The 112506-nt window shown below is 38.0% G+C and overlaps 1 protein-coding gene and 1 long non-coding RNA gene across 12 annotated transcripts; one reads left to right on the forward strand and one right to left on the reverse strand.

The window, feature by feature from the left end:
* Window positions 1-7561: 7561 nt before the first annotated feature.
* FLRT2 (fibronectin leucine rich transmembrane protein 2) lies at window positions 7562-83378 on the reverse strand. 11 transcript variants are annotated; one of them, XM_040558117.1, is made up of 4 exons: window positions 82973-83285; window positions 76730-76795; window positions 39967-40053; window positions 7562-24287 (listed from the first exon to the last, which is right to left on the reverse strand). In XM_040558117.1, exon 4 carries the CDS (start codon window positions 23856-23858, stop codon window positions 21870-21872), a length of 1989 nt encoding a protein of 662 aa, XP_040414051.1. In that variant the 5' UTR covers window positions 23859-24287; window positions 39967-40053; window positions 76730-76795; window positions 82973-83285; the 3' UTR covers window positions 7562-21869. The 11 variants fall into 11 exon arrangements, with proteins under 11 accessions (XP_040414051.1, XP_040414055.1, XP_040414049.1 ...); XM_040558121.1 differs by lacking the exon at window positions 82973-83285 and adding an exon at window positions 79929-80043; XM_040558115.1 differs by lacking the exon at window positions 76730-76795 and having other exon boundaries at window positions 82973-83365.
* Window positions 83379-94785: 11407 nt separating this feature from the next.
* On the forward strand, window positions 94786-98567 carry LOC121071503. Its single transcript, XR_005820639.1, has 3 exons — window positions 94786-95673; window positions 96142-96192; window positions 97941-98567. It is a non-coding gene; the product is annotated as an uncharacterized LOC121071503 (long non-coding RNA).
* The last annotated feature ends 13939 nt before the right edge of the window (window positions 98568-112506 follow it).

Below are 112506 nucleotides of genomic sequence, written 5' to 3' on the forward strand. Positions count from 1 at the left end.
ACTGCTTAACCCAAGAGAAAGAGATTCAGCCAGACTTGGAAAACCATCATAAAAAATGAAGTGTTAATACAATAAGTTTGGAGGAATCTGCTGGGAAGAGCAGGAATTAATCCGTGAGAGGGAAGGTGTAGGGACCTATCTCTAGTGGAAGTTCTGTACTACTTGCAGGCACACTTCCTGAAATAGTGACTCTTCTGCCATGATAAATGTAGAAGTGGATGACAGCACAGATAGAGCTGCCATCCTCAGCAAGCCAGTGGTAGCTAAGGATTTAGGATCCAATCACTGGCACAAATACTGGGAATTCAGGGGAGACATGGGGTGAGGATCAGCCCTGCTGAATAACACCATCCTCATCACAAGACAATTTTATATGCCATAAAAATAACTTTTTTTTTTTTTTTTTTTTTTTTAATGTGAAAGACCTTATCCTAATGTGCCATTGCAGGTATAAAAAAAAAAATCCTCATGTAAAATTATGTTTATGCAGAGAATTACCTCAACGATGAGGGGGATTACTAGAAAGACTTGTATTTCTGAGGTACTCAGGTACTAGCAGGCAGGATGAAGTAGGGTCTGCTGCCAGTTTCTAGACCTCAAAAACTAAACACAAACTGCTTCCAGGAAAGACCCATTCACTTCCTCTCTTGAATGGTCGAGTAGCCATTCTGAATGGCTTTCACAGTCATTACATATGCACTTATGGTTCCAGCTAGATGGAAAAAGAATACCTTACCTCTAAGCCTGGCACTAATATCTTAAAGTAAATGTTTTATCTTTTCAGATGCAGGGACAGCTTTTATGATCCTAATATTTAAAGACATAAAAACATGAAATTTGCCTCCCATTATCCAGAAAAAAAAAAAAAAAAAGAAAAAAGAAAAAAAAAAGAAAAAAAAAAAGTTAAATAGCTATTTTCAATACAATACTTAAAATTAAATTGAAAATATGTGTAACCCAAAAGATTACAATGGCAGCATAGTATTAGCCAATTAATCTCTGGCTATCACAATGAATATGTGTGGTTCATAAGTTTAGACATGTATATAGAGAGAAATAAAACAGACGTCTTCAGATCTCCATGGAGATATTCTGTGAAGCAGCATTAGGTTGAAGGAGGAACTTCATATATTCAGAGCATTGTGTGGTTATTTAAATTCCACACTGCATTTGTTGCAATTAATTGTGATCAAAGGCCAAAGGACTTGGACAAAGTGGTACAACTGGAATTGTTGCAAGAAGTCTTTTGAAGTGGAGGACTTAATGTTAGCCCTAATCCTTGGAAACTACTTTAAGATGCAAAATTATTGGGAGGAAAGCCTTTAAGTAAATGAGCAGGTCAGGAAATGTCAGGCAATGTCAGGAAGATGAGGTCTGGAAGGTTTGAACACTAACTAAGGCTTGAGGGAAAATTAAGTAGCCCTTGTGATACAATAAGATTTTGAAAAAGTAGTTTCCATATGAGTTTACATAGGCTCAGCCCTACGACAATATTTGATTTATTTCATTTTTTCAAGGTAAATACTTTAGCAGAATCTCAAACATTCAGCCATCTCAACCAAATTTCTATTGGGTTTGATCCATTTATATTATCAGATTCTGCTCAAACTGTTCAAATCTGCATTCATAAATTGGAGATCAAGATAGTACCTCCGGGACTGAACAGTGCAGAATTTAAACTCCAGAAAATAATCAAACAAGAGTTACCAGGACTGCATTACTTTGCTGATGATTATTTTGGTGGAATCATTAACAGAAGTAGCTGCAAAGAATACTCACATCAGGTTGGAGTTGTCTTTGAAAAACTGTATCCTGGTTATTAGAAGAACAGCCAAATTATTCACAGTTAATACGTGGCTTGAGTAGCTTGAGGAGGGAATTGGTGAAAGCCACAGTCGATTAGATTACTAAAAACCAAAACTCAGTAATTAAGAAAATTCTTTTAATTGTGGAACCATGGTGAAGAGCATGAATCATGGAGGCATGAAATAGGAAACTATTCTTGTTATCCAATTTTCATGGAAAATTATTTTCAATAGTATTTTTGGCAAAAAATAAATGTGGAATTCACCTTACTTAATTGTAGTGAATGAAGCTGTGAAAGTAGGCCACTGAAGTAAAGGCAACATTATTTTTACTTTTTTTTTTTTCCCCAATTTTAGTTATTGTGTGAATTGCTGGAAAAGAAAATGAAAGTTTCAGTACCTTATCTTCATTTCAGTTGCAGCAAAATATTGAAATTCAGCTATATCCCTGGAGAACAGAATTTATTTTTCTCCACATTTCTAGGCCTTCATAAATTAGAATGATTTCTGATTAACAAATATACAAAAGACAGCGTGGTATCTTCTTTTAGAAATTATTTGATTTTATCACTAGTGGCAAAACTGATAGTTATGGTATTTTGTCATCTTTTAAAAATTAGAATCAAGTAAAAAATAAAATCAACTCTATTTCCTCCCTAAATTTAAAATTATTTGTGCAAATAAGCTTGATATTGTGTGATTGCCAAATATTCAGTAGCAAAAATAAAACAAAAACCTGGCAAAATGTTTTTTAAACTTTTAATTATTTTTATACTTAATTTGTATATTGGATAGATTGATTCATGGCTTTTGCAATGCATGGACTTTGTAACATTTCATTGAATCAGCTCATTCCATCTGAGATCAAGATGTTCCCAACCTCCTGGTGAAATAGGGCAGATATAAACTGCATTTTGTTCCTTAAGAAATAACTGAAATTTTAAAAATCATTTAAATATACATACAAAGGCTGAAAGCATTTCTCTAGAAGTGCTGTTATCAGTGTTAAGTGTAAGTAAATTAAAAGATAAAAATGTAAACATTCTGAAGTGCTGAAAATGGCCTTGAATTCAAGGCTGTATAACACAACATAGGGTTACTGCATAGCTTTCAAACAAAGGCTCAGATCAAACCTTCTTCTGAGAGGTCCCTCAAAGTATGAGTTAATTAAAAGCTACATTTAAATCTTACTATCTTAGGCACATCTATTTTGCTTAGCTTACACCAAACTACAGGCTATAAAGTTTCTTCACAAAGACATCTTTCTAAATGCAGAGAGTTTTTCATAAATGCTATGTTATCCGTCTCTTAATGTTCGAACAAGACAAAAAGTGATGTTTTGGGTGAATTACATTCTCCAGTATTATTTCCTCCTTTTACTCTTATTCCTTCTGGTTTTAAATTGTCAGATTTCATTCCTCAACAAGCCTTATGTAAGTTTAATTTTATATAATTTATAAATAAAATAATAATATATAAAATTTATATACTTTTAATCTCTCTTTCTCTCTTTCTCTCCTCCTCTCTTTCTCTCTTTCTCTCTTTCATATATGTGGCACTGCTGTTAATACAACTCAAAACACAACCTTTTTGATATTCTTTTTCTTTTGTCTCTGCTTACCCTGTTTTTTCGGTATTCAGCTTCATCTAGTATAATTCCTTAGATGATTTTATTGCAGCACCACTTCATCATTTTTGGATTGCTTTCTTTATAAAACAGTGTCTTGCATCTGCCCATCAGATTGTCAGTGGTACCTGCAATTTTATTTTTATTTTTAATGTATTTGTTCGTTGTTTTTAAACAAGTGGGAGAATAAAAGGTCTCAAAGAGACAGTCAAAATGTGTGAAAATTGATGACTGGATAGGTTGCAAAGACTCTGTAAATTCCCCTTCTCAGAGAAAGCTAGAGCCTACTGGGTAATGCACAGCCCTGCACTGGCTTGTCACTACATCACTGCTATCTCTCAGTCACCTACAGCATCTTTTGCCTGTTCTCCAGCTACCTCCATATTTAACAGAGGGCAGGTAATGTGGAAGGTACTGAAAGGCAAAACAGAAATATTGTAGTAGAGGTGGGCAGTAAGCCAAAAGAAGGGACACAGTGGAAATGGGAGGGAAAAAAAGAGGGGAGAGAAGAAGGGAGAAGAATATGGCACATATGAGAAAAAATTCATAGCAGTTCAGCTTCAGTGCTTGCTTATGAAACTGTTTTATTGTGGAGGGAGAACCCTGGCTGGGATCTCATACATTTCAGCAGCTTGCAGTACATTTTGGGGATGAATTCTGTGATATGGCCATTTAAATATTCTACAGAACTAAAGTTAATAAAAGGAAACAACAAGGAATAAGGAAGAAGAGTAAAAAAAAAAATAAATAAAGTATGAAGAGAAGTGGATGCAGGGTTATAGTATTTCTTTATACCTGGAATACCACATCTTCCACATATAAACTGTGCAGAATTCCACATATAAACTAAGCAGAAGGGAAATTATTGAAGTATTAAAAGGAGAAGCTGCTAATATATATATATTTTTTTTTTCTTTAAGGAAAACAAAGCAGTTAAAATAGATAACATTTAGATGCAGTAGCATGGCTGAGAAATATTTAAATCAAAACTGAGCAAAGCTTTGGAAAATAAACTATAAATAAACTGACAAATGATTTAATGTGGTTTATAGGCATATGTATAGGCATTGGAAGGTCACAGATGTGTGACTAGAATGCATCCTTCCCCTAGTTAAAACATAATTCCCCAAGCTTTAAAAAAATACATTTTTGTATCATATATGAGCTGGAAACACAAGTCACATTCAAGAATAAAGTAGAAAAGGCATATGGAAGACAAACAGCTGAGCAATGATCAGAAGCAAAGCAGCATGTTCTGGAATTTGTTTTTACTATATTAAAAGACTGTTTTGCAAACAACTTCAAATTGTTTCATTTGATCTTTGGAGGAATGAAAGCAGTGCTAGTAGGCTTTTCTGTCAAATTCTATTGACATTTTTTTTATTTAGCTTTTTTTTTTAAATCTTCAATATAAAGAATTTTAGAGCTGCCATACAAATATGCCTTCAATTATGTTAGCTATTTGAAAATTCAAGATAAAATAGCTATTTTGAAGGTCTACTCATTTCTATCTATTCAGCAAAAACTTTAACAGCAGAAACTCTGAACAATATACAACAGTATATTGGCACAATATACAACAGTACATTGAGTAAAAACAGAAAATGCTTTCTTTTGCGTTTATAGGTTTCCCTCCTTTAAGAGAGAAATCTTTTGCAATATTGTGAAGGCTAGATGCTTCTAATGACCTGACAACCCTTAATTAGAAGAAAATAAAGCCCATTAATCTACTGCAAATTTACAAATACACCAAGTAGACACACTTGATAATGTAAGTGACACAACATACAATTAGATGGAAAAAAAAAAAAAAAAAAAAAAAAAAAAATGTAAAAGTTTACCTTTTAAAAAGAAGGAAAGAAGAAATCTTGTCATTGAGGATGTTCTAGATTTAAATAATTGGATCCAGGCTTCATGATTTTAGGAAACCTACTAAGAAAACATGTTTAAGTAATGGGAACATGGAACATGCCCTATACAACAGAGGTGCAGAGGTGTACTAAAGCATCCCATTTAAAGATTATATAACATTTGCAATATTTGTTTACTATTGCACTTGATCTTCAGCTGGATTTAGGATCCTCGTGTCTTTACGTGAGTGAAGAACTGACATAAATTACATAAACCATATGCCTCTTAGAGAAAAATCGAGTGATCTGAAATATCTACCTTCTCAAGAGTAAGCAATGGTTCACCAAGTTTTTCACTTAGAGAACAATTTCTCAATACAAGACTTAATTGTTTACTTCAAATGTCAGTATAGTTATACTTTCGGAATCTGTTCAGAAAAAAAAAAAAAGAAAAAATAAAGAAAAAATAAACAGAACATAAGAATAAGACTTTAGGAAAGTCCTATGAGAAACGTAATCCCATTAGGGAAGCCAACCATCACACTGAGAAGGATAGTGTCTTCTAAAGTGGAATTGGCAGGTTGTAAAGATTTCTCAGAAATAGATTTTCCCTATCTAAGACTGCTGAATCACTGCAAGCTCTATTACCTACTTTGGCATGGATTTCCGCAGTACTTTTTCTTTCAGGACGCTTTATTTAGACTAAATCATAAACCTTTAATTGTAGAGAAGTGGTAGTTGAAAACTAACTGAAAACCAAAACAACTATAACAACAAAACATAGATTTAATTGTCTTTAAACACTTTAGGCCATTTTATAAGTATATCAACAACTAAGATAACACTTTTGATTCTTAAATAGATTCTTTTTGATAATATTCAAGATACTCTAAACTAGGATATACAGGGACTGTATTGCAGCATTTTTAATACACATGCTATCTGTTTTATCCCATAGCTCAGTAATACAGTATTTCCATTGCTAGTAATTGATGACAGGATGTGTACTGAGTTTATAAGACCTCAGTACTGCAGCTTGTCAGGCTTATTTTGTCTGATCTTGCCTCAGTCTTCCTGGAGCTTTTCTTTGACTTGGTTTAGCTGTAACAATATATTTCTCTCATGATCAGGTGACAATGCCTGGTTAGGTTTAATACCCTTTATCTTCTTATGTTATAACCGTAGCTTTATATATATAATTATAATAAATAGTTATTCTGTATGGAATGAGATACTCGTGACTCTAATGTAATGGAGAAATGCAGAGAAATACATCCCTTGTATGATAACAGAGGGCTTGAGAAGAGAATAGTTCAGTTCTAAGGGACCTTCACAGATTATCTAGTCCAACTGACTGACTTCTTCTGCCCAACAAAAAGTTAAAGAATATTACTGAGGGCATTCTCCAAATGTCTCTTGAACACTGACAATCATGGAGCATCGGCCACCTCACTAGGAAGCCTGTTCCAGTGTTTGACTACCCTCACAGTAAAGAATTTTGCTCCGTTGGTGCAGCTTTTTGCCATTCCCATGCATCCTGTCATAGGTAACCAGGGAGAAAAGACCAGCACCTCCCTCTCCGTCTCCCCTCCTCAGAAAGCTATAGAGAGCAGTGAGGTCTCTTCTTATCTATCTTTTCTCCAGGCCAGACAACCCCAGTGTCCTCAGCTTCTTTTCATAGGACGTGACTTCCAGCCCATACACAGCCCAGCTAAAAGTGGCAAATAATAAAGAGCAGGCACAGGATACAGTATAGGGGAATGAAGGCATGGGATGGTAAAAGATGTGTCACAGGCTGGCACTAGAGAAACTGTGTCAAAAAATAATTCATCAATGGTCAGCTAAAGAAATGCAAACATGGACAAAAATGTTTTCAGGGATACCAAAAGTGACCTATAAAATAGGTAGTAAATTTGGATGTGATGTCAACTTGCAGACCCTTGAAGAAGAAACATGGTTCAAAAGAGCATAAGGAAACATTAAAATGACCCCAGCAGATCCTAAAGTGAAGGAGAAGAACCAAGCAATGTCAATACTGTAGACTTTCCAATGACAGATTTGGGATGGTGGTGATTTTCCATATAATATCCCACCAGACAGAAAGATCCTGAGGGGTGGTGGAAGGGTGAGCATAGCACCAGGAAAAAAAATAAAATAAATAAAATAAGAAAAGTAGCTGCTGGTAAGTGTGTTCTAGCTGTATTGTTATTGATTTGATGTTGTTGTTTTGGTTTGTATATTGGTATCCTTTTCTTTATGTTCCTTATTTTCTTTTTTTCTGTTTTAGTTAGATGCCAACTAACTCTTTAGTTAGACTGTTAATGTTTTAATTGTACTAATAATGACCTCTTGGCTTTACATATAACTGTTGTTTCCTTTCTATGCACAATGATTTTAAGAAAAGACTGTGATGATATATTTCCACTGTAGTTTGTATATCTTTACTAAGATCCTGTGGAGTAGATACATTAAGGTTAAAGAAATATTTTGCTAAAATGGTGAGCCAGGCTGTTATCTCCTGCTGAGATAGGTGAAGCTACTGCTTTTCAGTAGAGGTCATACAGCTGTATAAGGTAAAATAATATAAATGCCCAGCTTTTACATATTGGTTATCCCAAGTAGGCCAGTAAAGGACCTTAGTCCCTTATAAGCACAATCAGTCTACATGAAGACTTAGGACCACTAGCATTTTCATGTCCAACTTTCTATTTTCTTTGCACTAGATGACACTGAAGGTTAGAATTTTATAGATGAATTTACAGGAAAAAAAAAAAAAAAAAAAAAAAACGTAACTGACCTCGATGACTTTGCACATAAATTATTCTAATTTGACAGTGGAGTTAATATGTTGTTGGCTAAAGATATGTTTCTGCATTCAGGATTCAGTCCAGAGCTTGTTGACTCTGCTAGAATAATTCTCTCTCAAGAAGTCAGTAATGTGATCCACAGATCATTCCAGCCCTTTTAAACTCCTGTGCAATCCACGTTTTGCTAATATCTTTATTAAACTCAAGTACTCTTAATGGATATGGATTTCCTATTAAAATATAAATATAAACTATTATATAATATGTAAAAGCTGAAGACTTTAACTCTGATTCCTTTGTAAGTTCCAAAAGCTTTGACTTTTGTCAGTTTAATTTATAGTCCTAGAATGTTTTGAAATATAGAGTGCATGTAGGTAGTGAACAGGAACCAAAGAATATGGAGCTAAATTCATAAACCAGGTTTAAAACTCCTCTGTGTTGTTCATGTTGCCCAAAGGGCTCATAAACACTCTAGAGTTGTGTTTATCAACACTGATCCTTTTGCTGATACATGTCAGATTGGAAGTTGGAGACGTGGAAAGTAGTGTGACACTGAAAGGCATGGTGATGGTCCATTATGCTGTTGTAATCCCCCCCTTTCACGGCACCTGCTTTACTGCTCAGGTGTGCACATGGGGCTGCCTGCAAACTGCTCTGGAGTCATCAGCAGAGAAATGAAAGGACCTGTCATATTTTTTCTCTCTCCCTCTTGCCCTGAGAAGAACCTGAAAATGGAAAAATACAACATATACTCCCCACGATCTGCTCCAATCAAGCAGGAAAAACAAAAGGAAAAAACGTGAGCAAATCCAAGAGAGAATAACCAAAGAACTGTCAGGTCTGGGAGCAGCTAATAAACTAAAGGACTGGAATTTAACATGACTAATAAACCTTTCTAAAGTGGATGGTTTCTGAAACACAAGTTTTAAACAATTATGGGAAATATTCTCCGAAGAAAATTGTGAAGATCATAATGTTCATTAGAAAATACAGCTGCATTTTAGAGCAAGCAGTAAATTCTAACATAAGGAAGTTCTTGTTATTTCAGGCATATAATACTCTGTACCCAACAGGGTAATAATGATGTTTGTGCTTTACTCATAACTTTTCTATTTTTTATGGTTATTTCAATCGCATTCTTCAACAGCCGTCAAAAGCTACATCCACATGAGTACCTATCACCTTTTACAATCAATGTAACAATTCAACAATAACTTTACAATTTTAAATTAAGATCAGCCTTTAAAACACTGATAAATATTGTCTCCTGATCAAACTCTGTTTGCTAAACTATTGAGGCTTGCAGAACTTTATCTCTGAATAATGAATATAATTTGCTGCGACTTAGCAGACATTGGTATCACTGGGAGGAAAAAAAAAAAAAAGAGTAATTCTAATTTAGAAAATATATAGATATATAGCTGGAAAAAAATGTACCTATCAAATATTCATTCTTCTCAATCCAGACAGAAAATTACCAGTGGTCTATTAATACAGGCCTTTAAAATAATCAGCTACTCTAATTAAATCCCACAGATAGAAAATGTTGCTCAGATACAGATCTTTTGCATATTTACTACAATTACATCTAAATATCCCATATTTGAACAGATTTTTTATGTTTGGACCCATACTTATTTTAAATGCGTTTTGAACAAACAGTTTCTGTCTTCCAAATCCTTTTTTTTTTTTTTTTTTTTTTTTTTTTCCACAAATATTGCTTTAGCTCTGAAGTTTGGAGTAGCCTATTACAGAAACTTTAGAAACTAGGTGGAAATTTGTTACTCATATAATTTCATTTACTAGCAGGGATGAACTCTAGCTGAAAAACAATGACATTTACCAGCAAATTCTAAGATAATGTGCAATTTATATATACATTTCTATTTCTGAATATAAGAGAAAGATTTAGTAATATGCATGCAATATTATGGGTTAAAACAAACCCTGAAAACCCATAATAAAAAATATTTTAAATTGCACTGGCAGGTATTTAAAGGAGGGGTATATCAGGTTTGCAGATTTGCATGAAATCTCGAGCAACGAATAAGGCAGGAGTCCTGCAAAAAACACAGTACGCAAATAAACAACTAAGAATTAAAGTAACACGTACCTGTACAGGGAGGCTATCCCATAGCCTGGAATTGTTTGCTTTAAGTATCTGATTTCAACCACTTCTACAAAAGTTTAATTTGTACCATATTTGTTGTTGCTTGTAAGAATGCATAGGGACTTTTGGGGAGAAGCAAGTTACTATTTCACAAATCTTTTACAGGAAAAGCAGCTACTTTGTTTTGTAACATTTCTTCATGCATGGTACAGAGCAGAATCTCTGAACCTTCAGAACTGCAATATAAGCATGAACAAGAGTCATTTTAACTGCAAAGTTAACATATTTGGCAGAAGGAGGGTAGCTTGGGGGGGTAGGGAAGCGTCACAACTACAAGAGCCTGTTTAGCACAAAGAAAGTCAGTGAAGGAGTCTGTTCTTAAGGTATTCCGTGGATGACTTGCCTTTTTTTTTTTTTTTTTTTTTGGGGGGGTGAGGGGGAGGGTAGAAAAAAGTAGAACCTCTGTCCCCCATCCTTTCCTCCTCACCTTGGGAGAGATAATATCTTTATTCCAATTTATGACCTCAGGAAAGAAAGGGTAGATATGCTTGTAGGTACAAGAGGAGTGATCTTGTTTTTCCATCAGGGTTGGCTCAGAAAGCAGTAGTATAGGTAATTGGAGCTAGTTACGGAGCATACAGAGTTTGGCTTGTAGGCTAGCTACCACATGGCTAGGCATACAGTAATTGACCCTAGGCCAGTAGCTCCTGCTCCCAGTCCTTGAATTTAACATTATTGTTTGTTTTAATTATGGGGTCAGGATACCTAAGCTGCATATGAACAACAGAAGTAAAGTGTGGGGTTTCCATAATTCATTTCAGCAGCCATATGCAAGGGGAATATCATGGAGCAAAGCAAAGGGTGTCAAGGCTGTTGCCACGTGTGACATTCCTTGCATATTTGCTGAAAATAGAGAACATCCAAAATTGCAAACACTTGCAAATTTCTAAGTCTTCTTGTAATGGCACACTTGCAATGTGGCTCATTTCAGCAAGATCTTTTTGAACAGTTAGAGTAAGGAATTGAGGAGGACAAATGACAATAAAAGGTGGGCGATGGAGAACACTGATCATCTGTGTTGTTAGATGCAAATGTATACCCTCAGGTATGAGGGAGGCCCTCATTTTGGACATCCCACAACAATCTGATATATAAAAAAGTTCTTCATGAAGCATAAGGTGAAGATAGGATATCAAAGGATATCGAAACACCTGATTTTTCCCTGCTTATTCATACTGAGTTTTTGTTATATACTGACTTTTCCCACATTCTCCTCTGTCTGTAGTTCAGCAACCACTCAGTCCTGCTATAAAATGACTCCTCAGTTGTGCTTTGTGCACTTGGAATTATATTTCACTGCATTGTGTCCACTTCCAGGAGTTATGTTAATCTTTGTATTCTAGCACAGAGGCTGTCAAAGAACATACATTATTGAAAAGATGCTCTCACCAATACTGACAACACAGTTCTTAAAAAATAAAAATAAAAAAATATTCTATATCTTTTCTCTCTCTGTGGAGTGTAAGTGGAACAGAAATGATGCATAAATCTAGAGCAAAAGATCGGTATAGGGCTGAACAAATCCATATTTATACACCCAGGCATAGCATATGTCTGTACATATTATGTGTATGTCTGAGTATCTAAATATATATATAATAGTCATAAATACAATGTTCTTGTGTGTGTGTGTGTGTGTGCATGCCTTAACATATGTGCAAAAATGGTGAGAGACAAATGGTGCAGTAGAAAGATACAGAGCAAATTGCTTCTGCAGCAGCCCAAAATTGCAGGCAGTTAAGAAAACAGCATTTCTTGTCTTGTCTTAATCTTAAATAAAAACACTTTTAAAGACAGTACCTTGTGAGGCAACATGCAAAAATCTGTTCTCTAAGCCAATCATGTTAGAAAAATGTTGACATGGCATAGTAGAAATGATGTAAATGCAAGGGGAAATGTAGGATTGGTACCTCTGGATTTTTGTCTGGGTATGAAGAGAGTTGAAATCACAGCAGAAGATCATTACCTCATGACAAATGGTTCACTGTACTTCCAGAATTTCTGCAGCTTAGCTTTGCTGGTTAATTTTCACTAGTGTTTGCAACTCTAATATAGCTCAATTTTTTTTCCTTATATTGTGACAACTAAACAATAGTACTAACTGCTTAGTTTCAAACATTAAGAAAAAAACGATTGGACAAGGAATGGTAGAGAGTAGTAATAGACATCTAAACTGAAAGCAGGAGTGTCCAGTCTGACTTCTAACCTGCCGAGCACATCTGCTGTGGCTTGTAATTTCATTTGTCAAGCAGTTACTAATATTTGCACTGATAAAAGGATAGTCATCACAGATGTGACCTTTTAAGCTTGCCTTGTTACATATCTTCTTTGAACGTCGTGTTGTACCTGAAACTCCAGAACTTACAGGAAATGGTAATTAAGAGCCCACAAAATAAAATAAAACTCAGATCCTTCCCTGATTTGATAGGCATTTTGTTGCAGACCTCCAAGAAGATGTAATGAAGGTACGTACCTTCATGGGGTCCTGTACAAACCAGAAGTCCTGCACAGTGCTGCAGAGGACCTGCACTTTCCTCTATTCCCTCCTGAAAAGCTCCAACTCTAATTCTGCCAGCTTCCCTAAGTCATCAAATAGAAATGCCGTGACTCCAGTTATTTCTCTTCTGTTCTGGACACAGTTTTCTGAGACATCTCTGTGAAGTAGCTGACCTCCTCCTTGATCACTACAGAAGTCAGTCTGTTGCATCTGAGTGAAGAAGAACAAATATTTGTCCCCTTCTCTTTGTACAGCTACTGGTAATAATCTGTAATAACTTAAACTATAAACATGAAGTTCTTATAACCACAGATCTAAGATTATCCAGTCTTTCCAGCAAAACTTTCGAACGTGACTGCTGCAATTAAATGTTGAAAAATAATGAATTTAACCTAAAATAAATAATGAAATCCTTGAAGATTTTTTTTTTCTTAATTCAGTCTTCTTACATTTTAAGTCTTCTGTGAAAAAGAAGGACAGTCTGGCCATTATAACATTAATAGAAACAATTTTAAATTTGCTCTAATAACTCAATTCCATTTTCCGTTTGTTCTTAATGTTAAATTATAAGGAGGAAACCCAAAACCAATACAGAAAGGTATAGAAATATAGTTAACTATAAATTTGTTTTGAGAGTAGGTATCACACAGAGAAAGTAGACTACCTCCCAAACTTTTCACATATGACAAATTATATCAGTGCATGAGAGACCTCATGCATGAACATGGCCAATTAGATCTGAGAACACCATCAACCTGATGCTACTCCCTGTAATCAGGCAAAAATAAATGAATGACTTCAAGACCTACAACGCAGGCATAAGTGAAAATCTGCCTAGACTCATTACAAGCAGAATGAATACTTAGTAAGACCTTTAATAAGTAGAGCTTCAATACATTTTTTGTTTCTTGTTTTGAAGTATTCAGCTGCACATTAGAATAACTACAATAATTTGGAATATCTCCCCCTTCTCAGATTTCCATTTATTTCAAGTCATATATGTGTGGAAAGTCATACATGCTTTTCAGCAGCTAGTAGTAGTATCTAGTACTGGTGAGGAAGGATTTTTTGAAAAAAAAAACAAAACAGAACACTGAGTTAATGTTTATGCATTGCTTCTGCAGTCCTTACTTACAAAGACATACTAATGCTCTGCTTGAATAAATTATGTTCACATTAACATATACTGCAGTACTTTATTTAACAACAGCTCTCAAATTTTCTTAACATGTTTCTTTAATGGGGAAAAATTCCTAACATTTGCATTGGAAGTCAGAGAGCAATGAATTACATACTGGTTCCTGAACAGTGAATACACAAACCAGTTTGTGAAGATATATGAGGTCAGGCTTGTAAGACTCATTTAAATCATTTGACTTTCAGGTCAAGTCAAAGTTTGAAATTCAAGTGAGTGGGTTAGAAATTTGGAAAGACTTATAATAACTAGAAACAGAAAGCTATTCTAGTTTGCCAGTCATCCTTTTCTCCTCTCTTTTTTTTTTTTTTTTTTGTAACCACTTCTAAAGCTTTGAGAAAGTATTGTGCATTTCCTGTAAATAATAAATTTATTGCATTTTCTTAATTCTATTCATTGAAAGGTATCACAGGTATTTCTGGGAATTTCATTGTTTTGGAATATTGTATATGTTTTAGAAGTGGGCTTAAATGATCTGAAAATTACGAAGGAAATTAAAAAAAAAAAGGAAAAATATAGTTATGTTACAAACATATAGCTATAAAAATAAAGAGGAGTATCTCTGTATTCTGTCCATAATTACTACTATATTTCATCTTCACTGGACGAAATTTCTTTTTCCTTCATCAATAGTCTGTTTCAAAGTATAAAAATTAGGTTATTCCATTCTTTAGGTACATTTTTCCAGTCCTCATCACAAAGAATTTTATTTATCTGTGAGATCACGTGTTCAAAGTTTCTAGAAGTTGAAATATTGATTTCACTTGAGAAATACAGCATTTTAATGAAATCTTTCTGGCAATTGTGCTTTTCAAGAATAGTCATGTTCACCTTAACACTTTGATGATTATTCAGAGATGTCTTGCTTTTGCACAGAGCATATTCAAGTTGTAAACACAACAGTTCATATGAGTTGGATTTTCCATAATAGTTTATATGTCTTCATTCTTCAAGGCATTCTACGCTTAGAAAAACAGAATAGTGTAATGAGCATGACTTTTGACTTCGTCACTTCTATGTATGAATAAGGTAAGTAATGGACCAATTTCAGAGAGACAAGATTGTACTTATTCTATATGAGATGCCCCCACAAAAGTGTAACTATAATACAAACTCACACATGCATTTTTGTAGTCACGCATGTTAGCTAGCACATGGAGTTTTAAACAGAAAATATGTCTATATGTAAAAGAACATTCTTGCTATGCTCAGTGGCCTATTTGGGGATTTTGAAGTCTATATTTTGTGTGGCTGTGGACTGGGCAATGTTGTCCTGTACTTATTTCTCTCCTGTCTCATTTTCTATGAAGTATTTGTATTTCATTCCACCCCTACCTTTTCAAAAGAGATAGCAAGCTTATAATGTGATGCATAGGCCTTCTGTCTTGCTTGGTAAATGTATTTCACATGAGGGTACAGTGTGACATTATACAATATAGCATACTGGATTTTTTCAATAATCCTTCTGACATATTCCTATAAATATTCTGATTTATAGTTGAAATTAGTGGGGCAAGGAGCTCACCATAACACTGTACTAATTTGTTTTAAGAATGTAAATTATTTTTAAAATATCATCTACCTGTGTAATAGAATTTTTAGTGGTTCTTAACTTGAGCCTTTTTTGACATTGGTACTTCAAACAGAATTAAAATATTTGTTTCATACTTTAATGACTGAACATAGTCTCTCCTTATGGCGCCATAACTTTTCTTATATAGAAGCATCCTATTTAAAATGAGATAGTGAAAAACGTTGACTGAAAACTGTTGAAAAATACTCTTCCACATGCTTGATTTGAGAGTTCCTCGTAGCTAAACCCTCTGTAGAAAGCCCCAGGAACTTAAATACAAACACATGTATGTGTACAGCTACAGAAAACTAAGGTTACAACTAAATAAATGTAAATATTGGTCTCTACTAGGATAAATCACTGAGGGCTATTTGTCAGGTTTTTTTTTTGAGACAAACAAAACAAAACCATTGCTTGAAAATGATGATGCAATTATTTTTTGACAGAATACCAAAATAGTCAACAGTGTTTATATTTCTATTACATCTATTCTCCACCTTCCCATGGTAAAACAAGAAGTTAACTTAGGTACCAGGGTTTAATCTGTCTCCAAGGGAACATCAAGTTCAGGGAAGCATAGTAAGGGGAGGAGAGAGTGGTGTAGATGTGGATGTATTGCACAGCAGCTATTGTAGTTTTCAATGGCATTCAGGGTTAAGACAGAGAATGGGACAATTTACAGAGGAATTTTGACACTCAGCAGTATTACAGTTCTAAACTTTGAAATGACACAGCTTGTAACATTCAATATTTCAGGTTCTGTCAATGCCAAAAAATAGTTCCTGTATATGTAACTAGATTAAGGAGAATTTTCATTCCCAAGTACCTATAGCATCTTTTCATACATACTGTATATATTACCATACATGTTAGGTATAAGATATACAAAAATTTATTAAGGCTTATGTCTTAATGTTGTGCATTCTGAAAAGTCAAGAGCAATTTTGAAGGGAGAATTGGGAAAAAAAAATCACATTTCATTTCAAGGAAAGTTTAAATAGACAAAATGCGGGTTTAAGATTGTCAAGGATGAACGTCAAATGCATTTTTCGAATGACTATGCATATAATGGGTCACAGCTTCCACATATATATTTGTTATAGATGTGTGTAGTTGCTTAAGTGTATCTACTATCTTCAAACACTGGATTACAATCTGTTCTTGTTTTACAGTGCTTTCCTATATGCGTATCAAAATAAATATCTTATAAACATAAGATTAAATCTGAGCAATTAAATTAACAAATGGTTTAACTCTTTGACAGATAGAAGATGAAAATATTTGTCCTTTAGAATCTGAAGAGAAGGTGGACATACAGTAAAATATTTGAAAATATTTCCAGGACTGAAAGTACAGAAGTTGATATTTTCCTTTTTCTGTTTTCCTTCTCAGATGTTCACATCCTTGTTTTAATTAACTTGTTCATATAAATACAGTAGGATTGTTGTATTTTTTTAAATAACTCTTTACTGAATATGTCAACAAGATAATATATAGTGTATAGTGAGATTTCGAAGTTAACAATGCGTGCAACATGGCAGATTGCAGAAAACAGATAATGCAAACTTCAAATAATCTATTTTTCCATGTTAAAGATAGAAAATATACCAAACACAGAACAGAATCAAGTGTGCATGTCTCAGTTAAAATCAATTTTATGAAAGATCTTCAGATATTTGGGACCAAGTGACATGACAAATTATTTAGTAGCTTGTGTTTCTGAGAGGATCAGAACTCAGCTCTCATGAGGCACACTTCCACAGAGCCCCAGCCAGATCCTTTTTGGACTAGTTTTCCAGATGGACCACTAGCCAGTGTCCTTTTAAATATCAACACATTCTATGCTGTACAAAAGTTTAATGCCAAATGCTTCAATATTGCCTGTAGTATCATATGGGATACAAAGTGCCCTGTTCAGCAGAGTTCAGGGAAGGAGTGTTCATCAGCTTCATAGGATTATCTTTGTGTTTAGAAGAGATCATCAGGCAGTATTTGATGAGGCTTAGAGCCAGTAACATTTGGTTTTGGCACATTCTTTTTTTGTTGTTGTTGTTTTTGTTTGTTTTTCCACTGAGCTAGAAAGATAAATTATGACTAAAACCATTATTCTCATGCTTTAAAGGAAAAAGAAAGAAAGAAAAAAAAAGCTTTAATATTTCCATGTTATAATTTAAATTGAAAAAGTACTATAAATGGAGAATTTAATGGGCGTTAACCACTTCACTGTCAAAAGCTGAGCCTGAACTTTCATTTCAATGTCATCAATAAAGTGCCTTATGTAGACCCTTAAAATCATAACAACGATACAATATGCACAAGTACTTTTGCTTGCAAAATTAAATCAATACTTTTCTTAGAGGGAGAAATTTTCTCTCATGAAAAGAGAAAATGATTGAGAGAAAAATATAGTTGATCTACTCTAGTAGCAAATAGCATAAGCTATTGCATTTTTCTTTTATCATCACATCCATTGTATTTCTTTATTGGCTTACAGAAAAAAATTGCTGATATATTTTCATTCAAAAGTAACTCTATGCCTAAATATTCTTATGAATAAATTCAATAACAGTGTCTCCAGTAAAATCCAAAAGTCCATGCATCCATTAGGTGTTTGTTTCTGCTAACAAGCTACATGCAAGGAAGTGACAGAATCTGTGAAAACAAGGACCAGGTTGTAAATAAGTAAGTCTTCAGAAGGAACCACAGCACTGGACAAAGCAGTGTTGTGATACCAGTTTAACATAATTTCACTTAGATTCTTATTGTATTCCACTCAGCAATCTTATCAGCTATTAACATTTATGTCAGCTGTTAGCAGCGTACAATGGATGATAGATGAGATGTTGTATGTAAACCATTCATTTGTCCCCAGGTTCAATGAACCCTTGCTAACCAGGACCTAGAGTTTAGGGGTTTCTAATGAGTTGTATATGCATTCATTGAGGACTACTGCTCTATAGTTCTCTTCAGTTATTTGTGGTCAGATATTTGTACTAAGTGAAGATGACCCCATGTTCATAAGCACAAGGAAAAAGCTACCGATTATTAAAATTTATATCACCAAAAGATCACTGTCCATTTTTAACCTTTTCTTTTTATTCAAAAAAAAAAAATTTATCTGGTGAAAACTGCTCATTATGTATTTGTCTAGATGCGTTTTGAAATCAAGCTTCAGTTGTCTGTGTGACTGACACTTCGAAACATCCCAAACTCTGCTGTAGGTTGAAATATATGAAATCTTCTGCAGCTGGGTAGCAATTAGAATTGGAAGAAACATTCTTCAAATGCAACATATGACCTTTTGGTTGACTACAGCTGTGAATTTGTTTAAATAATACTCCCAGCTCTATCCAGGAATTTTGGTATAAGTGGCTTTTTACTTTTTTCTTTCTTTTTTTTTCTTTTTTTTTTTTTTTCAGAAGTGTACTTATTGAAAAGAAACTTTGTCAATATCACATAAAAATATATCTTTTTCTTCATACCAAAAAGAAGCATAAACTATGCTGTCTTTAATATCATTTTGATTTTTTTATCTAGGTAAGTCAGTAATACTCCAAACACACATATATATATATATATACATTTTGTCATCTGAGATTAACCCAAACAGTTTGTGAATGCCTTCTGTTTTTACCCTATTAGAATAATAACCACATTTGTTGTCTTCAGTTTGGGCTTGTGGATCTTTCACTTAGAGTACAGCTGAACTCCCTGAATAAGAGATTTGCTACAAATAAGGCGCCTAACTCATCTTAAAACCATGGTATCCTGAGGCCTAGAACAGAAGATGTTCAAAGGAGTATTAAGATTCCTCCAGCATCAGTCATTGAAATATGAAATGCTAGTATGTGCACACATTCAAAGGATGCCTTTGAAATCAAATATATAGCTAGTTATTTCAGTGAAATTAAATGCTACATCCACACCCAATGGGACTCTCTGCCTCTACTTAATCTCAAAAAAACTTTTATGTATCCAGCGTGCAATGGAAGTGTGCAGAAGCACAACTATCTGCTGCTTGTCTTGTGGGCTTTGGCAGCTAAAACACATTAAATGAACAAAACAAAGTATCAACCTCCCCATCATAATCTAGATCAGATAGGTCACAGATAAAAGACTTTGCATAGACATCTCTACCTAGAAATACACCATTAGAAATCATGGCAGCCTTTTATTCAGCAAAATTTCAGTGAGTTTACTATTACAGTAGCCGCACAGGTTGCCTACAATACCTGTTATAGCTGGAGAAAATAACAAATATACAGAATATAGACTGGAATTTCAAATTGTGATTCTAAAAGGTGCTGGGGGGAGGATGCAGTTCTTTATATCGTGATTGTACTTTGCCATCGACCATAACTAGATTCATTCTGTTTTTGCAGAAAATGAGTGTTATCATACAATTTGAATTTGAGAAAGTGCACACTCACAGACTGCTGGATTTCAAGAATGAGTTGAGGAAATGAGCAAAGGAAAGGATTAAAACCCTCTCTCCCAACATAAGCAGCCTTATAAAGTAAAAAGTCTAAGCATTGCACAGTGAAAGTGCTCCAGCTTTTACTGTCAATCCACTTCTAACAACTTCTCGTCCCTAGTTGGTCACTGTATAAAGTTTTCTCTTTGGTTCCCTACTCCCTCAAAAAAAAAAAAAAAAAAAAAAAAAAAAAAAAACTTTCTTTTTTCCTTTTTCTTTGTGAACTTTTCCCTGCCCCCAAGTTCAGGAGAAAGTAAGCTAAAAAAAAAAATGGTGGGGGAAAAGAGAAAAAAGATTTTAATTCCACCACTGAGCTGGCAAGAAATTCAGAGTTCTTGGCAGTCACAGATTTAGTGAAGTTGCTGGAAGATTGTACAATTTTGAGATCAGCATCATGGTTTTAATATAACCATGGAGTTTCACATAGTGCATCACTTAGAAGTGATTCCAGCTAAAGAATTTGAGGGAATAAAAATCTAAGCCCACCTACTGATTTTAAAGCACATATCATTGTGGAAAACTTCCAAAAAGCTTAACATAAAAGAAGGGTAATTTGGCACGACAGAGTATACTTATGTTCTAAAAATTTCTTAGTTAGTGTCCATCTCTGTTCACTTGAACAGAAAACAAACAAACAAACAAAAAAAACTAATTTATACATGATTTTCCCTGCTGAATGTAGTTCAGTTCACAATAGGCCTGATGGCCTTTCCAGTAATAAATAAAGATAAAAATTAAAAATATATATATTTCTCATTTATTTTTTTTGTTTTGTTTTTGTATGTGCATTTGTTTGTTTGTTTGTTTCTTACTTCATAACGAACATAACTCAGACCTCTGAATCAAACAGAGCTTGAACCATAAAAGTCAATGGCAACCTTTCCATTGGCATTATATTTTGCAACGTATTTTCAAAATTTACACTTCTAGACTGCAAATTCTACATGAATACTGCAGAGTTGGGAGTGCTTAGAATTTCTCTCTTTCAGGTTTCACCTGAACATGCTGTGTCAACAAATGCTGCTCTATTAAAGAGAGGTGCAACCTAATGACAACTATCTGTTACGTACTGATAACCTTCATCTCCCACTGAGACGGGTCAAAGAATGCCTAAAGCCTCTTAATCATAATGAAAAGCAAGAACAGTTTCTAACATAAACGTATATGATACTGGGGGACATTTTCAGAATAGCTTTTGCAAATAGGATTCAAGGTCACTTTGAATTTGACACTGAGTTCTGTCTACCTGTCCTATTCCAAGCATATTGGGGAAAAACAATCATACAAAAAGTAGCCTGTTTTGGTAGCAGTCAGAACTCCAGCTTTGAGTTGGAGGTAGGAAATACAGAATTGACAAAAGGGAACAGAAGTACTTTAAATTGTTTAAAGTTGAACAGCAACTGCTGGATTTGAGTCAAAAGGGTTGTACCCATTTTATCTGAATTGCTTTTGGCCGTTCCTAGTGACCCTGTTTTAATATGCACTTATTTTCCTGTACTACAGGACACCTAGGAACTTATCCTTCAGACAGCTTCGACAGCAAAGTGGTTAATGGTTGAAGAATGAGTCAATCTTTCCTTTGCCATGACATTGGGTTCTTATTGTACAACCCTGTACAGTACTTAGCAATATTTTTTAAAGATTTAAAAAGCAAAGAGTTACAAAACCATTTGCAATTAACTTGAAATAGAAAAGATAGCACTTTTTTAAATCCCATTATATAGTACACCGTATAAATTACAGAGTATTCAAATGCATAAATGCATCTGCGTAACATTTATCAAATGTAATTTTTTCATTGTTGTTGGGGGGGCATTACTTCTTCCAGAGTTTTTTCTCTTTGTCCTAGACACCCCCATCTCCCCACACTATCACGTATGACAGTGCTCCAGGTCTGAGACATTGCTGTTGCAGTATCGCATGTTGTTGGGGATGTGGCAGTCTGTGTAGTTAATGCCCCCATTTGGGGTATATATGGGCTGCAGTCTGAAATCTCCTTTAAGGAGCTGATCGTTATTTAAGGAGACGATCTGGAAGCTGGTTTCTGTCATCTCCAGGATGGAGTTGTCCTTCTTGGTCCCTGCCTCACAGTAGTCATCTTTCCGACGGCCCCGGTTATATTTCCACTTCTGGGAGGTGTAACGCCCCTTTTTGTGCATGTGCCAGCAAAAAATGCTGAGCAGGACCACGAGGACAAGTATCACTGCACCCCCAATCAACCCTGCCAGCAGAAATGGGGAGCTCAGGTTCTGAGAAGTTGTCTGCTCATGGCTGGAGGGGATGTTGCTGCCATTGTTCAAAAAGGAAGCCTTGGTTGTGGCTTCTGAACAGACAGTGTCTTCTCCTGTTCGGTAATTATTATAAGCATCCAGTGGAACCAAGCAAATCCGATAGGTGGATTTGGGCTCCAGATTTACCAAGCTCAAGTGTTGCTTCTCACCACTAACTATACGCTCCTGAACAATTCCTCCTACCAGACTATGGCCCATTTTAACCCATGTGAGTTTATATGCCATCACGGTAAAAAGAGATATCCAGTTAACCTGGATGCAAGTGTCATTCACAAAATGGATAGAGAGTTGAATCCGTTCAGATATAGGAGGTGTCACCCTTTCTCTGTCCTCCCTGTCAGGCACAGTGGGGAGTGTGACTATGGTGGGAGTCAGGGGATTATACCTGCTACTTGGGGGAGGAACGGATGAGGGGGAAACTAATGTAGTTGGCTTGGCTGTAGCTGGGACTGGGGTGATGATAAGTGGCAGACCAGGAGTGGTGGTGGGGCATGACAACATATTCATATTGAGTTCCCTGACTGCCATACCTCGGACCTGTTCTGGTCGCTGGCACATAAAACCCCGTACATTGACGGAAGAAGGAATAAATTTGAGCCATTCAGTGACCCACTTTATACTGCAGTCACACAGCCAGGGATTATTCCTTACAGTGAGTTGTCTCAGGTTGTGGAGATTATCAAATACCCCCTTTACCAACATCCGAAGCTGATTGTTGGAAATATCAAGACGTTCCAGTTTATGGAGTTTTGAAAAGGCTGTAAGTGGTATATGGGTTATCTGGTTGTCCTGCAAGTAGAGCCTTAGCAGATGTGTACCTGGAAGATCAGGAGGAGGGTAGGTCAGTGAATTCCGCACTATTGAGAATTCCTTGAGCTTGGAGAGGTGGCTGAAGGTGCCTTCAGCTATGCCTTTATTAGTAAGGAGATTGCCATCCACAATCAGACGCTCCAAACTTGTAAGATTCTGGAAGGCCAGGTCTGAAATGACAGCAATGCGGTTTTCATCTACTCGAAGTTCTTGTAAGTCCACTGGAAGGCCTACTGGTACACTGCTTAAGTGATTCTTGGACAAGAACAGAAGCTTGAGGCTAATGGCTTCTCGGAATGCCCCATCCTCAACCCCAACAGTGGAGATGGAGTTGTCATCCAGGTGCAGTTCTTCCAGCTTCAATAGCTGAGCAAGGGCAGCCCGAGAAATGGTCTGAATGTTGTTTTCCTGCAGGTGGAGAACCCTGACATTCTTGGGCAGGTTCATGGGGAATTCATCCAACTGGTTGCCATACAGGTAGACCGTGTGCACAGACTGAACATTGTGCAACTCTGCAGGAAATCCAGCATTATTAATTTGGTTATTGTGGAGGTAGAGGACGGTTACACCCTCTGGTATCCCAAGAGGCACTGAGGTCAAGCTTCGCTCATTACAGTAGACAAAGTTTCGGTCACAGCGGCACACTTTTGGACAAGCCACAGTTTTAGAGACCTGCATGTAGAGCCCCAGGGAAAAGATAAACCATGATTTTATGAGAACAGCCCAGTCTGTGGGCCACATTCTAGTCCAGAAACCCATTTCTAATTTAAAGAAATAAAGTACCAAAGCGTTAAAGAACTGATAACAATAACAAAGCACAGGTAGCAAAATCTCAGGTCATTACAATTGGCTCCGGTTTATGTCCAGTGTTCAGGCAGAGATAAAGTCCTGCAGGCTAAGTATAAAATAATCCTTTTACAGTTGGCCTACCTCCTACTTTTAATAAGAAAGCCACAGTCTTATTAGCCAGGGTTACCAAGTTTGTTGACTTCCTCCATGTGTGCTGAAAGAAAAAATAGCAGTATCTTTCCAGGTGAGCAACCAGTTAATTTAAAGCTACCAGAAGTTGTCTGTGTATGAGTTGCTTGGAAGGATAATATTTCCTTTGACTGAAGTCTGTTGGTGTTACACTCAGCTTTCTGAAGTCAGCAAAGTTCTCATATCAGCTATCTGCTGGATCTGGCCTTCCTGTTAAAGAAAAGAAAAAAGAGAAAGTTGAATACCATGAAATTTTTAATAGGGAAAACCAAGCCCATTGGAAGACTATTCTAAGGCTGTGCTCTTTATGACTTTCTGGGGAAAAAAAAGGCATTAATATTAAACATTAGCTTAATACTACTATTAAATAGTCTTGAAATAGATTTGATGCAAAGTCATTGCAGTGATTGAAGGACTTTCAGTAACTTAAGTGAAGGCTAGATCTATCACTTCTGTTTGAATATTGTATCTCCAATCTCTGTCTTCTCACACTGTTTCAACTCCTAAAACTTAAACATTTTACTGGACATTTTTGCCTAACTATTTTTTTTTCTTTCACAGAACCACTAACTCCAATGAGCTGCATTCACTGATGCCTGAGAGACTAGACTCCAGGCTGTCCTATTTAATCTCACACTGTATGGTTTTTTTTTTTCATTTCCTACCAGACTCTGGAATGTTCTGGCCCTATTTCCATAAAGCCATCGTGTGTATTCGCCTCCAGTTTTAATGCACACTGCAAGATTATTGCAGCTCACTACAGTAAGCTAGCTACATATGACGGGAGTCTTAAAAAAGTATGGTAATCTACAAGTACAAGATACGCTGCTGTAAGGCATATATTTGCTAAAACTGTCATCTTGATATTGTTACTAATGTGAACTGTGCTGTCAACAGACTTCAGAACTAGCATTCCACTAAATGAAACTGGCTCACATCTGCTACGTTATTGTTTTAGGATATCGGCTCAGACTACAGCAGTTTTTTCTGGAAAGAATTTTCTTTCAAACCATAAAGTTTAGATACTTTTAGTTTTGCTAAACTGTAGTCTGTGAATGGCTTCATACACAAATGTGTTAGTTCTAGTGTAGATGAGCTCTCAGCTTTTAAGCATACTTTTCAACTTTAACCTTCCCAGATACTGTTTGTTATTCAGATCTATAACCAAACAATTCAACTCTAAATCATGCAATGGAATATACTGTATTGTTTGATGTTATCTTGTCTTATTATATGTTGTTTCAACTGACTGGAATAAAAACAGACTAAAAAGAAAAAAGGATGCATTCTACATACTTGAACTTAAAATGAAATAAGTAAACAAGTACCAAGCATCTGTAGACCTGAGTGTGTTCAACCGTAGTTACCTAAGCACAGTATTCTTCCAGATTTTTTTTGACCCAGCTCAAAATTCACTGGCTGTGATTTCAGTAAAACAGAATTTCAGTGAACAGAAAACATCTTTAAAATTCTCTTTTCCTTTATTTAAACCATGTAAGCACCGCCCATCCTTTCCAGAAGCACAAGAGATATATCTTAGAAGTACATAAAAGCTTTTTTTTTTTTTTTTTTTTTTTTTTTTTTTTTTTTTTTTGTTACAACTGCACAGGTTTTAACATGTCCCAAATGCTGCATGGGACTGGAAGTACAGAAAGTCTCTTTAGGAATCAAAATGTTATAACCCAGCAACTTTGTACTTGTAGATTACTGTATTTATCTGGAACATCATCAGGTATCAGCACCAAGTCTTGAACAGTTGGAGATAAAAAGCGAGTCCTGGAAAAGTCTTCTAGTTTATCATTATGCCTTCCAATGGCAAATGTACCATATGCCTATATTACATGCTGTCCTTTTCTGGGACAGCAGATAGTAAGATTAACTACCCCAGTATTCAAGGCTTTCTCTCTTGCAGGCATATTTCAGTCAAGAATGGTTCCTTGACAATTTTGTAAGTTGACGTGGTTCTGTACAGAAACTCTAACAGGATTACATCCTCACATGATCCTAAGTGTAACAGTTTATCCACCTTTAATATGTCCTGGCTCCTGTCTAGATCATATTGCTCTGATCTGTCATGACATTGTCATTTTGAAATAAAAAAGGATGTGCAGAGCCTCCTTTGAGAAACGTAGGACCACACATAACAAAGTGGTTCTCATTCCCTTTCTAGCATCAGAGAGAGTCTGCCCCTCCCAACAGGGCCAATAACCTGTACTCAGTTCTGTTTTAATTGTAAATCCAATTGCCGAATGGGTTTTATTTGACACCCAGCTGTAATAGAAAGACCAGCTAAGGACATGCAGCCACAGGCAGCTGAAGCTCCTGGTATGCTGGGAACCTCCTGAGGCAGTAATGTCTATTAAAATGAGCTTATACATTCACCTTATTCTAGGACTCTGCCCAGGGTACCTCTTGGCTAGGTAAAAGTGGCATCTCAGTAAAAGATTTCAGTAAAGATTCTAGCAAATTGGGTCAAAATGCACAGCGCTTCTCATTATATATTACAAGTAAAAGACCTTTGACTGGATGGTCACTTAAGCACAGCAGCACTTTGGAAGGTGGCACTCAGGAGTTTCTCTCCTTTTTGTGGTGGATGTTAGGTGGATTTTGCATCTTTAAAACTTTCCTACTGCATGCTTTCTCCCCCCTGTGCTACCAGGAAAGGAAGTCCTTTTATTAATTCCTGTATCCTAAACTCCAACTAAAAATCCTTAATATACTGAGACTATAAAACTCATAGTACAGAATATATGCATTGTCACTCAGGTAACTACTGTTGATTGTATTAAGCAAGAACACAAGGACAAATCTAATAAGATATTTATGACTTCAGGGTTGGCTGTGTCGTGACAAAGGGAAGCAATAAGGAAGCAAAGATACAATTGAATGTGTTTAAATAAATTAATTGGGAAAGACTTTACCTCAGTATTCTTTTACAACTGTTTAATAATAACTCATAGAGGAGTAACAGTTGCAAGAGCAGTATTTTTCAGCAGATCTCAGGGACCCTGATGCAAAAGTGAGTTATGTCCCTGTGTTAGAAATCTACCCTAAAGACATAAAAAAATATTAGAGTTGCACAAACTTCTTGATTTATAAAAGAAATTCTGTGAAGGAAAAATATCCAAGGCAAATTACGGAAGGCTGGAAAAGCTGAAATGGTTCAGTCTTTAGCTAATCACCAACACTGAGGGCAGGTAATTGTGGTTTCTCCCCCATCCCTGCAATCCCTGTTGGCTTCCTAAAGCAAAATTTCTATTTTCAATATTCTTATAAGAATTGAACTGAGTCGCTCTGTAAATGAACTGATCATTTGCAGAGGTAGAATTTTGGCAGTGGGAGAATTAAGGGCACTCAATATCCCTATCTTTCATGACTGCAAATCTCGAGAATTGACTTACAAACTGTAGATTGTTAGTGGCTTACTTGGTGTGAAACCAGAAAGTTCTAAAAACCAGTCTGGGATGCGAAGGGTAAGAGAATATGTTGTGGTTTACCTAATTTTTTAAAAAAAATCAACACACAAATATGTTAGCAATAACATATCTGTTCATCATCACCTTGATAATTTTTTGCTTCTATTTCTTTATCCTGTACACTTGATACCTATTATTTCTCACTATATCTTCCTTGGAGCACAAACCACGTCTTCCAAGTGTCTAGGACATTTCCTGTCTTACTCCAACCAGGATATTAAATCTTGTTAGGATTTGAGGAATGAAATCTATAAAAGTTGAGAGAAGCATATTGTAACAGATGAGAACATATCCACATGTTCTAGGTGGCCACATCTGAAAATTTGGCTTAATGGCCTGAGTTCCTGACACCAGTGAAAATGTTTATCTTTGGAGGAATTTCTGATGAACATTTTATCTCACTGTCTTATTATTTATTTATTTATTTTCAAACCTGCCTTATTTAAAATGTCTTTTGGAATGACTAATACTAGCTGGAGATGAACAATTCTGTCTTTGTGTGCTGGATAAAAACTTCAAATTTGCTTTTGTTTAAGACTGTAACTGAACTGCTCTTTTCACTTATTTTGATTGAAGGTATTAAAAGGCTGAAACATCTGGCTGCAAGTTGAGAAGGTGAAGGTTTTATTAGTTTCTCCCTCACTGCTCAGAATTATCCACACAACTTCAAGCTTTAGTCATCCTGCTTTGCACAGGCCATGAAATAATTTAGCTTCAATAGATAATCATGTTTCGATAATTAATATACTACTGAAAATGCTACTGAGTCCTATATTTGTGTAATCTAAGAAAAAAATAAAATAAAATACTAACAACCCGATAGCAGCTGGTTTATTGACTAGTTTATTGCTAGTTTATAGACTATTGACTCTTTCCTATCTCAGTGACCAATATTGTTTCAAAGGCTTGGTCTACTGTGCCTAAAGAAGCTCCAAAGGGCCAGAGGGCCATCTTCAGCACATTCCATGCTGCACCCCTCCAAACACCACCCCAGGTGTAGTGGTCAAGGTCCTGATCAAGGTCAAGGTCAAGGCTGCCTGAGAACCTGCTGAGGTTCAGGGGAGGGAATGCAAGCATGGGAATCAAGGATGAAGAATAGCTTACAGAGCACAGCCTGCATATGAATGCATATGAATGAACAGCCTCGTGTTATAGACACAGGAATTTTGTTGTGTTCCTGAAGCCAGGCTGTCTATCGTCATTAATCTTCTCATGTTTTACACTATTATTTTTTTAGGGGAATAAAAATAACAATGTTGATTATTCCATCTTTCAAGGAATCCTTAAAATAATCAAAAGCAGTTCCTAGGAATCTTGATTTTTTTTTCCTGATATTCTAACCACACAGCACTACTTTTCTTAGCAGTTCATCCATTTATCTGAACCTGACTGCCATGCAACATAAATCAGAAGGCAAGCAAAACCAAAATCAGATAGCCACATCCACCCTTTTCACTACTACCAGACAGTGAATCCTATTTAGCACAAAACCATTTAGAATAAATTTTCTTGGCTTTACTGCAGACCAAGGTCATAATCAAGTCATATTCTTACTCTGCATAACTATCGTATGCAGTAAGTACAAGGCTATTATGTCTGGAACTGAGTGACAACCAGAAAACAAATCTAATTCCATTTCTCTGGAACCTAGTAGAGTTCATAGCACTTAAGAAAAATGCTCCTGTATTTCTATCAACTAGTAACAAAAATAACTATGGAGTAATACCTGACAAATCCCTTTTTTTCTATATAAGTAGAGTTCATGTCTACACATGAATGAACATTATGTTTTGTTTACTGATTAGGAGCTGAAGGTGATAGTTTACTGTGAATGTTTCTCTACACGTTACTTGGTTTTGAACTTAGTGTTGAAACCCTTAGCATGAGGCTATAATCTCTGCATCAAAGGCACAGAGAAAATGACACTAGTTCTTGAGGAACCAAAATGCTTTTACAAGAAGCTTTTTTGCATGCTTGCTGCTGTGACTGCTTCATATTTCTGAGTGTGTATTATGTTAAGAAGAAGAGGTGAGGAAGAAGAAGAAGAGGTGAAGAACAAGAGGAGAAACCTTTCTTGGTGCTCTCCTCCTGAAGTGAATATTGATGTCAGAATAATGATCAATAGCCAGTACTGTAAGGAAACCTTAAAGTGTCTCTGCACATTGTTGAAAGCGCACTGAAGTCCATATGGACAGATTTTGGTAGAGGAAGTTATGATTGCCTTTGCAATACTGTTAGTGGAATGATTCAGCAAATAAATGTACCCAGTGAGCTCTTCCCTCACTTTCTTCTCTGCTCTGATCAGGACATATCTGGTTTTGCCTCCCGGTTTACACTTACAACTACTCTCAAAATCTCAGATCAACCAACCTGCTGAAAGAAAGTGAAATGGATTTGGATCTGACTTGGTGGAGACAGGAGAAAGTTTAGAAAGTGGTACATTTTGCAGCAGTGGGTGTAAAGATGTCATTCACCATCCTTCTCCTCCTGGTTCCTCAGTAATCTTCTGCTCCTCCAAGTCTTTTATCTCTTTCTAGCTATGTTCCTGCAAACTATTAAGCAGACACATTTCCCAGAATGATGCAGGCTTCAAGAAATCCTTTTTTTAAAAGTGTGGTGCTATATTCAACTAAAGTCTTGTCTTTGGAAATTTGGGTCGTGTACTAGTTCTTGCCAGTAAACAGGCATCTGACCTCCAGGAGGGGGAGCTAAGATAGCAAGAAACTCTATCCCTATAACAACAACAACAGAAGTTAGAATGTGAGAATTGTTTTCTCCTAACATTGTCTGTCCCCAACCTACATAAACACAATTTCCCTTTACTAACAGGAGTCTGGGATCCCCAGTGATTGCTGGCTTGACAGCCTCTCTGCTGCATGCCTGACAAATAATTTGAGCTGTATAATACTTAGCTTCTGGGAAAAATAATATTTCAGCATGCTAATAGTGAGTTTGAATTTTATTTGTTTTGTGGTTCAAGCTCGTTCTTTGCCCATGGATAATACAGACTGCAATTACTGTATAGATATGAGGAGGTCAAAACAGAGCAAGCTACAGGACATTAGAGTGATCATTAGATCAATGATCACATTAGAGTGATCATTGTACTCCAGGAAGCAGGGCTGAAGTAGCTACAAGAACAGTGACTCAAGTGAAGCCACAAATTCAAGGCTTCCATTCATCCCATTGGGCAGTGTGCTGTGTCACACATCAAACTCAGTTTTGTAGACCTGTCCATAAGTGTGTGCTGAAGTGCAGAAGTTCAGATGTGTAGAATGCAGCCTGCCTAGACTAATGAATCTTTGTTACTGTGTTTACTTCACCAGTTATTTATTTATGACAGAAGGACTTTATTCACAAAACTTGATGTTGCATAAGTTCTTCAAGACTGTTTTGCCTGTGATAAATAGTTAAATAACAGCTACTGCAACCTCCAAGGCCAGAAATGTCTGTCTTTCCATTCTGTGACAAAAAAATTCATCCCTGCTCACCTGTGCATGTGCACAGATAGACACAGACACAGATTTCTAGGTTGGAAGAGACCTCAAGATCATCGAGTCCAACCTCCGACCTAACACTAAGCACTCCACTAAACCATATCGCTAAGCTCTACATCTAAACGTCTTTTAAAGACCTCCAGGGATGGTGACTCCACCACCTCCCTGGGCAGCCCGTTCCAATGCTTAATAACCCTTTCGGTAAAGAAGTACTTCCTAACATCCAACCTAAAACTCCCCTGTCGCAACTTTCGCCCATTCCCCCTCGTCCTGTCACCAGGCACGTGGGAGAATAGACCAACCCCCACCTCACTACAGCCTCCTTTAAGGTAACTGTAGAGAGCGATAAGGTCGCCCCTGAGCCTCCTCTTCTCCAGGCTAAACAACCCCAGTTCCCTCAGCCGCTCCTCGTAAGACTTGTTCTCCAGACCCCTCACCAGCTTGGTCGCCCTTCTCTGGACTCGCTCGAGCACGTCCATGTCCTTCCTGTAGCGAGGGGCCCAAAACTGAACACAGTACTCGAGGTGCGGCCTCACCAGAGCCGAGTACAGGGGGACAATCACTTCCCTAGACCTGCTGGCCACACTGCTTCTTATACAAGCCAGGATGCTGTTGGCCTTCTTGGCCACCTGAGCACACTGCTGGCTCATATTCAGCCGACTATCAACCAATACTCCCAGGTCCTTCTCGGCCAGGCAGCTTTCCAACCACTCATCTCCCAGCCTGTAACTCTGCTTGGGGTTGTTGCGCCCCAGGTGCAGGACCCGGCACTTGGCCTTGTTGAACTTCATACAGTTGACCTCAGCCCATCGCTCCAGCCTATCCAGATCCTCCTTCAGAGCCTTCCTGCCCTCGAGCAGATTGACACACGCACTTAGCTTGGTGTCATCTGCAAACTTACTGAGGGTGCACTGGACGCCCTCATCCAGATCATCGATAAAGATATTAAAGAGGACCGGCCCCAGTACCGAGCCCTGGGGGACACCACTTGTGACCGGCCTCCAACCAGATTTGACTCCATTCACCACAACTCTCTGGGCCCGGCTATCCAGCCAGTTTCTAACCCAGCGAAGCGTACGCCAGTCCAAGCCCCGCGCAGCCAGTTTCTTGAGGAGAATGTTGTGGGGAACGGTGTCAAAAGCCTTACTGAGGTCAAGGTAAACCACATCCACAGCCCTTCCCTCATCCACCAAGCACGTCACTTTGTCATAGAAGGAGATCAGGTTCGTCAAGCAGGACCTGCCTTTCATAAACCCATGCTGACTGGGCCTGATCGCCTGCTTGCCCTGCAAGTGCCGCGTGATGACCCTCAAGATAATCTGCTCCATGAGCTTTCCTGGCACTGAGGTCAAACTGACAGGCCTATAGTTCCCCGGGTCTGCCCTCCGGCCCTTCTTTTAGATGGGTGTCACATTGGCTAGCCGCCAGTCAACTGGGACCTCCCCCGATAGCCAGGACTGCCGATAAATGATGGAAAGCGGCTCGGCCAGCTCCTCCGCCAGTTCTTTCAGTACCCTCGGGTGCATCCCATCGGGCCCCATCGACTTGCGCACATCCAAGCTCCTTAGCAGGTCGCCAACCATTTCCTCATGAATAGCAAAGGCCACATCCTGCTCCCCATCCCCTTCCACCAGCTCAGGGCACTGGGTATCCAGAGAACAACCGGTATTGCCGCTAAAGACTGAGGCAAAGGCGGCATTAAGCACCTCAGCCTTTTCCTCATCCTTAGTAACCAGGTTTCCCCTCGCATCCAGTAAAGGATGGAGATTCTCCTTAGTCCTCCGTTTCGCATTGATATATTTGTAAAAGGATTTTTTGTTGTCTTTAATGGCAGTAGCCAGGTTGAGCTCCAGATGAGCTTTGGCCTTTCTAATTTTCTCCCTGCACAGCCTCGCTACATCCTTGTAGTCCTCCTCAGTGGCCTGCCCTTTTTTCCAAAGATTATAAACCCTCTTTTTCCTGCTAAGCACAAGCCGCAACTCTCTGTTGAGCCAGGCCGGTCTTCTTCCACGCCGGCTCGTCTTTGGGCACGTGGGGACGGACCGCTCCTGTGCCATTTAGATTTCCTTCTTGAGGAGCGCCCAGCCTTCCTGGACTCCTCTGCCCTTCAGAACCGCCTCCCAAGGGACTCGGCCAACCAGCGTCCTGAGCAGCTCAAAGTCAGCCCTCCAGAAGTCCAATACAGCAGTTTTACTGGTCCCCTTCCTGGCCTCGCCAACAATAGAGAACTCTACCATTTCGTGGTCACTCTGTCCAAGATGGTTTCCGACCACCACATCTCCCACCAGTCCTTCTCTGTTTGTGAAGAGAAGGTCTAGCGGGGCACCACCCCTGGTAGGTTCACTGACCAGCTGCATCAGGAAGCTATCTCCCACACTCTCCAGAAACCTCCTAGACTGCTTTCTCTGTGCCGTGTTGTGTTTCCAGGATATATCCGGGAAGTTGAAGTCCCCCACGAGGACAAGCGCCGACGATTTTGCAACTTCTGTCAGTTGCCTATAAAACTCCTCATCCGTCTCCTCATCCTGGTTCGGCGGTCTATAACAGACCCCGACCAGGACGCTAGTCTTGCCGGCCTTCCCGTGGATCCTAACCCACAGGGATTCAACCTTATCATTCCCAGCCTGGAGTTCCACAACATCAAAAGATTCTCTAATGTAGAGAGCCACGCCACCACCCCTTCTGTGCTGCCTGTCCCTCCTGAAGAGCCGATAGCCAGGCATTGCAGCACTCCAGTCGTGGGAGCGGTCCCACCACGTCTCCGTGATGGCAACCAAGTCGTAGCCTTCCTGCTGCACGATGGCTTCCAGCTCCTCCTGTTTGTTACCCATGCTGCGTGCATTAGTGTAGATGCACTTCAGCTGGGCCATCGCCTTCTTCCCCAGCCTAGCCATTGTTTCCCCCGGCACGGCTCCAACAAGCCTTCTTTGAGCCCCGTCCCCCTTCTTGCCTAGTTTAAAGCTCTCTCTATGAGCCCCGCCAGCTCCTGGCCTAGGATCCGTTTTCCCCTTGGAGATAGGGACCCGTCTGGGGCCATCAGGCCAGGTGCCGAGTAAAGCTCCCCATGGTGAAAAAAAACAAAATTTCTGTGCTGGCACCAGCCTCTGAGCCACCTATTAACCACGTGAGCTTTCCATGTCCTCTCCGTGCCTCTCCCTTCCCCCGTAGGGATAGACGAAAACACCACCTGCACTCCCGCTCCCTCCACCAATCGTCCCAGCCCCCTATAGTCCTGTTTGATAGCCTTCAGGCTTCTCTTTTCAAGATCATCACTGCCAGCCTGGACTATCAAAAGCGGGTAATAGTCAGAGGGGCGAACCAGGTTTGGAAGCTTCCTGGTAACGTCTCTGACCCTGGCCCCAGGGAGGCAGCAGACTTCCCTATGCGTGGGGTCAGGCCGACAAATAGGGCCCTCCGTTCCCCTGAGGAGGGAGTCGCCCACAACAATCACCCTTCTCTCTTTCTTGGTGGAGGCAGTCCTGAGGCGTGGAGCCAACTTCCTCACCTCAGGCATCCTCCTGGGTAGGCTTCCTACCTCGTCCTCACCCACCAGTCTCTCAAGCTCCAGGGCCTCAAACCTATTGTTCAAGGGCACCTGGGAAGGCAGCGCCGGAAGGGGAGGGCATCTCCTGCGAGGTCGAGAAGGGACCTGTCTCCATTCCTCCTCAACTCGCAGGTCCCCTCCCTCTGCCCGATGGCAACAGGGCAGGGGGTCCACCCCCTTTGGGGCATCTCACCCTGGTCCCTCTCCCTCCGGTCCTGCAGGGAGTCACTCCACCAGTCTATCTCCCGCTCGCACTCCCTGATATCCCTCAACCTCTGCACCTCCTCCTTGAGTTCCGCCACCATGCGGACCAGGTCGTCCACCTGCTCGCACCTCACGCAAGCAGTCCCCCTGCCTCCCGCCGATGGCAGCAAGAGGCTCAGACACTCCCCGCATCCGGAGACCTGAACTGCTGCATGTTTGGACGGGCAGTCGGTCTGGGTGTGTACTGACTTCCTAGAGAAAGCACCGTGCCTGGTGGAGACCATTGTAGCCCAGCTGACGGGAGAGCGCCCTTAGAGGAGGTGTCCCTATGGGCGGGTGTGAGCGCTCCGCCCTTCCTGCCCGCCCTGCCTGCGCTAACTGCCTCGCTAACTGCCGCGTCACTCCCTGTTTGCCCGCCCTGGTCGCCGCGCTCCTGGTCGCTCGCGCTCCCTAAGGGCTGCCTTTGAACGGCCGGGGGGAGGAGCTGTCGCTGACGCTGCTGGCTCCGCCTACGCCTCGTCAGCCTCCCTCACGAGGGCTGCCGGTGCCTGGCGGCTCCCTCACGTAGGCTCGATGCCCGAAAAATAGCCCTGCCTGTCCCGATCCCGCGCTCCGCTGCAGCACGCGTCTGCCCCGGAGCCGGTCGCCTCGGCAAGTGGATGCCCAATAGCTCATTACAATTTTTTTCATTGTCAATGAAGTCAGGGAATATGACTACTTTTAGAAAAACAATCTCTTTCAGATTCAGAAATGAAATGCTACAGAACATCTGCTGGCAACTATCAAAGAAACAGTGCATTTCCGACTGCAAGCTGTATTAGTGGACACTGCTGTGCTACCCACCCGAATTTATTTTTTATTTTGTTGTACCACCTAGTCCAATCTGAATGTCTGTCTGCATGGATTAACCTTGCATAGACCTTTGCTATTGATTGTTTCAGCTTCTGGTAGAACCAGAAGGGTACTCTAGAAATGAAAAACTGCCACTAAGGACTTCCTGCCTCTGGAGTCCTGAATTCTAATGTAGGAATCATCATAAACAGCTATTTCAGCTAACTGTAGTTATCAGAGGAGAAGGTAATGAGAACAGAAATAGAATATCAAAACCCAACATATTTAATACCCTGCACAAGTAGGTTCCTACTTTGCTATATGTTCCCTCATAGAAAGTGAGGAAGAAGGAAACGTGCAGAACTGCACTTGAATTTTTGAGTTGTCTAGGACTTCAAGGTAGTTCAAAAGTCAATGACAGCCCAAGCATCTGTTTAGAAAGAAACATCTATGCTTTCATTATAAAAATGCTGATTGTTGAAAACTTCCTCCAGATGGTAACCATCATGATATTTTCACTCCAGTGGGCAAAGAAGAGCAGATGATCACCTCCAGGACTCATATTAAATGGAATCCTGCACCTACTAGCAAAGTGCTATTGGTGTCTTTATTAACCTTCCCCCAAGGCCTTGTCTAATTTTTCACTTGTCTAATGCTGTACTGTTCAAAACTTGACAAATTTGACAAAAAGTGAGAACAACTGATTTAGTATGGTTGTGAATTAATTCTTTAGTCTTTCATCCCCAAAGAACTGATCTCATAACTTAGGTGAAATAGTTTTGATGGATCTCATCTAGTACTCCATAAACTCAGCAATGTACTAAGTGATGATGTAAAGCTGGATGGAGAAAGTCAAAAATGGCAGATTAAAAGAAATTCACATGTGGAACATTTCAACAAAATTTCATAAAATATATGATTTCACTGAAGCCAAAAATGTTTTATGGAGATTTGTCAGTTTTGATTACATTTTCAATAGGAAATGTGCCTGAAGTGCAGTGCTTTCTGATCATTTATGATCAGAGGGACAGAGAGAAAAAGGAGAGAGGAAGAATAAAAAATTGACCTTTTTGTACCCCCCAAAAAAAAAAAAAAATTGACACAATTTCATTTCATGAAAACATTCACAAAATAGTGTTTATGTTGCATATTTTAAAATCATGAACATAGCTGAATTATCTGCCTCTGGACAGCTCTACTTAACAAGGTAAAGGGAAAGAAAAAAATTGTTTTCTTTCTTGATCCGTTTCCAGAGGGCTTACACCTTTCCGTGACAAAAACTGGACATGTCTGTTAAAACAAACAAACAAAAACAACTAATAATACAAAACTAATTTATAATAATTCCCCTGTTTGGAACTCAAATATTCTGTACTGTGTTTAGCATAATGCATTTCGTACTAAGAAAAAATGAAGGCAACCTGCCGTTTCTTTGCAAGCAAATTGGTCTCTACCTATAAATTATTCTACACTGTGAAGCAAACAGTTTGCTTTTATCTAGAGACATGTGGGCAGTCTGGCAAAATGTCTGTGGATAATTTGAAAAAGCTGCTTTTAGTGACCTAAGTGACTAAACATTGCTTCTGTGGAGACAACATCTTGACACATTTTAAATGTGTTGCATGGTGCTACATCGTTGATGAGATTGTCTATGGTGTCACATCACTTTGTGGGGTATCATTCATTTAGGGTCTTACGAAAATGAGTGTGGGCGGCCATATTCTTACGTTCCCTATTTCTGGCATATGGCCCAGGGAGAAAATATGGTACTAGCTGTCCCCCAGCCACCTAGGTACCTTAATATAAATAAAGCTCTAAGTATCGTATGTACATCTTTCCAACAAAACCAGAGATTTCACCTTCACCTTTTAATATTGCTTTGCATGCTGCTCCTTCAGAGTACTAAGAACTACTCCATAATCACTGCTAAGGAGCTATTAAAAAAGATTAATAAAGTTGCTTGCACACTAATTGCCTCTGAATTTGAAGGGAAGCTGTCATGTACGATGTAGTCATTTATGGAACCACTGAACAAAAGATGTTCCCCAGCTAGAGAACAAATCTTGCACACATGACACAGCCCCTGTAACAGGCAAACAGAAGGTTATTAAACAGATTTTTAAATCATTGCCATCAGATATCTAGTTAATAGGAAAGAGGAAAGATATTAAAACAATGGATAAAGAATATAAAGAGAAGCCTCTAAAATTCCTACTCAACTAAATAGCTGAAATATTCATCAACTGCACGATGTCTTAACATCAATAGAGCCTGACAAGAATCTGGGGATCTGGACTTGTTATCTTTTCCTGGCAATCTGATCTTGTGCATGCAAAGGTGGAGAAAGTGCTATATTCTCACTACTCCAAGAATAACACTATAGTACTTCATATAGGAAACATATTGTGCTTCTACATTAATAATAATAATAATAATAATAAATTCAGCATTACAAATCAGTACAGGTATAGTAGTAGCTATTTTATAGCAGTAAAAAACAAGCATCCAGCAAGCAGTGGCACTGTCTTAAAATCTACTGTTTACACGGGCACCAGTAAATATAGTGATTTACATTAGAGTACAGAGAGAAAGAAGGACTAGATGCATTAGGACAAAACAGTTTCCCAAGGATACAGATCATTTAAAAATTATTCTTTTTTTCTCTTAATTTTGCATGGTCTTGCCTTTTTTTTTTTTTTTTTTTTCTTATTTCCATTCAGGTTCCAAGTAACTTTGTTTGATACTCTCTGTTTTCAGTAAGAGGGTCCTATTTTCCCTTTTCAATATTGATGACCAAGCACATATCCTAAGAAGGTACACATCAGAGGAATAAGAGGACAGAGGAACATACGATAGATGGTTGGATAAAATAATTTGTTTGGTACAGTGAGGCTGTGAATATAAGTCTTGATTCTGACAGAGAACAGGCTTTTTTGGCACTTAACTCCATTTTGGTTCTCCTTTGGTGAAAGGTTATAACACTACATTTCTGAGACAGTCATTCAGATTTCCCATTTAACATCAAAGCTAATTGAGAAAGGGAGGCTGAATTGGGCTGAACAGATTCTAACACAGGGAAGTTTCAGCTCTAGATACAAATATAAGTAAGGACAAGCTAGAAATAGTAAATAGACATTTCTGACCCAATGATTCCCAGCCTTGGAATTAAAAGCACAAGAAGATCATGAGAGGCCTTAAGGGATAACAAAGTAATAAATAAAGGCAATGTCAGGAGCACTGCTCCTACAGGATGAAGGAATACAGATTACATGTTTAAACACTGGCTGCAGCAGTTTACATCATCCGAGGAACTATTAGCTGCCTTTAATTTCTGGCAGCAGCTCAGTTCCCCTGGGAAGAAAAGGCAAAGCAGAAGAAGAAATGGTATTTACATCTGAAGCTGTGATTAGAGTCACTTCTCCATATTTCTCCCACTCTACTTCTTCCTTGAAGGAGCAGAGATACTGCCTACACAGGGTATGCACAAAGACAAAGGAGAACCACGCAAGCATTTTATTTCCAGAAGCTGGAAATGTGGTTTCCGACCAGTTTTTTTTTTTTCTTTTTTTTTCTGCCTCACACTAATGGCTGTGGGACAGAATATTCTGTGTGAATAGTTTTACATGCCATATAGCATCTCAAATCTGCTGACCATGAACAGAGGAAACAGGATACAGTAAAGCCAATAAGTAAGCATCTAATTTTCTCCACAATGTACTGAGTGACAGGAAAGAGTCTGCCATCTACATGTGTTTATGAAGAAGCAACTCAGAGCAGAATAAACCCCTGATATACCATCCAAAACTTTCTGTCATTATATTTTCCCAATAACTGCTCTAAATATTTTTCTTAAAGAGCTCTCCTAGGCTTATTTCACTTAGGAAGCATAAAGCTGTCACGTTTAATGAATCCTGACAAAGGTAGAAGAGAGCACTGAAAGCAGCTCAGCTTTGTTTTTCCACTTCTCTCCATTGCCTTTGAGGTCTGTGTGTGGTTGCATCAGTGAGATCAAAATTGCCAGCAGACTCACAAATGACACCTACCAGCAGTAGAGAAAAAAAAAAAAAATAGTCCTCTCCCATTAATGCTTCACAGTGGGTGATCTTTAGCATTGTGCAGACAGCCAACAAGAGACCTGTGCACCACTTAAACTCTCTTAATAGCTTTTAAGTGGGTCCTAAGAGGTGCAGAAGCCTAGAGTTGGCCTTCGGCCCAAAAGCAAATTCCATCTGACATGTGCCAAAGCATTTCAGGCAAACAGACTCCTTATCAATATGTCTCCTCGTGCTATTTTTCAGCATAGTTGTTACTGCAAGGTATCACAGCAGTGTTCTTACCAGCTTTTTGTGCTTGTACAAAACTAGATATCTTGAATGAGTCCAGGAAGGCAGAGAGGCAATGCAGAATAAAACCAAAGAGAGGGCCTGAAGGACAAATAGGAAAAAAATGTGAGGTAGAGTTTTAAGCTATTCCACAGGCAGCAAAGTACACCTGCTCAGGAATGCAATTATTGTTTTCTTCTGTCTGCAGAGCAGTCTATCTATTCAGGTCACTGTATGAATCAAATGAGAAGACAGTCTTTCATGTTTTCTGGGTAGACCTCTGGATACTTTAATTGGACCTCATATGAAGATCTTCTGAGGGATTTGGGAGTTTGCTGATGTGTTATTTTCTTGGACTAAAAACTGAGTTAAGTGCTAATTACGCATATCTTCTCATGCATCTAGGATCTTGACCTATGTCTACACCAAAATTTTATATACTAAAGGCATGGGTTCTTTACTTTTGCTAATAGGGCATACATTTGTTGTAACCCAGTGAAATGGGTTATAAAACCAGCATTAACTCTAAATCCAATATACGGTATTTTCATCAGTTTTACCTCTGCCAGCCTATTCTGACCTCTATACAACCCTTTTGCATAAAGGGCTAAAAGAAAAAGGAAAATGAACAAGAAAAAGGGAACAAACAAAAATAACAAAACAACAACAACACTGCAACCACACACACACACGCACACATACATAACCCACACACCCCTTCAGTTTGGATTTGGCAGGAATTTATCAGACATTTCACTCCAGACTTACCTAGACCTCTCTGACCCATTATAGTAAATAGCTATCTTTAAGTGGTCTGAAATAATAAAGGACAAAAAATGAAACAGTTACAGCTATTCCGGAGGATAACAAACTGACTCCTAAGAGCTTGAATGAACTCAGCCCAGAGCAGTGGAGTTTGTTTACTGTATAATATTATTTTAGAAATCCTTTCCTTGCTATTTCAATCAAAATGAACTGCACTTCCTAATACCATTCATCCTGAGAGATACTGCCACATGCTCTATCCAAACACAGGCTTAAACTAACCCACCCCGGCAGCAATTATTTTCAAGGCTTTTGAGCCTCTTGGGAGATATTGCCCTCCTCTGTTCCAGTGAAGCAGAAAACCATCTTGTATCCAAGGGGAGAAAAGTTTTGTTTCCACATTCTCTACAAATAGTTTAAGCATTATTCTCCGCCCCCACCCCCAATATGTATTTTACTCAAATCTTCTGTTGTGTAGGGCTTATACAAAGAGGGAAGACTTGCCAAATCGATACTGTTCATTATTATTACTAATAATCATATAATTTTAAAGCACAGATAAGGACTGACTAAGCATTTGATATTTAAACATGTTCATTGCAGCTGTTTTAGTCACAGAGTTCATGTCCCACAAATCATTGGCCTATGCTGTGATGAAAGATAAATTAAGATGATTTACATAGGCACCTGTAGCAATTTAACTGTAAATTCACAGGCACCAATCTTCACTGAGGAAGCACCTGACTTGCACTGTCCAACAACAAGCACTGAATTAGGAAGATTCCTTTATGAAAAGCATGTTTTTAATACCAAGAACCACTGAAATTCATTGCTATTAAATCTGTTTAAAACAGATAAACCAAAGCACTTCCTTAAAAAGCAGATGGCAAACTGAAATTTGGTTCCACGTGGGTCTATGGAGGCAGACGGTCTTAGCAGGTTCAAAAATGAATTCAACAATTTCATGGACATCAATCTGGTCTTTAATCAGGTTCCCTTAAAGAGAAGAGGTGAGAATGCATCCTCTGACATACTGTGTTCCAAAGTTTTGGACACTGCTGGGGGAAAGGATGGCAAAAAAAGCTGCTCCAATAATTTCTTGTCATTGCTAGGGACAAAGTACTGAGCTGGTCTGTCTCAGTTTGGGAATTTCACATTTTAGTGAGTCACACTTCATGGTCAGAACTAGGGACTGAGTTCAATAGGGGAAATATAGCATGCATGGACTTGACCATTGCATTTGCAAAGCGTTCAAGTCAGAAATTGAACACAGTGCCATTCTGTAAGGTATCTGATAGATTAAAATTCATCAACACAGCTAAGATTCTGCATTGTGAAATTCTGGGTAGCTGATAATAACGATAAATAAAATATTACATCAAAAATGATCAATAATGTCATCTAAAGCAATTGTTATTTCCTCCTGAGCATTCCAAATGCAACAAAAAAGAAAATGAAGAGTGCAGTGTTCTTATCTGGTTTTAAGGCCATGAGTTTTTAAAGTGAGAACTGAAATGATGCAAAAATGTGCTGCCAGTGCTACAGTAAGCTCTAGTTCCCTAAATAGCAATGTCCTGCTTTAGTGGACTGGAAACTTTATATAGTGCAGTATTGACCACAGAAGGAACTAAAACATATCATCATGTTTTGGACTCTTCTCTTCAATGACCTTTGAACCTTTCCTGTAGAGAATAACCCAAGCCACAATGTCTGTATATAGAATTGCACTGCCTTGAAGTTCAGAATGGTTTAAATCTAGGGTTTCAGTTTGAACATATCTGTAATTTTTACTTCTCTAGGCTTTGCAGAAACATCCTTACTTTTTTTTTTTTTTTTTTTAATTCTATTTGTATTCTTCGAATGATACAGATGGGATCTTTCTTCTTAGTCTCCTGACTAAACTTTGGTGAAAGAGGTCATTGGACCAGCCACTATATAAAGTCTATATAAAGTCTGTGAACTTTCTAGGCTGTATCTTTTCCTTTTTGACTGCTGCGAAGACTGTCAAACAGAACCCTTTGTAGGAAGGCCTTGCTCACTTCACCTCCTTTGAGATATGGCATCTTGAAAGAGCTTCATCTTTCACTAACTTATAGAATCCACAACTTTGGTTGTGCTTCAATTGTAAAGTAAGTTTAGCAAAAATGATAGCTCTTTCTAAATTTGATACTTTTGACTAAAACCAAACAAAACAATAAATACAGTGATAAGAAGAAAAAAAAAGTGGAGAAAATTCACAACTTCGCTTCTTTTGATCCCACCTTCAATTTCATACTAACACTGCTAGTGATACCTCAGCATCCACCTTCATCAATCCCTCCCTTTTTGGTGGATAGGCACTTCAAAACCTTCTACTCCTGTCTGCCGTTGTTAGCCTAAATAATAACAATCACACATTTTAAAGTCTATTTTTCTAATCAATCACTTCCTTTCTGCTGTTTGAATACACTGAACTAAATAAAATAAATTTCAGAGATGGCACTGGCAGTCAGTAAATGCTTGCTAACAGCAAACAATGTTTGCTTATTTTCTCCTTCCTTAAAAAATGCAGTTACAAATTTGTAATCACAAATGACAAATCTCCTTTCCATGCTGTATTTGCTATGTTTCTCAGAGAGTCAGCTCAGCCTTTGCTTCAGCTACTGAAGGACACAGTGAGCATGATTATACAGTATTAACACACCTACGAAGGTTCAAATGCTGCTCTACTGCTAAAGGATAATTGCATCTTGTAACACGGTAGGCACAGTCATACTTGCCATTGTATACATCACTATTCACCTTCTGATCACCCTGTCTAAACCAGACTAAGTAGTGTCCAGCCATTAGTCATTAAGTTAGGTGATGAGTATGATGAAAAATGAAGTATTAACTTAAGGCTATTCCTTAGCGGGAGTAGTCTGAAATGGTGTGAAAAGGAGGCAGGTGTGTCTAAAGCAGTCATACTTCTCCCTCCTGACACCAGCACCAAACCTCTGATTGACTACTAAGCCAGGAGCAGCAGGACAGACCTATAAAGGGTGTGCTTGGAGAGACAAGTGTCATAACACTGACAGAAAACAAACAAACGAACAAAAACTATTCTTCAGGCTCTCTTTAGATATTATTTTTTCCGTGACAAGCTCTTTGGGTGAAAAGCATCTTACTGCCAGAAGCAGATGAAGACAGAACTGAAAGTGAGACCATCCTCCTAATGTAAGACAAGTAGAAAATCTCCACACCCAGAGAAGTTCAAAATGATGTTGTTTAACTTCTGAATTTATTTATTTTTCTGAGAAATGCTGTAGTGGCCTGGACAGACAGCCTTCAGCATTCACGTTTGCAAGCACTATTCACAACCATATAATCACAAACTCTTGAATCTTATGGTGGGAAAGCTCAGGCTTTTCCGAACCAACAAGATTCCAGGAGAAGGAGCCATAAAAGAAATGCTAAGTATCCTGAGATTCACAACAAAATCAGGACTAGCAAAGCCAGTTGCATGTCAGAACCTACAGTCAGGTATACAACCAGTGAATGTATTTTTTAAACTCAATGTGAGCATTAAGTAAATATGACTGATTAATCCAATTATCCCACTTGCCTTCCCACTTGAATATTTATGATAACTCTATTTCTCCTAAGCAAAATAGAAAGGAAAATGAAGCCAAGCACCTAAAAACTGCATTCTCCATGAAGCTATGTGGGTAGGCTGAAAACAAATAAGGTAAAGTGTCCTCTGACGGTTTGTGTTCAAACAGAAAGAACCTGGTTTGTGGCAGTACCACAGGCTTTATTGGGCTAGTGTTAGGTTAGAAATAAAGGCAATTTAAATTTTCTAATATATATTAAAAAAAAAAAAAAAAAAAAAAAAAAAAAAAAAAAACACTTTTCAGGTTTTGGATTCCTCAAAATAAGGAGCCAAAAGGCAAGACCTCATAGGTTCATGTGGTGACTTTGTGAAGGTATTTCTGGACAATGCAAGATACAGTAAATTATATTTGCCCCAGCTTTCAGTTACACATGTAAGGCTGGGACTTGAGGGCTCTGCACTGGAGCTGCAACCCTGACCATGCTGATGGCCAGATGGCTGCCAGCAGGCGATGGGCTAATTCCCCAGTTCATTTGTGTGTGATTGGAATGCACGAATGGGACTGATCTCCTGGGTTAGTGAGTCCAGGACCCTGCTAACCACAGGCAGCTGTGGTGCTAAGAGGTAATACATCAGCCAGAAGCTGATGTATAGCTTGTTCTTCCTGCTGTGAATCGTTTCATGGCCCCTTCCATTTTCTCCTGGGAGTTAAGGTCCTGGGCTTCAACTGCTTTTGCTCTCAGGGATAGCTAACAATCCCTTGAAAAATCTCAACATGACAAGCTTTATTAAACTTCTTCTGGAACTCAAAAAGTGCTTTTATTTTTTCAGTTCAGGTTGAGAAGCTGAGACACTTTGGCTGTGTATTTTGGGTTTGGCTGTTGACTGTGTATAGTACTGTGGCAGAATATAGAAACTACTAAAACCCTTTAGTTTCCTTAGAGAGAACTGCTCTGGCACAGACAATACCAGGAGCAGCTTGGACTTTTCTAAGAAATTCAGGATGAGACGCATTATATGGGATATAAGGAGGCAAGGCCAAGCACTTTAGGATCTTACATAAGCATGCTAGACTGGGAGGTTATTCTAAGCTTCCTTCAGGAGGCCTTTCCACGCCCTCAGAGTAGCCCAGAACAAGGACAACTCAAACTGTGTCTTAAACCTCCCATGGACTTTGGGATTGGTGTTGTGACTCTAAAAAAGAAAGCGTTAGATCTTCATCAGAGTTAAATGAAGTTGCTTAAGGGTTGCAAAGAGAGATGGGAGCACCAGAAAAATTAAAAGTTGCAAGTTCCTGTCTCCTAGTCTGCATTTAATCAATGAAACCACATATTCTTCTGCTTAGACATCCAGCTTTGAAGACACAGCCCTTAATGGCCTGAGGTTTTACCGTTCCAGCTTTGTATTTTTTTTTTGTTTGTTTGTTTGTTTTTGTTTTGTTTGTTTTTCTTTTTTTCCTTCAGCCTTTACTACCAAATTCAGAGTCATTCGATGCAAGTATAGGGAAGAAGACTGGTGTCACAGTGGGGAATCTAATTTAATGAAAGCACATGCAGAAATTATTTTGTTTATTGAAAGTGTGTAAACGGACAGTACGATTTACAAGGTTACAAGGAAACAAGTACACAGCTTCCCCTGATGCTGCGGTTAAGGCAGTTTGGAAACTATTGTGGTGTGTGACAGAACAGTGCACACACTGCCGAAAGCCACAGCAACTATTAAAATCCATCTTTGTTTTAAGTACCAACTATTAAAGTGACCATGCTGGTTTTACCTTGTTTGCTCTGACAGTGGATGACAAAAGTCATTTTAAATGATGAAAAGTTGCAAGTCTGCCTTTTCTGAATTGCAGAGGGAATTCGCCTCTGTGGTTTTTGAATGACACTGTGAAGCCAAAGCCAGAAAGGGAAGTTCCACATACTGTGTCAGTTATGCTCAGCAGAAAGCAAATATAAACCTGAAATATGGAGACCCACATATATGCAAGTGTCCAGATTTTATGGCATCCAGGTTTTAATGTAGCCTGAAATGAGATGGTAGAACTCATGGCAGCTGTTTTACTTCACCACCAAAAATATACCTCACATTGATAATGCCAGGATATTCCACATAGGATGATTATCCTATTCTTTTGATGCAACAACATCACACAGACAATTTTGTGCCAGAAATAAAGCATTTGTGTCTTCCACCACTTCTTGAACTTCTATGGTCATAAAATTGAATGAGGCATCTTAATCTTCAATCTGAGACCAAAAATAATTTAGAATAGTTTACTGAAAAAATCACCTCTTAGAATTCTGTTCCTAGAGTGTTCTTGATGCAAACATCATGATTTTCTAAAATACATTACTTATTTGCAATTATACAATGCAATGTTCTTTAAATTACAGAAGTAATTGAAAGTATCCTTAATATTTGCAACTGGTCACAAAATTTCTATGGAGAGCTCATGCCCTAATGTTCAAGGCTCATAATTCCTAAGATCAATTTTCTGTTGTAAGAGTTCATAGAAAAATATTTAAGATGAATTTAACAGAACAACTTTCAATTCACTTTTCAAAGCATTCTAAAACCAAAACACCAAGAAAAAAGGAATGCAAATGCATCTCTCCAGTTTTCAGGAATTTCTGTTTCCAGGGCCAAATTCTCTTTTGATGAAAAGAAGCCATTTTATTGTGCTTGTCCAGCAGAGAACACACTGTACAATATTTTGACATTTCAAACCGAAGCCTGACTAAGGGCTTATATGGACATTTTAAGAGGGAACAAAGGAACCGTACAATTTTTAGCACCTTACAAAGGTTTCTTTCAAGCTCAGTTCTAAAGTTATCTAAGATTTGTGAAGAAATATTCACCTTTTGAAATCGATGCTACAATCTGGTAATGAAATTTGAGAATGTGAACATTATTCCTCTCTTAAAAAATGAACAAGAAAAAAAAAAAAACACTATTCTGATTTTCATTCCAATGTTGTACGTTAGTATGTTAAGAGTAACATCTAGTCCTGTATGCCTTCTCAACAAAATTGTTATCTGTGTTGTTAGTAGAATAGTATAAAACAGTTTTATTGTGAATGATAGGTATTCTATTACTTAATTTTAAATAATCAGGGTCCATAATATTTTTAATATTTATTTTATAAATAGGATGGAGGTGAATTTATTTTTGCTAGGCTGCAAGACAATGAGCTTTATTTCAAGAAATAAATGCCTAAAAAAACTAGTAACAGAAGGTGCTCTGTAATAAAACTACAGTTTTGAGAAACTAGTAGAAAATCATGGTCATGAATTCCTTTCTCACGTATGAAACTCCATGGCTCTGATTCTATTCTACTGCCTTTGAAGTCAATGGAATATTTCCCATTAGTTTCAGCTGGCCCTTTGTTTTATTTTCAGAAGTACTTTTCAAAGTTTCCCATTTCCAAGTTCCCATGATTTAACCTTGGGTGTGATCTTGAAAGAATTTTTACGCACATGAGTAGACAGAATTACTGAAGTCAATGAGCCTGGAGGGCTGGACCCAACATCACCACTTACAGTGGCTGTTAACTGCATGGAATGCCAATCACAACACTTGATTTCTCCATTCCGCTTTAGAACTCAGGATATACATCTCTGCAGCTTATGCAACAGTTACAGTGCTAACAATGGCAGCTCACTAAAAACAATTAATACTTTGTGGAATAGCAAGGAGATAAAATTGCAACAGAGTACTTTTGGCACATCAAGAAAGCAATACCAAAAAAAAAAAAAAAAAAGGCTGGTTTCTCCAATTTTCTTGGGGTTTTTCTGAATGACATTAAGCATAATAGGCTTCAGAATAATATTTTGAAGAAAACATCTGAAACTTTGATTTCCACAAAGTCAATTGATTCTGACATGTAATTATTGCTGCAGAGGGATTTTTTTCAAGTTCTCAATAGCAAACAAGAAAATGGACCCCATCAGTTTCATATTTAGGTGTCTGACTCACTTATCAAAATGAAAATATAGCCCAAAGTCTCATCTGATGATGCAATACATCACCATGCACTGTGTAAAATCTAACAGCTATGGTTTGATTTAATTTGAAGTAAAAATAAAAACAAGGCTGCATGTTACAGCAGCTTTGCTAATGTTCCTCAGCCGAAATTTTAACTTGTTCTAGGGGGTGGTTTTTTTCCACTTTTATCCTCACATCTTTCTACAAGATCAATATCATTTTGTTTGCCCTCAGTCAAATTTTCTAACGTGCTTTTTCTTCTTTTTTTTTTTTTCCTCCCCTTTTTTAAAAAAGAGATCATTGCTAACAGTGAAGTGGTGAGGAATAACCCAACTGGAACAATGTACTGAATATTCTCTGTTCTGTAAAAAGCCACCGCACCCCCTCCCACACATGTATCCATATTTCTTCATTTCTTCCTCTCTTTCTCTTCTGGGTGTTTGTTCTGTATTCTTTTTCCCTGTCTCCTCAGTCCCCAGCATGAAGCACATTCCAGTCCAAGAGATTTTTGTGGATTTCAGAGAGGGTGAACTGGCTTCTGACTGCTGTTCTCTCCCTCCCATGACTGATACAATCTAAACGGTATCTGGATTTTTGAAACAACTGCATTTGGTTGGAAACTGAATACTTCCTTGATTCTTAATGGTTCAAAACAGAATTTCTAAGTTTTTTGTTTGTTTTCTGTTTTAATCTTAAATGTCGAAGTAATTGAGTGTCCAGCAGCTCTAAGTTCCCCTTAGATTTTTTTTAACTGAACTTTTTGTTTCCTTTACTGTGCTGATATTTTTCCAAAATGGCACCAGTGAGAAGAGCACAGAAAATAAATCCATTCTTTTTGCAAGTGGACTTCTGAGCTAAATAAATGGATTTAAGGATGCCCATAGGAGATAATGAGAATGTTTAGCATTTACAGTAAATGTACAGGGTTTTTCATCTCTCTAGTACAGTAGAAACATTAAGTAATAAACCACCAGATTAATAATAATAATTAAAAAAAGAAACAGCAAATGGATAATTAAGAAAACAATGAACATTAGAAAACCTGTAAAAACACAGACACACAGCTAGGCCAGCTCATTAGGTTCAGTTGAACTTGATTTATGCTCTATCTGTTTTAATATCCAACAGACACCCCCCCGATGAGAGCCAAATGTGCCAAGAATCTCTTGACCTAATGATTTTAATAAAGCATTTGTTTGAAATGCTTCTTTTTAATTAAATGTCTGGGTTTGGGGATGCTAGGCATCAAAGAAGGAGTACTGGATACCCAGAAAGTAGGCAGCACATAACTGAATATATTTGTGTATAATAAGTTGAACAAAGAAATTTTGAGAGTGGCTATTAGACATTGGTAAGTGTTAATGTTTATCACAAAAGACTGCAAAAATGGATTTCAGGAATCAGACATAAAAAAGTGGTCAAGGACTGAAAAAGTATAGAAAGAGCATACCATCAAACATCTCCTATGTTTAAAAGCAAAATGCCTGCAAGTAGAATTCCTCACACAACCATGACTGGGACCAATGCAATAATATGTAAAACAGAGGAAACAAACGTAAACATAAATAAGGCCTCTAACCAGTATAGACAAATTCTGGATATAAATAGCATATACGCTTGTGATGAGAGCCTTACATTAGCTGGTAGGTTACTACCTCCAGAGGTTCTATAAATAAATTGTTTGATTACACTGTATTTGTTTCTGGGCTTTTATATAAGAAATGAAAATATGTTTGTCCCCCTTCCTTAACAAATAATTTAGGGCTTGGGATATTTTTTATCCTCATTGCACACTTGCAAAGGGGAAAGGAAATGGATGCACCTTGTCTTCTTTTCCCTGGCACTGTTGTGTTCCTTGCAGTGGCACAGTCTCTCAAGCACATACTTGCTATAGCTGAAAAACATGCTTTGAGTTAAACTCATCATCAGGTATGGGTTTAAAAGCAAATGTTTTCCCAATCACAGTTGTTTTTGGAGAGAAACATTTGCACTGTCATCCTACCTGGTGTGGGTAGTGTTCCGCTTCCCATTCTCATAGGAGTTCCCTGTAATAAATTCACCACTTTTACAGAGACTGCTCTTACTCATGAATCCCATGTTATTCCTACTGCCCAAATTGTTTTGACTTTTAATCTTAAACAGCATTTTCTTGCCTGTATGATAGTAGGTAGAGGAAATAACGTGAACCAAATATTGAATGATTGTGAGGCTTCTTCCGATAACTTCCGATAACTTTCCTACCAACACTAAGGATAACAGTGCAGAATCAGTATTCTCCTCACATTTAAGTAGAACATACCAGGCATACAATGCTGCCACAAAGGACTTGCAAATCTCAGGTTATCAGATGATCTATGCACAGATGATCTCTGCTCTATGATAATGCCTGCTCTGTTGCTTTAATGTAGCTCTGTTACTTACAAAATTTAGAGGCACTTCAGATTGCTTTAAACCCTTCTGGCTGGTAGCAGCCTCTACACAGCCAGTTGCCATCTGAGACCAATTGTAAGCAGATTCCAAGCAGTTGCCTCTGGTAAATGGTTGGCTCAAGCCCATCTGAACCCCATGATAACCCCTCCCCCCCCCCTTTTTTTTTTTTCTGTGGCCAGGCTGGTGATGGAGTTATCAACTGGGAATAAGTGGTACTGCTTATTCTACTACTTTGTTCTGCCAGAACAAAGCTGGATAGCAAGACAAATTCTGAACATTACTCTATAAGGTAAACAGTATATACATTAAAAATTATTGAAGTACTTAATGCTTCACATACAAAGGACTGCTCAAAGACTGCTACATACATAGTTACTTGGAAACCAATCTTGATGACCATACAGACTTTTCCCGCCATGTGCAATAGATAGATAGCTTCCAAACTTTTCTTCCAAACTTTTAAGCTCCTCTCTCACTTGCTTCATTGACAGTGTCAGCAGAACAAAACAAGGCCCTATATCAGATGTGGTTTTATGGGGAAGGCTCAAGGCTGTCCCCAGTTTCAGTGATGGGCCACTGAGCACACCTGAATCCTCTTGGACTAACGGGCAGGAAAGACCCATAACATGTGAAGACTGGCCTCCATCCCAACTATTTTGGCCACTGAAGAACAAAGGATGTTCTCAGAACATTACCAGCAGCTTCTAATAGATGGGAAAAGGTGTATCCTGTACTTTTTCTGAGAATACTGATTACAGGCTCAGAAACAAGAGACCAGAAATGACAATGTTTAACACTTTGCATAACAAGCAAATCAGAAATTGAATTGTTTGTAACAAAGACTTAGGGCTCTCTTATGACTAATATCAGGTACCTGCTATACACAATGGAGATGTGAAAGTTTCTGAAAGAAATACTTTCTGCGATCCTTTGTAAAGGAACTACCAACCTAAACACAAAACTTAGAAGTAGCTTTCACTATAATATTGAGTCAAAAGCTAGGTGGGAATAACAAGCATGGAAAAGAAAATTGTCTAATTCTATTTAACAAAAAGTTAGAGGCAACCAATGCTATGACGACATTCCAAAAATCTATGCATTTTAATAAAGTTCACTGATTTCAGTCATATAATCATAGCAATGTTAACATCTTAGTGTTTTCTAAATGCCAAATTATTTTTGCGGTCACTTAGAGACTGTAAAGAAATAGAAAAGAAAAATTATTTTGATCTCAGGAAGTCCAAAGTTAGCTTAGAGGTATGGCTGCTAAACCTTGAGTGAGATCAAGAGGTTTTTCATACTAGTATCTGTTAGCAGTGCATGCATTGCCACAACATTTGATTTATGTCTTTTTATGTTTAAAAGCACATTGTAAACATTAACAAGTCAAAAAAAAACAAAACAAAACAAAACAAAACAAAAAAACACTAAAGGGTAGATAAACATTATAGACAAACTAGTTCAAATGGAAAACTGAAGAACTGTATTTTGGAGATTCTGAGCAGCCACACGTAGTTTGATTTCTAATATGATTTTAGATGCTTCTTACTAGATTAGTATTTATTTTCCAGCAGTGCATATTTTCTGGTGGAAAGGCCTGAATCAACAACATTGAACATGTTTATACTGTACGACTATCATTAGATTTTTCATTGGAAATTAAATTCTAAAACCATTCAAACACAGCTGATATTCTCATTGCTAATACAAACCACAATGTTCCTACTCCTGATCTGGGACTAGATGGGTTTGAGAGTTGATCCCATCTCACACTTTTCTCACAGGGAGCAGATAATCAGCTATTGCACCTCCTCTTGGCCAGCTGCCCACAGCCGCCCCCCCCCCCCCCCCCCATTGCTATCTCGGACCAGGCAGGAAGAAAGGACCTGGAAGCTTACAGATTTGAATTCAGTCTTCTTTCTGGGCATGATTTCTGGCAACAAGGTGCCATAGCCATGTTCACATAGCCAGGTCCAGGTCACATAGCTAGCACCAACAGACAAACTACTTCTAACTAAATAATAAATCTGAACATATATATTTGTATATATTCTATTAATGCTGAAATTAGATGCCTTGGAAAATCTCAGTTCTATTTGTAATCGCCAAGAAAATATACATATTTTTTAAATTAAAATATTTAACATAGTTCTCATTGTCACAGATTTTTAGAGGAACAAAAAGAAAATAACAAGAATTTAGAGCTAGGACAGTGCAGATTTGCCCCAAAGCAGTACGGAAGAAATGTAGGGGTGGGTCCTAGTTTCTACATTAAAGTCAGACAGATCTGTAATAGTTTCTGCATGATCTACTCCTAGATTCAGCCTATAAGAGTTGAAATTGAAAATACTGGCCAGAAAAAGAATACAGATTGTAGATGTGGTATTAGATTAATGTAATTATGAGAAATTATTCGGGTGAAAGGCTTGGAAATAGAATAAAAGATCCCTGAAACTTTGGCTTATTATTTCAGATCTATCTCAGCTGGATCCAACCATCATTGCCAGCTGATGGCAGTTCTGTATGAAATAAGTAAGAAGATTCCAACAGAGTAATCACTGGGCAGGTGTGCACAGTAAAAATCACAGTTGCCATTTGTAAGAACTGTCCCCTTGTAAAGCCAAAAAAGGCAAATAAGCATGGAGATGAAATTATCTACTTATTCACAGAAAAACCGTTCTGGGCTATGTTGAGGGATAAAGACAATATCTATGTGTGAACGGAGGATAAAAACATCACTCATATTTCTACAGTGCTTATGGTGCATTTCCTCTATGACACTTCCATTGTTCTAGGCCTTCAGTCTGATAAATCAGCAATACAATAGTTAATCACTGAAAAAAGGTGAAAACAAATCTTTTCTACTCACTAAAATGACAAGGTGGGTAAATACAGACCAATGTATAGACATCTTAGTATATTTTCTACTCTGTATTAAAACTGGAAGCCATTTAAACATCTTTGTTCTTATCCTTCTTAATATAGTATCAAAGAAAAATTAATCACACTTACATCACTTTTCAGAAGAAAAAAAATGGGGGGAGAGAATGGGGGGCTGGGGGGGAGATTTCAGTGTGCTGCCACAGATTTACCTATTATCTCCATTAACATTAATGGGAGTGCTCTAGCTAAATCCCCAAGCCCTGCAGCGGACATATACCCTTTCTAATAGGAAAGAACTGAAAAGATGGGGAAGTGAGACCTAACGAACATGAAAAAAAAAATCAGCAGAAATCAAACTGTAACTGGAATTGCAATAACGGATAGCAAAAACACTGCAGAATTTTGCAGTTTGCAAAGGAATGGGGTTCTTGGATTCCAGCAGAGTTCTCAAAAGGTAAAAATAGAGCTGGTGTGAAAAGGAGTGACAGAAGTCCAAGCAGCTTAGGAAGCCTGGTAGCCTATCATCACCTCCAGGAATAGTGGCATACCCTTCTGTGATGGTGCAGGATGGAAGATACTGTATTATTTTCTGGAGATGAATCAAAGTGATACTTTTTGTTTGTATACTGTGTGTTGTTAGCAGATAATTGGCTTCTTGGAACGATTTTTTTCTGTTCTTGTTAGAACAAAGAGAACATGGAAGAAGATATGTATGAACAACTCTATGCTTTTCCAAGCAAACATAAAAATAATATTGTAATCCAGATGAGCCCTGGTTATAGCTGGCTGTACATCAAATACAATTTTACAGGAAAAAAAAAAGTTCTTTCCGTTTTCTTCTATCTCTTCACATTGTACGTGTACTGAAAGAAAATACGACACATTCAGGGGCGAATATGTCAGTCTTGGCAATTTAAACCAATATATCTTATAACTTCTATTCTCTTATCCAACATCTTGCAAGTTAAATCCCATATCAAATCAGACCCCCTACATAAGAGTAGAATTTGATGTAAAAAATAAACAGGATTTAACAGAATTATGCCAAGAATATATTTGGGCCAAGCTACATATAACAGAATTTCTGCCAGTGAACCGGGTAACAGGAGCAGAAAATCTAATCAACTTGTATTATTATGTTATCACCTTTGAATTTAACTTTAGACAAATAAATATCAGAAGGCATCATTTCCATGCTAGAGGGAGCTGCAGAAATAGTGAGACTCAGTGTGTCTGGGGATCTTTAGTATATGGTGTGAGAACTAATCTTGCACACCAGGCAGAACTGTGCTGCAGAGCAGAGTACATATGCAAGCAAAAGATGAAATGAATGAAAGTTTTCATTTACCAGGTTCTCTACAAAAAGCTGAGTTTCTTAAGGAGTAGAACAGAAAGAATTAAAATCAAACATTCATTTAACATAAAAGACTTCTCTCTGACTTGTGATTAGATTTATGATTCTAGGTTAATAAAATCAGATTTGGTCAATATTAAGTTCACTAACCACACGTTGCTTTTCACTCCTGTTTCACCTTGTAGTGAAGTTCAGAAGTTTATTTGTAACTTGTAAATTGATATTTCAAACAGCTTGGCCCTCTTACAACCCAACAAAGCTTGGCTTCCATTCTGCATGCATTCTTTCTTACTTTGCATTCAGTCATATCTATAATTAGATGGATTACTTTATGAATCAAGAATCAGTAGACTCAAATGCCTATGAAAATGACAGTGTGTTTCAAAGTAACAGATACAACTTAAAGCTACATAGAGTTAAACGGAGAAGAAGTGTGATTTAGGATTGATATAGGGAAAGGCATTACGGTAACCAATACATGAGAAAACTCTCTTGGAACAGCTTAAAAGCAGTTTTCCCTCTCCCCCATTAAATTCTGTTATTACTGAAATCAATACATCGATGTAAAAAGACTTAACAAGGAAATGCTAAAGGATGACCTTCATTTTAAATATATGAAATCTAATTTGTCTTTGACTAATAAAGGAAAAGTAAAGAACTATCAGCATTAATATCATCATTATGAGAAAGTGATGAGGGTTCAAAGGAAAATCTGAAATCTCTCTTCTGAAATTTGTGAGCAAGAAACAGTGCATGTGTGCATGCATGTGTATGTATACAAATGCATATATTTTCCTGAGAAGTTTTTTTTTTTTTTTTTCCCTTTCTGTTACAAGTTTATCCAGAAGAATGTTATCAAAAGGGTTAAAGATATAGTATTAATGCTATACCACAACTGGTGTCAGCAGTTTATAATGGGATGGTGGGTTCTAGTGCCAGAAGCTATGGCACAGGAGAGAGTGTTATTATAGCAGCATGATTCTCTATGAAAGCCTGTCATCTTCTGTTCTCAAACCTTTGCTAATGTACTGAGGCTATGTGACCAGATAGAAAAGGAATGTTTTTCAGCTGTTATGTGGTGGCTATTAATATAGTTACTACTATACAATAAATATGCTGCTACTGCTTGCCATCATTTTAAATTGACAAAGACACAGGAATCTCTTGGCACACCATTGTTTCTAAAGGGCCACATCCTTCACTCCTTATTCATATGAAACTCTTAATAACTTAGCTCAGTAGAAATTTTCCTTTTAAGAATTTTAAGCCCTTGAGACCAGCTGGGTACGAATACCGTGCTGTGTCAGACCATATTCTATGTGATTGACAGGGCATAATGCAACACACAAGTTTGAATTTTTCTGCATTGCTGCTCTCTTACTTGTATTCTTCTAACATGCCAGACAATACCAGTCAGATCTAGCACATGCTCAGCAGCAGGAAGATAGAGATGGAATTCTGAACATTATCAGTGGCTTGCCACTATGTCTGACTAATAGCCTTGACAATTCACAGTGGATAAATAAGACTTAACAGTTGTTTAACTCTTCACAGAATTTCCTTTCTTTCTGCTATCGTTTTTCCAAATCACTCACGTATGTTTCAAATATTTATTTTTTTTCAGACCCCAAAGAGAAACTTTCAATCTGGTAAAGAAATGTTTACTTACAGCATTTGATCAATTGCAGATAATTTTAATTTGACTAATGAGTTCTTGCAACATCATGCCCAAGGAATGATGTTAATTCTTCAGCCTAATGGACAGTTTTACCTAGTCGTTTGTAGCTTACACACTAAGCAAATTATCAACAATGGATGTAACTGAGAAGAGAATTCTTTATACGCCATTTATCAAGAAAGAAATCTGAGTCACAAAGATGAGCAGACGCACCTTGATCATGTTGCTCACTAGAGCCAGTTAGGTCATCAGAGCCAACACAGCACTCCAAGGCACGAGGTCACACACAGCACCAGCTCAGTGAGCCGGAAAAGCAAGAAAATTTTGTGGAATCAGTGGAACTTATACAAAAAATATGTACAGAGAAATATTTGCATCTTTGCATTTGAATTTCCTAGACATCTGTAAAAATGAAATACTTATCTAAAGTTAAATCAAAGTAGCTGTTAATGTCATTTACACCAAAATTAAAATGTATCATGCATGTATACATTACTGTTCATATTTGAAGTAATGCTACAGTAGCTGTAAAACTGGTTGCTGCTGATACCTACTGATACGTAATTTGTGCTCAGAAAGTTTACCACCTACTTTTCCTATAATTTGTTGCTTTCACTCACCTTGATCTGTTTTTCTGCGAAAGAAAACATGAAGCAAAGCTTGAAAATTCAATGGAAAATGCAGAAGTGTAACTTTATTTTCCTTATAGATAAAAGAGGGAGGGAGGAAAAAAAATCCAAGAACTTGTCTCCCTAACTGCATCACTGCTGGAAGTGAAAATTGAATAGACTTTAGGCAATGTTGAACAAAGATCTCAACAGAGGAAGCAACTAATCACAGAAATAGGTGATCTACTGGTTCAAGCACAGAACTGCAATTTGTATGAGCACATGCTGTAGAACTAGAGGAGACATCCTGGGTCAGTGAATCCAATTCCCTGCTATCATAAGTAATCATGTCATATAATCCCATTCATCTAATTTGAGGTCCATCTTAAAACCCTTTTTATGAATTTGCAGAATAAATGCACTCATAGCTAGTTTATATTAATTTGTTCTTGTGTAACCTTGTCCCTTAACAAAAATAGCTCATCATCCTCCTGCTTCCCATTTATTTATAGAAAGCAATCTCACATTTTCTCAGCTATTATTTTGCTAGCCTAAGTCCAGCTCTTTCAGTCCCCTCATGTAAAATAGGTTCTTCATTCCCCTAATTATGAAAGAAGATGGTTTCTGTACCTGCTACAGTTCAAACATCTTTTCTAATACCCACTACAAGGTTCCTATTATTAACCAGTGAGGTTTCATTAAATACAAGAAAAACTGTGTTTCATACATAATATGTTTTCCTTCTCTCATTCCCTTTCCCTCTCTTTCTCTTCTTTCCTTTCTCTCTCCTTCTCTCTCCATCATGGCCAAGTCACACAAGTCTTCTGTGATTGACGCACAAACTTTCGTTCCATCTGCTGTTTTCCTAGCCTGCAAGTTACACTTTTTGTTTAATTAGCAATATAAATGTACCAATACCAAACGTATCAATTTGTTTTGTTGTATTTCATCATATATCTGTTATTTATGTCTTATAACTGTCAAGGAGTTCTCATATATCACTACCATGCCCTTCTCTAACTAGAATTTCTCTTAAATTTTTGTCATTGGTTGATTTTGTTCCTAATAAACTAAATTCCTGAATGAACATACTAACATTCATCAGCCCCAAAGGTAATGCAAGAGGAATTCTGCTAATAATATCTCTGAAGACAAATCATAGAATCATAGAATGGTTTTGGTTGGAATGATTTATTTCCTTTTATTTCTCTTCCTTTTAGCTGTTTTAGACTTAGAAAAATAATTGTTTCTAAGTCTCCTAAGACTGTAAGTCTCTTTCTGAGGCTAAATAATTTCTCCATATCAGATGTTCTCTTGAAGTCCAGGTAGCAAAGGTCTATTGTAATTTTCTTCCAGAAGAACAGTTATCTTGTTAAACATCTCTCAGGCTACCCTAGCATGACTCCTCCCTCCGTCTTTCACTAATGAAGATGTCACTCCATCCCAGTTTTCACTGATATCTATGTTCTTAAATACTTTTCTCAAAATGTGTTTCAAGTCCTTGCATATGGTTAAGTTAAAGCACTGATAGCCACCATAACAAAGACAATCACTTCGCTTTTTCTCCTCCCTCTTTTTCATATTCTTTTTTTGTGAGCTATTCTCACCTTAATTATAAAAGTTGCTTCAGGAGTTACTGTTTCAAATATTCCTTATTGCCAGGGTGAAATTTATGTATCCTTAAGTCTTGTTGCATTCTCAGATGACAGAACATCAGTTTTTAAATATATGTTTCTATTAGATTTTCTGCCTTTGCATTTTTCAGTGTCATCTTCACAGAAAACTCAGTAACATAGTTTCAACCCTGATATTGAAACTAATTTCACTCTCTTGGAAAGAGTTATAAACACCTCTCTCTTGAACCATTTTCCCTGCAGTAGAGATAAAGAAATATGTGTCACTCAAAGCATGTTAGGAGGTTTGATTTGCTTACATTTATGTGGTGCTTTGGAAAAAAAAAAAAAAAAAAAAAAAAGAAAAAAAAAAGCAGTATATGTGGAGTTGTTATAACAGTAACAAATGACATTGTAATCTCATAACCAAATTTGCAAATGCCAACCCTCTTGGATCTCTTGCTAGTTCTTCTGTGTGAATGGCTCTCATATGTTTAGGCGTTTTCTATGACTGAATCTAGATTAAATCATTATAGTCATCATACCTTTTTGCTGTTGTTCTATGATAATAAATTATTTTACCTACTATTGTTACACACTAATTCTACAGTGGCAAAAATTGCTACAATTTTATTACAATTTTATTTATTATTAGCTTCATAATTCATGAAAGCAGCTGAGAAACAGAAAATGTTACATAGGCTGAAAATTCTAGCAAGAAAAGTATGCAGTACAGATAATATTTATGTGCAGGTACATTTATGTATGTATGAATAATCTGTACAAGATGTACATCAGTAATGCAGAATAGCAACTCAGATAAACACATGTTAAGGGGTACTAACTCTAGCAAGTAGACATTGAAAAGGCTACACAGTATTGGACAGAGTGAGAGAATTAGTGCTAAAACATACGAAGGAAAAAAAAAAAAGATAATATAACATTTTTAAAAGTTTATTAAGTTGCACGATCCTTACTAGAAAAATGAAAAATGAATTGCTTCATATTGAAAACATATGCTATACGTGAAAGAAGGGAGAAGAAGGGCAAGCCAGACCAAATGCAGTGGCCATCACCAGATGCTTCAGAAGTCCTAAAGACTAAAACCCTAAAGAGATCCTAAACTCTAACTGTTCACATAATTGTTCAGTAGTTTCTTAGTTTCTATTTAGCTTCTGAATAATTAACAACTGTCTTATTCACTCACTCACATAGGCACATATCCTTATACCCGTAAAATATATATTTTTCAGCTAAGTATGTCTCATTACCCATATGAATATCAAATATTTGTCCTGATTATAAACATTTGTCTTTATGAATGTGACACTGAGTTCAGTAGGAAAGCTCTTGTCTATTTTATAGTATTCTTTATATTGGCCCCTGTTTGGATATAATAAAAAGGATACTTTGGAATATTCAATTTCTCTCTCTCTATCTAATAGCTTATTTTTAATTATATATTATATAATATTATAATAATATTATATTATAATTATATATTATAATTAACAATATTAGCTTATTTTGGTCATCTTCCTTCTGAGCTAATATTCTGTTTTGTACCAGTATCTCCTTATGATATTAACAATCTTCTCTCTGAAGAAAAATGCAGATTTCTCTTGAAAAAACAAGAAAACATGAAACCTTTTTGCTGTTGACTTAAATTTTGAAGAATTCGAGGTGTCTACTTTTATGTGACATTTCATACAAAGATCATTTTTCACAGCAGCATCTGTAAGTGTTTTGCAGACAGTAGATGATTCATCAACAGAGCTTTGAAGAAACCTTATGGGATAGGTCAATATTCTTAACCAATGAGGACCAAAGGTTAAATGACTTGACCACGTAGGCTCAGTAAGTCAGAGGCAGAGCCAGAAGGAGTAAGACCCAGGAGCTGACTGAGCTGTTTGAAGCCAACATGAAGTTCCCAATGTTTTTTTTGCAGAAACGGAATTCTATAGCAGCTTCTGCAATACACTTCTCCATTCTCTAATCACTAAAGCATTATTGAGCTAAATAGCTCTTCAGTTACCAAACTTTTAAAGGCTGTTTTGTCAGTGGTGCTGGTGATAGTTTTTGCCCAGTATGGTACTTGATTTCACATGATTTCACAAAAGTGCTCATCATGCATTATTTCAATAACATAAGCTTAGGCAAGTAGCATGATTTAAAATTTATTGACACTATAATCCTTTTAAATAGCTTCAGCATAGCATTAACGTATTACAGAGAATGAAAATGACAGTATAATATCAAAATTGAATCAAGCAAACTCTAAATAAAATTTGTGTAGAAAGGCAGATCTCATTTCAGGCTATTTGCACCAAAGAGCATGATGATAATGTACACTATTTATGTAGCTGATCTGGAAATGTTTTAACAACATTTGTTTATTTGTAAGGGGCTCATACTAATAAACGATGATAACATTCTCTGTCCTAAATCCTTGTAAACTGGGAAACAAAGTCAATGAAATGAAACTATTATATTTGTGTTCAGTCTGGAGAAACTCAAATCCTCCTGCAGATTTAAATCTTATTTTGATGGCAACAAAGCCTTTCAGGTATTTGCTTAAAATAACTTCCTTTTATTCTTGCTTGTTTATTCTTATTATACTTGATAAGTTTATCACAAAGATTTGCAAGCACCAAATCTCTTAATGTTTTTGCAACAACACTTAAAAATCAGTGGAAGCCTAACTTGGACATCTCCAATATTTTCTTTATAACCCTAATAATTTTCTGATTATCACAACTCTCCAGAATTTTGCTCAAAATGTTTGGGAAGTATCTGAAATAGAAGTGATGCTTTGATTTAATACTTATATTTTTAACCAATGCAGATGGGCATATTTTCCAGTGCAGTTTTACCAGTGACATTCAATATGGACAGCTACAGTTCTCACATTACTGAGATAATGTTATTGCTATTAATAATCTCAAAGAACCTCTGAGTTTGAAGGCACTGCATAGAGCCACAGATGGCTGCATAAAGGTCATTATTTTTATAGATATAGCATTAAAAATACTGGAAATGACATACAGAAGTCTTTGTAGTGCTGTGTGTTTACCTTCAAAAAGCAAGAAAGGAATTTGACAAGAGTACTTGGAGGAAACATAATACTATATAAATGACACTCTAGTGCAAGCTAAGCTTATGGCAATATAAATATTGATGTTATTAATGCCACCTAAACCATGCAAATATAAAATATACCTCCCTAACTTGTGTGCAAGGTAGCAGTTTATGTCAGCGAGGCATTAATTCCTTAGCAATAAGTTTTATTTTAAAATTATTTACTGCGTTTAGGCCTATAAGGAAGGAAGAAGAGCTTGAGAAAGTGTGCAACGGGAGTAAGAGAGAAAAAGAGAAAGGAAGAACTGGATGCATGTAGCATTCAATACCATAAACTATCATGGTATCATTTCTACAGTGATTTAAACTGTTGGCCACAGCATATGTATTTCTCTTGCATGAATGTAGTTTCCTGAAGTGAATGGAAATTTGGACTTTTGTAAGGGTTTAGCGAATTGGGCCTATGGTTATTAGATCTAGGATATATATAACAGATTTTATGAATAAGTGCCTGGACATCAATTCTGTCAGTGTTGAATAGACTACTGCTTCTATTTCAACGCTGTGTGTTCCCATTATCTCCTCACCCACAGCTCCTATTGAAGACAATGATATTGCAGTCTTTGCATTCTTTGTCAAAGGTGAAGATATGAACCCTACAGTAAGACTCAACCCTAGTCATTCCTTTTGCTATGCCAAATGAGACCAAACTTGGTTAATTAACTTAATTTCAGTAACATAAAAGTTTCCTTATGCCAGCTGTACCAGCCCCATCACGGCAGGCTTATTTTCAAAACTAACACATTAGCACTTTGTCAAAGCTATTTTTATTTTTGCCTAAAAATGAGGCCTCCATAATTTTGTGGAGACTGTAATATGTTTTGATCTTAGAAAAAATGTTCTGATGTTCTGCTTATTTGAAACAATAGCTAAAAGAGTAAGTATCGCATTCCAGCTAGTGAGATAAATATCTCAATATTCAGTGTTTCTAACTGATTTTTATATGATTGTCCAAGTACAATCACTTTTAAGTATGTATTACAGTCTGTGAGGAATTCAAGTCTGAATGGTCCCTGAAATCTATGTAGCAAAATGGCCATATATAAAATTGCACATGGTTATACAAACTTTTCAAAGAATAATAAAATGGTTTGGGTTGGAAGAGACCTCAAAGAACATCTAATTCCAACCCCACTGCCACTGACAAGGACACCTCCCACTAGATCAGGTTGCTCAAAGATCAAAGATTGCTTTTAGATCATTTAAGTTCAAAGCTATTATTACACATGGGGATTTTTGTTTGTTTGTTTCTTTTTGTTTGTTTTTCCACTGATATAAGACAACATGCAGTACTGAGTCTAAATTATACACATAACTCATATGTATTAGCTTAGATTCCATATATCTATAGCATTTATGTCTGGCTTTGGAGTGTTATGCTTCTCAGCAGGTATTTTTCATCAGTGCACTGAGCAGGAGAAAAGGATATATCACTTTCTAGGCATCTTGTAGGACTTTGCTGTTAAAAATAGCAATCATATCACAAGTTAAGTATTTATATGTGGTCTTTGATGGGATGAATGCTCTTTTTCATAAGAGAGGAAACATAGAATACTCATAATCATATTCAAAAGTTAGTAACTGCCCAATGATGTGCTTGAATGAAGTCCTAATTAACCATAAGGAATATAGAAAGGGTAATCAGAAGAAGTATCCCTACTCCTTTGATGTCAGTGGAAATTATCTATTGGTTTTGCTGAGGGCCAAAGCATCACCTAGGCCTTTGACTCCAGCAACTTTAGTCATATATATTAAGTAGAGACTCACTTGGTTGTTCTCATCTATTTCAGTGCTGTTAGCCATGCATTAGTTATCAGTTGCATATAACAATGGGCTGGTATTCAGTCACAGGCTTTGACTCCAATCAAAACGTTATTTGGGGAAGCAACTAAGTAATTGTGTATCACTTTAGATGTCCCTCTTCACCAAATCAAAATGTTTTATTTTTTCCAAAATTTTCAACCAATTCTGAACATAACGTCAATGATAAAATTAATGACTTTGCATCCTTAATATCTGTCATTCTCTTTAATCTTTGCTACTCTGGAAAGCTAATCTAGAAATCAGAAAAACACTTGACTGTTCGTTCTGTGGTCTACATCCTAAACTAGTATAACTCATCCAATGATGAGTTAATTAAAGCCAAGAAAATTGTGTCAGTACAAACCAACTGAAGAGCAGACCTGCGTGTTCAAATTACAGAGCATATATTGTAGCATTGACAAATACTCTAAATGTCAAATCTGTAACTGGATGCCATACTTACAGCCCACTAGAATCACACTCACTATAATATTACAATATCTTCTCTCCAGGAACCAGATAAGAAGGGAAATTTCAGATATATAGAAGAAACTGCTGAGATGACCCTCAGATTATGAAAACTATTCCAATATGCATTCTTTATTTGGGAAATTGATTTGTGAAGTTTTAGTACAGACAACCTGTGTAACTCAAGCAAAGGGAGATGTTGAAGACATGCAGAAAACCCTTCCTTTGAAATAAATTTTAATTCCTCCCATGACTCTAGAAGGAAACTACTTTTGACAGACTACATTTTGCCACTGTTTCATTTAATAATTCATATCAACATTTACCGAGGGAGATTCTCATTGTATAACAGCCAAGTTGCTGTCCATTCTAATGACTTTTATTACTTGTTGCTGTTGTGTTGTGGACTATGCAGGTAATGGTGCTACGACTAGGCAAAAAGGACAGCATCAGAAAATTTGATCTTCGGTAAGGGTTTTATTTCTAACCGTCTCAGGTTTATATTTTAGGTCATACTATATTTTGAAATAAAATCTTTCTCACTCAAAAACCTAACAATATGATGGGTGATGGTTCTTGCTCCTTTGAATGAAGATAGCTGCAAGCCATGTCTGTCAGTTTAAATATATGTGGAGACCCTGCAAAACAGTTACCATGTTCAAAACCTATTGATTTGACTTTGGAATTTAAAGTATACAGAATTTCACAGAACTTGGCCTCAGCTGTGGAAAGAGTCTGTTTCCCATTTATTTATTTATTTATTTATTTATTTTAAATGGATGTGGAAGGAACCAATGTCATATATATTAAAAAATACTGGTTTGCATTGCATAGGAATAATACCTTAGTCACAACAGGATCAGGTAGAGGGAAATCAAAGCAACTTCTATTGCTTTGGCATGGAATGAGTACATTCCATGAGTACACCCGAATCATTCTTAAGCTTTAGGGAAAATAAAAATAAAAATCTTAGATATTGTTAAATCCAAGTCATGTGGAGTACATTCTGCTTAGGAACAATAGTCTATATGTACTGAAATACTCATGAGAAAACATGCCTGATTTATATTGCTATAATGGAAAACAAAATGCTTTGAAATCAACCATGGCTGCCTATAACTCTCTCTGTAACAAGCAATAGATAAATAACTTGTAATACTAATAGTAATAATCACTTCATTACAGTATTCTTCAGAGTTCTGCTGTACTTTCTGAAGAGCCTCACAACGTCCTACCGCTATGTACTCCAAATTTGGTTTGTAAGTGGAAAAATCCAATATTGTGAAGCTGCAGCTTCATTAAGAATTATATAATTATTGTAATAGTTTTAGTTCTTGCACTTGGGCTAGAAGTAGATAGTTTTGCTGGATTTACTTTTATTATTCTTCTGGGCCCACACACTCAGACATATGAAATACATGCATGAGTTTATCTACAGGATGGCATGTTAGCCACCAAGATAAATCAAGAAACTTAGCTCAAACAATGTGATAATTTTTGCTGTTTATGGAATGTCAATTCATTTTCACATTTGTTATTAAAAACTGAAGAGTTCATTTTCATTTCTGTATTATTATTTATGAAAATAACACACACAAAAATGAATTTTTGGACATTCCCTTTCGACTAAATGTTCTCATTTCAATTCTGTTATCAAAAATGTGGATTTTTTGCAATTGCTTTTTGACCTCTGTTGTGAGTGTGGAGGGGTATACCAATAGGCTCACTGTAGTTACCAATTTGATTTGTTAATTCACTGACATTTATACATTGATTCATACACTATCAGCACCCTCTAACTCACTTCAGGCTTTTCATACAGTTCTGCAAATGCACTACATTTCTGATTACTTACAGTCATAAATACATTTTGTAGTGAAACCTTCAATTGGTCTACTGTAAGGATACTTGTATTTCTGCTTTAACCCATGGTTGAAGATTTGGAACAAGAAATATGTCTATTAATTTCTGGTTATGTAAAGTAATTCCAGATTTTATATGAATAAATTTTGATTTAGAGAAAATCCTTGCTGGAAGAATGACCAGTCACACGCTACTTTTTCTTTGTCAGATCTTATAATTTCACTGCCCTTATTGGATACGGTATTTTGTGAGAAGATTCAAATAGTGAAAAATTGTCAGAAAGACCCTCATTCATTTCAGTCCAGTAATATGGGATATGCAGATATTTAGATCACATGATTTTATTTTCAGCATTGCAGTGCACACGAGGGAAAGAAATAAGGATCCCCATGTCATTGCCAGCAAGTATACAGCACACATGTACTTATTTATACCAAGGAGAGTCTTCTACTGGAAACTGCCTGAAAACCAAGCAATATACTGTGCTGATTAATTCAACTTGTATAATTACCTAGAAGCAAGGAACAAGACTGATGGGAAGAAGAGATTTGCTTCTTGTTAGATCAGCTCTAATCTCATTTCCACACAGTCTAAAAAGACTGCTTTGTACTTATACCTGTTAGTGAACCTATAGTCCTTCCTAAAGTTGCTGTCTCAGATAAGAGATGTTAAAATTGATGGAATCATAGGTCTATGCTAGTACAGTCCTTTAATCTTGGTGGTAGGACCTAGGTTTCAATATATCTAGGCTTTTAAGCATTGGATGTTAGGATAGTAGTTAGAAAGGAAACAAAAGCAAGAGTGAGAGTCTGTATATTATATTTATGCAAGAAATCTACCCCAATCTGTCTATTGGGAGTCATTTTTGCAACAGTGTTATTTGCCGTTGGAATACACAGCACAATTCATGTAATTTTGCTAATTACTTATCTAGATTGTTCGTGTATATGAAGTCAGTGGAGTTATAAACATGATCCATACACTCATAAATAATTGTGGCTACAAACCACTGCCTTGAATTTCATTTCCAGAAGGGAATTTAAAGCTTTGTAATTCTGACTGACCAGGTCTCGTGTTACAAATATTAATAATTCTTTACATGAAATAAAGTCATTGGATATTATTAAACACTGCAAAATTCTTTTGTAAGAATATCTTGCAGTAATGCTTTATAGGTTGGTGTTAGGCTACTACAACGATGGGCAGAATATAAGATCAGAACAGAGCAGCAGAACTTGGCCATTGTCACTCAGATTGGTTTATAACTGGTTGCAAAACACTGTACTAGTTTTCACAAAGAAAACAATGACTAACAAAACGTATACATTTATTCTTAGACACTAACTGCCTGTGGGGTACTACTGAAATTTGTACTGTGAAAAGCCCACTAAATCATTTATTACAACACATCACTAGTTACCAGCTAGCACAGATTTATGCACTTTGTTTTCCATCTCTGTTTGGAGACAGCAGCATAAAGTCCCACTGTAGGTTCCAGAGGTAAATATTCCCCTGCAAAGCAGCAGTCCTCAATTATCTCCAGTAACATTAAAGCAATTTCCTAACACAGTTCTTATCTTCCTTAGACAACACCATCATCAGCATATGCACAAGTATAGGGTGAATTGAACTGAAAAAGTGGCAAATTGATGCAGGACATCTGTCATTTTTCTCCCCACTCCCGCACTAGAGAGTTCCTGTAACAAGAGAAATTATATAATTCACTAAAAATGATCAGTTAAAATTTAATGCAAGTGCCAAATGTCTAGAGGTGCATTGATAAAACCATTATGCCTGCAGTCCTATGGCACAAGGAGATGAAGGTTAGGCTGGTAAACTTTTTAGAGCCGTATTACATGTCCATGCTAATCATGTGCATATCAAAATCAATCTTCATTAGATGTAGCAATGGTGGCAAGCCTAAAAAATGTCATAGAAAATATGTCAGTCGCAAAGAGTATAGCAATTACTATGAGACAGAGATAAGAAACATGAACTGAAGTATAAATAGATGCCTCAGGAAATTATATAACCACATCCACTTATGCATCTGAAACTCAAACTATGCAGCAAGTAACTACAGCAGTGCTGTAAACATGACCATAGACAATCTTGTGCCCAAACATCTCCATCACCTAATAAATCAAGTAAAAATAAATAAAATATTTACTTCATGCGAGAGATTTGAAGGGTAGGGTTCTCCATTGATTCAGAGGCAACCGGGGCACAAACAGTGCAGTATCATCTCCCAGACTGAATCCTTCCCTCGTACTGCTAAAGAAGGAAAACTGGCCTACTGTCACGGCTCTAGCAAGGAACTTAATATTTTTCTGCTTTATGTTGTGGATATTCAGCTTCTGTAAATCAGTTCAACCCTGACTTACACAAGCACTATACATCTAATATCAAGCAGCTTTATGATTCTGCTTGTGAATCAGCATTCCCTTGATCAGATGCTGCTATTAACTCTTTCATTTGTGGTATCTCTTTTTACCTCTAGAAAAATAGTGCAGAGTTATTTTCTAACTATGTGCTTTTTACAAGGACCTGTACAGTGTGACTGAGGCTCTGCTCTGCTTTGTAAGAACAGAGGAAGAAGAGGACGTGGAGGTAAAAGAATGGTTCATCCTCCTTACCTAATAAATCTTTTCACTGCTGACAGGGAATGGAAAAATGAGGCTCAGATAATAGTGGTGGGTTACCTGAGTCCACCACCTTTCATTTCATATAGATCACTGCAGACTGTGTCTGGATTTCAAATAGAAACAGAAAGATTTTGTATTCAGTAGGAGAAACCCTGTGTCATCTTGCCCCCTCTTAAGCTCTAAAAATATTGCACTCTCTTGTTATTTGCCCTAGACTGTTAGGAAAAATGGGTCAGAACCCATAATCTTGTTCTTGAGAACAGAAGAAAAAAAAAAAAAGATAACTAGTAAGAAATAATTCAGCATGCTTTAATTTTTGCTTGTACTTAATTTCTTCGAAACATCTAATAGAAGACTTCCAAATCTGACAAAACGTGAGTTTTCTCCAACTCCTTAAAGCCAATTATTTTTTTACAAGAAATGTGTTTATGTGAATTTTAGTGCTTGTGAAAAAGGAAGAGTTAAGTGTTTCATTCATTGGTGAAGCATCGCACACCAGTCCCCGTAGCAGTTCTGCCAATGCAGTTCAGACCCACACCTGTCCTGGAGCTATTCACAGGGCTAATCTATGCGGTTGTTATTCCCATGTGGGCAACTATCCATGAGTGACTTGCCTGAGACCAGCCAAATTCATCCAACTTGTATTTTATTACACACAGGAAGTTTGATTTGAAAGAGTGAAGGGGCTAACTTGTTAACTCATGCAGTGCCATCTTCCCACTGAGTTTTTTCTTTCCTTTTTCAGTTACAGTAACTGCATCCTAGTCAGGTTCTTTGCTGGAGTTTCTGCAAGATTACAAGGACGCAAGTTTAGTAGGGTTACATACTATCCCAAATATTATTCCTACCAGAACATTTGTGGAGAATGTGGAGAAATCATAGAAAGACTTCACACCCTGTCTAACAAAGCAAGGGCATATATCTCTACTATAACCTTCCCCATAAATTACTTGTTTCCTTCATTTTAAGTGCCCGGACTTGGTACTGCTGACGATCATGGGCATTTGCAGTGCCTGAAGGAAGAGAAATGCCAGTCCTCCCATATGCACACACATACAGGGAGTTTCTGTGACTGCTGCCAGTTCAGTCCCCAGTGGGCACCACTCTTTGTCACTTCACTGTTTTTAAAATTCGGTGTTGAATTCTGCCTCACCTTTAGCTGCAAGGGGGGAAAAAAAAAAAAAAAAAAAAAAAGAAAAGCATACCCAAGCTCAGACCACAATGAAGAGCTCAATAAATGCATGACCCACCCAGTGATATAATCAACAGGACAGCATGGATGCACTAACGATGCAGAAGCAGCATCACAACTCTGTGTGTTGCAGTGCACGATGATCATTTCCTTCACCATGTTTCTTTTCAGCAAGAATAATGATAAAGACCCACTTCAGTCATTTGTCCCCACTGTAGTGTCCCCAGTTTTACCCTGATTCAGTCTTTTGTTACATAATGGAATTCCAGGCTCTTTCAGATGAGAATTCTAATGGCAAGAGAAATCTAAACAACGTAAAAGCTGACAGGACCTATATTACATATTTTAAATTACAAATATTTATTATTCCCCTTTGACTTATCTCTGTAAAGCGGGCACTCTGAGTATATACTTATTCCTGAGAGGAAAATTTGAGACTACTTACTTACTAATTACTTTTTCCATCCCATCTTTACTCCATATCCTTTTTTTTTTTTTTTTTTCTTAAAGTTAACATGTAGAGTGTCTGAGGTCACAAAAAATGAGGACATGGAATAATATTAAGGGTAATACAAGCTTATAAGACCTGCCTCACCAAACCAGCCAGGGTTCTGCTGTACAGATAATAGTCTGAGACAGCACTAACTTTGCCTGATAATTCTCATGTGCTTTTTCCACAACAGAAAGAACTAGGAGAACAGACCTTTTCCTCCCTTCCCAACTCCTCCTACATTGTACATTGCCCTACCTCTCCTCTCCGATGAATAACAGCTTAGATGGTTAAAAGTGTGATCATTAGGAAATTCCATTTTCCTGTTGCACTGAAAGTTGATTGATTATCTCTGTGCTTCATTCAGTCTGGACAATTTAGATTACTCACTGTCATCCTGTTTTTTGACCAGTTATTTTCTGGCCACTTTTCCTTTCCTGCTTTTATGCCACCTCTGCACAATCCTGCATATTTAAATGAAAATAAAAGCTTCCATGAGAATTATTGTTTATTTTAGTTTTGATAGCATCTTTAGGATATTTTGCATCCTCAATGTTCCTGACATGACAAACATAACAGAATGAGCTCCAGCCTTAAAAGAGTCCTTCTTAACTGAATAACTAACTGGAAATTTTGATTCAGCCTGTGCTGGCATGTGGGTTTAAAAAATAGAGAGAAAGAGGCAGGAGAGAAATGTGGTGCTACCAGAATATAGATATAAATATATGTCAATAAAAGTACCCCTGAGGGTCAGAGGGAGTGTAAATGTCACAGCAAGGCTAAAGATGATTGCTTTTTTTTTTTTTTTTTTCCTCTTCTAGTATGCAGGAGATAGTCTTTTAGCATAGCATTGAAGGAGTTAAAATGAATGCCTTTCTGCCAAACATGGTTATCATTCAACACAAGACAATATACAGGGCTGTAAAACACCCCTTCCCAAGTTCCCCAAATATTTCTTCACAAGAACTAAGTAGATTGTGAATGGATGTTATCTGAAATCTAAAGGTGTTTATTCTTTTAGTGATTAAAGAAAGAGGATCATCTTTCTGCAGCTAGTCGGCTAGACTATAAGATGTCTTCTCTCGGTCAGCACATGTATAACAAGACAATAATTCAGTAGCTTGTAAAATATGATTGCCTATGAGATATTGATGGCCTAAGGGAAGTTCTGAATATCAGAGGTTCATAATTAGAATACCTATGCATTTGATCCAGTTGAGTTTCCATCAATGTCACAGACATGAGTGGTTATGAATTTCAGAGTCATCCCTGCCCATACAGACTGATTTATGCACTTCCAACTTTGGACAAATGAAGGGCAAATAATTAAAGCCAAGCCCTTCTACCTACAGAACTCCTTATTATTAGGTGGTTCTGAGATTTATAATCCCCCCTCCCAGTGCTTAAGATCAAGTTCTTCAGGTGGTAACTCATAACCTATTTATGCTTATGCCATCCATCCACTTTCTGTCATTCTGTCCTCTTATCTGTAAATCCACAGTCACAACATGTAGGATGTGTGGATCTGCTGATAAGAAATTTTTGCAGGAAAAAGAATCTGGGCAGATCAACAGTTCTGTTGCCAGAGCTGCTGGCAGCAACTCTAACATCTCATTTATTCCAGATTTATAAAGATCCACTGTGCTGATCTGAGGATAGAGCTGAATGTTTGACTTCTGTGATAACAGACTATCTAGTTGAAACATGTATTTGGTACTAAATATTAAGTTAACTAGATACTGATAAGATTACACAGTGTGGGACAGAAAACAAACATTTTGTTAGCACTGAGATTTTCATAGGCTTTTTCATAGGCTTTCCTGGGCTTTTTTTTTTATTATTATTATTATATTTATTTATTTATTTTTAAATTACTGTATTTTAATGGAATTATACATAACTGAAAACTAAAGCACTGGTGTGGAGGTAGGGATTCAGCGCCCTGTAGCCATCACTCAAAACAAAAATAGAAATCCAATTGCATCATTCTTTTTAAAACTATTAAACAGAGTGTTACTTGTGGAAACAGTACTCTATTAACTATGAGGGAGAAGAGCTAGGGAAGAAAGGCAGGGAAAGCTCATATACAGTCTCCATTTCAATATTCTACAGTATCACTGGTTGCCCTGCCATCTAGTTAAATAATAATAAAAAAGGAAGACGCCAACTAAACACCAGAAGGAAATAGATTTACTAAATGATCCTTTGCCATTCAAGTTGTCTCAGAAAGCTTTTTGTTAATACTTTGTGTGTCTCTCCCTGCATGCCTGTGTGTGCACGTTTATCATTCTGAATACACAATACCAAATGCATAAATAGAGATTTTGATAGGGCAAAACATGGATAAAGCAATTAGAGTAACCTTACTGTCAGATGCTCTGACACAGAGGCTCTGCCATCTCTGGGCAATGATAAAGGACTTGGCTCTATCAGTGGCATTCAAAGTACACATGAAAAAAGACAGAGATGTCCACTGTGATTCTTTCTTGCCTAAGTATTTTCAAAGCTGTACTGGTAGACGCTTTTCTCTCTAGGTAAAAACTGCTGCACTGCACTGCACAAGAATAAGGTTCTAAAATTAATTTAGTCAAAGAGTGAAAGTAATTTCTCAAAAAAAAAAAAAAAAAGACTTCTACTGGCAAGATGCATTTTACAATTTACTGCTGAACTGCTGCAAGAAGAAGCTCTTCACTGAGCAGCATGGCACAGGGCCAGAACAAGCTATTTCAAAAATCACTGTTGGGCATATACCAATCTGATACACAGGATTTAGCAATACTGTTGGGAATGACTCTGTGTATGTGTGTATGTGTTCATGTCCTGTTAAATTTTAACAGTCTCTAACTGTATACTCACCTTCGGCATGAGGAAATTTGTTTTTTGACTGCTAAATTTGTTTTAAAAGACAGAAAATATATCAGGTTGGATAATAGATATTTTTTTCATTTACTTATTTTGTGTTGGAAATTCTTTTTTTTTTTTTTTATGGGTAGCTCAAATGATAAAATGTCTCAGATGAATCTTGTAAATCACTTAAAGCAAAGATGTAAACTTTATGAGTGTGAGCTATTGGCTAGCCTCTTCCACTTCCAAATTCTCTAGTTCAATGAATAATGTGTGGTCCTACAATAATGGATCACTAGAAAAAGACACAATATGCTTGTATATAAATATATATATATATAGCATATTTTATATATATATATATAAATAGATACATATTTAGCATATTAAATTGGAATCCTTCAACCACCCAATCCAGGTTCATAACAATTCAGGTTTTAATGTGATAAAACTTCAGATTTTTTTTAGATACTTACAAGTCATTATGAGATAACAGCAAGTTTTCAACTGATACAGCTAAAGAGAGTATGTTTAGTCTAGGAGTGTTTGCAACAAACTCCAGAGCTAAGTGGTTAAATATAAGAGTAAGGTAAACCTAGATCAGTCAGTGAGGTGGCCTGTGAAACAAGACAAACAAGATTGCTAAATGCACATTTAACTTGATTGCTAAATTGCACATTTAACTTGATGCAAATCTTTCAGTGACACAAGAAGCACCACCTAGGAAAAACTTCCTAGATCACAAACGAAATTAAAAGGTAACACAAACACACTACTAGCAAACTTTCCTTCATTTAGAAACACCTCACATGGTTTCAACTAGCATTTCAGGCATGCAATAGGCTCACTAAAACCACTTCATTTACCAAAATCATCGTTCGTTAAATGATATGTACACCCAATGCCCTGTCTACAGGTAGCTTTTGTAGCAATACAGCTATGTAGGTTGCGTCCATGACACGTATACTGCTACAATCCTAATATGGATGTAATTCTCGTCATTTAAATCACTTCTACCTACATACTTGTTTCCACATACACACATGAAGAAACTACTAATGAAAGCATATACACATTAGCACAACCAGAGACACACTGATGGGGTTGTATCATCTTCAATTACAGCTAAATGACATCACTTTGGGGTATTCAAATTATTACTCACATGAGTAATCCCTAATCATGAGAAGAGTGTCTGTGAAATTAACTTGCCAGTGAAGGAGAAAAGGATTGAGTCTGGAATCAAATAAATTAATTTAAAAAGCAGTCTTTCAGCTGTGAAGTTCTGTTTCATAAGCACAGCTAGGTTTGCTTTCCATCGACCTTGGGAGCAATCCATCTTGGGAGCAACTCAGTATTTTTAACCCAATTTAGAAATTACCAAAACACTGGGGGAAAAATATTTTTTTTCTTGTTTAATTTAATTTTCAATTAACCAACAAAATTATTTTTGAATTAAAATTAATTAAATTGAATTAAAATTAATTATATGCTTTGAAGGGTTTGAGGGAGTCCTCAGTGATTGCAGACAAAGTCATGGTTACCTATGTATGTAGCACATATTAATTATATATAGATGGCATTTCTTCTTCAGAACTGTGTATGAAATGTCTTGTTCTGTCAGTAAAGGTGTTGTTGGTCTAAAATAATACTTGTTTCTTCTTGCATTCATTTACAATGACACTGTGAATGTTACACCCATCTTAAAACAGTTCAAATGCTGCATTTCTTTTTCTTTGTAGGAAAAGCATGCAGAAGAAAAGAAATATTTTTAACTCTGAACTTACAGGCCTAGGGCTGATGGCCCTGTGACTGCAGTTTGACCATGGTTTGATGCTGTACGGGTTGTGTGAAGATTGAGCATCACCAAAGAATCGCAGCAGTGCTAGGACGCTGAGGGAGTACTGCATCCTCTCCCCACACAGGCAGCCCTCTCCCACATGATGAATCATGGCTAATTCTTATGAAACAGCTCTGAAAGATAAGAGCTACTCATGCGACTACATGGTACAGGACCAGAACTACAGTTGAGAAAAGCTTTTCTCTTTAGTTTAATTTTCCCTGTTGGTTTTAATGAGCGATTGGCAAAGGCTACCAGCAAGAACTGGTAGCAACCCTGCTGCACACTGATTTCAGTTCTAAGAAGGTGCTGATGAGGCTTTTCATTCAGGGCTCTGACCTTTCCTGCTCTTAATGGGTCACGGAGTATTTCCGTACAGTACACAGTACTTACTACAATAAGTGTCAGCCTGCCCAGACCTTGAGTCACTATGCATGATAGTAAACAGCTAATGAATTAGGGAGATGAAATTCCAAAATCTTTTGCCCTAATCTTGTAATTCTCCATCAAGATCCCTGACATTCACTACATTTTGTCACACCAAAAGCCTATTAAATTTTGCCTGCAAGGATTGAGGGATCAGTTTCAATGACCTTTGAATGACCAAAAATTCTCTGTGCTGCATGCATTTGTAAACACCCTTGCTTTATACTAGGATAGAAAATGTGTGTTTAAAAATGAATAAATAAATAAATAAATAAATAAAACAGTTGCAGCTTGAAGTAGAATGTGCAGGAGATTGCTTCTAGGTAGCACTGATAGATAGCACAAGATTTCCTTTTAGAAGAGATGTTTTATGGACCTCTTTAAGCATCATTAAGTTTTCAGGAATGCTGAAGAAAGCATGATGGATTTGTTTTAGAATGTTCCTAGTATTTAGTTTTGATTCTGCTTAAAGGACCATGTCAGAAGAAGGAGTTAAAAAGGAGAAAACAAAAACTAAAACTATCCAAAACAAAACTGTTAGCCATGTAAATCAAAAATAAAAAAAGGAAGGTATCAAAAGGTCCAAACAGCTTTCACCAGTGGCTGAAAATATTAGATTAAATTTTACTATTTGTAGGAGATATTGTTTATTGTGACTAAAATATAATATCTTAAGCAGAGAATAGTTTTCATTTCAAATGTTTCTTTCCTGAGTATTGCCTATGGATTAAAGTTTGGGTTTACTTTAAATACATGAAGAAAATATTCCTGTCAAGACAAATATTTTAATGATGATTTTTTATGGTTGCTTTTTCTTTAAAAGAAGTCGGTTACTTGAAAGGAGTAGGTTACTTATAGCTTTAGGGTGACTAAAGCTCATATCTTTAGTGTATGTTAAATTAACCTTCTTTACAGTAATAACTATATATATTTTTAATAAATAAAAAAAAAAAGCATATATTTGTTTTACAAAAATAAAATTTAAAAAATGCAGTTTTTATCCCCCTAGGGCAAATTCCAATTCTTTTGGTTTCTTGAGGAAATAAATAAAAAGCATTGGCAGAGAAACTCCTGAAAAGACTGCCCAAGGGGGAGGAAAGGAAACACCTAAAAACATCATATTACCAAGCACTGAGGTAATCAACCACAACCTGGGAAATGTCAAACAATGGTATTCACCTACCCAAAGATATTGCTGGTCAAGTCCTCAACTGCCATTTACAATCACTAACTAAAACACGGAATATAGCTGTGGATATAAACAAGAGACAAATTAGTATTGGGAAGCTGGGTTTAATAATCCCCTAAAAGAGACCATCTGTTTATAAAGACCCCCTTTTCCTTGATCTCTGACATGTATTCTTAATATAGACACAGCTGGATTTTTTTTTCCACATTTTTTAAACACCCTGCTACTATAAAGTCTACTTATAGCATATCTGGTCAGAGTGTTTGTCTCAAGTTTCAGTTATTATGTAAGCACTCAGGGGCAATAAAATTTCACATACAGTCAGCCGGCTTTAAAGTAAGTATTAAACCATCAGACTAACATAAATGCACTTCCTTTATTATTGATGTTCAATACCACTGTACTCTTTTAATTTTTCTGACTTTTAGCAAATGTTCATTAACATTGGAATAGCTGTCTGTAATTTAGGTTGTTTTCAAGTTCTTGATGCACATTTGGAACTAGAGTTTGTTTTTCTTGTTTTCCTTATTATTTTAGTAGGAAATCACAGTCAATAACAGATATGACATTGACAACCTGACAAGCTAGATGCAGGTATAAAAGACTAAAATGATTCATAGCCTGTGTTTCCAACCCACAGTGGAGAAGAAAAAGGGAAAAAAACACCGCTGACTATACACTTCTCACAGATAGAGGTCACTAATGGACTGGATTTGAATCAGTCTGGTAAAAGCCTGAAAGTTATATGAAAGTAATCTAGTGAAAAATGAACTCATTTTGAGATTAAAGAGGCAGCAGAAATGATTAAGAAATAAAGTTCTCACCTTCCTGGAAACAGTATTATCCTAAGTGTGCCTTCTTTCTAGACCTTTAAATAGAAAGTGCAGTACAGGAAAAGCCTGATAGAGACGTTTGTTTGAACTCCTTTTTGTTTTCTTCACTTGCTAAAACCATGTCTCTCCTTCTTTTCCACTGGAAGGGTAGGAAAGTCAGCCCTAATGACATCCTACATTTTGGATGCTGCTATTTTAAACAGTTAAAGGCAAGCACATTCTTGATTCTTGGAGAAAACCATAGCCTGTGTAATGCAGATTCCAACTGGGAGGGTGTAGGGTTCCGCAAAGGAGATATGTCTACGTCCTAAATCAAACTATCGAGCAGGCCAGGATATAAATGTGACTTGTAACAGTGGCTCAAATTAGATCCGGACTCTCAAAGCCAAACACAGATAACATCTTATACAAAATATAGGGTGTATGTGTGTGTAAGGAGCGAATCTTTTAAGAACACTGGGCGCATTCCAGCACCACTTCTTGCTACAGCCTGGAACTTTGGGAAAACACTGACGACTGTTCTAGTCACAGGTAGTTTTACAGACGCTGTATTTACACAGTACTCCGACTTGTTTCACCTACAGTACTCCAGGCCTGCACTCTCTTACTTTTAACTGCCTAGCCATCTTATCAGGATAGAGAACAGCACTTTAAATAGCAAATCTCCTACAAATGGTAATGATGTTTGCAATCGCATGTTTCACATCATTTTCGGAAACAAGATCAGTATTAACATTTTAACATCACTTTTGTCACTTAGAAATGTTGACTTTTGAATAGCACCTGTTGTATCATTTTGATTATGCAAAGATTAAGTCCCAGTGATAACACTGCATACATTGACTCTTTAAAGGAAGAAAAGAGTGGGTAGGGGTATAGGTACAGTACCTTTTAAATGTTTTCAAAAAAAATGCCAGGGTAATTTTTCCCCCCTTCCAAAAACCATATATTTCTGAAACCAATTCATGAATTGCCTCTGCAAATACGATTGTATAAAGGTGCTCTTGGAGAAAGACAATGTCAGTGAAAGAAGTGATGAATGCAGCCCATGGAAGTTTGTGTTTTGTTTTAACTCATGTAGTGATCAATCTCAACCTTTAAACTGGTTTAATTTCCCTGCAAGCACTGAAGTATGATGCAGTAAATAAACCTCTCTTTAACACACACCCTCTTTCTGTGCGCCTGTGTGTGTGTGCGCGTGTGTGCATGTGTGTGCGCACACACGTCTGTATGTGAGACAGAGGTCTGACTTGCTTTAGTGTCTTTTCCTGCTTCTCATGCAAGGAACCTCTACCTTTCTATTCTGCTGAGCTCTGCATTGGGAAAAAAAAAAAAAAAAAGCATCTGAAGAAATCTAGTCAGTACCTTCCACACACGGTACAGGAATTTACACGGATTTGTGCCTTGGATTTATTAGCTTATTGTAAGCCTTAAAACAGATTTCATCCATTAAAATTAATTAAAAGCTCCTGTTGACTGATTCCCACTACGAAAAGGAGGTGGAGACCCTTACTCTCATACTTTGCTGCTGATTTCTTTATCTTTCATGGGATTTCATCTCATGCTCTCAAGACAGAGGTCTTTTCAGCTGTTTGACTTCTTTTGGCGATCTGTTTTTCTGTTCGCTCTTCCCCTCCCCCTCCCCATCTCCCCCGCAATATTTGCTGTTCCTTTGCCAGAGATCCCCGTCCAACTCGGCAGGTCTGCGAGGGACTCCTTTGTACTTAGGAGTTCCGAGCCACCTCGCCCCCACCCACTCACCACCAGCCCCCCGCTCCGGAGGCCGCTGCTGCTGCTGCTGAATCCTCCCGCCGGGCGCAGCTCCCTGCTCTCCCCGTTTTTTCCATCTCTTCACACTTGCCAGCTGAGCCGACTGCCTCCTCCGACCAAGCCTCGTTTTTTAAAGTTCCCGTTTCTCAAAACCACCTCCCAGATCGTGTCAATGATCGTGCTCGTACACGCGCTCTGCCGGTTCTCCTGTAGCAGGAGGAGTGCTCGGCCGCCCTGTCCGGGGGGCAGCGGGCTGGGGGCTGCTTTGGGCAGCCTCCCCTCGGCGCTGAAATGGGACCGGGGACCCGGGACCCCGCTGCGGCTGCGAGCTCCGAGACCCGCTCCTAACGCGCCCGCTGGCGTAAAATCACCCGCGGCCCTTGCGAGCACTTGCCATTCATAAATTTGTGCGTGCCTGTGCCTGGTGCCGCACTCTCGCAGGCACGGACGGGGCTGTATCGAGGCGGCATTTCTGCCACACGACCTGACCCCGGCTCCTCAACTTCGAGAAGGCAAAGGGCACCGGGTCTTTAAACCGCCCGAGGCTAGAATTACCGGGAAGGAAAAGAGAAATGAAATCCCGACTGTACCTGGCAGTGTCTGGGAATCCCTCGCCGGCACCGATCATAATCCCCCTGCGCACCTCTGGCCCCCCAAACCAAAACTTTGCCGCCGCTCCTGGCCTGTGGCCGCCGCCCGCCGCGGCCGCCCAGCGCCGCTCCCGGCCGGCCCCGAGGGCCCCGCTCCCCGCCGGCCGCCGCAGCCGCACCGGAGCGGCCCCCGCGCCTCCCTCCGCCCTTAGGAGGCAGCGGCATCGTCCTCCCCCCTTCTCCGCCACCTCCTCCTCCGGCGCGCAGCCCGCGGCTCTGGCATCCCCAACGCACTTTCTCGCCTCGGTTCGCTCCTCTTTTCCCCGCCGCTCCTCCTTCTCCGGCAAAAAAAAAAAAAAAAAAAAAAAAAAAAAAAAAAAAAAAAAAAGGAAAAAAGGAAAAAAATTTGGAAAAAAAAAAAGGGGGGGGGACACGAGTACGCCCGGTCTTGGGGTTGCTTTCTTTCTCTTTTCTCTCTCTGTCCTCTGGAAATGGTGAGAGGATCACAGGATCACATGAGGAGCTGGCACGGAGACACAGGACCCTTGAAAGTCGGAGGTGGCATCGGACACATATGTGAGTATATGTGTGAGTGCGTGTGGCTGGCTCTCTCCAAGTCCTGCGCCAGCCTTCAGCCGGGATTGCAGGCTGATCTTTGTAGTAATGATGCCTCAGATCTGACTATTCCCTGCTAATGTAAGTCGTGCCTTTTTTTTCCTCCCTGCCTGACACCCCAGGGAGATGTTTACAGTAATGAATTCAGTTGATAGCCATCTCTCTCTCACTCTTTCCTGGAGTCCCTCCCACATTTCTAGTTTAAAGAATGCTTGGAAGGCAGGGCTGCAACCTAAAGCTTTCCAAGAGGCAAAGTCAGGCTAGGTTTTCTCTTTTCCTTTCCTTTCCTTTTTTTTTTTTTTTTTTCTTTTTTTTTTTCCCTCCCACTCTTAACCCATTGCTTGCTGACGGCAGTGTAGCGAGCTCCGGCCCTTCGGCGTCGCCCCCCTACCCCACAAGCGGGGAGCGGAAGCCGGCGGGGGGTGCTGCCCGGGGGGTGCGCAGTCCCCGGACACCCTGCGGGCCGGGGCTGCCCGCGCAAGGAAGGTGCGGGAGAGGCTGACCGGGCCCCGCTGCCCGCGGGGTCCGTGGGGGTGTGGGAAGGGAAGGGGGGGAGCGAGCAGAAGAACTCCCCCAGCTGCGGTCCTAACCCGGAGATGCCCTCGCTAGCGATAGTTACAGTCGTGCTCTGCTCCAACATGGCGATATTTCATGTGCAGCCGTCGCCAAGCCCGCCTCTCCCCCCTCCCCTTCTATCCCTCTCCTTCCCCCCTGCTAACTTTTAGGAGGGTAATAGCAGCACAGAATAAATAGAACACAGAATAAAAGAAAGTCCAGCCCTCAGGGAAGAGACGGACCTCCTTCAGCATTCCATCTGATTTCCATGATCAGTCAGAAAGATTTTAAAACCACTGGAGAAACCACCTTTTGCCCCAAAGCGCTAACAACGCCCCCGTACTAATCCCTTCTGCAGCACTTGCAGTGTGTGTGTGTGCATCCCGGGTTATCTGCGCTTGCTTCGGGGTAACCCTTCCCCCACCGTCCAGGTCCCTAGTAAGCTGCTGCCTTGTCTTGACCAGCCCAGGTAAAAGCAAGATTATTTAATGCCGAGAAGCACCTGACTGATACGATGCGGCCGGCAAGGTAGGACGTGGGGTGTGCGAAGAGATGAGAATTTGCCTCAAACTCCTCCATTAGTAAAGAAAATGCGCGATACGGCTTTGGCTACGAGTTACTTTAAGAGAGGGGCTGGGGAGGGATGAAGGAGAGAAGCGGCGAGCTGATCAATGCCATGTGTCGAGGAAACAGAAAAGGCAACTGAAATGCCTCGGGGTTTGCTTCCCCCTCACCCCTGGCTGCGCGCTGGCTTGCATGTGCAGCTCAGCCCTACCTCGGGAGCTGAATCACTCGCCATTGTCTCCGCACCTCCTTCGCCCTTCGCTTGGGGAGGGCTGAATTATTCACGCCTCCAAAGCTCAACGAGCCCTGCCGAGGAACCCGGGCGCGGGGCAGCCCCGGGCGCGGTGTTGCCGGCCCCCGCACCCGCCCCGGGCCCTGCGGGGGGGTCTGGCGGAGCCCCCGCGGTCCGTAGCCCCGAGCCGAGCCCCTCCGTGCCCTCACCTACGCGGATGCGGGGCGTGATGGGGGGGGCTCGGAAGGGGGAGTGCAGGTAGCCCGGCGAGGGGCGAGGAGCTGAGGGGGAGACCCCGCTCCCCTCTCCCCCCCCGGCGGTATTGTTGCCTCGGGGCCGGGGTCTGCTCTAGCCTCCCCTGGGGATGGACCCCCGGGCTCTCGGCAGCTCCGCGGGGCTGGGCTGCTCGGGGAGAGCGGGTCTGGCGCGGTGCAGAGCCGCGGGGCCAGCCTCTGCTGCTCCCGTCAAAGAGCCGGGGCTGCTCTCAATTCGAATCTCTGCCTGCAGCTCCCAGCTGGTCCCGAGGGATGAAAGGAGCAGAAGCCCCGTAGGGTCCAAAGCTGAATGAACAACCTTTTTCAAGGTTGTTCCTTTTTGACTTTTTCAAGACCTGTCTTTTTTTTTTTTTTTTTTTTTTTTTTATAGTATCTAATTAAAGCTCTGCATACTTTTCAAAGCACTTCTTTACACATGATTTATAGCTCTTTCCTGAAGCTGATGGAAAGCCGGTGCATTTTCTCCTGAAAATTTCCTCTAAGTCTTCTTCATCCTCTCTCCACCCGTCCCTTCTCCGCGTCCCCGGTATTACCAACCTGTCGCTAACACGTAAGGTAAAGCAGATCTTTGTTGACCACAGGCATTTCTACCCCCCTGTTCCCCCCGGTCACGGAGGAAAGTGGAAATACGAAAAACTTCTGCCCCACAGTCTCCGAGAGGTTCGGCGGAATTGCGCCTGTCCCCCTCCCTGCCTCTGCCCCTCATCCAGCCCACACTTCAAATTAGGGAAAGAAAGGTATTCAGGGCACACTTTGGTCAAAGCGAGACCCTGTCAATCCACAGAGAATCAGCGAGCCTTTACCTGCTCCCGCGGAGGTGGCTCCTCCTCGGTCGATCACCCAAAGCCCACCGGGTCCGGCAGGTTGAAAGGGGAGAAAGTGGCAGAACAGCTGGGCTCCGGCATGGTATTGTTTTAAGGATCACCACCAAGGTCTTTCCTTTCCATAGCTGCCAATGGTCACCATCACCCCAAGGTTTCTCTCAAGGAAAGGAGGAAGGAAATTTACTTCCCAAGCAGCTGTCCAGCCGGTCACTTGACCCTGACACCCACCGATGACTCCGAGGAACACCCCGCTGCAGCGGTTAAATGCCTCGTAATTTCCTTTCTTCTCTTTCCCCCGGCGGCTCCGGCGCAACGCCACCGAGCGATCTTATCGCCGTGTGATCATTATTCACCGGTGACAACCAGAGATGCTGAGCTCCTAAGTGAGGGCGACAGATTTCAAGCGCGGGGCTGCGGCGTGCCCAGCCTCAGACATGTTCTTCCTCAAACTTCGCCTAGCAAGCAAGCCGGCGGCTTAACCCTTTGCAGCCCCTTCTGTCGCACGGGCACCGGGACCTCAGCGCACGGGGGTGCGCGTACTCGCGAGCAGCCGCAGCACAGGCGGCCGCGGGGCTGGGGACGTTTTATTACGTGTCATTTTCGATCCTCGATGATTTTCAATTGAAACAAATCAGAACTGCCAACTCTGGGGAGCAGTTGGAGAGCTGAGTACTGCTCCTCTGCGGTTAGGGACTGGAAAAAATCCTCTCGGCAAAGAAGATCTCATGGGGACTCACCTGCCGTCCCTACTTTGTCACCGAGTCTGGTGTGGAAACTGTCACATGTGGCGTATGGAAACCTCTCACATGAGCGTATACAGAGCTGCTGCACTTTCCTCAGCTTGATGTGGCTAAAAGTACATATCTGAAAGTGCTATTTCACTCAGACCTCGGATTCATCTCGTTTACAGGTTACTAATAACAGCAGAGAAAGGAGCAAGTAGCATATTTCCACGGAGAAAAAAAAAAAAAAAAGAGAAAAAAAAGTCTTTTTCACACATGCACTTTGTAGTGAAAGGAAATATTTACCACCAGCAAACTCCAGCATGTCAGAACATGTTTCCTCCAAAGCAGAAGAAAGCCTTAAAATGAAGGAAAAAAAAAAAAAAAAAAAAGTTCAATTCAAAGATGAAATGAAGTGCACGAAAGCTTTCCAAACTCAGTACCACCAGCTCGGAGCCTGATGTCAAGACAACGCTCTAGCGTTGTAATGCGAAGTTGTAGAGAGGACAAAAGGAAATCAAAGCACTCCATTGGCTTTCTAATATTCATATATATATCTTTTCAGTAACTTGTGATGACTGTCATGCTTCCCTGTCTTCTCCCCTCCGCGCCCCCCCCCCCAAAAAAAAAAAAAAAAAAAAAAGGAGGGGAGGATGGGGAAGATGCTCTAACTGCAGCTGAACGATACTGAGAGCCTGGAGGTGGGATGGAGCTCTGAGAGCTCCTACCAGAGCTCCCCTGGTCACACAGTGTGGAAGGACACAGAGGCAGACACGGTGCGTGTGGAGGAGGATCTGAGTTCTATCTTTATTGAAGGTGTTAAGACTGGCCAAGGATGAAAAATCCTGTAATAAGCAAAGGGGTAGGAAAAAAAAAACACAAACTGATTGCTCTCTCTCCCACATTTCTGAGCTTTGAATTAAAGCGTGACAGGCAAATAAACCTCCTTAGAAGAACATCCCACACCCTAAAACATAATAAAAAAATACTTAAAAAAAAAAAAAAAAAGAGGCGGATCATTTACAGGTTGCCTGCAGTCATCCTATTCCTAACAACGGGTGATACGGGGGGACAGCCTGGCCAGATCCGCCCGCCCGCGGTCCCACAGGCAGGAGCGCCGCCTGCACGTCCCGCGGCGCGGCCAAGGTGGCAGCAGAGCACAGCGCTCGGCAGCCGCCGCGACAGAAGCTTCCCCCATTTTCTCCCCTCAACGCCCTCCGTTTAGACTGCTTCCCCCACCCCCACCCCTCAATTATTAATCTTAGTTATAAGTCTGATTACTTGGACTTCAAAGTTTTTTTTTTCCCTACTATAACTATGTGAAAGATTTATTTATTTATTTATTTATTACCGAACTGCTTTGCATGGTTGAAAGGCTGTAAACTGAAAGGGGAACACAGAAATTATTCTCTTTAAATTATCACTGATTATACGAGATGGATAGCCTGGAGTGATGGTCCACTGAGCCGTAATACAACCTCACTTATTTTAAAGAGGATGTGAAATAGGATAACAAAAAATATTAAGAAAGTAAAAGTGTCTTTTTTATAAGTGACTTTTTTTTTCAGATATATTGTTAGAATGATTGCTGCTGCTTGCAAGAGAGAGGGTAAAAGGAGCTGGGAGTAGTTCTGTAACTGGGAGGCTGGTCTAAAATGAACTATTTTTTTTCCATTTTTTGTCAATAAATGGCAAATTTTGTATCAGGCCTTAAATTCATACAGCCAACAGACAGAAAAAAAATACAACATGAATTCTTCATCAACTTTTTGCAAAATCAATTTCTTATTTAAAAAATATTTGAGGAAAGGGAGGAAAGAGGAAGGAAAGGAAAAGAAAGGGAGAGAAGGGAAAGGAAGGGAAGGGAAGGGAAGGGAAGGAAAGGACGGGAAGGGAAGGGAAGGGAAGGGAAGGGAAGGGAAGGGAAGGGAAGGGAAGGGAAGGGAAGGGAAGGGAAGGGAAGGGAAGGGAAGGGAAGGGAAGGGAAGGGAAGGGAGGGAAGGGAAGGGAAGGGAAGGGAAGGGAAGGGAAGGGAAGGGAGGGAAGGGAAGGGAAGGGAAGGGAAGGGAAAAAGCCTTTAGAATGGTAGACCAATGAGCTATTGAGATATTATATTCTATCTGGAATTCTAAACAAGTTGAAAGGCTGAAAGTGTTCTTTTCCATCTAATGAAACAAATAAAACACTTTGATTAGAACTACTTTAAACTGGAGAAAAAAACACACCCAACTTGTACTTTCTCTGAGCTCTCACTTTTATAGTGACCTTAAAATGAATATATCATACTGGTTCTGAAGCAGGCTTTGGCAGATTTTGTGATACAACTCAAATGGTAAATTTCTACCATTTTGAAATGCAGGGATTGGATTTCATGTCAAACTAAAACTGAACTTTGTAAAAGTATGCATAATGTCTTGGGATGTCACACTTCATAGCCATGACCTAGCAGAGGCTTTCCCTTCTTCACTCCAAGAGATTTCTGCATTTAGCTTTTGACAGTATCATGAAAAACTATTTCTAAGGATTGCCTTTGGCCGTCCTTCTCTGCCTTGTCCCAGGTGACACAGGAATTGGGAGTCTTGTAGATCTCTTTTAGTCTGTAAGACAGAGGAGGAGGATTTAAGATTTTCTAATTCTATCCTCTTTGTCAAGTTGATTTCCAATAAAACTAGGAAACAAGCTGGTCAAAATAAGCTGAAAATCTTTTTTTTTTTTTTTTTAATTTTTCTTCCACTTCTGAATGCTTTAGTGACTCATGTCAAATTTTGTTCAAAATAGATCAACCCAGATGCCATCTCATGGCAGACACATTGGAAATAGGTAAATAGGCAAGACAGAAAGACTTGATTATAACATTTTATTATATTTGAAAAAAAATCTGTATTTTTCTGAGCACACTTGGTGACCAAGGAAAGTCATGTCAAATCAAATTGCATATTATGCCATCTCAATTTTAAGTTAGAAGTCTATAAAGGAGATAAAATTCTACATATAATTGCTGATAAATAAATCATCTTATTTTTCATGCTGAAAACAGTTGCAAAAATATAGATGAATCCAACCAACAAGTAATTGCATCTGATGAAATTGAGGTCATCCAAATGGCTAAATCATAATGGTCATAACAACAACCTGGCCCTCATTTAACATTGTTATGCATTGTGTTTTTATTTATTTATTTAATGTATGCAAATTACAAGGGAAAAATAGAAAGGCAAGAAAAGCAATTGGCTGAAATCAACATATATAGTAACAAACAATCAAACAAACAAAACAGTTTATTTATAATAGGCCTATCTACTTACTAGGCTGGTGGGAGTGGAAAGCGTAAGTAAAATCTTGCAAATAGTATAAAAGTAGTCCACATAAATTGTTTCTTTAACAGATTCTAAGCAAAATCATTAAGGTCCTTTACATTGACATAGCCAGCTTTTAAAATAATGTGTGTTTGTTGTTTGTTTGTTTTAATCTCTGGTTCTATGACTGAACCTTTGCCTTTTTGGAAAAAAATGCTTATACTTCTATCAGAGGTATTCTAGCTGCACTATATAGAACTGAAAAACCACCTCAGTGGCACTGCATTCATTAAGTTTCATGTTATGCATTCATCCCTCTTCTTTCATTTAAAGTGGAAGGCTAGAAAGCAGACTATCAATTTACTCTAGAAAAAAGTGTCACTTTCTGATCACAAGGCCATCTGCCCTATCTCCCAACAGACCTCAAGAGCTCACACATTATAATATTTTTCTGATTAAAAAAAAAAAAAAAAAAAAAAAAAAAAATTTGCTTGTACTTTCTTATCCACAAGTTCAGCAAGCTAAAATCATTCTTTCCCTTCCATCTCTGTCAAGACCATTTCTGTAACTTTTTGTATTTTCAAGGGGACTGTTGCAATTATGGAAGGGTCTCTCTAATGATCTAAGAGGATCCATTTTTCTTTCAGCTCAATAAACATGACAGGATGGTTTTTAGAATTACGAGGGTTTATAGAAGTCGGACAGGAGAAATGTTTTTAAAAATAATTAGCCCAGGCAAAGTCTTTTCAATATAATTTAAAGAGAAAGCATGAAAAAATGCTAAAATTTATAATACAGACCTCAATTATGTCTACAGACCCAGACCTCATAGCACAACTCTTATAGCTGTTTTTATCAATTTCCATGGAGCACCTCACAAAAGATTAGCAAACTTTTTACTATGATATTTCAAAAATACTACTCTATCTGCTAAATGTTGTTAACTGTCTTCCATTCTAGTATAAACTAATTATTTGTGATAGGATACAAAGAATGTAGATTTTCTATTACAATTTATTGACTTTTGCTTTTCCTGAATTAATCCCTTGATTATGATGAAGACATAATGCCATGTTGTGAAGCCTTTTCTAATTCTTCCTGTTTATTTTAGAACATATCACTGTAAAAGTGATAGGTGAAAAAATAAAATTAGTTTCAATTACCTAAAGAAGAATGTATAAAGACATTATCCTGACCATCAAGGATCAAGAATTAGAGGATATATGATTACACCTCTAAACTCAGAAATGAATGAGAAAGAATCTCTGTATGCTGCTCCACCAGAAGGTCCCCTTTCCAGGGGCTATTACTTGAGGGCTGAAAAACACATCACCATGTACAGACTGAACACCTGAAAGGAAAGTGGGAAAAAATAATACCTGCAGAAGGACTAGGCAGATGGTATCCGTTTTGAATCCTGATAAATTGGCAGTAAACGTTCAGGTCTTTGAGAAGATTCTGAGGCAGTGAAAATATCTTGTGAAACTATTTGTTTTGCTCTTCAGCAGTGCAAAGCACCTACAACACAGATTTGTGGACTAAGGTGAATAGAAAGGGTGTCACAGCGGTCAACAACTCTTTATCAGTTTCAAAACATAGGACACCAACTTAATTTTTTTTTTTAGTCCTAAACTTATTCTTAGTTAGTGAAAGACAAGCTTATGCCACATCATTAGATCTCTTTATAAACAGGAAGGTATGCCTTTTAGACTTAGTAGAGCAAGAGGATTGCTGATGAGATCTAGTGACCCAGTGAAAGTCTTAGCACCAGTCCAGGTAATCATGCCTGCTGGCAAAACAAAATTAAAAGGGATATGCTTTAATGAGCAGTCACACTATGGTGGAATACAGCAGAAATTCACTGGTGATAGGCATGAGGCTACTTACTAAATTGATGCTATGAAGAATATTTAGTGCTGGTACCAAATGATTCTTTCTTTGGTACCCAATTCTATGGGAAAACCGTGTGGACTATTTTTCAACTGGCTGGGATACTGAAGGAAACCGTCTAGTGAGAAAAAAAAACTAATTAAAAATTGCACCAGGATTTGCAAGCTTAGGGTGAGTTTAAATCAGGTAGTGGGTGGTTGTTAGAACAAACAGTTTAAGACCTCCTTTTTTTCATCTTGTAGTCTTTGCAGTTTCCCAGATTTGAACTGTCCCTGGAGAATGATGTTTTGTCAGCTTCATATGTGCTATATTCATCTATCTGGCCTGTGAGACAGTGCTGGTCATCTTGTAAAAAGAAAACAGCTGTATGCAAAAATAGCATTGGGGGAGGGTATTTGTATGTATATATATATATATATATATATATATATATATGTATATACTATAAATGAGTATTTCCGGTCTGCTTATTTGTCACTTTTGACTCCAACGAGTTTTCTCTTCAGTTAATGTTACTTACCTGGTGGTGACAAATTTCACTTGAAATAAATCATGGGCCTATTTAGTTAAACAGTCTACACATACAATGTGCTAGGCATAGTCAGGAGTATACCCCCAGGATAAATTGAACTTTTACTTGCATCATAAAATGATCTTCCTTTCTGTGCCTCAGGCAAAAGTAATGCTAAGAAGTTAAACTATTCTTTTGGTAGGGTTAGAGAAGGGCAAGAAATTCCTCCCTGAAGATCATCAAGCAGTTTGTGTAACAGTTTATTGTTGACATTTAGTGGGTCCAAAAAAAATGAAGCTAGAGAAGAGTTTTCAGGAAGTGACTCCTCCATTTTATTTCTGAAGCATATGCATGGTTGTCAGCATTCATTCAGCAGAGGGAGAGATTTCTACAAGCTCAGAGCTGAGCTGGGTTTTCACTATAGGACCATCTTTGGAGTTTGCTTCATGCATTTTATTTTTTTATTTATTTTTTTTTACACAGTGAGACTCAACCACTGTTGAATAATGGGCTAACTATGTACTTTCATTGTCATCAGTCTTGGATTTCTCTGGAATTGCTGTTGGCTATTCAATATTGTTATGACCTGTCTTGGTGTCCCCATGATTACTGGCTTATTGAGAAGCCTGGCAACCCCAGGCAGAGGCAGTGCCCTCACCTCACCTCGTCATGCACTGAGAGGTAGGGAGGGCAGAACAGGATGCTCGGGACAGGGTCTATTACCAGTCCCAGATGGAGCACGGTGGTCAGTCAGGCTCTGGATCCACTCAGGACACAGGACTGCAGACAGGACTGGAGACAGGCTCTCATGTATATCCAGGGTATATTCAGAAGATGGGAGCTAGAGACTTGCACACCACTAGCAGTGCTCAGGTCAGGTCTGGGGTGCCAGCCTTGAGCTGACACGGTAAGCCTCCTCCACTAGGAGAGGGGAGCTTCCTCCCTGTGTGGGAGCTCCCTGGGGAGGATGAATCTAGTCAGGCCTACGTACTGCCTCCCAAGACGCTTCTGATATAACCACCAGCAACTGCATACTTGAATTACTAACACATACGTTCTTCATTAGACCAACAACAACATCAGCTCCCTGAAGGACCCTTTTATAAACTTACAAAGAAGTTTCATCTCTTTTCTCAGACACTAGATGATTTTACCAATCCATAATGGATAGTCTATTACTGTAAATATTAAAAGATATAATTCATCTACATAACCTAAATTGAGGTGGTTTAACCCAATACCGCTCAAACTCTGTCATGCTCACGTACTTTTAGCCCAGCAGGTGTTACTCAGACATTGTCTTGAACCTCTGCAAGTTGACAGCAAAAGCCATTACTAACACTGGACCAGAGTCAATTTTCAACTTCATTTTCTGGGTTGTTAAGCTGCTAAACTGGTAACCATCAGGAGTTCCTACCAGTCTGAGAGAGCTCTTACCTGTTGAGGGAAATGAGGAAAAGAGAAGGTGGACAGCTGGGGAAAGGTAGCAACTTCAGCCAGCCCTGCTTGATCTGCCACTGCAAATCTTCAACCAAACACTAACAAAGCTAACCATTTTACCAACCCATACAAAGTAAATAAGATAATTACTGGAAACAAAGAAATTCCTAATCAATATTGGTTTAGATTCCACATCACGTTTAGATTTGCCATCACAAATTTGCACTAGAAATGAAGTGTTTGATTCTCATGATTTTCAAAGTGCGTGAGTGAGAAAGGATTGGAGCTAGCAGTTAAAGTTTCACCTCTCTTCTTTTTACTGCTAAGGTTGTGGTTTACACTTTTGTTTTGTTTCATTTGTTTGTTTGCTTGTTTTCCATGTACTAAGCTGGCCAGAAATACTGGACTATGTTTATGTCATATGATATCTGAACTAAAAGTGTATTGAGCACTCTTTATTACCTATACCCTCAGGACCTGGTCTACAGTCACTTAGCTTGGGCTCTCATAGAATTGATTTGACTTAGCTAGGCTTATTCTAGATTGACAGGGGATAATATCAAACAATTTATCAGCTCCTAGGAAATCTGTCCTTGGAGACATGGGAGTAGATCCTTTGGTAATATCTCCTCTATAGTCAACCTAAAAATGTGGGCATGAAGTTTCTTCCTATGGATTGGGTTACAAATATGGTTACTTATACAAATCTATACCTCTGAGATACAAGTGGGTAAAAGAGTCTCCTGTTTTTGCAGTGAAAACTCTATCAAGTCAGCTGATTCAGATCACACCAGCTGCACAACTTTGATGCACTGAATCAAAGAATTGGTACAGCTATGCCAACACCTTTCTACTTCTGGCCATGCCATTTTTTGACACTTTAGAAAAATGTGGAAAAAAAAATCCATAACCACCTGGCCAAGTGTTTCATGTTACATATCTTTATTAAAAAGTTATGGATGAAGAATCACAGTCAGGGAAACTGATGATCTCTTTTCTAGTTGAGTGCTCAGAAGAGACACCTTGTATTTAACAGTACATGAAGAAACTCTTTGTTTCTCACTATTTTTCTACATGCTGATACTTTATGAAGCATGTGCATATAATTCACAGACATACACAATTGGATATTAAGACTCATTAAATGCATTGATTTGTCTTTCTTCTTTTCTGGTTCTTATCAGTAATTAATGATGCACGATGACTCGTCTCCCAGTTTTTTTCATCTGTTTTAATCTATATTCCTCATATTTTATTCATGAACAAAGAGAAGTTTTGTGCCATGAAGGCTCATCAAAGTCATAATTATATTTCATTCACCTGCATTGAACTGGTCTTGTCATCTGTTAGCATTTTGAATGCTCTGTATGTCTTTCTGCACTTGTCTGCATTCTTCCTCATTATTATTTACTCCTCCTCAACCATCCATTACTGATTACTAACTGCTTTCTGATTTTTATTTATTTATTTATTTTTAATTATCAGCTGTGTTTGTAACCTTCTAGCCGTTACAACCCAGATATATCAGTAGTGGTGTTCTTTATTATTATTATTATTTTATTTTTTATATTTCCCACATTTAGCAAGCGTATTAAAACACAGTGTTTATACCTTTAACAGTAATGTCTGTCTATGAGACCAATATGCCAAAACAAGGGAGGGATCTTGGGACTAGGGACCTGTCATGTCCACAACTGTCTACACATTTTTTCCTAGTCTTTTACGCTCTGGACACTGTCTCTGACATAGCATAAAACTCAAAAGCATTCTAAATTCCTTGCCTGTAAGCGATTTCTTTTGTGATGCAAAATCAGCAGCAGATAATGACTAGATTGGTGGCCATGAGGAGGTAAGGACTGTTGCTGATGATTTTCATACTTTTTATTATATAACATATTTTGTTTAATTTAAGTGATTCTCTTACTTTTCTTTTCCATGTAACTTCTTATGCTTTTCTTTGAGATTTTTGTCCTCCTAGATACCTGTTTCACCATTCATTATATCTTAAATTATATATATCGTTCATGTTATCAGCAAGACTGTCTTTTATACATACATAACACCTGACAAAGCTAAGTCCCAAAAGGCAATTTTCAACTTAGAAGAAGAATATGAATTTTAAAGATTTGCTTTGAAGGAAATAAATGTCAAAAGCATTAATTGTGGGCTGTACAGATACTGTATTCCTTATCTGTAAAACGGGACAAATGAACATAATTTCCTTCACAAGGAAATCGTTCCCATGAGTTATCAGATTCATGAAGGTTATCAGAGAGAAGGTTCATGCAGAAATATAAAAAAGTATATGCTTCATTTTTCAGATTATTGACTGATCTTCACTGATGTAACTTAAACAGAGACAGTGAAAATATAATGATTTATACAAAAGGGAAAACATGACTGCACATGGGTTCTCTCTCTCTCTTCTCTTCTCTTCCTCTCTTCTCTTCATTCTCTTATCTTCTCTTCCTCTTCTCTCTCTTCTTCTTTCTCTTATATTCTCTTCTCTTCGCTTCTCTTCTCTTCTCTTCTCTTCTCTTCTCATTCTCTCTCTATTTCTCTTCTCTTCCTCTTCTCTTCTCTTTCTCCTTCTCTCTTCTTCTGGACCCTACTAATGATCTGATTAAATTACATATATATATATATATATATATATATATATATATCTTCATGCACCTACTTATAAATGATGATCACAATGACATATTAACCTTCTTTTCATTGGTGAAATGAACTTCATCTGCTTAACTCACCTTAACTAATGAAGATACTTTTTTTTTCTTCAACACTTCTTTTGTTGGTTACCAGTTCCTTGTCAACTACAGCATCACCCACATCCCAGCTGCCACTGTTTCATTTTCCATCCAAAGCAGTGGAATGCATCACCTGTTATCAATACTGCCATTCATTCTCAAGAAATGATCGAGAAAAAGGTACTTATCCAAGATTATTGGCAGCTATCCATGTTTGAAAGATTAAGGAATTTTACTTGTATTCCTACTTCCTGAGCTTCATCTGCATATACTATGATATGACTTTGGAGAAACTTCTGAACTTTCTCTAGAAACAGTTAGTCACAGAATGGGGATAGAACAAGTCTGTGGTATTGCCTAGGTAGCCTGCAAAAAAGAGATTTCCAACTTCAGCAGTCAGAAGGAGCTCCTTTATTCTGTCCCTCTGGGCTACGGAACAGGACTGTATCTCTGACTTCACATGTCCTTGCTTCTCTCTCCTGTTTTGTGGCAACCTGTCAGTTTTTCATCCAGCCTTTTCATAGCCTGCTTCTTCCTGCCATTTAATTAAGCCTTGCCAATGTAATAGCACTTCAAGGCTTTTGACTGACTCTTTTTACTGCCATTTAATTACCTTTGCTAGCTTTCACCTCCTTTCTGCCAATGGATTGACTGCTCCATTGCTGCCACTTGCATAATTGAGGTTGTTATTTTATTCATGCTGTGTTATTTTATTCTATGCTGTGGTATGCTGTGGATTAACTCTTTCTTACTATTAGTTCTTAACTTTGATTTATTTATTTCTTCAAAGGACTTAACTCTTGCCATGCTACCTGCTTCTCTCTTCTTGTACTCCTTTTCCTTATTTCTTCTACTCTTTCCTTTGTTAACTTCCCCTTACCTTATTCCCCGTATCTCAAACCCCAATCACTAAGCATAATGTAATAAGCACAAATGACTGTTCGGTTATAAAGAAAAATGAAAAACATCAGGGAAAATACTCCACTTAATCTCTGCCCCTGTGTTACAGCCATTTTCACCCCCTGCAGAACAGATAGCAAATGACAGCCAACCTTTAACTTTGCCCATCTTGCCCATAGGCAAAGCTAGATTGAAGTGGAAACAAGGAACGGTGAAGCCCAGCAGACATGCATATTTTTCAGAAATACATATATTGCATGCTTGTGTGTGTGTTTTCCCACAAACTATATTTTCCCGTAGAAGTTGCTCTTCCTGTGTTACAACCAGGGCTTGTTGTATATAAATGCAGCACATGCATACCAGGGCCTACCACAGTCTTCACACTCAGATGTTGCTTAGTAATGGGAGGTGAAAGCAAAAGACCCATTCCAGCTTATTTAGCTGACAGCATAGTTTAGAGCAACTGTTTGCTGATGGGTTATTTCTACAGCTCTCTACACGTAACAGTAAATTCCACGTTTTGGCCTCTCCTGTTCCTGCCACACTCCTGTGAGGGAATTTATGAGAGGACCAGGCCTGGGCCTGCGACAGCTGTATGCTAAAGAGAGATGAGTGGAGGCAGAATGTGGCTGCATTCACCAATCAGGGGAGGAAACTCTTGCCTGGAATGGGCCCTGCAGCATTTTTGGCTACATTTCCCAAGTCGTTCCTGATAACAGTGAAGCCTACGTTGTGACTGAAACTTTAAATATACCTTCTGGTCATTCACTGGAACACAAAGGAATTTAGGGGATAAAATTAACACGTGATCTGTTATACATTTTTGGACTGTATTGGACATATTTTGGGTTTGTGCTTAGAGAGTATGGAGAAGACCTTTTAAAAGGAGGTAGGCCTCACTGTCTTCATCTAAACAGGTCATCTAGCTTGTGTATTTTCTGCATATGTCTGTGCCTTCTCCCTCCTCATCAGCTCCTCCCTCCAGGGTGAAAGAATGACAGTATGGCTGATGGCACCACAGCTGATTTAAAAGCTATTAGCAGAATAAACCCCCTTAAAGAAAAAGATGCAGAAAACAGGCTGTGAGATAAACTATTTGTGCAACCTTCAGTGGAAGTGTGAGGGGAAGACCAAGAAAATCAAAGACATGAAAAGTAAAAAGTGTGAGGTAGGTACAGAGGGAAGTTTGGGACCAGTGGACAGTCTGAAAGCTGTTTCATATTCATTGTGAATCAGTGTGCTGTTGATCAGCACCCTGTCTTTTCCTTCTCCCCATTGAATGTACTTTTCAAACCATGAAACAACAGGACAAACTAATCTCTTTTCACTGTTAAATATAAGTCAAGGTGTTTGCTTTATTTCCTTTTGTAATGTAGTATTTTGTGAAAATTTTTCATTTTTCCTTTCAAGCAAAGGCAGGCATCTTCATCCACACCTATGTATAGTGTACATATGTATGTATCACAAATAAATGTGTCAGTATAGCAAGGGGTCTGCCTATATTGGAACAATCTTTAAGCCAAATTCAACATTCATACAACTTGTCTTCCCACGTTATCCTAGTGTAATCAATGTGTGTTTGGATTAAGCAAGTAAGAAAAGGTTTACATTGATAGCAACTGTGTATTCTTTTTAGATCTCATAAAAACATGCAGATGAGTGCAGCATGTGTGTATTTTTGGAACTGGTGAGTAAAAAGATGCGTTATCAAAAAGTTGCTGCTGTGATCTCAGAAGATCCAGTAACATTATGTTTAATTGTGCACCTACAATTTACATACATTTCTGGAGGTTTGTAATAATATTCAGGTTCAGCATTATTTTTCATAAGCATGTTTGACTTGCAACTGAGGAGTAAATAGAATTAAAAGAAAAATGCAGAAGTGTAAAGTAGATAATATATGCAAATAGAGGAATATCATGATGTGACTGGATATGTACTTACACAATGAAGAATAATGGCTCTTCTGGCCTATTGAGTGAAACAAAAATGCATTTCTTAAAGCATTCCAATAGTACTTTCACAGTATTATGGGGAAAATGAGCTAATTACTACTAAGACTGTTTAAATGAGTTCCCTGTATATATTTACCTGAGAGACTCATGCTGTTTGAGAGGAAGTTTCAGCAATTATTATTTAACCTCCTAAATAATGTCCTTTTTAGTTCTGCTGGAAAAGGAATAGACTGGAAAGTCATAAGCAAGGCTTTAATTTAATTTGGTTACTTAATTAAAGATAAACAAAATTTTAAGATCATTCACACTTCAAAAACAAAATGCAGCAAACCCAAAGAGAAAGAGGTATATTAAAAGGAAACTCAGTGAGCCAGAGATCTAAAGATTTGTGAAATATGGTTCTGATGGGCAGAGGTATTAAGAAGCATATGATCCGTTATGTTTGGCTTGGCTGGCACAAATGTCTTTGACATAGTCATTCCAAAATGTGCTGTGACTAAAATAATTTATTTTACTTGGTGGGAAATTACCATGACCTAGAAGAGGAAGAGTAGAGTTTATTCAGAGTAATGCATAACAACTTTAATAGCGCTTTACCTAGAGTACTAGAGGGGTATCTGGGAATTCAGAGCAAAATCCTTAATGAGACAACCTGACACCCAGGATATTTCTTTTCTTCCAGGGGCTTCCTTTCCACTGTAGTGCTTTACTCAAGTCCAACACATTGCTGTAAGCAGGGTCTACTTATTGCCAGATGACATTGCTCAGGGCCTCATCCTTGAATACATCCAAGGATGGAGTCTGGAGCCTCTGGGCAGCCTGTTTCATCTTGGCTGTTCTCATAGGGAGAAAGTTTTTCCTTATCCAAACATCTCTTGTTTCAGTTTATGCCTATTGTCTCTCATCTTTTCACCACACACCACTGTGAAGTGATTAGCTCTGTCTTCTCAATACCTTCCATGTAGGTGTTAGGTCCCCCAAAGCCATCTCCTTTTCCAGGTTGAACAAGCCCTGGTCCATCAGCTTCCCCTCACAGGAAAAATGTTTCAGCCATCTCCAGTGTCATGATTGCCTCTGCTGAACTTGCTCCTGTTTACAATGCCTTTGTTACACAAAGTGGGCCAAAACGGGACAGAATAGTCTTGTAGTGATCTAATGAGTGACATATAAAAGGGAATAAACACTTTCCGTGATCTTCTGGATGTGTTTTGTGCCTGCTTATTTAATGCAGGATGCTGTTGGCTCTTGCCAGTGCACATTGCTGACTTATGCTCAGTTTGCTGCCTATGATGCCCAAGACCTTTTCCACAGAGCTACCTGCAACCAGTCCATTCCCAGCCTGTAACACTGCTAGAGGTTCTGCTTTCCATGGGTAGAACTTTACATTGTCCTTGCAGAACTTTGCATTTGTTTTTGCAGAACCTTACATTTGTCTTTGCTCAATTTGACAAGGTTCCTCTTCACCCTATTCCTCCTGCAGCTCTGGGTCCTTCTGGTTGACAACTCTGCCATCAACTACATCATCTGGTTCCCTCCACACACTTGGTGTGATCTGCAAAGTTGAAGGAAGAGCACTTTATTACCTCATTCAAGTTATTGGTAGAGACGTTAAACAGGACAGTTATATGTGCAACATTTGTGTTTCAATAATTCAAGTAGCTCATTGAATCTTCCTGCTTCTGAAACCCCCAGTTTGTTCTTAATTCTGACCAGTTAAATAGATTTGGACCAAGGCAAATTGATGGGCTGTATTGTAACACCAGAAAATGTCTTTACTTCACTGAAAATGTTGCATGAATGAGGGCTGAAAGATTCTGTCCAATATGTGGTTCATAATATAGGGCAGGTTTTCAGCAAAAGAATTTCAAGAAAAGCTCTAGTTCAGCAAATGCATAAAAGCAAGTCCTTTGATTTCCATAGCTGTAGAGTATAGTATTGGCATGGTGAGCTTGGTGTATAATTATTTCTAAGAATGAATGCTATTAAAGTTGAAATAAAAGATCTCTATGAGAAAATATGAGCTCTAAAATGTGAGTGCTACATTCTACGGATTGTCATTATTTTGAAGCCTTAAAATAAATAAATGTTTCCAGAAGCAAACGCATACTATTCAGATGCCAAACTCTTTTGTTTTCATAAGTGTCCCTTTGAATGCATTGAATTCAGTACGTAGCACTTGGCATCTAATTATTTTGTTATAAAGGAGGAAGACACAGAGCAATGCAATTCCCCATAAGTACCAGAATTTGTTTTTAAAACGGTGGAGGCAGAGCACTAATAATAACAGGTTTCTCAGCTTAAATACTATTTCCCTTCCAGCTCCACATCATACCTTAAAAAACCATCCCCCAAGCTTAGGAAAAAATAAAAATTAAAAATTAAAACTCCTAAGCAAAATATAACCCTCAGGATTTTTTTTCCCATTATTGAATTGAATCATATTGTTCCTTTATTCTGCTTTGAGAACTCTATTTCTTTGTGCTTTTGTATCTCCGCTAAGTTGATGGAGGTAATATTATGAGGAAGATGAACCAGGGAGCTTGCATATTTTCTATAACTAGACTTCCAAGAGACCAATTAATTTTAACTGGAATGATGGAGGGACAGTTCTGTCATTCACCTTTTCAAAGTGCAAAACAGGCCTCACTTTTACTGAGTAGGCTTATCAAATTTACATCACCATTTAATTACATGTTTGTAGCAATAATTGACCTCAGGAGTAAGTCATCTGGTAATAAATAGATTCCACTGTTTCTAAATAGTAGCTTACTCACTCTGAAAAGCTATTCATAGTCTGGTAGCTTTGCCACAAACCTCATCAACAATGTATTAAATGCATATTCCATTGTAAAATTGACAGTGAATCAGAATGACATTTAACAACAGAGATTTCAGCACATCACCCAAACCAGAAAATAAAACACATTTCTCTGAAACTGTTCTTTTCAGTGATGATCAAAACTGAGATAGAAAAGAAAACAAACAAAAAAAGTTAATTTAGTGTCTTTGCATTTTTTTCTTTTTTTTACATGTTTAAATAATTTTGTTCATATCTCAACTTGAGTTTAATAATCTTTCAAGTAAAAAGGCATGAGCTTTATATTAGTTTTGATGCAACACAGTAATAACCCCGAGAAACAAAAATGGACATACATTTCACATCCTCTCCCCTCCAAACTGTCGATTTATTACTCTGCTTTTGTTTAAAACCTATGAGCTAAGTTCAGAGGTGATGCGTAAACTGTGTAATTTAGAGGCTTTTATGCTCAGTTGGACACCTTAAGACCTACTTACACTCACTTACTAGAGTCTAAGTCAGTGAAATGGAGTGTAAATGGATGTGAATTACATGTGGAGGAGCTGGAAGAGTGAGAAGATATTACTTATAGGAGGGAATAGACTTTTTATGAGCACTTTCTAATATTCAGCTGGTTTTCTTGCTACACCTCTGTCCCTCTGAGTAAACAGGTTTGCGTTTGCCTACCTAGCTACTGTGCATTCAGTGAGAATTTCTGTGCCAAAGTCACTGATGATATGTAAGAAGTGTGATAGAAGTTGTGTGCTGAGGAGTATGAGGTTTATAAATAAGTGAGTAAAGGCTCTGCTTCACATTCCCTTTTGTAGTTAGCTGCAAAAACAGCAGTTTTGCAGTTACCTGTAATGACTGAAAAATTTCTCATGTGAGATGCTTGGTCTGACTTCTATTGGGAATATTTTTTGCATCGAATACACACTGTACATTGTGCTCTTGTGACTTGTTTGACAAGCTGGCAGGTAAGAGGTAAGCTCCATCATGTTTTCTCTGGGATAAGAACATGCAGCTGGCAGCTACCACATTGCTGTAATTTCACACTCTAACTTACCCTGTGGTTAAGTTGCTCTTTTGCCAAGTGAGCTATGTAAAGCCTTGTCAAGTCCCAGAATTGTACCACTTGAAACACATCTGTTAGAGTACTACCCGTATCAAGGCAATTCCTCCAGGATAAAGAGCCATAAGTCTATTAATCTTAAATTCTACCTCCTTGAAAAACTCTATTGATAATACACCAATGTAATTCTTTTTAAGAAAAAATAATTCTTGATCATAATACTTACTCTAAGATCATGATTACGCACAAAATATTCAAGTTTAAAATAAATCTGAAGCATAATGAACATATGTAGACAGAAAAGAGAAGGAAGAGGAGTAGAGGAGATGTAAAATATTCTAGTTAAGACTGTGAAGTCTTTGGCCTGGACTCCTCTGGAAAGTTTTGCAGCATATGTCAGATAAAGTGTGAAAAACACAAGAGAACAATCTATCCAGCTTTTGCTATGCTGGCAAAATCAGACACACTTGTTCTGGCCAAAAAATGCATTAGATAGTTCGTTTTGCTCAAAGGACTAACATTGGCTTTTTTTTTTTCCCTACCTTTTTTGAAAGACCTTACCATTTAATTATAGTGATGTAATTATCTATTTTAGTATACAGGATGATACAGATACACAGATGTGACCTATATGTCTAATTTTTACTAAGTATATTACTGTGGTATACAAGTACAATTGCAATTATATATACAGAAAGAGTTAAGCTTTCATATGAACTCATTTTCCCTTTCCCTTTCCTTTTCCCTATGAACTAGTTTTCCTTTTCCTTTCCCTTCCCTTTCCCTTTTCACTTTTTCCTTTTTCCTTTTCCCTTTTTCCTCTCTCTCTCTTTCTCTCCCTCCCTCCCTCCCTCCCTCCCTTCCATCCTTCCTTCCTTCCTTCCTTCCTTTTTCTTTCTTTTTTTTTTTTTTTTTTTTTTTTTTTTTAATTTTCCACATTAAACTGTAAACAGGTAGCTAAAGCACAATAAGAAAACCTACTCTGAGATCAGATTGGTATTTCAGTTTTCATTCAAATCTTGATTTATACTAAGAAGTTTATCCAGTGTAGCCAAAAGCTTTTTCTGTCTAGGACTAAGTCCAAATAAGGCTGTATGAAACTGTAGTCAAGACGAGGCAAGTTGCTTTTTTTACATATTAGAATTAGAATGATTGTATTCCCCCATATTAACCCATCTTCTCTAAAACTAGCTTTGTCTTGATTAGAGTTCCTGAAGGTGCAAATTAGTTCCTGCTATGAAAAAAAAAAAATATATATATACACCCTTTTTTCATTTCTTTTTCATGCTGAAATTTTAGAATCACCCTTGAATTTAGACAAACATTTTTTTCCCAGAAATAATTGATTTAATAATTATGTACGTTAGAATCACACATTTCATTTATAAAGTCCTTCCTTCAGTAACAATGACATGATGCCATCAAAGAATTTTAACAAATTGGTCATACAATTACAATTGATTTTCATTGTATTGTCACTGCTATATTGTACCTCACAAATAAATATTTAATCCTGCCTGTTTCTATTTCAAAATAATAAATATTACAATTTGAAAGAAGTGTTTTAAAATAACAAATAAAGTCCAGGCAAAATACAGCACTGATTCTAAGACAAGAAATAAGAAGGAAAGTTTGGAAATCTTGTAGCTTAATTAACAATAGGGATCTTTCATGTTGCTCTTTGATTAAAAAAAAAAAAAAAAAAAAAAAGTAAAAGGAACTAAATTTAGAAGAAAGAGGAAATATGCTTGCTAGCTTACCTTGAACATCCCCAAAGAGGATAACGAATATTAGGTCTCTTGGAGAAACTGCTGATGTTCACGTGAGCAAATCTTTATTTTAAGGAAAACTGACTCAGCAAAACCAAAAGTTAGGAGCAAATGTCAGTAAAACAATTCTCTATGAACCAGCAAGACATTAGAAAGAGTGTGGATGTATAAATGCAGCTTAGAAATCAGCAAGGCTACTGCTGTATCGCCCTGGCTACAATAAGGAGTTCATCAGAGTGTAGTCATCACATGCATGGAAGTGTTGATTTACCAACATCACTTTGGCATTTGAAAAGCCTGATTATGGTCTTGGTCTCATGCACAAATGTACTGGAATTAACTAAGGGGATTACAGTCATCTATGATATTTATATAACTCTAGTTACTGCACTGTTTTGGTGTCATCTGTAAAGTTCGGGTGTCAACAGTGGCACAATACTTCTCTTGCCATGGTTCAGATGAGTGTACACGCTTTCATATTCCCTTGTCTTTCTGCATTTTTTTCCTTTTTATAAGCTGTTGAGGGGCACCAGTTTATTAAGATTCACAATTAACATGACAAATAAGCAGAAAGTAAATCAGGATATAGTTGATTTTTTTTAATTTTTTTTTAATACAGTCACTTCAGACATAAGTCTACCTTGGCACACACTAAGATAGGAGTTTAGGAAGCGCATTTGGACTGTGAATTCTTTTGAGGTGAAGCCCCAAAAGTACTTCATAAATAATTTACTACCTAGATTTAGTAATTCATGGTCTTTCTCCCGTTGCATTTAATCAGTTTACTTGGGACATTTTGAGATTAATTTTTTGTTGTTGTTTGGTTGTTTTTTTTTATTATTTTTTATTTCTATTTTGCAGATTTTGGACAGTTTAATCTGACAGCAGAATTCATCAAATAAAATTAGCAGCTATTTGCCTGCACCTTCATCTCCTCACATATTCAACATTTTTTTCACCAAATTCACTGCCATTCGTGTCAGGCACGGAACAAAAAGTAAACCTGCATAACTTCCTTTAAGCAGTTAACAATGCTATGGTATTTAAGGACAACAATATTTTGAGTACACTAATTCATTTTCTGCTTTGTAGAAGCCTTAATAGGCTTTGCATGAGTAAATGAGGCATTTTCTTTAAGCATTACCCTTATATCTGAGCAGTTCCTAGTGTATGTAAGCAGTTTGCATACATGTGTAAAATGTGCAAATTATCCAAATTCATCTGCTTGTTCAAACCAAGCTGTTTATTGTGTAGTTGTTTATTATGTATGATCAGGGATACTTTTTCAAAGGTATATTGTCTTAAAAAGCAGGTAGGTAGCTAGCAGCATTTTCAAAGGAACCTCACATTTCTAAGTTAGTATTGCATATTTAGGAGTTGGAATCTTTTATAAAATTTGATCCATGAGGTTTATACATTGACATAATCCCAATTACTATCTGTGCTCTTCTACTCTGAAGGGCAGATTGTTGTGCAATGTTTTTTTGTTTATAGGATGGCTATTTTGGGGGTGAAGAAAAAATACAACTTTAATATCACATAGCCACACTGAAGTCAAGGATCCATATTCTGTCATGACTGAACGATTGTATTTTCACTGAAGTAGAAATAGGGGCTCCAGATTGTCAGAAGTGTGAAATGAGAACAGGATCTTTCCCTAACATGAATCTCTGTGAATTTTAACACCATACATATGTCTAAAATCGAAAGTGATTCATATCTATATTTGGCGTTGGAAGCATATGACATTTGAATGAGCATTTTTTTCAACCAAGAAAAATAAAAAATAGTGGATAAAGTTATCTAATGCAGAGCAAAATCAGATGCAAATGGCATATGAGTGAATCAGTGAACAACTGATTGATTCATGAATAGTTTATGTCCTCTTGATCTTTATAGTAAATACAGCTATTCCTGATTTTATGATGCTACCTGCATTAAAAACAGCACATTCCCTGATCACAGACAGGTAGCTCTGTTGAGCCATTTTCTTGCAACTGTGTTCTTCAAAAAATTCCCATTTGATATTACAGAATGAGAAAAATCAATCCTCAGGAGTAGTGTTAATGCTACATCTCACCACCTGTATTTTAGCTTCACCTGTAAAGGTAGCTGTTGGCATTATAAAAAGAGGAGTATGTTGAAGTAATGACATAGGGAATGTCTAGATCAGATTTACAACAAGCCAAGACAAGAAGTCTTTGTAAGGTCTGATCTAAACCCATTGGGGAGTGATCAACCCTCTCACACATAGCGAACGCTTATGAACATTTCTTGATGTAGAAATGCTCATTGAGATTTTTGATAGAAGGCAGGAAGGGTCTGTGTTTCAATGGAAGTGAAATAGCTAATCTGTCATATCCTCAGTTTCCTCCTCCCCATCTTCTTTTCTTTTTAAGATGTTGATGGCTATGCTTTGGGCTTGAACTCAGGCCACTCATGATCTTGTTCAAAATTCCTTTTTTCTTATCTCTGATATGTCAAGCAACAAAAGAAGGCTAGGTTCTATTAAGAAGAGCATAGTTCCTGGACACATTCCCAGAGCGCCCTCCCCTTTGTTTTTCCTTTCACTTGTAATATCTGCTTGAAAGATATGGTGGTGACACACACCATCAGACAGTGTGTAGGAAAGACGCATTCTATATAGAAAGCCCATTATAATCTCAGTGGAGTATTTTTCACTTCGGCATGCACAAGAGCAATTTTTCATTATTTAGAGTGCTCCATTTGCATTGTTTTATTGAACAGAATGAAAAGAAACAATCAAGCTCCATCAAAGCACTTTTGGCAAAAGATCCAGGCACAAATGTAGTCACTAACAAATCCCTTGATTCCCTACCAGAGCATTGGTTTCACAGCAAGCAGAGAATGCTGGTGGTTGGACCTTTCCTCAGTGAGGAGTATGTGCCCTTTAGCTAGAGTCTGTACTGGATGAAACAGGGTAGGATTCAGTCTAATTTCTAAACTGAGTCTAACTTAGATGTTGGTCCTGCATTGAGTGGGAGTCAGACTAATGGCCTCTGGATGGCCCTTCTATCCTAAATTACTGCATGATTCTAAAATATTTTGATCTTCTTAGGTCCAGGTTGCTGGGCTTAGGACTGAAGTTTGGAACTGTTTTTACTGGAAAAAAAAATGTAGTTTCAAGAATAACTTCTTTAAGCTAAGCCAATAACTGAATGAGTCAGTAAGTGATATCAATCTGCAAAACACAAACTGCTTTATATTTCACCATTAAAACTCATCTCCTTATCCTTGGGATTCTCTTTAGAGACTATTGGTGAGCTAGACAAGTGAATTAGATCTCAAGTCACAGTTCAGAGCTTCAGAAATCACAGAGCACGGCCTTCCTATTGTTGTGCTTCAAAGGGCAGGCTTTGTCACACTTTCAGAGTGTATCCTGGACATCCTGCTTAAGAGGTGACAAATGGCTTCTTTTTTCCCCTCCTTGACTGTTTAGATAGACTTAAATGGGCTGAAGTGAACAACAGTGGTGACATCTTTCATTGTTGTTGTTTGTTTTTATTTTGTTTACCTCGGATACCAATTAGTTCAGAGCTTGGATTGACTTGGATTTGAACTCTGATTACTGCCTCTCGGTAATTTACAGGCTGTCTCAAAAAGATGAAAGGATTAGTTTAAAACTCTCCTCTCCTGCCAGCTGTGGCAGGAACAGCTGCACTAAAGGTCTTCTCTGTTTGGGATGGTGTTAATAAGAAGTAACTCAGAGAGGGAAGGATGAAGGCTAAAGAGGTACCCCACTGTTGCAGCAATGATTCTTCCAGTTTAATTTTAAACACTGAACAGCACTAGTCCTTTCACTAGTGTTTGCATCTGGGAAAATTTCAGAAAAAAAATGCATGAATTCCAGGAAGAAGTTAGAAATACATTTATAAATGTATTCACTATAATTGGTCTACAAAAAATCTGTAAGTGAATATTGAAGACTTGACACATATATAAAAATCTAAAAGGTTCATCTCTGTGTCAAGTGCATTTTTTATGTTGTTATTTTTGCCTTCTGAGTACATTATGTTTATGATCTGGTTAAATAAACTGTGGCTGTGAATCCAAATTTGTCTTTTGTCAGTGTGTCTTTGAGCAATTCTTGTAGCATGATACTACATGCAGTAATTATGATCAGAACAATATCAGTTCCTGTGCTTAGGGTCAGTTAAAAGGGGGAGCAGTTATAAGATTCATAAGTTACAGATAGATGGAAATAGTGATTCCAGTCACTGTTCTCTTCACAACCAATGGCCCTGCTACCATATTAAGTTCTCATAACAGTGAGTAAGTACTGAAAGAATGAAAGCGGCTAAGAATTTCACTGTAGAAAAAGCTGTATCTTGAACTTTGCTCTGAACTTCTCATCCTGTAGAGATAATGCTCTTCTTGCTGCTGCTGAACTCCTAAGCAATAAGCAATATCCAGAGAGTCATCTCTGCAATGTCTGAAACCTTCTGTTTTGTGCCTGTGAGTAAGCAGATAGGATCTGAATAATTCCTTTAAACAAAGCTTAGGAATCAGTCTCTCTACTTATCTGCATATCCCTGGCTATAACCTAAAGGGTGGAAGACAAGAAAAGTGCTTAAGTATCTTTGAGGATATTGCTGTAAGACACTAATGTTGCTCCTTTTGGCACAAAGACATAGATAAAGAGAGATAATTGGCAAATATCAGCTGATCAGAGACCTCAGGAGAGAGAGAGATACTTCTATACAACACATTTATATAACTAATTTCCCCTCCTTTCTTTAGTTTTCCTGTCTCTTAAATAGCTCTGGTTACTCTTATCTATCAGAAAGGGTCTTCTAGGAATCACCCTGAAGAACTGTGCTAATATACATTCAACATAAGCTCAGGTATTTAGTCACTCTAACACTGTAATTTCATAATCTTGACTGCAAAAAATGTGGTGAATTGTAGCTTAGAAAAATGCAGTAGAAAAAGATTTTGCAGTTATTTAAAAGGATGACTTGTGAAAGTTATTATGCTACTTCATTGTTGTTCCATCCTTACAGTGAGATGGATTTCCAAAGAAAATCCCTGTTCCCCAGGGAGAAGATTGTGTGATCTCGTGCTACAGATTTTCTCTCCTATAAGACAAGAAATTCTGACCCACTTGCAATTCAGATTAATTTATACTCAGGACAGTTGTTTCACTGGGCAGTTATCTAAAATTAGTTTTCTCTACTTTTACCTTAAGCCTCTCTCACTTGGGTTAACTCACTAATGAATTAGTGGACAAATACTACTAGGTTTTACCACTAATAGCCAAATTCTTAACTAAATATAGTCAGAAATAAAGATTACACCTTCAAGAAATTGTAGTACAAAACTGGCAGGACAGCAGGATAAGGTTCCAGGCATTTTATAGTGTAATTCTATTCCAGTGGATTATAGACTATGATAACAACAACGGCAAGATCATGCCTGTCGTATCTTTTGGAGGGATTTTATCTCAAAACGTAAAATCTTAATATAACTTTGAGGAAATGTTTGTTCACTCATCTAACTCAACTTTGCTCCTTTCTCCTTTCAAGGCTCTGTAAAGAAAATATATCAGGACCTTTTAAAGGTTGGGGGAGCAGAATTACTGCAAAAATAGCTATGTCGTTGACAAAGGAAATCTAATGCTTTGGTGCATTTGGTTCCATTGGTTATTAATGAGAATTCATGACTGATTTTTAGCATGAATATCAAAGCTATAAGTACAGTCTTAGGACCTTAGTGACTCAGTAAATTAAGGCTCCTTGGCTCCCTCTATAGTTTATTGCATAGCCTTTCTAACAATTTGCAGCCATGTAATCTTCCAGGTGCTGCATATCATTGTGTAAGCAATGTAAAATATGTCCAGTTAAACAGAAAGCATGAAGCATTGTACCGTGGTGTTTCAGTCACCCTTGCTTCCTGTTTCCAACACTGAGATTTACAAACTTCCTTGACAGAGTTATCAAGGTTCTTTTCTCTTAAGAAAATGAAATTATGCATATCAGATTTCCTTTAAGGGTGTGGTTTCTAAATACCATCGCCTTCCTTTTTACATAACTAGGACTCTGGGAGTGGCTTTCTTCTGTGTTCTTTGATACCGGTGTACTGGCTTCACTAGGCTACCTTCTAATTTGTAGTGATTTCAGTGAGAAGAGATTCAAGTCTGTCATGCTGGAGATTTGCATGAGCAGCCCTGTGTTCCATATGCAACACTGGTTTAACTTTCGATGGGAAAGTAAAACTCACTGTATCTGACCTACTTATCACTTTTTTGTTCCGTTTCTTGAGATAAAAGCATCATATAGATGAATCACAGACAGCACGGTATGTGTGTTTGGTTACTGTGTCACTTTTGGTAAATCATGGAGAAAAATCTTTTCTAATCAGCTAGCCTTTAACTTAATAACACTTTTGATAAATTGCTTGTATACAATAGGTTATCAAACCCAAACATTAAAGACTTCAGTTTGACACTGCAGGAATGAATCATACAGACACAAAAGGCCAAATTTACAATTCTTTATCTGGAGTAAAGAAAAAAAAAGTGTCAGTTTCAAGACCTTCACTAATGACTGAATAAGGAATTTTAGATATGGCCCAAGGAAGTTAAAGATATGCTTGAAGCAGAACTGTTCATTACTATCACAACAACATTTCAAATCCATCTACTAGCGAATTTTAACACTCTTTACAGATCATTGTTATGTAATTAATTGCATGGTACCATAAGAAATTCCTTACATATCCCTTATATGTTTTTTGTTTGTTTTTGTTTTTGTTTTTCCCTAATTTATTCCAATTTCTTGTACCTTTTGGCTTTTCCTCCTGCTGGAACTGACACAATTGAAAATATGTGAGTGACAACAGGTTTGACAGCCTTTGGAGCGATGAAGCATCCAGCAGGAGTAAGCCTCCTTGGCATACTCACATGGGCAGTAGGGATAGTGGCCTGGATGGCAGCAGCATATACTCCTGTCAGCCAATAGTGTAAAGTGAGTGCAGCCATACCTTTCCTCACAACAAATAGAGGAAAGACTGAAGAAACCTTCACTAGACAGCGAGTTGAAAGATTAGAATGGTTTCCAACTTATAAAACAAGGTTCCATTCAAAGTACTTTGCAGACAGGCCTGCTTCACATTTCTGCCACTTGCACACTGTAAAGAGTCCTTACCATAGCTGTAAACATAATTTATTTGAACTTTACAGTCTTCTAAGCTGCTGGAACATTGTGCTGAGGCTTCAGTGTAAATACAAACTAAGCTCCAGCTTGTGCCATTAAGGCCTTAATTTAGTCTGATTTAGAAATCCTCCTCTCAAAAAAGGTGATCATGATGGCAAAACAACAGGGTAACCCTGACTGCCCAAAGGAAATAATTCCTTCAGTTTCCCCAGGACTCGGACGTGTATGTCTTGCCTTTATCAGCCAGGCCTGTATGTGCACATGTATTCACAAGCCTACCTGCTTCTTGTACCTTGCTTGTCACCAGCAACTGCAGTTACAGGTGCAAAGAGACCTCCTTCAAGGACGTGATGGTAAAGCAGATATATCTGGCCCATTTGTTGGATTCTGGCTATAATTTGGTGGCAGGCACAGGGGAGCAGCCATCTGTTTGGAAGTCAGCACCTGAGCAGCAGGTGGTTTCAGCCTATTCTAATATGTAAAAAACAAAAATGCACTTCCCTTTTCAGCTTGCATTATAACGTGCTCCATTTTCCCTGTTGCAAAGGTAATAATCATAGGCAGATGAACAGGATTGAGTACAGTGAGCACTTACCATGTTTGTCGGCCCTACATACCAGTGTGACTAAACATCCTGAGGTTGAGAGAAAAAGATAGCACATCTCTATTCCCATTGCACACCCTCATAATAGCCAGGTAAAACATGATTTTCACAAGCTTGTTTTGATACACATAAAAATAATAGTAGCCTATTTAAATTTGGTGGGTAAAGGACTCAAAGGTTTCTGGAGTACGAGGGAGAATTGGCGTCTGTATTTGCAATGGAGTGCAGGAGCCCTGACTTCTGTGCTGTGCTCCCACAGCCAAGTCCTATCTCACAGAGCTGTACAGTGGTGATGAATGTGCTGTGGAATTTGCTTTGCAAAACAAATATTGAACTTTCTACAGATCAGTGAAGGCCTGATAAAACTCCTAAGTGTCACCTAACCAATTTCCCTTTCTTTTTAATCGAAGATATTTTTTCATTCCTTTCATCTACTTGTATGGTTCAAATAAAATTGGAAAGGCCATTTATAGTTATATTCAAACATCTTTCATGAAACTAGCTTTTACAAAGTCATAGTGTTCAGAACAAGACTTTGAAAGAGAAATTTCCATTAAAAGCATCAGTTATTTGCAAAATAGGAATCATGTTTGCTATTAGTCAAGAAGGCCAATCCTTCCTTCTTAATTTCAGCTACGGAGTGATGAACAGACGCCAAAGGCGAACGGCCAGGCAGGGTGGGTGATATGCACAGCCTTGGCAATCTCAGCACTGCTCCCTGGTGAGCAGGCCTGTGGAGCAAATTCCACAGCGGGGAAGGGCGGACCAGGAGCCAAACAAGCTCTTGAGAGAGCAAGATAGCGAAGTAGATAGTTCTTTCCCAGCAAAGGTACAGGAATGCCTGCATGAGCTAATAATTTGCCCAGCTCCAATCTCCAAAACAGGAGATTGAAAAGCGCAGGAGGCATTCAGAACATGACAGGAGTGGGCTTTTTTTGTTGTTGCTGTTTACAGTAGCTTCTTTTGAGAACTGAAGGCTTTCCTGTGTTGGGTTAGGACAGCAAAGACAGCACAAATGCTGAAAATATACACAATTATGAAGATGGTAGGAAAAAATCTGAAAATGCCTGTTTGAAGGAGGTGGATTTTACATGGTGGGTTTTTTTTGGGGGGCCATTTTAAAGAAATTAAAAATATTACCCACATCTTTGTTGTTGTTGTTGTTGTTGTTGTTATTCACTTAAGTCACCTTGTGTAGAGTGATATTCCAATTTGACAAAATCACTTTTTTTAGCTTAAGATCTTATAGGTTTAAATTGGAATGTCAAACTTTAACCCTTCTTTACTCCTCTCCAGAAAGCAAAAGATGCCATTTGAAAATGTTGAAATACTTCTTCCTAGCAATTTATGATATTGAAAAACAACTTTTTTTTTTTTTTTTTAAAAAAAGAAAGAAAAAAAAAGGCAATCCAGGCTTAAGAAGTATTTGAAAACGGACTGAGTACGAAAAAGTCATTGTTACCACATATATTGTTGGAATGCTCCAACATTGCATGCGTTTCTGATCTTCTTATCCTAAAATAAGAGGCAATAAAACAAGACAAGGCCCAGCAAAAGGAGAGAAGGCTGCTTAAAGAAACAAATTACTTCTATATTAAGAACATATATGTAGATTAAGACAAGACAGAAAAGATGCAAATGTGAGGAAAAATAGAAAGATCTAAAGAAGCATTATTTTCCTGGAGAAAGCATGATTATATGCAATGACTATTCACTGCTTCCCTGAATATATGAAGCAATGGTAATCAAATTAAATTTTGATACAATAGATTCAAACCAAACAAAATGGATTTTTTTTCAACACAACAAAGTATTAATCAGCACAACTTGTTGCTACAGTGTTGTCAATGCCAAGAATTTACTTAAATTTCAAAACATATTAAGCAGACTCAGAAAAGAGTAAGCTATCAAAGGCTAATAACCATAAGGTACAACCTGTCACTCAGAAACACCTTGAACTTCTGATCAGAGGAAGCTCATAGAGCATACTAGGAAAGCACGTCTTTAATAAAATTTGCCATGTTTATATACTCTTCTGTAGTTGACTCTACTCTGCTGGCATCTTCCTGGTCAGCATGGAAGGCAAGACACATGATATTTTGTTCTATATGGCTATTTTGTTCTACCAAGCTAAGCTACACTTTTTTTTTTTTTTTTCCTGGAGATCAAAATATCTGAACAGAACATCCAAAATGTAGCAAAACTATATATTTTGATGGTCAGAAAAATGTTTGCCAGACTGTCATGATTTAATGAAAAAGTGAACTATCTACAGGACAGAAAATCTTCTTTTCTTCCTGCACCTATTCATATATACTCACAGTCATTACTGATAAGAGCATATTTCTGGGAAGGTTACTTAAACATATAATTACATTAAAGATACAGATAGTAAAATAGTAAAGCAGGCAGACTCAAACAATATGAAAGTAAAACTTATTTTACATTGGACTATGTTTAAAACAAAATTTTATTATTATTTTTGGACCATCTCCAATGAAGACATTAAAGAATCCCTTCTTATTGTTTTTGAGATGTTTTGCCTCGGAATTATTTTGCTGCCCTGCTTGCCTCACTCTATTTGCCTAATTTTCACCATCTAGTCCTCTAAAAAAGCAATCTATAAGAT

The sequence above is a fragment of the Cygnus olor genome, chromosome 5 (assembly GCF_009769625.2).
Source record: "Cygnus olor isolate bCygOlo1 chromosome 5, bCygOlo1.pri.v2, whole genome shotgun sequence".
Classification (NCBI taxonomy): Eukaryota; Metazoa; Chordata; class Aves; order Anseriformes; family Anatidae; genus Cygnus; species Cygnus olor.

Excerpts from the sequence above, each read along its gene's own strand:
- FLRT2 (XM_040558114.1), bottom strand. The coding sequence starts at position 23,858 with ATGGGTTTCTGGACTAGAATGTGGCCCACAGACTGGGCTGTTCTCATA.